Source organism: Arachis stenosperma, chromosome 1 (assembly GCF_014773155.1).
Source record: "Arachis stenosperma cultivar V10309 chromosome 1, arast.V10309.gnm1.PFL2, whole genome shotgun sequence".
In the NCBI taxonomy this organism is placed as follows: domain Eukaryota; kingdom Viridiplantae; phylum Streptophyta; class Magnoliopsida; order Fabales; family Fabaceae; genus Arachis; species Arachis stenosperma.
The window spans coordinates 46,448,941-46,593,119 of NC_080377.1; the positions used below are offsets into that span (position 1 = coordinate 46,448,941).

The 144,179-nt window shown below is 35.5% G+C and overlaps 5 protein-coding genes, 1 long non-coding RNA gene and 1 other non-coding gene across 15 annotated transcripts; 6 read left to right on the top strand and 1 right to left on the bottom strand.

Annotated features, from left to right (window-relative positions):
* Positions 1-50,255: 50,255 nt before the first annotated feature.
* On the top strand, positions 50,256-54,548 carry LOC130939720 (uncharacterized). 2 transcript variants are annotated; one of them, XM_057867814.1, is made up of 3 exons: positions 50,256-50,607; positions 52,520-52,630; positions 52,718-54,548. In XM_057867814.1, exons 1-3 carry the CDS (start codon positions 50,298-50,300, stop codon positions 54,394-54,396), a joined length of 2,100 nt encoding a protein of 699 aa, XP_057723797.1. In that variant the 5' UTR covers positions 50,256-50,297; the 3' UTR covers positions 54,397-54,548. The 2 variants fall into 2 exon arrangements, with proteins under 2 accessions (XP_057723797.1, XP_057723792.1); XM_057867809.1 differs by having other exon boundaries at positions 52,520-54,548.
* Positions 54,549-56,570: 2,022 nt separating this feature from the next.
* On the top strand, positions 56,571-59,714 carry LOC130946340 (autophagy-related protein 8f). Its single transcript, XM_057875040.1, has 6 exons — positions 56,571-56,721; positions 57,158-57,205; positions 57,308-57,363; positions 58,108-58,160; positions 58,850-58,968; positions 59,397-59,714. The coding sequence occupies exons 2-6, from the start codon at positions 57,169-57,171 to the stop codon at positions 59,498-59,500; spliced, it is 369 nt and encodes a 122-aa protein (XP_057731023.1). The 5' UTR covers positions 56,571-56,721; positions 57,158-57,168; the 3' UTR covers positions 59,501-59,714.
* An 8,924-nt stretch (positions 59,715-68,638) lies between these two features.
* On the bottom strand, positions 68,639-72,015 carry LOC130970686 (uncharacterized). Its single transcript, XM_057896848.1, has 5 exons — positions 71,565-72,015; positions 71,389-71,466; positions 71,194-71,278; positions 70,700-70,788; positions 68,639-69,453 (listed from the first exon to the last, which is right to left on the bottom strand). The coding sequence occupies exons 1-5, from the start codon at positions 71,850-71,852 to the stop codon at positions 69,310-69,312; spliced, it is 684 nt and encodes a 227-aa protein (XP_057752831.1). The 5' UTR covers positions 71,853-72,015; the 3' UTR covers positions 68,639-69,309.
* LOC130970695 (ADP-ribosylation factor-like protein 2) lies at positions 71,979-76,160 on the top strand. Of its 4 annotated transcripts, XM_057896875.1 has the most exons (8): positions 71,979-72,359; positions 72,832-72,862; positions 73,027-73,080; positions 73,167-73,477; positions 73,598-73,708; positions 74,607-74,769; positions 74,938-75,018; positions 75,670-76,160. In XM_057896875.1, exons 4-8 carry the CDS (start codon positions 73,413-73,415, stop codon positions 75,808-75,810), a joined length of 561 nt encoding a protein of 186 aa, XP_057752858.1. In that variant the 5' UTR covers positions 71,979-72,359; positions 72,832-72,862; positions 73,027-73,080; positions 73,167-73,412; the 3' UTR covers positions 75,811-76,160. The 4 variants fall into 4 exon arrangements, with proteins under 4 accessions (XP_057752858.1, XP_057752842.1, XP_057752865.1 ...); XM_057896859.1 differs by lacking the exon at positions 72,832-72,862; XM_057896882.1 differs by lacking the exon at positions 72,832-72,862 and having other exon boundaries at positions 73,047-73,080.
* A 150-nt stretch (positions 76,161-76,310) lies between these two features.
* On the top strand, positions 76,311-83,017 carry LOC130944273 (uncharacterized). Of its 5 annotated transcripts, XR_009072014.1 has the most exons (10): positions 76,324-76,776; positions 77,031-77,109; positions 77,193-77,278; positions 77,759-77,842; positions 78,716-79,320; positions 79,395-79,467; positions 79,672-79,840; positions 81,690-81,972; positions 82,064-82,171; positions 82,258-83,014. It is a non-coding gene; the product is annotated as an uncharacterized LOC130944273 (long non-coding RNA). The 5 variants fall into 5 exon arrangements; XR_009072017.1 differs by having other exon boundaries at positions 76,311-77,109; positions 79,647-79,840; positions 81,378-81,972; positions 82,258-83,017; XR_009072013.1 differs by having other exon boundaries at positions 76,316-77,109; positions 81,378-81,972; positions 82,258-83,016.
* Positions 83,018-97,350: 14,333 nt separating this feature from the next.
* On the top strand, positions 97,351-97,458 carry LOC130950482 (small nucleolar RNA R71). Its single transcript, XR_009073607.1, has one exon. It is a non-coding gene; the product is annotated as a small nucleolar RNA R71 (small nucleolar RNA).
* A 24,736-nt stretch (positions 97,459-122,194) lies between these two features.
* Positions 122,195-124,496, top strand: LOC130947395 (L-lactate dehydrogenase A). Its single transcript, XM_057876093.1, has 2 exons — positions 122,195-122,871; positions 123,794-124,496. The coding sequence occupies exons 1-2, from the start codon at positions 122,263-122,265 to the stop codon at positions 124,232-124,234; spliced, it is 1,050 nt and encodes a 349-aa protein (XP_057732076.1). The 5' UTR covers positions 122,195-122,262; the 3' UTR covers positions 124,235-124,496.
* Positions 124,497-144,179: the final 19,683 nt, after the last annotated feature.

Consider the following 144,179-nt stretch of genomic DNA (forward strand, 5'->3'; position numbering starts at 1 on the left):
AGGGCTTGTGCTTCTAGCACGAGTCCAGCCCAATTCTAGCTCAACTTTTGGCCATACACCCTTTTTTGTCGATTTTGAGGCACGCATTCGCGTGGGTGACGCGGACGCGTGGGAGACGTTTTTCCCACATGACGCGGACGCGTCATCAAACCGGTCGCGTGGACCAATTTGTGCCAAATGCACACCTCCAGCCGCGCTTTCGCGTGACTCTGTTCAATTTTGTTTTCTTCCCAACGCACCTATGATGCGGACGCGTTGGCGACGCTGTCGCGTCGCGTGCGAATTTTTTTATAATGCAGTATGCAGAATGCAATGATAATATGAATGTTATGCATGATTTCAGGTCCAATCAAAACTCAAAAACAAACAAAACAGACTAAAATTAAAACTGAAAAAGGACGATTATACCATGGTGAGTTGTCTCCCACCTAGCACTTTTAGTTAAAGTCCTTAAGTTGGACATTTGGTGAGCTCCTTGTCATGGCGGCTTGTTCTTGAACTCATCCTGAAACTTCCACCAATGCTTGGACTTCCAATAAGCTCTATCAATACCAAGTATCAAGCGTTGATGAAGTTCTCCACAAGCTTTGAGCTCCCAAAGTTGATCCTCATATATTCCTGGATCCCAAATCTTGTTTCTACACCCATCTTCAAGTTGATTATCATGATTCCATCCGGGTGGTTCAGCTTTAGAATTCTCACTGAAGCGTCTAAACAACTTCCTAGACCCATTCAATTGAGCTCTATACCAACCTTTGCGTTTAAACTCAAAGCTTCCAACCATAATGAACCTTGCAAGACAATTCTTACCACTGACCATCTTCCTCTTACTCTTAATGCCACAAAGAGCCCTAAGTTGACCATCCGTCTCCAGTAGCCCATATTCAAGTGGAATTAGAAAGCTAAGGGATATGAATTTTACCCACTTGAATGTTGTGAAGGATGATGGCAACTTAGGGGGAGGTGTTTCTAATGAACTTGCAAGCTCCACTCCTTTGTGTTCTTCTTTGACAACTACCACCTCTTTGCAAGCTTCTTCAATATTAACCTCTTCCTCTTGGTAGCTTTCTTCCAATTCAATCTCTTTTTCATTGTTCACCAAGGGCATGGGAGGTTGTGCTTCTTCTTCTTTAATCTCCATGTCAAGTCCAATGGGAAAGAATTCAAATGTAGATAAGAATTCATTAATAATTGAATCCATCTCTTGGTCATCCCCTTCAAAGTTTTCAACCACGATATACTTTGGAGGTTGTACACCCTCCTCAACATCAATTTGAAACGTCTTTGAAGGAGGCTCTATGACTTGAGTTTCCCATGGAGGTTCTGCATCTCCTAAGTCTTCAACCACTTCTTCCTCTTCAATGGCAGGCGTAGCTTCTTCCAATTGTTCCAGTACAAAATCGTGCTGCTCACTGTCCACCGGAGTTTCTAACTTCGCCTTCATGCCACGTTCCTCAGTAGATTCTCCACATGAATCCATGGGGGTTCCTTGAATGTCCGAACGTCGGGAAGCTAATTGATTTATCGCTTGCTCCAATTGATGAAGGGTTGCATGAAATTGATCTACTATTTCCTTGAGACAATCCTTTGATTCTTGTTCCGCTTGGATATCATAAGTAGGACCATAAGGTTCTTGGATTGATGGATATGGATATGGTGTATATGGAGGTGGTGGTTCTTGGGAGTGATTAGGTTGGAATGGGGATGGTTCTATATATGGTTCATATGGTTCATAGGGTGGTTGGTATGGTGGATATGGGTTAGGGTCATATGAAGGTGAATGGTGGTAAGGGGCTTGTGAGTATGGTGATCCAAGGTTATGTTAAGGAGGGGGTTCATAGGTATATGGCGGTGGTTGCTGATAATCAAAAGAGTGCTCACCATAGCCATTGTCTTGATATGCATCACAAAATGGTTGTTGATAGCCCATTGGAGGTGGTTGTTGCCATGAGGGTTGATCAAATCCTTGTGGCTCCTCCCATCTTTGATTCTTTCAACCTTGATGCCCGTTCTCATTATAGTTCCCATTCCTAACAATAACATTGGAATCAAACTTGAAGCCAGATGGGTGAGAGTTCATAGTAGTGAGAGAAAATAAAAACAAAAACTAACAAAAAGAAAATATTTTGAAAAAGATATGATTTTTGAAAAAAGATAAGATAAAATTTTTGAAAAAGATATGACTTTTGAAAAAAAAAGAAAAGATATGATTTTTTTTTAAATAAGATAAGATATGATTTTGAAAAAGAAAAGATATGATTTTTTTTAAAATAAAAATCTGAAATTTTTTTTGAAAAATATTTACAATAACCAATAATAAGGCACACATTTGCAATTCCCCAGCAACGGCGCCATTTTAAAGAACTGAAGATTGATGGTTTAGAAGTTATAATAAATTCTCGTTGCAAGTATAGTTTCTAAACCAAGCAATCAACCTTTCTTACAAACGTTTTGGTTGTCACAAGTAACAAACCCTTTTGAAATTGATAACCGAAGTATTTAAACCTCGAGTCGTCTTCTCAAGGAATTGCAGGGAGGTATGTTCTTATTATTGGTTATGGAAAACAGTGTTTTTGGGGTTTGAAAAGGTTTTGAAAAAGAGAAAGGGATTGCAGGGAATTAATAAATTAATAACGAAAGAATCTCTTGGCAAGGTATGAAAACTGGAAGTCCTATCCTAGTTATCCTTATCGATGGTGATGAGAATTATATTTTTGCTACCACTTAGTTAACTTTTGCTAAATAAAGGAAGGTCAAGTGGACTAATCAGTTTAATCCTCAGGTCCTAGTCAATTCCTAAGGAAAGACTAGATTTATTGGAATGTGATTCAATTAGCGAAAATAACAATTATCAATCACAATGAGTTTGATAACTCAAGAGTTACCAATTAATCAACCAAAGCCAATAGTAAATAATCCAAATAAAAATATAGGGAAAAGCAATCATGAGTCTGAAATACCTCAATTTATATCAAATAAAGAAAATCATAACATGAATGGTCATTAAAAAAATAAAAGAGAAAATAAATAAATAAGAACATTGAACCTGAGATGAAGAAGAAATATTCCTAAATTCTAAAAATCCTAATCCTAAATTCTAAGAGAGAGGAGAGAGCCTCTCTCTCTCTCTAAAACTACATCTAAATTATGAAAAGTGTGATTTATGAATGTATGATGATGAATTAAAGGATTCTCCCACTTTATAGTCTCTAATCTGTTCTTTCTGAACCGAGAACTGGGTCAAAAACAGCCCAGAATTTGCTGGTTAAAAAATCTGCCACGCTGGTTTTTGTCACTGCGATGCGTCTGCGTGGAGCACGCGTTCGTGTCATCTATCTGTACGGTCACTATAGCAAATTATATATCAAATCGAAGCCCCGGATGTTAGCTTTCCAATGCAACTAGAACTGCATCTTTTGGACCTCTGTAGCTCAAGTTATGGTCGTTTTAGTGCAAGAGGGTCAGGCTGACAGCTTTGCAGTTCCTTCAACTTCTTGTATTCCTTCCACTTTTGCATGCTTCCTTTCCATCCTCTAAGTCATTCCTGCCCTGTAATCTCTGAAATCACTTAACACACATATCAAGGCATATAATAGTAATAAGAGAGGATTAATATTAGCAAATATAAGGCCAAAGAAGCACATTTTCAATCATAGCACATAATCAGGAAGGAGAATGTAAAACCATGCAAATCAAATGAATAAGTGGACAAAGGCTTGATAAAAACCACTCAATTGAACACAAGATAAACCATAAAATAGGGGTTTATCACTTACCCACCATACCAAGAGCCTTATGAGCCATACTTAGAACCACCACCTCAATATACACCATCTCCATATCCTTATCAAGAGGAACCACCTCCGTGTTATGAGCCCTTTCTCTCAAAAAATGAACCCTCCTATCCACCCCAAACCTCCATGGAGAACACACTTGCCTCTCTCATTGGTTTCACCTCTAAACTCCAAAATCTTATATCCCGCATGGACCAACCCTCTACCTCCAATATTCAACCCTCAAGCTTCACTACACCACCACCCTCTGTGCAAAAATACCCATATCCATTAACCCAAGAGCAACATGATCCCAATTATTCTACTGACTCGGAACAAGAGGGAAGGGATTGGTTTCACGAATTCGTACTTCACAAGAAGCTAAAGGCCTTAAAGGTGGCGGTAGGAGAGACCATTGAAGGAAGTTGTCAAGAGATGGAAGTCAGCAAGGATGAGCTGGAATTTGTACTAGAGCAAGAGGAGAAAGCAGAAAATATAGAAGAAAAGAAAGTGGTTGAAGATTTAGGAGATGCGGAACCTCCATTTGAACCTCAAGTCATGGAGCCTCCTTCCAAGATAGTTGAATTTGATGTTGAGGAGGGTGTACAACCTCCAAAGCATATCATAGTTGAAGACTTGGAAGCGGTTGATCATGAGACAGGTTCAATAATTAATGAGTTTCTACCTATAATTGAACTCTTTCCCATTGAACTAGAGGAAGAGGTTAATGTTACAAAAGCTTGCAAAGAGGTGGAAGTTGTCAAGGAAGAGCTCAAGGGCATGGAGCTGGAAATCACCTTGCCAAAGTTGTTGGAGGCCTCTCCCCCAAAGCCATCACCATCCATTCCTTCATTCAAGTGGGTAAATCTTTCATCTCTAAACTTAATTAGCCCACTTGAATATGCTTTTCTTGAGACGGATGGACAACTTAGAGCTCTTTGTGGCATTAAGAGTAAGAGGGAGATGGCTAGTGGTAAGAGTCGTCCTACAAGGTTCAATACGGTTGCATGCTCCAAGTTGAAATGCAAAGGTTAGTGTCGAGCTCGATTGAATGGGTTTATGAAGTTGTTTGGACGCTTCAGTGAGAATTCAAATTGCTTGCCACCCGAATGGAAGCCTGAAGATCAGGAATAAAGGGTGATGACCAATAAGGTTTGGGACCCCGGAATACACCTCAACCTTCCTCAATCTTGGGGCCTTGTCACTTATTTACATTTGCTTGAAGGCTTTATGCAACTAGTGTGGGATCCCGGAGGCTATTGGAATTACAAACACTGGTGAAAATTCCTAGATGAGTTCAAGCATACGAATGGAAGCCTGAAGATCAGGAATAAAGGGTGATGACCAATAAGGTTTGGGACCCCGGAATACACCTCAACCTTCCTCAATCTTGGGGCCTTGTCACTTATTTACATTTGCTTGAAGGCTTTATGCAACTAGTGTGGGATCCCGGAGGCTATTGGAATTACAAACACTGGTGAAAATTCCTAGATGAGTTCAAGCATAAGCCACCATGACAGGGAGTTCACCAAATATCCAACTTAAGGACAATACTAAAAGTATTAGGTGGGAGACAACCCACCATGGTATGATCTTTCATTTTTATTCTTTTTGGTTTTATTTTATTTTATTTTTATTAGTGTTCATTTATAATTTTTACATATTCATCTGCATTCTACATTTTGCATTCTGCATAAAAAAAAGAAGGGGGCAACCCACGCGTGCGCGTCGACCACGCGTGTGCGTCGATTCCCAATTTTGCTATCCCATCCAACGAACAGAAAGTTGTGATGGAATCGTGCGGCTGGTGTGCTCTGTGCACAATTCAACCCATGCGTACGTGTCGAGCACGCGCGTGTGTCACTTGCAACTTGGGAAATCCATGCGTACACGTCAAGCACCCGCACACGTGGATATGGTAATCGGCGTAAATGGGTGTATGACCCGAGAGTTGTGCTATCCTTGCGATGAAACTGTGCTAGAGGCACAAAATCACCCCACGCGTACGCGTCCCTGACACGTGCGCGTTATTTCGCTTCCAGACTACCCACGCGTACACGTGGGCGACGCTTACGCGTTAAATGGCCAACTCAGTTTTCACGCGTACACGTGATACCCGCGCGCGCGTTGCACCCCGTTTTTCATTCCCTTCTCCTTTCTTCTATCCTTCCTACTTCTTTCTTCCTCCTTTCTTACTTTCTTCTTCTTCATTTCTTCCCTCTCATCCTTATTCCCTTTCTTTCCTTCTATTTGCTACATTTGCATACTCGCATTCATGGCATTTTAACTTCATTGTTTCTTCTCCCTTTCTTTTCTATATTTGTTGTTTTCACATTGGTGTTAAAATGTTCTTACTCAACTGTTGCATATTTCTTGCATTATTTTGGGTGCTCCTTGACCTGTTTGCCATTTAGTTGACATGCCCTGTGCTTCTATTATTTTCTCACTTATACGTTGTAGCTACCATGTAGTTGAGAACCTTATTATTTGGCACTAGCCCACATATATTTTCTTTCTTTTCATATCTTTTCTTGTGGATTCTTTCCCTTCTTTTTTCTCTTCTTTCAGGATGGCCACCAAAAGGAAAAAGGAAACATTTCTACCTGGAGCAATAAACAAGCCTGCCGCACAATCTTTGGAGAAAAAGCATCCGTTGGAACCACCCGTCCACTTGTACATCTCTACATGCACCGAGGACGGTGCAATCTTTAAGTGTGGGAAGGTCAATACCAACTTTCGGTAGTTAGTACTTTCTGAATCAACACCATTGTTTAAATTTTCTTTGTTAAATTAGTTGTTGCATTTGCATGTTTGTTTATTTTTGTGCATATTCTACCACTACTTGGTTGAAGTAATTGTTTTCTTTTTCAAGAAACTTTTTAGAGAATTTTACTAATTTGAATTAAAACTTTTGTTAAACTTGTTTGAAGAAATTTATTTTGGAACATGGTTTAGAGCTCGAACACAAAATATGTGAGATTTTGAGCCTAATTGATTGGTTGCATCTTATCAATCAATGTTTTAATTTTGGTGTGTGTTGTTCTCTCTAAAATTGTGATCTATATCTTGCTTAATTCTATATTTTCATGGTTTAATATATGCATATACTTATATGATTGAGGCATTGTTTCACTTAGCTTGCATACCCATATGGCCTTACCCTTTCATTATCTTTTGCAAACCAATTTGAGCCTATTTTACCCCATTTATTCTTTACTTTATCTCATCACTAACTCTAAGCAGAAAACAATAATGTCCTTAATTTGAATCATTGGTTAGCTTAGACTAGTGAGAGTGCTCATGAATTAAGTGTGGGGAAAGTGGGTTTGGAAACGTTTGATTTGGAAATTGAGTATGCTAGACTTTTTGTGAAAATGTGAAAAATGTTGAGGACATGTTTATGCATTCAATACCTTAATCATATGCATTGTGAAAAATAAAAGAAAAAAAATACAAGAAAAATAAAAGAAAAAGAAAAAAAAGAGCAAATAATAAAAGGGGACAAAATGCCCCAAAGTAATTGATGATAGCAATGCATATGAGTTGTACTCAAATTTAGGATGCATGAATATGTGAAAAAAAAAGTTAATGGGTAGTTAGATTTTATATTATGATTACATGGATTGTCTTAAGTTAGGTGAAAAGTTTAGGTTAATTAAGGATTCAGATTTTAGTCCACTTGACCAAATACAATCCTACCTTGACCTTGACCCCATTACAACCCTTAAAAGACATCTTGATTTGTGTATTTGTGCATTAAATTTCTATTGATTGGTAGAAGAAGAGCAAGACTTAGAAAGCAAAGTTAGTAGAGAATTGAGAGAATCGAACCTTAAACACTTGAGCGATTAGAGTGTATACACTTCCAGTGAGGGTTCGATGCTCGATTCTTTGTTCCCAACTTTTATGAGTTATTTTCTTCAGCAAGTCTACTTGAACTACATTCTTATGATTTGAATTAGTGAAATCCCATCCATATTTGTTCTTGAAAGGTTTATTCACTTTTCACCAAGTAGGTAAAACATTTTGCATTTAGCTGCATTCATACAAATAGGTTGCATTGCATAAGTTCCACCATTCTGTCTTCACTCTTTAGTTCTCTTGAGCTTAGCATGAGGACATGCTAATGTTTAAGTGTGGGGAGATTTGATGCACCACTAATTCATGGTACATCTTGTGCTTAATTGAGTGGATTTTTATTTACTATTCTGACATTTATTCATGTAAATTGCATGTTTTACATTTTCCTTCCTGATTTTGTGCTATGATTGAAAACATGCTTCTTTGGCCTTTAATTCACTATTTTTAATCCTCTCTTATAACCATTCGATGCCTTAATATGTGTGTTAAGTGTTTTCAGAGATTACAGGGCAGGAATGACTTAGAGGATAGAAAAGAAGCATGCAAAAGTGGAAGGAATACAAGAAGCTGAAGGAACTGCAAAGCTGTCAACCCTGACCTCTTCGCACTCAATCGACCATAACTTGACCTACAGAAGTCCAAATGAGGCGGTTTTAGCTGCATTGGAAAGTTAATATCCGGGGCTTCACAACAATATATAATTTGCCATAGTTGCCTTCTTGTTAGGTGATGCGCACGCGTGAAGCACGCGTACGCGTGGATTGTGCTGCAGGTAAGTGACGCGTACGCGTGGGCGACGCGTACGCGTGGGCAACGCGTACGCGTGGGCAACGCGTACACGTGACAGAGCCACGTGCTGGACGTATCAAAAATTGCTGGAGGTGATTTTTGGGCTGTTTTTTACCCAGTTTTCGGCCCAGAAAACACATATTAAAGGCTGCAGAGTGGGGAAATCATTCATTAACTTTTCATTCACATAATTTTTGGTTTGAGATGTAGTTTTCTAGAGAGAGAGGCTCTCTCCTTTCTCTAGGTTTGAGAATTTAGGATTTCTCTTAGTTTTAGGTTTATTTCTCCTCCAATCCAGGTTCAATGTTTCTTTAATTTAGTTTCTCTTCTACTTTTATTTATTCTATTACTTTAATTTATGAATTCTCATGTTAGATTTGATTTCTTTTTTTAATGCAATTTGAGGTATTTCAGATTTATTACTTCTTCTTATTTAATGGTGTATATGTGCCTTCCAAGTGTTTGATAAAATTCTTGGTAGGATTTTAAATTAGCTTTTTATGTTCTTAGCTTAGATTGAGTGATTAGAGACTTTTGAATTGTCAAAATCTCTTGTTGGTTGGTGATTGAAACTAGCTAGTTAGCTTGAAATTCACTACTTTAGTCTTTGATTAGACCTTGTGGATTCAAGTTGATATTCTTACTTGACTTACCTTCAATTGTTAGAGGTTAAATAAGTGATAGTAAAAGGTAATTACCATTCAATATTGACATTGATAATAAGGATAGGAATTCTAATTATCAATCCTTGCTAAGACTTTTCTTAATTATTATTTTGTTTCCCTGCCATTTTATTTTCTTGTTCCTAAATCCAAAACCCTGAAAAGATACAATCCCATAAAACCAGTAATAACTATACCTCCCTGCAATTCCTTGAGAGATGACCCGAGGTTTAAATTCTTCGGTTTATTTTTATTAAGTTTGCTTAAGTGACAAACAAGTTTTTGCACGAAAGGATTCTTGTTGGTTTAGGAGCTATACTTTCAACGAGAACTTAATTGTGAAATTCTAGACCACACACGAGTCCGTTCGTCAAAGAGCACAAGGAAGTGAAAACTACAAGGCCATTGGAAGCATCTCTCACTAAGCAACCATCCATCTTATCATTTGAGTGGGTAAAACTCATATCTTTAAACTTTATTATCCCACTTGAATATGACTTACTTGAAACGGATGGTTAACTAAGAGCTCTTTGTGAAGTGAAGAGTAAGAAAGAGTTGTGTAGTGGTTGAAAATATAATCCTAGGTTCATTATAGTTGAAAGCTCAAAGTTGAATTGCAAAGGTTGGAATCATGCCAAATTGAATGGGTCTAGAAGGAGAGTGTGGTGCCTAAAGGAAAATTCTAAGAACTTGTCATCTGGATGGAACAATGATGATCAATTAGAAGATGGGTGTAGAAATAGGATTTAGGATCCCAGTATACATGAGGATCAATTTTGGAAGCTCCGAACCTTTGTGGAACTTCATCAAGACTTGATGCAATTGGTTGGAAATTCTGGTAATCAATGGAGATCCAAGAATTAGTGGAAGTTTCAAGATGAGTTCAAGCATAAGCCGCCATGATAGAGAGCTCACCAAAATTTCTAACTTAAGGATAATAAATAAAAGTGTTAGGTGGGAGACACCCTACCATGGTAACCTCTTTCCATTCTCTTGTAGATATAATCAATGAATGAATTGAGTTGCCATTGTTAGGTAGTTTTCTTTCGCTTTACATTCTTGCATATATTGCTTTGCTTGCTAGGTTGCTTGTTAGATTCATGTTTTGATTAGAATAGTTATTTTTGAATAGCATTTTGCTTGAATTGTAAGTTTTGTTTGCATTGTATTTAAAAATTTTTCAAAAACAGATTTGTTGTTAAATTTAAATTTTAGTTGGTTTAGAGTGATTATAAGTTCAGAAAGTGTGAAATTCTATTTTTATGCCTCTTTTCAAAAAAAAGAAGAAGAGAGGCATCTCACGCGTGCACGTGCCTACGCATACGCGTTACCCGGTTCTTTTGCTAGCCCACGCGTGTGCGTGAGCAATGCGTACACGTTGCAATGCTGCTGCTGCGACATGGTACAAAATCCAGGGAGTTGTGATGGTACCATGTAGGTATCGTGCATCGAGCACGAAAAGCTTCCACACGCACGCATGATCGACGCTTACCCATCACCTTCTCTTTCCTGCCTCCCACGCGTACACGTGCCTGACGCATATGCGTTGCTTGCTTTTTCTCCCTCTCACGCGTACCCGTCACTTCCCAACTTCAAATTAAGGGCACGCTGCCCTGTTTCTTTTCACTCCCTTCTCCCTTATTTCCTTCTTTCTTCTTTCTTCTTTCCTTTTCTATTTTCTTTCCATCCCTCATTTCTTTTATCTCTCTTCTTTTCACTTCTCTCAATATTTTTCAATTATTTTTCTCCACTTCCCCTTCTCCCTCTTTTTTTTTAAAATTTCAGCTTTTTATTTTTTTTCTCATCTTTTATTTTCTTTTGTTTATTGTATTTGCATACTTTCATTCAATGCATTGTAACATTGTTTGTGTAGATTGTTCTTATTTTCTTTTGTAAGTTTGTTATTTTAACATTGGTGTTGAATTTTTCTACTCAACTGTTGAAAATTTCTTGGATCATTTTGGTGCCTCTTAACTTGTTTGGTATTGTTGGGTGATGAAATTTTCAGGTCAATGCTGAATCTTTTATGACTCTTGCATTCTTTGTGCATTGATATAAACTTGCATTGTCTTTCATAACCCACTTTTTCTTATTATTTGCAAATTTGCCCCACACACAAGATTAGTACTTTAGTCCCTTCTAACTCATTATTGTCTGTTTTTATGCCTAATTATCATTGAGTTAGGATGGGACTGAAATCTCCAATGCTTATCACGAATCTTGTTTGTGTCAATTCTTGTTTGAACTTGATGCTCCGAGTGTTCTCTTCTTGCCATTTACTTATGCTTAAACTTTAATCTTGCATCAAGTGTTAGTTGATATGCCTTTCGCTTATTTTGCTTTCTCACTTACATGTTGTAGCTACCATGTAGTTGAGAATCCTACTCTTATTCGGCATTACCCTCACCTATATTCTATTTGTTTTGATATCTTTGTTTGCAGGCTTAATCTCCCTCCTTTTTCTCTCCTTCTAGGCTGGCCACCAAGAAGGGAAAGAAAAAGCTTCTAAATGGGGCGAAGAACAAGTCCCTCTGCACAATCCTTTGAAGAAGCTCATCAGTTCTAACAACCCGTCCACTTTGCTTCTTTACATGCACCGAGGATGGTGTAATCTTTAAGTATGGGGAAGTCGAGATCGACTTCTGTGGGTAACTACTTCCTTTTTTCAACACCAATCCTTAATCTTCTTTATTTGTTAGTTGTTGCATTGCATGATAGTTAAATTTTGTACATATTTTACCACTTTTTTTTGCTAGGACTACTTGGTTAAAATGATGATTTTTTTCCGAGAAAACTGTTTTAGGGCACCCTACCAATTTGAATTAATTTTTTTTGTGTGAACTTGCTTGAAGGAATTAATTTTGGAACATGTTTTTGAGCTAAGAACACATAAGCATGTGAGTTTTTTAGCCTAATTGTGTGGTTACATCATATAACCACTATTTTTATTCTTGTGTGTATTATTCTCTTTTTATGATTGTAATCTTTGATTTGTTTGATTCTTTATGTCCATTATTCTATGTGTATATGCATTTATATGATTGAGGCCATCATTTTATTTGAGCTCACTTACCCAAATAGCCTTACCTTTTTATCCACCTTTGTTAGCCAATTTTGAGCCTATGTTAATTTCCTTTTGTTCTTAATTTCAGCACGTCACTACCCCTAAGTGAAAAACAATAAATATCCTTTATTTGGATCTTTGATTAGCTTAGACTAGTGAGAGTGTGTATCATTCAAATGTGGAAAAATTTGGGAACATTAGTTGGGATAAAAGTGTGTTTTTATATTTTTGTTTGAGATCTTGAAAATTGGGTACATACTCATGTATTAAATATTTAAACCATATGTATTAATATTCTTGTATATATTTTAGTTTGAAAAAAAATACAAAAAAAATAAAAATAAAAAGAAAGAAAAAATATAGAAAAATAAAAAAGAGAAAAAGAAAGCAATAAAAAAGGGGACAAAAATTCTCCAAAGTAAAGTAATAATAACAATGCATATGTGTTGTGATTGAAAAGAATGCATGAGTGTGTAAAAAGTGGGAATCATGGGTAGTTAAGTGAAGAATTTATGAAAAAATGAGGATTTGGTGGATTCAAGGCCACGCGCACGCATCATTCACGCGTACGCGTGAGAAGGAATTTTGTCAAGCAACGTGCACGCGTCACCCACGCGTACACGTGACACTGGTCACGTGACCTCATTAAAGACAATACGTTGGGGGCGATTTCTGAGCTCATGGAGACCCAAATTCAACTCCATGCTGATGCTATTGAACCCAAGGATTGAAGGGGAAGGAACGAATGAGTCATAGTTTAGTTTTCACCATATTTTAGGTTAGAATTCTAGAGAGAGAAGCTCTCTCTTCTCTCTAGAATTTAGGGTAGTTTAGGTCAAATTTTCTTAGATCCAAGTTTTAATTCTTGTTTTAGTTCAATTCCCTTTACATTTCCTTGTTCTATTGTCTTAATCCTCTTAGTTTTTTTTTGTTAATTCCTTTATTTTGTCAATTTAGTTTATGAACTCTCTTGTCAATTTCAATTCTCTTTTAATGCAATTTTATGTTTCCATGCTTTTTATGTTTATCTTAGTTGCTATTGTTGATTTCTTGTTTGTGTTAGTTATGGTTTTCATTAATTCTTGCAATTTGTGATGTTTACTTTTGTTGCATTCTAGGTGTTTGATAAAAAAATTTCACTAGTTATGGAGTAATTTTCTATACTCTTGGCCTAGGCTAAGGAAATTGAGTGACCTTGAGTCATTGGGTCTAATTGAATTGGTGATTTGAGAACCCTTGTTGGTCAATTTGATACCCATTACACTAACTCACTACTAAGTTAATTAGCAGCTAGGTTGGGACTTATGGGTTGATATTAATCAAGCCTATTTGACATACTTCAAGCATAGAAGTAGACTTGATGGGTTAGTCCCTCATAATTGTCAATATATGGTTGTTAGACAAGGATGGTGATCTCAATTTCTATGCCTTAGCCAAGAGTCCTTTTTGCCATTTAATTTTCATTTTTGTTGCTTTATTTGCTTTTCAGTTAATTTCTTGCATGTTTATTTACTTTCTTGCTTTTATATTTTTTGTCAATTGCCATCAAAACCCCCTTGTTTCTTCATAGCCAATAATTAAGTACTTCATTGTAATTTCTTGAAAGACGACTCGAGATTTAAATACTCTCGGTTATTTTTATTGGGATTTGTACTTGTGACAACCACATTAAACTTTGATTGAGAGTTATTAGTTGGTTTGAAACTATGCTTACAACGAGGTTCTTTTCTATTAAAAAATTTTAGACCAACAATAATTCTACATCAAACACCCTAGGTGGCTGTTCATACATAACTGAATCAAAATCTCAAGCAAACATCTATAGTATTTTAACATAAACTCATTTAAACTCAAACAATAATTAATCAAACCAACATTCATTTATCAAATTCATATTTAATTATTATAAAATTACTAAAACCTTATTTTTGTATGAAATCGAAACAACGGAAGCTCTAGAAAAACTTTCTGATCGAGCTGCTGAAGAAGAAAACGTCAGAAATCGTCTGTGCCACTTAGAACTCCAATTGGCCAAACTCAAAAAAAAAAGGAGAGTGATATCATTGTCAACTTTTATGGAACAAAAATAAAATTAACGTATAAAAAAAAGATACAAATATTTTTATCGAATTAAATTTTTAATTGAAGTTACAGATAAAATATCAAACCTGAAAGCCAGTGACGGATCCAGAAAATTTTGATAGTGGGGGCAAAAAAAAATATATAATAATAATAATAATAATAATATAATAATAATAATAATAATAATAATAGTAGTAATAATAATAATAATAATAATAATAATAATTTTTATAATAAAAATATTATGTGTATATAAAAATTATATATCAAATTATTTATTAATCATTATGTATTCGTATATAAATATATGTATTATTGTTTAATTTATTTTTAATGTGTATTTTTTATTTTAATATATATATACAGGTAGTTATTTTCGATGTAAATATAACATGATTAGTTTTTATAATATCTAATTTTACAAATTAAAACACTAAAATAATTATTTATAAATAGGGTGAAGTATATTTTTTGTCTTAAAAGTTTGACAAAAATTTCAAAAATATCCCTAAATTTTATTTTGTTTTAATTTTGTCCCAAAAAAGTTTTCGATTTGCATCAAATATACCCTGACGGCTAATTTTTTAAAAAATTTAATATCGATTCAACAACAATTTCATAAGAACAACCCCTCAACATAAGCAAATCAAGCATAATTTTCATGCATTATTGTTATATTGGTCTTAAATTTTTTGAAAATTTAACCTCTAAGGATATATTTGAGAATTGATCATTCTAATGACATTTAATATGAAATTTTTAAATTGACTATGAAATACCAAAAATTGAATAAAAAATTATTGTAGAGTCAAATTTAATAATTTAATGGAAACAAATAAATATTATTATTATATACTACTCAAAAAAATTTTAAATCGTAGTGGAGCGATTGCCCCCACACTTACGTACATACATCCGTCCCTGCTGAAAGCTCGGAAGTTCCATAGCTTCACGTTTTTTTCACTCACGGTTCACTCTCTTTCTTCCTTTTTTTTAATGGTTCGGCTGATATTTATATGAGAAGAATGATAATGACGGTGATTAATGAAAGAAAAGAGATATATGTAAGTTACTAAGCCACACGGTTCCTTCCTTTTTTTTTTCTTTTTCACGGGGAACAACGAGGAAAGATAGAGTGAATATCTACTCGATTTTTGATAATTATTTTAAAAAGATAAACAACGAGGTTTTTAAGAAAAAAAAATATCCAATTCAATTCTTGATATTTTTTTAAGGATTGATTAGTCTCTGTGCAAAACAAAAAACAACATTAATTTTCTTGGTATAAGGACTAATCTGTCCTATAAAAATAAAACTTAGAGACCGAATTAATATTTTTTTGTCAAAGATCTCGTTGTCTTTTGAGATAATTGTTAGGGACGATTTTAAATTTTTCTCAGAAAAATAATATTGGATGATGTTAATGATATGTTTTAAAAGGAAGGAGTTACGAGTCATGTAAGGGCTACGTGTCATGTTGTTGAGTTAGCAATTCAAATTATAAATATTTTAAACGAATAATTATAAAATTAGATATATTAAAACACAAGTAATAATATATATGAGTTACTAATATAAATGACATTAGTAATATAATAATAAAAGATATACGGTAAACCATTAGCAAAGCTAAGTTCATCGAAGAATATCGATATTTACTCATATCGGCGGATATTGAATTTGATAATAATATTATTAACTAAACTTTATTTAATAAAAAAATATCAATTACTCAAATTAAAATATACATATAATTTTCATTACTTATAAATTACTAGAATTATCGTTTTAATTAGGTATAAGTATTGTTTTGGTCTCTAGCGTTGAGCATCAGAATCGAAACCGTCCCCAACGTAATTTTTGATTTAGAATCATCCTTAATGTTTTTTTCGTATTAAAATCGTCCTTTTAACTTTTTTCGGACAAAAATATCCTCCACCACCACTAACACCTTTATCTCTACCACCACCAGCACCTTCACCACCAAGAATAACAGCATCAATGAAATCAACACAAATTCAACAAATCAAGGAATCAGAAATTTAACAAATCAATAAATTAACACAAATTCAACAACCAAATCAACACACAACAATAATAAAATCAGAAAATAACAAATCAAAATCAAAATTAAAAGTAGAAGCAGAAGTAGTCACAGAAGGACAAGAAACAGAAGCAGAAACTCAAGTAGAAGCTTAAGTAGAAGCAGAAAGCAGAGGCCAAAGCAAAGAGCAGAAGGCGAAGCAAGAAGAAGAAGCAGATGCAGAAGAAGAAGCAAATGCAGAAGCCAAAGCAAGACCACCAGCAGCTCATGAGCGACAGAGTGACGGCAGATGGGCAGATCGGCGGTGGTAGGAACCCAGCTCTGCAACAGATCCCTCTCTCTCCTTCATGCGCCGCCCTTCTCGCGTCGGGCTCCCCTTCCCAGCGATGCAGGAGTCACAGAAGCAGAAGCTGAAGCTCAAGTAGAAGCTCAAGCAGAAGCAGAAAGCTTCCCCTTCGCCGGCGCCGTCCCCCCTCCCCCTTCCCCCTCTCCCTTTCTCCTTTTCCTTCCTCCGCTCCCTCGTGCCCTTTCCCTTTTTCCTTCTCCCCTGTCCCCTTGCGTGTTTTTTTTTTAATTTTATAATTTTTTCATTAATAGGGATAATTTACTAATAAAATAAAAAAAAATTATTAAAAAGGACGATTTTAATACGGAAAAAACGTTGAAGATGATTCTAAATCAAAAATTATGTTGGGAACGATTTCGATTCTGATCATCAACATTAGGGATCAAAACAATATTTATCCCTTTTAATTATGTAAAATATTTTATCATAAAGAAATATATATAAGAATCTAAATTTAATTAAACTCAAATAGTTATAAAATTAATAATTTATTTATAATAAAATAATTTTTAAAAATAAAGAACTCCAATTTATAAAATAAATTATAACTTATTTATATTTAGATTTTAAAAAATGTGAATCATACAATATTTTTACTCTGATCAATTATAAACGTATCTCTTAATCTAAATCTAATTTGACATGATTAATGCGAGATTTGAGATCTCTTGATCAAAATACAATATGAATTCAATTTATTTTATTTTAACAGTGAAATACTTTATAAATCTATAACTATTTTAAAACTAATAAACTTGTAGAACATTAAAGACACTTTGAAGATTTTAAATGACTTGCATAAAAATAACTCACTTGCCTGTTTATTTATATATATATATATATATATATATATATATAGTTAATAGATTTATAATATTTAATATATTAAATATATTAAAATATTTAATATGTTAAATATATTATTTATTCAATATATATTTAAGATATTAATTTTATATTTAATATATTTAATAAATATATATATTTAAATATATATTAAATTAAATATATTAAATATAACTTAAATATATTTGAATATATGAAACCGCATCCACACTCACATATTCCTAATAAAGGGAGGTGAGGGGAAAGTGGCACAAAATCAGCACACTAGTAAGTCAAATAACAAAAAACTAATATATTGGCCAATCAATTATTTATGTCATATGCAACTTACACATTTAAATTAAGTAGCAGCTTTTTTTTTTCTCTACTGATTGAATAATAATTTTTTAACATAAAACATTGCTGCTTTTATTATTATTATTATTATTATTATTATTATTATTATTATTATTATTATTATTATAAAATATTTAAAAGCTTTCTAATATCTTTTATTTGTTGTTATTATTATTTATTATTTGATTACTTTATATATTATGATACTTACATAAAAAAAATTTTAATAATAATTTTTAAATTATATTCAGAATAATACTAATAATATTAAAAAATATATAAAATATTACTTACTTCAATTCTATACAATCGTTCAATAATATATTCCTCTATTTCTATCGTTATATCACGTTTATCACCATGTCGAGGGACATAGTTAAAATGTATTTACACCATAAATATACTTAATATAAAATTAATATACTCACACACTAATTTTAATTAAAATATAAAATATTCTCTCACACACTAAAATACACTGTGTATTTCGTTTACCCAAAACAAACTCATTATTCTAATGCCCCGACTCCTCTTATAATTACTCTTTATATACTCACTTCTATAATAATTTTTCAATCTCTCCATTGTTTGTTTTCTGAAACTCTCAATGCTTTTCAAAAAGCTTCAATTTAACTTTTGAAAATTTTACTTTTTTCAGCTCAATTTTTGTTGTGTGCATGTGGAGTAAAAGTGTCAGACATATACATGAGAGAGGAGAAATATGCAGTAGTTGTGACTTGGGAAGAATTGATCTATTAATTATTCAGTTTTCAAGGGGTTTAACATAAATCGGCCGGTTTTTAAACAAAACTTATTCTTATCTTTAACCAAATCGAATAAGTCATCTGTTCACTGATTTTTTGGTTAAATTAGTAGATTTGGTCTGTCCGGCCTTTAATTTTTCTTTTTTTTAGTTCTTTAACTGTTTGTGTTATTGTTTAACTTGAAGTTTCTTTCACTTTGATGGAAGAAATTTTAAACTCTTTTTTTATTATTTTATTCGTGTACATGCGAGAAAATTAAGAAGAGGAACCTCTCTTCTTTGATTCAGAAATTGAAAGAACTCTCTGGAGAATAAAAAATGAAGCAAAAAATAAAAAAGTGCTAAAAAAATGTGAATAAGTCTCAGACACAATTATGATGGAACCTTATAACAACAACAAACCTAATGGTGCTCCACATGCTAGGAGCACATTAGGATCATATACTACTCTTGATCCTGAAAATTGTAGGAGTAGTATTTTGACTCAGATGTCAATGCAACACAATTTTAAACTCAAGTCTTAATTTATCACTCTTGTTTAACAAAATTGTCAATTTAGAGGAAGCCCCCAAGAGGACCCAAACTATCACATTTCAAGCTTCTTCTGAATTTGTGATACGGTAAAAATAAATGGAGTGTTAGCTGGTTGGAGTCACACCTTAAAGAAAGCATTGCCACAAGAGAAGACTTAGTTAGCAAGTTTCTAACTAAGTTCTTTCCTCCTCAAAGATTGATCAAATTAAGGACAGAGGTGCAAATCTTTAGCTAACCTGAAGGAGAATTTTATATGGGGCTTGGAAAAGATACAAAGGAATATTGAAGAGATGTCCACCAAATATGTTGGCGGATTGGGTCCAACTACAAATCTTCTATGATGGAATTACTCAAACCTAAAGAAATTCGTTGGATAATTCATCAGAAAAATCACTACACATGAAGACTCCTAGTGAAGCTATGTAACTCATTGATATTGTTACAAATAATCAATACCTCTACTCCTTAGAGAGGAATATAAAGACAAAAAGAGAAGTGATGGAACTAAAAACACTTGATGCTCTTGTGGCTCAAAATAAAATCATATCTCAACAATTTTCCACACTCACTAAGCAAATGGGAGGAATGCAAATCTCTACCATCAACACACAAAGCTCATTGTATGACATGAATAGAGGAAATTAATTTAGTAAAAATTTTGATTCATTCAACACTAATTAATTACAAGTGAAGTAAATCAATTTTATGAGAAATCAAGACAACAAAATGATCCATACTCCAAAATATATAATCCTGGATGGATGAATCATTCTAATTTTGGATGAAAAAATCAACAAAGCCAAGACCAAAGAAGCCACAACTTTAACCATGCAAACAATTTCAACTCCCAACCAAACACTCAAAACCACTTCTAAAACCATAAAATATCCCTTTCAATTCTTCAAATAATTTTTACCAACTACAACCATAACCCATGGAAGAAATAAGGTCTAACTTCTAAAATTAAGGTGCTTCACTCAAGAAATTAAAAATACAAATTGGCCAAATTTCTCAACAATTAGCAAAACCTACTAACACTTTTTTAAGTGACACTGAGGTCAATCGAAGGGAGGAATGAAAGTTAATCATGTTGAGAAGTGGAAAAGTTGTAGAGAAAGAAGCTACCAAGCATGAAGTGCACAATGAAAAAGCTTCAAAAGAGGAATTAGATGAACAAAAACAAGAACAAGAAGTCTCCACACAAAGTAACACTCCAATGAAAAAAAATCAGTGGACACATACAAACTAAAAATCTCATATCCTCAAAGATTCAAGGGAGAGATTAAAGAGAAGCAAGACTCCAAATTTTTAGAGGTATTCAAGACACTCCACATCAATATTCCTTTTATAGAACTTGAACAAATGCTAATGTATGCTAAGTTTATGAAGAAATTGTTGTTAAAAAAAAAGATCTTCGAAAGAAAGACAAATTGTAGTCATGACTAAGGAGTGTAGTGCCATCATAAAAAAGAACTTACCAAGAACGAAGAAGGATGTAAGGAGCTTCCAAATCTCCTGTACTGTTGGAAAGATAACATTTGAAAGAGCATTATGTGAACTTAGTGCAAGTATCAACCTAATTCCTCTCTCTGTGATAAAAAAGCTCTAAATCTATAAATTAAAACCAACAAAAATTGTTCTTCAATTGGCTAACAGATCCAAGAAGCAAGCACATGGAGTTGTGAAAAATATTTTGGTAAAAGTAAAAAAATTATTCCTCCCAACTGATTTTTGTCATCTTTGATATAGAAGAAGACTAAAACACCCCCATTATTTTAGGGAGGTCCTTTTTGGCCACTGGCAGGGCTTTTATTGATGTTGAAAAAACAGAATTGATGCTAGGAGTACATGAAGAACACTTGGTGTTCCATGTTTTCAAAACCATGCATGAGTCCAATCATGAGGAGAATTGTATGAAGATTGACTCCAGGGATCCAAACTTAAAAGACGCACCCAATAAATTATTTCAAAAGCTATCATTCCCATTCTTAAAAGAGAGCAAGAGGTAGAAGTGAAACAACAAATTAAAGAAATCATTGGACCAAAGAGAATTTATAACAAAGCCTCCATTTATAACAACTAACAAGATTCTTCTTTTAAATTATTATTAATTTATTTTAAGTTATGATTTATTTATTAAATTGAATTCATTATTTTTAATATTATTTTATTAAAAGTAACTAAATTAATTTTATAAATATTTAAGTTCTTCAGATTCTTATAAATATTTTTGTTATAATGAAATATTTTACATAATTGAAACTATAATTTTAGTAATTTATAATTAATAAAAATTATATATATTTTAATTTGAGCAAACGACAATTTCTATTTAAAAATAGAGTTTAATTAAGAATATTATTATCGAGCTCGACATCCGTCGATATGAGTAAATATCGGTACCCTTCGGTGAACTTAGCTTTACTAATGCTTTATCGTATATCTTTGATCATTATTTTACTGATGTCATTTATATTAGTAATTCATATATATTATTACTTGTGTTTATATATACCGGTTTTCATAATTATTCGTTTAAGATATTTATAACTTGATTCGCCGACTCAATATCTTATAATCGTGACACATACCCCTTAATGACACATGGCCCTTCAATAAAACATATCATTATCATTAATCGTTCTTCTTTCTCTTTTGGAAGAACACCACAAAGGAAAATGAGAAAAACACTGTGAGAGAGAAGAGAAAAGAAACCATGGAACCTTGACCTTCGACGTTTAATTTCTTGAGTTCCGTAACTCCGATAAAAACTCTAATATGATTAAAGCGTTCGTATCTTCCTCCTCATCACATTGACATTACTTTTGTTTAGGAGAAGTCGCAGGAGGGAGCCACTGAACCTTTTATAGCCGCAACTGTGAGGCGGTTGCCGGGAAGGGCGCTTTGGTCGCTGGAATCACCGTCGGAGCTGCCGCCACTTTGTTCTTGGTTTCTTTCTTTGTGCGGGTTGAGCATCGGTTCTTGCATGTTGCGATTGGGGTTACGGTTGTTGTCGCAGAAGCGTTATGGAGTTGTGGTTGCGGCTGCCACTGCCGTGGGCCAGTAGAAAGGGGTTTGCTGCGTTTAATAATTACCGAATTTCGACAATCGAGGTAGGGGCAATTTTTTTAAACTCAATTTACTATGAAGGAATGTTATAAGTAGATATTAATGCAAAAAATGTATTTTTATGATTTTAGTAAGTTTTATGGATTGAATTGAGTTGCTCTGAATAATTGAAGTTGTTTGTCTAATTAATTTTTTGACTATTTGTAAAGGCTGAGTATTCTGTTTTGTTGGTTCACTTGGTTGATTTGGTTTGTTTGATTTATCGAAAATGATTTTGAGAATTGGATATGATTTGAGATATGAAATTGATTTGATTTTGGAAGTGGATTGATTTTTAATTAGTTTGATTTCATAAATGATTTAATTTTAGATTGGTTTGATCTTGGAAAAGGATTTGAGATTTGGAAATGGTTTGGTTGGGACCCTTGAAAGGTGGTAAAAGTCCGAGTTTTAGAGAAAATACTGCCAAAATTTTTATAAAAAATTGAGATTTTATTTTGGTTTATTAAATGAAAGAACTATGTTTTGGGTATTCGATTGATTGAAAATAGGTTTATTGAATTGATATAAATTCAAGAATGATATTTTGAGGAATTTTAATGAAAGAAAAAAGTGGTATAAATGTGTATTTAAGAGTGGAAGAGTTTTCGAGTCTTTGAAGAAAAGTTTTGAGACGTTTTAGAGAAGATAAAGCATTTGAATTTGATTTAGAAAAACGGAATGATTTTCAGGCCACTTGGGAATGCTTTTAATAAGAATGAAACTGAAATTGGTTTTGGTTTGAATGATTTGGCTTTAGATCACATGATTTGGTTTTGATTCCGATTCGATTATGTTTGTGGTGAATGTAAATGGAATGAGATTATGATGGGAGTTGTGAGGATAGTGGTTTTGTCCCAGTCATGGATTTGGCAGGTTGAGGATAAAGGATTTCCTCTCTTGTCGTGGTTTGAATGTGAGGAAGGTGGAAAGGCGCTCTTATTTGTATTGTTTTCCCCCACATCTTTCTCTGGTTGTAAGGTGAAAAGGCATACTACTTCGATGTGGAAAGGCACTCTCCTTTGTAATTCCTCCAGGAGAAGGTGGAAAGGCACTCTCTTTTGTTTGTGTTCTTCCTGGGAATGCACAACCTAGAGATAATGTTCGGGTTAGCTACCGGATGTGTCAGGCTCTAGCGATTTAACCGACACGTGAGCTTACGGTCAGTAGGACAGGCATGCATCATAATGTATTTGTTTGCTTTGTCTGGGTGTGCTTAAGTATTTCGATTTGCCTATCTGATGATTTCTGTCTAATTGTTATTTGTTGTACTTGCTATAATTGCTCTCTGATTGTATTTGAGTTGCATTATTTGTGCCTGTGATTGATTCTGTTTTGTGATTAAGTTTTGATGGTGATTTATTTTGAATTGAGCCATAGGCCGGGTTGATTTGATTTTGGGCCAAAGGTCGAGTTGATTTAATTTGGACCAGAGGCCGTGATTGGTTGGATCAATGATAAGTTTTGGTTAAAATATTTTCTTAGTAAGCGGTGAAATGTGTGGAATGTTTTTTTGCGTGAAATTTTATAAGAAAAATATGAGTTTTAAATTTGGACAATGAACTGACGATCAATGCGATCGAAAATAGTTTTATTTGAAATATCTTCTTATAACAAGTCTTAAATCCTCTACTGAGAATCAGCGAGGACGATGTTCTCACCCTCCTACAGACTTCTCTTTTCAGGACGGACGAGGAAGCTCGCAAAGTTTTTGTTAAGTTCTTAGCCGTGCTGTTTCTGTTTGTATACATATGTTATAGATTTTCCTCACCTATATTATTATAATATTGTAATAGGGATAGGAGTTGTATGTTTTGTATGTATATTATATTTATAAGCTATTTATGTAAGAAGTTTTGTATATATGTATATGCTTGTTTGTTTTCAAGATATAGTATTTTTCCGATTTTTCAAAGAAATCAACGATACAGTTTCGAGTCAAAGGCTCCTATTAAGTATATGAAGTCATAACACTTCTCGCTATGAGACTAGTGCAGTCGGAAGCATGACATTCTAATAGTAAGGGTGTTACAGGATACACACTTTCACTAAATTTGTCGAAGAAACGGAGGAGAAGAAGAAGTGAAATGTATGTAGAAAATACAAATGATTGTAGATCCTTTTATATTTGTTCCAAATTTATCGTACTTTATCTCATTTGCAATACAAACGACTTAATTTCTCTAGTATTTTGTTTTTACTATAAATGAATTGAGATTGAGCGTATCTTGTTTACAGTGTAAACGAGATACGTGCAGATCGCTCTCTTTCATGTATCACGTGTGCAAACGTGCGTGATACATACACGAAACGTGGCTTATTTCATTTAGATTGTAAATGATATATGAGCAACCTTAATTCATTTACACTGTAAATGAAATAAATAAATAAATACAAATTGATAAAAATAAGATACAATTTACTTATATCCGTAAATAAAATATTTAAATTATTTATTTAATAAATCTCAGAATTTGGTTATTAAAAATATTTGATCAACTAACATCTCTCAATATTTTTATTTAATAAATTATATTAATACCTAGAAGTTAAAAAATAATAACCTGCATGTTAGGAAGCTAGCTATTACTAGTAAGTTAATATTAGCGGCATAAGAATAGTTTTATTATAAAATTATAATTTGACCATTCTATTTATTGGGTTTGTCTTTAGTAAGCTCAAGTGTTTTGAGCTTTTGTGATGAGCAAAATAAATAATTTATAAATATAACCCATATATGAGTTTAATAATAATTATTAAATTTTTATTTTTACCACAAATATTTTTAAAATTCATTTGGATAACTTTAGGTTTTCTACCTTCACTAAGTGACTAACACACTCTACTCTCTTTCTCTTCCTTTTTTCCAGAACCCACGTCTACTCCTCTCTTTTTCATCGCTGCTGTTCTCAGCCTCTCCTGACGCTGTTCTCAGGTTCATTCTCAGTATCTCTCTTCTTGTCGTTTGTCCTCAGCATTAGAGTGTCGTCGTTCTCTCTGCCATCATCGTGCACTGCATCATTCCATCACCATTAAGCGTCGTTGATCTCACTGTTCAACACTGTTGTCCTCAGCAGGCAGTGGTGGCGTGGATCTCAAAGAGCTAGCATCGTCGTCAGTGCTGTGGTACTTCGTCTCCCCCTTCCTCACTACACTTCCAGAGTTCCAATGGAGTCTCAACCTCAGGTATGAACTTGTTTCATTTAGCTCATTTTTTTATCCTCTTATGTTCTGCGGTATGAATCTGCTTCGTTGAAGTCATTCAATTGTTTTCTTTGTTCTACTTATTTCATTCATTTTATTCAATTAGTGGTTTTGTACCATTTATTTGGTTGTTTAAAATTTTTGAGTTAGGGTTAAAAAATTTCGGTATTTGTTTTTATGATTCTAATTTCAATTCTAGGTTCATGTTTCTGTCCATGATGTTCTAATTTTTATTTGCTATTGCTGTCTGAATATATATGGTTCATTATGATTCCCTCTAAAAATAACTAGTAGCAAGAAGTTATGGAGGTATGGTACACGAAATCGTGATACACAACTTCGTGCAGCTGACCAGCAAGTGCACTAGGTCGTCCAAGTAATACCTTACGTGAGTAAGGGTCGATCCCACGGAGATTGCCGGCTTGAAGCATGCTATGGTTGTCTTGCAACTCTTAGTCAGGAGATTAATGATAAAAATGATTTTTGTTTGTGAAGAATAAATAACATGAAATAAAAAGTACATGTGATTCAGTAATGAGAAACAGGTTGAGGTTTTGGAGATGCTCTGTCTTCTGAATCTCTGCTTTCCTACTGTTGTCTTCTTCACGCACGCAAGGTTCCTTCCATGGCAAGCTGTATGTTGGTGGATCACCGTTGTCAATGGCTACCATCCGTCATCTCAATGAAAATAGTCCAACTACGGGTTACGTAGGGCTAATCATTTTTCGGTTCTCACTCGTGCTGGAATAGGATCCATTGATCCTTTTGCACACTATCACTGCGCCCAACATTTGTTAGTTTGAAACTCCTCACAGTCACTCCTTCCCAGATCCTACTCAGAATACCACAGACAAGGTTTAGACTTTCTGAATCTCAAGAGTGCTGGCAATTGGTTCTAGCTTATACCACGAAGACTCTGGTTTCACATATTTGAATGCTCTGTTATCAGGAGAGGCAATCAAACTCGTGAACCAGGAACCCAAGAGATACACACTCAATCTAAGGTAGAACAAAAGTGGTCATCAGGCACGCATTCATAAGTTGAGAATGGTGATGAGTGTCACAGATCATCACATTTATCATGTTGAAGTGCGAATGAATATCTTAGAATAGAAACAAGCGTGATTGAATAGAAAACAGAAATAATTGCATTAATCCATCGAGACACAGCAGAGCTCCTCACCCCCAACTATGTGATTTAGAGACTTATGCCGTAGAAGATACAAATTCAGATTTAAAATGTCATGAGGTACAAAATGAATCTCTAAAAGTAGTTTTTATACTAAACTAGTAACCTAGGTTTACAGAAAATGGGTAAACTAAGATAGATAGTGCAAAAATCCACTTCCGGAGCCCACTTGGTGTCTGTTTGGACTGAGTATTGAAGCTTTCACGTGTAGAGGCTATTCCTGGTGGTAAACGCCAGCTTTGGTGTCAGTTTGGGTGTTTAACTCCAACTTTTATGCCAGTTCTGGCGTTTAACGCTAGAAAAGGGTAAAAAGTTGGCTTTAAAATGCCAGTTTGCGCTATCAAATATCGGGCAAATTATGGATTATTATACATTGCTGGAAAGCCCAAGATGTCTAATTTCTAACGCAATTGAGAGCGCACCAATTGAACTTTTGTAGCTCCATAAAATCCATTTCGAGTGCAGGAGGGTCAGAATCCAACAGCATCTACAGTCATTTTTCAGTCTCTGAATCAGATTTTTGCTCAAGTCCCTCAATTTCAGCCAGAAAATGCCTAAAATCGCAAAAAAACACACAAACTCATATTAAAGTCCAGAAATGTGATTTTTGCATAAAAACTAATAAAAATATACTAAAAAGTAACTAAAGCATACTAAAAACTACATGAAAATACCACCAAAAAGCGTATAAAATATCCGCTCATCACAACACCAAACTTAAACTGTTGCTTGTCCTCAAGCAACTAGATAAATAAAATAGGATAAAAAGAAGATCAAGAGGTACTACATCTCAGAGTTTTAAGTGAAACTCAGATTCTAATTAGATGAGTGGGGCTAGTAGCTTTTTGCTCGTGAACAGTTTTGGCATCTCAATTTATCCTTTGAAGCTCAGAATGATTGGCATCCATAGGAACTCAGAATTCAGATAGTGTTATTGATTCTCCTATTTTAATATGTTGATTCTTGAACACAGCTACTTTATGAGTCTTGGCTGTGACCCCAAGCATCTTGTTTTCCAGTAATACTACATGATACATAAATGCCACAGACACATAACTGGGTGAACCTTTCAGATTGTGACTCAGCTTTGCTAGAGTCCACAGTTAGAGGTGCCTAGAGTTCTTAGGCACACTCTTTTGCTTTGGATCACGACTTTAACCACTCAGTCTCAAGCGTTTCACTTGGACCTTCATGACACAAGCACATGGTTAGGGACAGCTTGATTTAGCTGCTTAGGCCAAGATTTCATTCCCTTGGGCCCTTCTATCCATTAATGCTCAAAGCCTTGGATCTTTTTTACCCTTGCCTTCTGATTTTAAGAGCTATTGGCTTTTCCTGCTTGCTTTTTCTTTTTCTTTATTTTTTTTCGCCAATTTTTTTTCAAGTTTTTTTTTTTTGTATTTTTAACTACTTTTTCTTGCTTCAAGAATCAGTTTCATGATTTTTCAGATTATCAATAACATTTCTCTTTCTTTTCATCATTCTTTCAAGAGCCAACAAATTTAACAATCATAAACTTCACTATAAAAAATATGCACTGTTCAAGCATTTATTCAGAAGACAAAAAGTGTTGCCACCACATAAAAATAATTAGAATTTTTCTTATTGAAAACTTGAAATAACTGCCTCCTTACTCTAGAGAAAATCTACTATTTTATTCATATTTAGTGATGATGAGAAGAACAAATTATAGCTTACTTGGAGATAAAAATAAAAATAAAAATAAAAATAAAAATAAAAATAAAGACCCTAATTACTAATACTCATGTAATTCTTAAGATAGGTTTCTAATAATAAAAGTTATCACAGATTTAAGATTAGGACTCAACAACCTTTATTTTGGGGGATGGGTGCTCCTTCAATCTGTGGGGTGTCTGGTCCCTCAAGGGAGAGCTTCTGGCGCTTCAGCTCCTGTAGCTCACGCCCTTGCTTTTCTTGTTCCTTAAGCAGCTTGCATAACACTATTTTGATTTTGTTGTTCTTCTTTAACTTGATCCATAGCTTCTTGCAGCTTGGTGACAAATGCTTTTAGGTGGGCCCAATAGTCAATTTGAGAGATTTCTAGGAGGAACTCCTGTGCCCTCCTCTTGATGGAGTTGTCGTGTACTTGTTGTCCCTCCATTGACTTTTTAGTGATTGGATGCTCGACTGAGATAAACTCATCCACTCCCATCTTTACCCCAGCATCTTTACATAGCAGAGAGATTAAACTTGGGTAAGCCAATTTGGCTTTAGTGGAGTTCTTATTTGAAATTGTGTAAATCTCACAAGAAATCAGATGATGAATCTCCACTTCGTTTCCCAGCATAATGCAATGAATCATCACTGCTCTTTTGACAGTGACCTCAAAGCGGTTGCTAGTGGGCAGTATAGAATGCCCAATGAAGTCCAACCAGCCCCTAGTGACTGGTTTGAGATCTCTTCTCTTGAGTTGGTTTGGGACACCTTTTGAGTTGGTTATCCACTTAGTTCCAGGGAGGCATATGTCCTCTAGAACTTGGTCCAAGAACTTATCTACTCTCACCATTGTAGTTGAGGCAGCTTGAAGACCTCTCTTATTTTGTCAAGGTGGAAGTAAATAGTCTTCCCTCTGACCATAGTTTGAAAGGTATGGAAGGTAGTTCCCGTCATTCTCTGCTTATCTGTTAACCACAAATTTAAGTAGAATTTCTGGACCATATTTCTTTCAACCTTTGTCTCAGAATTAGCTAGGATTTCCTAACCTCTGTTTCGAATCTGTTCTTGGATCTCCAGATATTCGTCTTCTTTCAGATCGAACTTAACTTCCGGGATCACTGACCTCAAACCTATTATTTTGTGGTAATGGTCTTCATGTTCTTTGGTTAAGAACCTCTCTTGATTCCAAAGTGGTTTTGGATTATTCTCTTTCTTGCCTCTTAGAGTGGTTTATTTTCCTTTAGGAGCCATGATCTTGGTGAGTTTTTTCTTAGTGATCACGGAAAAACACACTAAACTTAGAGGTTTGCTTGTCCTCAAGCAAAAGAAAGGAAAAGAGAGGAATAGAAGGGGAGACAGATTCGAATGGTGGAGGTATGGGATAGCCGAACGTGTATTTAAAAGGGAGGGGTGGGTTTCGAAAATTTTTGAAAAAGATATGATAGGAAGATATGATTTGTAAAAGATGAATCATGATATGAAAAAAAGATGAGATTTTAAAATTCAAAAGATATGGAAAAGATATAAAGAAGTTAAATTTGAATTTTGTTGATGTGTCTAAGAATTAAAAGAAGATATGATGAGTTGGAAAATATTTGGAAAGAAATTTTGAAAGAAAATTAAAAAGAATCTAGAAGATTATTAAATTTTTGAAAATTGAATTTGAGAGGTGAAAATTTGTAACATGTTTAGGCAGAAAATTATGAATTAAAACCTGAAAATTTAAAAAAAAATTGAAGTGAAAACAAAATCTCCTCTCCCTATCCTTTCTGGCGTTAAACGCCCAGAATGGTATCCATTATGGCGTTTAACGCCCATTTGTTGGCCATTTTGGGCGTTTAACGCCTAGCCAGGTACCCTGCCTGGCGTTAAATGCCAGAAATCTTTTATCACTGGGTATTTTTTTAAACGCCCAGGATGTTGCAATTCTAGCGTTAAACACCCAGAATGGTGCCCATTCTGGCGTTTAACGCCCAGAAAGGTATCTTTACTGGCGTTTTCGAGCCAGTGAGCTCTTTTTCTCTGCTTTGTGCTCTGAATCCTTCTATAACTTGTGAACTTCTGCATTTAGATATTCAACCTTAAAGATAATTTATATCAAACTCCTATAATTATTATTTAAATAACAAGAACCTTTGCTAATGACTGGGTTACCTCCCAGCAAGCGCTTCTTTATTGTCTTTAGCTCGACTTTTACTGAGCTTTAGTCTAGTCTCAGTTTTGAGCATTCTTGCTCAACATTGCATTCAAGATAATGTTTGATTCTCTGTCCATTAACAATGAATTTTTTGTCAGAGTCAACATCCTGAAGCTTTACATATCCATATGGTGACACGCTTGTGATCAGATATGGTCCTCTCCACCGGGATTTTAATTTTTCGGGGAATAATCTGAGCCTAGAGTTAAATAGCAGAACCTTCTGTTCTGGCTCAAAGACTCTGGATGACAATTTCTTGTCATGCCACCTTTTTGCTTTCTCTTTGTAAATTTTTGCATTTTCGAAAGCACTGAGTCTGAAATCCTCTAGCTCATTCAACTGGAGCAATCTTCTCTCTCCAGCTAACTTGGCATCAAGGTTTAGGAATCTGGTTGCCTAGTAGGCCTTGTGTTCCCGTTCCACTGGCAGGTGACAGGCTTTTCCATACACAAGCTGGTATGGAGAGGTCCCTATAGGAGTTTTGAATGCAGTTCTGTATGCCCATATAGCATCATCCAGACTCCTTGCCCAATCCTTTCTACGGGTACTTACAGTCCATTCCAGGATTCGTTTTAGTTCTCTATTTGAGACTTCAGCTTGCCCATTTGTCTGTGGATGATATGGAGTTGCCATTTTGTGGTTAATTCTATATTGGATCAGAGTAGAGTCAAGCTGTTTATTGCAGAAATGAGTTCCTCCATCACTGATTAGTATTCTGGGGACACCAAATCTGCTAAAGATGTGCTTCTGGAGGAAGTTCAGCACTGTCTTAGTATCATTAGTGGGTGTGGCAATTGCCTCTACCTATTTAGATACATAATCTACTGCCACCAGAATATAAGTGTTTGAGTATGATAATGGGAAAGGTCCCATGAAGTCAATACCCCATATATCAAACAACTCAATCTCTAAGATCCCTTGCTGAGGCATGGCATAACCGTGAGGCAGATTACCAGCTCTTTGGCAACTGTCACAGCTACATACAAACTCTCGGGAGTCTCTATAGATAGTAGGCCAGTAAAAACCACATTGGAGGACTCTTGTGGCTGTCTGTTCACTTCCAAAATGTCATCCATATTGTGATCCATGGCAATGCCATAGAATCTTCTGTGCCTCTTCTCTGGGCACACACCTACGGATCATTCCGTCTGCACATCTCTTAAAGAGATATGGTTCATCCCACAAGTAGTACTTTGTATCAGTAACTAATTTTTTTGTTTGCTGCCTGCTGTACTCTTTAGGTATGAATCTTACCACTTTATAGTTTGCAATGTCTGCAAACCACGGTACTTCCTGAATGACAAAGAGTTACTCATCCGGAAAGGTTTCAGAGATCTCAATAGAGGGGTGGAACGCCCCTTCTACTGGTTTTATTCGGGACAGGTGATCTGCTACTTGGTTCTCTGTCCCTTTTCTGTCTCTTATTTCTATATCAAACTCTTGCAGAAGCAACACCCATCTTATGAGCCTGGGTTTTGAATCCTTCTTTGTGAGTAGATATTTAAGAGCAGCATGGTCAATATACACAATCACTTTTGATCCTACTAAATATGATCTAAACTTGTCAATGGCATAAACCACTGCAACCAGCTCTTTTTCTATGGTTGTGCAATCCTTCTGTGCGTCATTCAAAACACGGTTGGCATAGTAAATGACGTGCAGAAGTTTGTTATGTCGTTGTCCTAATATTGCACCAATAGCATGGTCACTGACATCACACATTAATTCGAATGATAATATCCAGTCTGGTGCAGAAATGACTGATGCTGTGACCAGCTTAGCTTTCAGAGTCTCAAACGCCTGCCGACACTCTGTGTCAAAGACAAAGGGTGTATCAGCAGCTAGCAGATTGCTTAGAGATTTTGCAATTTTTGAAAAATCCTTTATAAACCTCCTATAGAATCCTGCATGCCCCAGAAAATTTCTGATTGCCTTAACATTGGCAGGTGGTGGTAATTTCTCAATTACCTCTACCTTAGCTTGATCCACCTCTATTCCCTTGTTCGAAATTTTATGCCCAAGAATAATTCCTTCAATCACCATAAAGTGACATTTTTCCCAGTTTAAAACCAGGTTAGTCTCTTGGCACCTTTTCAGAACAAGTGCTAGATAATCAAGACAGGAGTTGAATGAGTCTCCAAATACTAAGAAGTCATTCATGAAGACTTCCAGAAAATTTTCCACCATATCAGAGAAAATAGAGAGCATGCATCTCTGAAAAATTGCAGGTGTATTGCACAGACCAAATGGCATCCTTCTGTAGGCAAATACTCTAGATGGACATGTGAATGCTATTTTCTCTTGATCCTAAGAATCTACTGCAATTTGGTTATAGCCTGAATAGCCATCCAAAAAGCAGTAATAGTCATGACCTGCTAGTCTTTCTAGCATTTGGTCTATGAATGGTAAAGGAAAATGATCCTTTCTGGTGGCTGTATTGAGCCTTCTGTAGTCAATACACATGCGCCACCCTGTGACTGTTCTTGTAGGAATCAGTTCATTCTTTTCATTGTGAACCACTTTCATGCCTCCCTTCTTGGGGACAACTTGGACAGGGCTCACCCAGGGGCTATCAAAAATAGGATAAATGATCCCAGCCTCTAGTAATTTAGTGACCTCTTTCTACACCACCTCCTTCATGGTTGGATTCAGCCGCCTCTGTGGTTGAACCACTAGCTTGGCATCATCCTCCAATAGGATCTTGTGCATGCATCTGGCTGGGTTAATGCCCTTAAGATCACTTATGGACTATCCAAGAGCTGTCTTGTGTGTCCTTAGTACCTGAATTAGTACTTTCTCTTCCTGTGGATCTAAAGCAGAGCTTATAATCATTGGAAAAGTGTCTTTTTCTCCCAGAAATACATATTTCAGGGATGGTAGTAGTAGTTTGAGCTCAGGTTTAGGAGGCTTCTCCTCCTTATGAGGAGTTATTAGAGGTTCTTCTGTTTTCTCTGATTCCTCCAGATTGAGCTGAACATCTTTAAAGATGTCCTCTAGCTTTTTTTCGAGACTCTCAGTCATATTGACTTCTTCCACCAGGAAGTCAATAATATTAACTCTCATGCAGTCTTTCGATGTGTCTAGATGCTGCATAGCTTTGACAGCATTCAACTTAAACTCATCCTCATTGACTCTCAGAGTCACTTCCCCTTTTTGAACATCAATGAGAGTTCGTCCAGTTGCTAGGAAAGGTCTTCCTAGAATAAAAGTTGCACTCTTGTGCTCCTCTATTTCCAGCACAACAAAGTTAGTGGGAAAAGTGAATCGCCCAACCTTGACAATCATGTCCTCAATCACGCCTGATGGCATTTTAATAGAGCCATCAGCAAGTTAGAGACATATCCTGGTTAGTTTGACTTCTTCAGTCAAACCAAGCTTTCTGATAGTGGATGCAGATATCAGGTTGATACTTGCTCCTAGATCACATAAAGCTGTCTTGGTACAAGTACCCTCTAATGTGCATGGTATCATAAAACTTCCGGGGTCTTTAAGCTTCTCTGGTAAGCTTTTTAGAACGACTGCACTGCATTCTTCAGTGAGGAGAACTTTTTTAGTTTCTCTCCAATCCTTCTTATGACTTAAGATCTCTTTCATGAACTTAGCATAAGAGGCTATTTGCTCAAGTGCCTCTACAAACGGAATCTTTATTTCAAGAATCCTGAAATAGTCTGCAAAGCGGGCAAATTGTTTATCTTGTTCCGCTTGGCGGAGTTTCTGAGGATAAGGCATCTCGCCTTTGTATTCTTCAACCTTAGTTGCTGCAGGTTTAGTTCCTACAGAGGTGGTTGGAGAAGCCTTCTTAGAGGGGTTACTATCAGCACTTGCAGGTGTCTGATCCCTCATTGGCGTTTGAACGCCAGGATTGGGGGCTGGATGGGCATTTAACGCCAATTTTTCACCCTTTTCTGGCATTTGAACGCCACAACTAGTCATGGATTGGGCATTCAACGCCAGTTTTTCACCCTTTTCTGGCGTTTGAATGCCAGGAATAGGCATCGACTGGGCGTTTAACGCCAATTTTTCACCCTTTTCTGGCGTTTGAACGCCAAAATTATTCCTCTCGGGGCTCTTACTGTCCTCAGAGGGATTTTAGACAGTGGTTTGCTCATCCTCTGTTGGTTGTTCATTCCTTGACTTTCTGTTGCCTTGAATTGAGACATTTAATGTCTTTCCACTCCTTAATTGAACAGCTTGGCATTCTTCTGTTATTTGTCTGGATAACTGCAGTTTTGTTTGATTCAATTGTTTCTCCAAACTTTGGTTAGCATCCTTGGTTTCTTGTAGCATTGCCTTAAATTCTGCTAGCTGTTTTGTTAGATAACATAATTGCTGATTGAAATCAGCAACTTGTTCTGGAGGACTAAGTTCAGTGGATACTGCCCTAGCTTCTTCTTTCATAGAGGTCTCACTACTTAAGTACAGATGCTGATTTCGAGCAACTGTATCTATGAGCTCTTGAGCTTCTTCAATTGTTTTTCTCATGTGTATAGATCCACCAACTGAGTGGTCTAGAGATATCTGGGTTTTTTCTGTAAGCCCATAGTAGAAGATGTCTAACTGCACCCACTCTGAAAATATTTCAAAGGGGCATTTCCATAGCATCTCTCTGTACCTCTCCCAGGCATCATAAAGAGATTCATGATCCTCTTGGTTAAAGCCTTGGATGTCCAGCCTTAGCTGTGTCATCCTTTTTGGAGGGAAATATTAATTCATGAATTTGTCTGATAACTGTTTCCATGTTCTTATGCTGTCTTTGGGTTGGTTATTTAACCACCTCTTAGCTTGATCTTTTACAGCAAATGAAAACAGCAATAATCTGTAGACATCCTGATCCATTTTCTTATCACGTACTGTGTCTGCAATTTGTAAGAATTATGCCAGAAACTCAGCAGGCTCTTCCTATGGAAGACCGGAATACAGGCAGTTTTGCTGCACCATGATAATGAGCTGAGGATTTAGCTCAAAAGTGTTAGCTCTTATGGGGGTATACAGATACTACTCCCATATGAAGCAGTAGTGGGGTTAGCATATGACCCCAGAGTCCTTCTGGACTGTTCATTTCCACTTAGGTTCATGATGGAGAAAGGGAGATGATGTGGATTGTAAAAAAAAACCGAAATAAAAAAAATGAAATAAAAGGAAATTGAAAACTAAAATAATTTATTAATTAAAAAGATTTTGAAAAATTTTGTAGAATATTTTTGAAAAATAGAGAGAGAAAGTAGTTAGGAAATTGTGAAAAAGATATGATTTTAAAAAAATTTGACCAAGTCAACCCAAGGGATTCGAAATTTTATGAGAAATTAAAGGAAAACATATTTTTTATTTTTGAATTTAAAGTGGAGAGAGAAGAGCAACAAAGTGACACCAAACTTGGAATTTTTAGATTAAAACAATGGGAACAAACAAGAAAACTTTGAATGTCAAGATGAACACCAAGAACACTTTCAAGATTAAGATGAACACCAAGAACAAATTTTGAAAATTTTTAAGAAAATAAGAACACAAAGGACACCAAACCTTTTTATACTTGGAACACTAATAATTCGAAAATGTATAAGATAATAAGCAACAAAAGACACCAAACTTAGAATTTTCAGAAAATCAAACACAATTTTTTTTCGAAAATTAAAAGGAAAAACACAAAGAGGATACCAAACTTAAAACATAAAACTAAACTCAAACAAAAGACTCAAATTTAGTGACTCTAAACCAACAAAAATAAATTATTCCTAATCTAAGCAACAAGATGAACCGTCAGTTGTCCAAACTCGAACAATCCGGGTAACGGCGCCAAAAAGTTGGTACACAAAATCGTGATACACAACTTCGTGCAGCTGACCAGCAAGTGCACTGGGTCGTCCAAGTAATACCTTACGTGAGTAAGGGTCGATCCTACGGAGATTGCCGGCTTGAAGCAAGCTATGGTTGTCTTGTAACTCTTAGTTAGGAGAATAATGATAAAAAATGATTTTTATTTATGAAGAATGAATAACATGAAATAAAAAGTACTTTTGATTCAGTAATGAGGAACATGTTGAGGTTTTGGAGATGCTCTATTTTCTGAATCTCTACTTTCCTATTGTTGTCTTCTTCACGCACGCAAGGTTCCTTGGCAAGCTGTATGTTGGGGGATCACCGTTGTCAATGGCTACCATCTGTCCTCTCAGTGAAAATGGTCCAACTACGGGTTACGTAGGGCTAATTATCTGTCGGTTCTCACTCGTGCTGGAATAGGATCCATTGATCCTTTTGCACACTGTCACTGCGCCCAACATTTGTGAGTTTGAAGTTCGTCACAGTCACCCCTTCCCAGATCCTACTTAGAATACCACAGACAAGGTTTAGACTTTCCAGATCTCAAGAGTGCTGCCAATTGGTTCTAGCTTATACCACAAAGACTCTGGTTTCACAGATTTAAACGCTATGTTGTCAGGAGAGGCAATCAAACTCGTGAACCAGGAACCCAAGAGATACACACTCAATCTAAGGTAGAACGGAAGTGGTTGTCAGGTACGCGTTCATAAGTTGAGAATGGTGATGAGTGTCACAGATCATCACATTCATCACGTTGAAGTGCGAATGAATATCTTAGAATAGAAACAAGCGTGATTGAATAGAAAACAGAAATAATTGCATTAATCCATCAAGACACAGCAGAGCTCCTCACCCCCAACTATGGGGTTTAGAAACTCATGCCGTAGAAGATACAAATTCAAATGTAAAATGTCATGAGGTACAAAATGAATCTCTAAAAGTAGTTTTTATACTAAACTAGTAATCTAAGTTTACAAAAAATGGGTAAACTAAGATAGATAGTGCAAAAATCCATTTCCGAGGCCCACTTGGTGTGTGTTTGGGCTGAGCATTGAAGCTTTCACGTGTAGAGGCTATTCCTGGCGTTAAACGCCAGCTTTGGTGCCAGTTTGGGCGTTTAACTCCAACTTTTATGCCAGTTCTGGCGTTTAACGCGAGAAAAGGGTAAAAAGTTGGCGTTAAAATGCCAATTTGCGCTATCAAATCTCGGGAAAAGTATGGACTATTATACGTTGCTGGAATGCCCAAGATGTCTACTTTCCAAAATTGAGAGCGCGCCAATTGGGTTTCTGTAGCTCCAGAAAATATATTTCGCGTGCAGGAGGGTCAGAATCTAACAACATCTGCAGTCCTTTTTCAGCCTCTGAATTAGATTTTTGCTCAGGTCCCTCAATTTCAGCCAAAAAATACCTGAAATCACAAAAAAACACAAAAACTCATAGTAAAGTCTAGAAATGTGATTTTTGCATAAAAACTAATAAAAATATACTAAAAAGTAACTAAAGCATACTAAAAACTACATGAAAATACCACCAAAAAGCGTAAAAAATATCCGCTCATCAAGGTACTATGAGATTCCCTCTGAAAAGGTTTTGTTGTTAAGCTATTGTTAATGCTATGAACATATCCATTTTGTCTTTTTTTGCACATAAATAATTATGAATGTTTATTAAATTGAATATAATTGAGCTAACTCATTTTCGGATCTGATATAAGCACTTTAACTCTCCAATATCTATTCATTTTGCAGTGGACTATGCCAAATGCCACTCTTTATAATGCTGCTATGCAAGGGATGTGTTTACATGGCAAGGTTAATTTGGCAAACAAGGTTTATGCAAAAATGCTAGAGAAAAATCTTCAACTTGACATCAGAACACAAGTACTGATGCACTCTATGTTAAAGAAGTAGCTAGTAAATTGTTAGTTGCTATAGCTACAGTATAGAGTTCAGAAACAATGACAAATGCGGTAGAAAAAGACACAACATAATGTTTGTATAAATCTCCACGAAACTTGTGACCTAATCATGTATAAATCTCCACTATTAATTAATGGTAAACTTATGTAAAAAATTTATGAGAGATTGTGCATCAAGTTTAAGTATTTAACTTGAAAGTGTGAAGTAGTATTTGGAGTGTACATGTATTTGGAAAAGGTTTTGTGACTTGTGACTTATAATATATAATCAAGATTGACATTCTATAGTTCTTTATATCTTGTACTTGATTTCATATGATTTAATCAATAAAAAAACTAAAAAAACAATATCATTGACCGCTAACTTGATTTCATATTCTTGACTTCTTCCTAGAATGCAACTTGGTCAAATAAATCAATAATGAAAGCAGCTACTTGGGTACCATTCAGACTTAAATAAATAATATATAAGTGGATAGTAATATTTAGTTAGTAAATGAACTATTTTTATTTTCAACATCAATCATAGAAGATGAAGTCAAAAACTAGAACTACAGATGATTTTGAGGTATTTTGTGACGTTGTGTCACATTAATAAACAAAGCCATCTTATGGGGATAGTGGCATTAACTATAGTACTTCATGTTGGTTTTTATTGATCTTTTGTCTGAGCATTTAGTCTTTATTTATGAAATATTCTAGCCTGGTTAAGCTTCGGGTGGGTGCACATGTGAAAAATCTAGCTTCTCTACGCCTTAAAGCATCTTGAAGTGTTTACACTTCATGTTAAAATTTGAAGTTGTATTTTTCTTTTTATAGATGACAATCATTACTTTAGAATAGTTTCAGTGGCAGATCACTAGCATTATTTCTTTCAACAAATTGTATTTCTTGAATCATGTATTGCTGGTTGCTTGTGGCATGGCGTGCTCACATTCGTATATATATGAGAAGGAGGGCAATATGACAATATCTAAATTGATTTTATTGTGTTTGGAATTCACAAGTGACAAATGTTTATTTGGTTGAAATTTGGTTATGACAGTGCCAAATGTTTACATAGTCTTCTAGAGTTTCTATCAATCTCCTATATATTAAACTAATCCCTATGGTACACTATACTACTGTCCCTATTGTCACTTCGTTCAATATTGAGACTCTTGGTTATGAGGGCAAGGCATTTCTGGTTCCCCTCTTGTCCATAATAGCTTGAGTTCACCTCTCTTCTTTCTCAATGACAAAAATGTGCCTCTGCATTTTAAGAAAGCCAAGGTATTAAAAACAATACAAGTTTTTGTAAATCACAGAATAACCAATGACAACTCGTACTAAGAAACATGCATAAAGCTTAACAGTAGTTCATCGGATGCATCCTGCACATTAAACATGTCTATATATTAATAGTTGTGCAAGCAAACGGTCCAATTTGTAAAGTGTTCTTTAATAACTTGTACTTCTTTAATTACTTATACTTCTTTAATTAATTTATCAATGAAGGTTTAAAATTATGAACCAACCAACTAAACAGTAGTGTGTAAAAAATAGCAGAGAAACCAAAACATGAATAAAGAACTAAATCAACTAAAAATTAATCCAGGCAATTAAAATGCTAAAAAGAAAGAATCTTGACTTTAGCACAGACAGCTTGTTTTCAAGAATTAAAGTGATTCCAGCGCTAAGCTTCTTGTTCATGTCAGGGTTAAGACCACCAATGGACACCAATTCACCATAAGCTGCAGGCTGCTCATTCCCACCAAAGGCTATGGGCACTGACCCTTTAGTACAATCATCACATACTGCACATCAAGAACAGGGTGAAGTTTACATGCTTTAGGACAATGTGAATAGCGCATAACAAGAAATCAGTATACCAAAAATAAAGAAATATTGAAAGTGAGAAAAATGAAGACTTCCAACTTGAAAAGTAACTCCATAAACACCATTGATCCAACATCTAGCTAAAGCATACTTCAAGACATGCGTTGACACTTGACAAGAACAAAGATGATTTAAAATGCTCAGCAGCAATAAAAACCTTACACAAACATCATTACTTAGCACATGGATTCATCAATAAGGGAGCTAAGATATAACTAAAGATTTAGCAAATATTCATATACAGGATATTAAAAAAGAGAGAAAAAAGTAAAAAAACAAAAGATAAGAAAGAAAACAAGAAAATAGCTTAACATGTATTTTCATGGATTGCTTCAGTTTAAAAATCTAATACAAATTAACAAAATATAGCTAATATTGGACAACAGATTATAATATACAAAAGTAGATATTTGTCCATTCATCTTTAGCATTTCTAAATCAAAATATAAAGATCTCACAATAAAAAGCACCCAAAAAATCCAACCTTTTGAAATCTAAATAACTAGAAAACCCAGTATTATGATTAATCTAAATAACAGAACCATATGATGAAACTTTGAATGATGAAAAGAGAAAATTAAAAGAAATAAGTTTACAACTTCAATTGAGTTGAAAAGGGGCACAGTAGAAGATGAGTGCACAAGCCAAACCCTAAACCCCAATCCTTATGCGAAAAGGAGCGCGGTGCAGCAGAACAAATTGAGGAACACGAGCACCACGAAGCTGGTGGAAGCTTAAATAAAATTCACTAAACCACACATCAAAATAAAACAATCATCATCATCAACATCCGTTAATTGTAAAATGCACAGAATTGAAATTGCTAAAGTATAAAACTTTGAAGATTAACTTGTACCAATGAGAATCCTCTTGGTAATGGTGCCGAGGAGGATCCCGATAGAACTGAAGAGGCACCGCATCCAACACAAATTCAAGGAAATTTTGATGAAATCAAGAAATTGCATTGAAACAGGAAGGTACTTGGTGAGGAAGACGGTAGAAGAAGAAGCGGCAGGTCCTTACCAAGAGGAAGAAGAAGCAGCAAACATAAGGTACCAGGTGAGGAAGAGGTCCTCACAAAGGGGAAAAGGCAACACAAAGGGGAAGAAGCGGCAGCAAGCATCTGAAACGAGGGTTTATTATTCAAATTTTATATGGGCCAATTTTAAAAAATTAAAGACTTGTTATTTTTTACTGTAATTTTTAATAATTTATTTATAAATTAAATATAAACCATTGGATCTATTATCAATCTAATCTAACGCTTCAAATTATATGGTGTATCAGATAAACTCAAAAGACTTGAGCTGATTTTAGACAGACTCCTATCATATCAAAACACTGATAAACCAAAAACTACCAGTGCAAGACTAACTCTAAAACAAAATTAGTATATTTTTTTGCCAAATCACCTATTGTTTATTGATTGGAAGAGCAAGAATAATCTTAAGAAAAAGTTAGTATAATTTTTTGTCAAAGCACTAAACAACTAGCCCATAGTGTGAGAGTGATTTTAACATAAAATTAAAGAATTTTTTTGTCAAAATACTTATAAATTACTATTGACAATGAACAGTAATTTTAACATAAAATAGAGTCTAACTTGTTTCTATTTTTTTTAATCAAAATACTAATCATAGCTAATAACTGGCTATACAATAGTGACTCTTAACATAAAATTAGAATTTATTTTTTTGTCAGAATATTTATTAGCCACTGGTTGACAAAATGAGTGATTCTAACATGAAATTAGAATATAATTTTTTTGTCAAAACACATATTAGCAACTAATTGAGCGTGCAAAAGTGATTTTAATTTAAATTTAAAGTTTGATTTTTAGTTAAAATCCTAATCTACCAATAACTAATTTAGCAAGATTGACTTAGAATCATATAATTTTTCAAATATTAATTAATTTCTTACAGTATTTTTTACCATTCTTATATATATATATATATATATATATATATATATATATATATATATATATATTACTATTTTTATTTATGAAATTATTATATAACAAATATTTTTATTTTTATACTAATAAAGATTATTATTTTCAAGATAACTATTTTTAATATAATAATGATAAAATATTTCAAAAATAAAAGTAGTATATTACAACAACAACAACAACAACAATAACAACAACAACAACAATAACAACAAAACCTTGTCCTACTAGGTGGGGTCGATTACATGGATCAAACAATGTCATTGAACTCTATCATGTATCATGTTTACAGAGAGATTATTTACATATAGATCTCGTTTGACCACCTCAGGAATGGCCTTCCTAGATCTTTCTCTGCCTTTTACCCCTTATCCATCTTCCATCTTATCCACCCTCCTGACTAGGTGTTCTGTTGGTCTTCTTCTCACATGTCCAAACCACCTGAGACGCGATTCTATCATCTTTTTCATAATAGGTGCTACTCTAACTCTCTCTCTCTCTTATATCTTCGTTCCTTATTCTATCCGATTGCGTATGACCACTTATCCATCTCAACATCTTCATTTCTGCCACACTTAATTTATGTTTGTACTCTCTTTTGACCGCCCAATACTCTGTACCATAAACCATAGCTGGTCTGATAGCAGTGTGGTAGAATTTACCTTTAAGTTTTAAGGACACATTTTTGTCACATATAAAATTAGATGCATTCCGCCATTTTGACAAACTTGCTTGGATCCTATGATTTACATCATATTCAATCTCTCCATTATCTTGTATGATACACCTAAGATACTTAAAACTTTTAACTTTTCGTAGGATGTTTTCTCCAATTTTCACCTCTGTATTAGGGTTTTTCCTTCGGCGGCCAAACTTACATTCCATATCTTCCTTCTTGCTATGGCTTATGCGCATACCATACACTTCTAGAGCTTCTTTCCATAACTCAAACTTCTTATTTAAGTCTTTCCTTGACTCTTCCATAAGGATGATATCATCGGCAAAAAGTATGCACCATGGCGCAGGCTCTTGGATATGCTCTGTGAGTACTTCCCAGACTAACGTGAAAAGGTATGGACTTAAGGATGATCTCTGGTGTAATCCTTTACCAATAGAAAATTCCTCAGTTACACCACCTTGAGTCTTCACACTAGTTGTAACCCTATCATACATGTTTTTAATAGCATGAATATATGCGATCCTTACTCTCTTCCTTTTCAAAACCTTCCATAAGACCTCCTTTGGTACCCTATCGTATGCTTTTTTCCAAATCAATAAACACCATATGTAGATCACTTTTATTACTATGATATCTTTCCATCATCCTTCTTAACAGGTATCTACCTTTAGTGGTGGATCTTGACAAACCCCAATTTGACGGTTTATCTTGTATTGAATTTAGGGGATTTTATCACCTTTTACCCACATTTATTCAATGAAATAGCATGGTTTTATAACTTCTCCTTTAATTGTGCTTAAGAGTGAAAACATGCTTTTTAGGTCTTAAAATAGATAAATATAATTTACCTTGATTCCATTAAATGCCTTGATATGTTTGTTAAGTGGTTTTAAATTTTAGGAGGCAAAGATTGGATCAAGGGAATGAAGAAAGAAGCATGAAAAGTTGGAGAACTCATGAAGAAATGAAAGGACCGGAAAGCTGTCAAGCCGACCTCTTCGCACTTAAATGACCATAACTTGAGCTACAGAGGTCCAAATGATGCGGTTCCAGTTGGGTTAGAAAGCTAACATCCGGGGCTTCGAAACGATATAAGATTTGCCATAGCTGCTACACGTATGGTGGCACGCACGTGCAAAGTACGCGCACGCGCCGTTGCTGCCATCTGGTTCACTTAATGCAACATGTGGCCAGCGATTTTAGAAGCCTTGTGGGCCCAATCCAACTCATTTCTGATGCTATTTAAGCCAAGGATTGAAGGGGGAATGAACATACTTTTCATACTTTAGATACTTTTGATCATTAGCTTAGTTTAGGAGTTAGAGTTAGAGAGAGAAGCTCTCTCTTCTCTCTAGAATTAGGATTAGGATTAAGTTTAGTTCTTAGATCTAGGTTTTAATTCATGTTCTCTTCTACTTTTACTTCTCAATTCTTTGTTGTTACATTCATCATTCTTCTACTCCTTTGTTGTGATTTCCTTTATATTGTTCTTATACTTTGTTGTAGATCTACTATTGTTCCTTCCATTTTCTTTCAATTCAATAAGAGGTAATTCATAATAATTGTTCTTCTTTGCTTTTCTATTGTTGATATCTTGCCTTTGTAGTTAGATCTCTCTTTAATTCTTGCAATTTATGTTGTTTACTTTCATTGCCTTTTATGTGTTTGTTGAAATGCCTCTTCTAGATATAGTATAGATTTTGTTCCTCTTGGCCTAGGGAGAGTAATTAGTGACACTTGAGTTATCTAATTCCTTTGTTGATTGGTAATTGGAGAGATTGCTAATTGGTTTGGAGTGCACAAAAGCTAGTCTTTCCTTGGGAGTTGGCTAGGACTTGTGGCTCAAGTCAATTCATCCACTTGACTTTCCTTTATTTAGTAAGGGTTAACTAAGTGGTAGCAATGAACAATCCTCATCACAATTGAGAAGGATAACTAGGATAGGACTTCTAATTTTCATACCTTGCCAAGAGCCTTTTATAGTTGTTAGTTTATTTTCATTGCCATTTACTTTCATGCTTCTTATCCAAAACCCCAAAACACATTTCTAACCAATAACAAGACACTTTATTGTAATTCCTAGGGAGAACGACCCGAGGTCTAAATACTTCGGTTTATAAATTTTAGGGGTTTGTACTAGTGACAAACAACTTTTTGTATGAAAGGATTATTGTTTGGTTTAGAAACTATACTTTACAACGAGATCTCATTAGTGAAATTCTAAACCGTCAAAAAGCCAATCATCAGATCTATCTGGCATAAAACCAAATTGGTTCTTTGTTTCTTGTGTCTCTTCTCTCAGCCTCCGTTCTATCACCCTTTCCGATAACTTCATGGTATGGCTCATGAGCTTGATCCCTCTATAGTTTTTACAACTCTATATATCCATCTTATTCTTGTAAATAGGTACCAAGATTCTCTTTCTCCACTTATCTGGTATCTTCTTTGACCTTAAAATCTCATTAAAAGGCTTGGTTAACCAACTGATGCCTTTCTTTCCAAGACCCTTCCAAACTTCAATCGAAATATTATCGGGTCCTATTACTCTGTTTTTTTTTTCATCCGCTTTAGAGCCTCTTTTACCTCGAAGTCTCGATTACTTTGATAGTAGTCAAAATTTTGATCTTCTTCCCTCGTGCATAACCGACTAAGACTCGAAAGAGTCTTCTATCCTTCATTAAATAACTCGTAGAAATAGCTCTTTTACCTTTCATTAATCTTCTCATCTTGAGTCAAAACCTCTCCGTCTTTATCCTTTATGCACTTAACTTGATCCAAGTCTCTCGTTCTTCTTTTACGAATTTTTGCAATTTTATATATACTTTTTTCTCCTTCCTTCGTGCCTAAATATTGGTAGAGGCCCTCATATACTCTTGTTCTTACTTCACTTACAACCACTTTTGTCTTTTTCTTAGTCACCTTATATTTTTTCCAATTATTTGCATTGTGGCACAAAGACCACTCTTTAAAGCACTCCCTTTTTGTCTTTATCTTTTCTTGTACGCTCACATTCTACCACCAGGACTCCTTGTCTCTTGGTCCTATCCCTCTAGATTCACCAAAACTTTCTTTTACTATTCTTCTAATAACTTCTGTCATCTCCCTTCACATCTCCTCTACGCTTCCATCCCTTTTTTTACTTTGCCTCTTCTCCTACCTGTCATAGGAAGCTTATTTGTTTCTCACTTTTTATCTGCCTCCACCTCGTCATTGGATTTTTCATATGATGTCTTTTTCTCAACTTTTACTCAATGCGAAAATCCATGACAAGCATTCTATGTTGTGTTGTTAAACTTTCTCTCAGAATAATTTTACAATTAATGCAAAATTTCCGGTCGACTCTCCTCAACAAGAAAAGGTCGAATTGAGAGCTTGTCATGCCACTCTTATAGGTTATAAGATATTCGTCTCTCTTTTTAAAACATGTATTTGCGATGAGAAGGTCAAAGGTTGATGAAAAGTCTAAAATATTTTTACCCTCAGTATTGACCACCCTAAAACCATGGCCTCCGTAAATACTTCCATACCTAGTCACTTCTCTTCCCGCATGGCCATTTAAATCTCCTCCTAAGAAAATATTATCTCCCGAAGGTATGTCTTGGACCAAACTCTTTAGATCCTCCCAAAATCTTATATTGTGTTGCTCGTCCGAACCCACTTGTGGTGTATAGGTGCTAATCACATGAAAAGTACCTCCTTCTATCACAAGTTTGATAGAGATGATTCAATTACCCACCCTCTTAACAATCACTATGTCCTTTTTTCACTGCTTATCCACGATAATACATACTCCATTCCTATTCTTTACCTTTCTTTTATACCAAAGTTTGAATCTGGAGGTATCCAACTCCCTAGCCTTTGCGATGATCCATTTTGTTTCTTGTAGTCACATGATATTAATCTTCCTCCTCGTCATGGTATCCACCACCTCTATGAATTTTTTTGTTAGAATGCCTATATTCCATATCCTAAATCTCAACCTTCTGTCGCTCCGATCTTTAGCTTTACCTTTTTCTTTGTGAACTAGCTTATTTACTCTTGTTCGTTCACAAAAACGTAGAAACTCTTGCTCATGTAACACTACGCTTAGGAAGATGCAGCGGCTCTTGCTCATTTAACACTGTACACGAGTCATACAGCGCGTTGCTTATGGACAACGATCTAGCTTTAGAGCAATAACGTCTTTGATCCATGTCATGAAAATTCAACTAAGTTTTTATGCTAGCTGTCGAAGTCCTAACACAACCCTCCTTCTTTATCCAAACTTAAGACTGACTATGTATCACAGATGTAGCATAAGCGGAGTTAAAAATTAAAGTAGTATATTAATTGTTATTAATTCTAAAGACTGTGCTTAATCTGATGAATAAAGGTAAAGTTTTTTTTTTACTCGAAAGTAAGATAATGCTTGTAAGTGTAACAACTTTAGCAAGGTAAATAAAAGCAGAAAACAATTTTTTTAAATGAATTAATCTTAGTTAAATGTATGAAATTAGTAGTATAGCTAATATGTGTTCTAAAAATAGATATTAAACTAATCTTTTTTTAATAATTATTTCTCTTAATTATTTATTTATTTATTTTTTGGTCAGATCCTTTTTCTCTTTATGAATGATGCTACACATTTAAGTCTTTTCGGCAACCAAGTTCAACCAAATTGTTCAAACCCAACAAAAACTAGCTTAATTATTAGCGCATATGAACGCGCTACCTCCTCCTCCTTTTTCTTCTTTTTTACATATTTTCTTATTATCTTCATTCTTTTATTATTTTGTTATTGCTGTATTTTTTTCTCCTCCTCTTCTTGGTGATTTTTACACCATTATGTATGTCTTCTTTTTCTTTATTTGATTTTTTTCTCTTTTTCTTATTTTTATTCTTGTTATAAGAGCAAAACGAAAGAATTATGAGAAGTTGAAACAGAAAAAAGAAGAACATGATGATACCGAAGAAGAAAAAGAGGAAGAGGAGTTTTGAGTTATGTAGAATTTAGTAAAAAATAACACCGAAATTTTTTAACCGTGACTCTAAGAAGGTGAAATAAAAATTGATAAGAATGTGAAAGAAAAAAGAAGAAAAAGAGGAGGAGGAGGAGGATGAGGAGGAAGGAGAGTTTTAAAATATTATTTAGTTGAATGAATGTATGTTACACTTGTATGATTGGATTCTTGCCATAAACAAAAAATAACACCTCATAATTTTAACACCAGAGTTTTGTTACAAAATACTGAAATCTCTTCTTTAATATTGCATTTTTTTTCTTATTATTCTTCTTTTTTTTTTTTCTTGTTCTCTTACATTTTTTTAGAAATATTACTTCTCATATTAGACATGAATAAACATGTATTGCAATCTTATTTAGTTGAATGAATGTAAGTTTATACTTATTGGATTAAATTCTTACCATAAACAAAAATAGCACCTAAATTTCTTAATTTTAACATCGAAATGTTGCTACAAATTAAAAACATAGATTAATCTCGTCTTTAATGCTGCATTTTTTTTGTTCTTATTATTTTTTCTTTCTTTTTTTTCTTTTGATCTTATTTCTTCTTTTAAGAGTATTACTTCTCATATTAGACTTGAATACACACTTATTGGATTAAAAACTTACATGTGCAATAAAAAAAATGTAGGAGAAAAAGAAACACTATAACTCTGATGATGATGATGATGATGAGGAAAAGAAAGGAGGAGAAAAAATTCAAATGAAAAAGAAAGAGGAGGAGACTGCAGTAGTGGTGGTGAAGACGACAACGACGATAACAAAAGAGAAATATGAGAAGAAAAATCACTACAAGAAAACAGTTCTATTGTTACGCTTTTAAAGCGTGGCGAAATGTTGAAAAAAGTGGCAATAACTTTTCGCCATGCTTTCTGAGCTACCACCACACTTTTGAGAGGGTCACGTCTGCAAGCGTGGCAGTTACTCTATCGTCACGTTTTTGGTAACCTATCGCCACGCTTTTTTTGCCACGCTTTTTACAAATAGTCACCCTTTAAAGCGTAGCCGTATGTAGGAAATATGACCACGCTTTTAAAGCATTAATATACGTGAATGGAAAAAACAGTTATAAAATTTAGTTAAATTTGATTGGATAAATTACTTAGTTGTAGAGTATTTTTTATTATTATATTATGCGGTAAATTTACCCATCTCAACTTTTATTTGTTAGAAAAACAAAAACCAATTGTCACAACTGAATACCTAATTAACATACAAAAGCTAATTACCATTGTGTCATTTATGTCAAATCTATCACAATAGATATTTGTCTAGAAATTGCGCATAAACCATCTTCGCGTGATGATGTTCTCCATCATCGTCCATAATACAATTGTGTATTTAAAACAAAAAATGTTCAAATTTTTATGAAAACGTATCACGTTTGTTTCGTATCTCCTATTATAGTATAAACACATACAATATGTAAATATATATCTCCTTCTCAGTTAAACGAGATGTCTAACTTAAGACAAACGTATAAATATTTTCACCTTACATATATTAGTAATTATTATATCTATTCCATTTATTTAAAAACTCCATATAATAAAGGATATAAAAATGTACAAAAAAATATTTCTCAATTAACACTAATATTATTCCAAGTGGTACATTCATATCCGTCAACGAAAAGTAGTAACAGCAGATGATTTTGGTCCGTCTAAATAATACACAGAAAACTCCAGTTTAGTTCCCACCTCATTTGGCGGGTCCGCCATGTCAATTCATTAATCAAAGTTCCATAAACAAACATTATTCATTACTACATCCTTCTATAGCACCCTAATACGATCTTGTATAGTATATCACAGTTTTATATTAGTCAACAATAATGTTATTGACGTAAATCAAACTATTATCAATATCAATATACCCTTGCAAAATACCAAAACATCTATCTAAAAATTTTTTATTTTGTTCCTAATATTTTATATAGAATTAATATTTAAATATAATTTTAACACAAATAAAAAATATTTAAAATAAAATTAAATATAATTAAACATTAAGATATTTAAAAAAAATTACAAATATTAAAAATAAAAAATATAGAGTAAAGTAGACTCCTTGTCACTAACGTTTGTAATATTTTTTTAAAATACTCCTGACTTTAGTTGTCATTCAATTTTGCTTCTAATTTTTTTATTTGTGTTAAAATTATCTCTAGACGTTATTCTATATAAAATATTAGAGGTAAAATTAAAAATTTATAAGGATAATTTTGACATAAGTCGAAAACGTCAAAAACAAAATTGAATGAATTAAAAATATTAGAGACAAAATTGAATGAAATTAAACGTTAGAGATATTTTAAAAAAAAATTATAAACTATAAGAATAAAAAATATACTTTACCAAACCTATCAAAAAAAATTCACAAAAAGAATTGCCTTAATAGTAGTTCTATTGCAAGTCCGAACTAAGGACATATTCGTAATTACATCATGTTCACCACATCATTAGCTTCTTCGATAATTATATATCTTTAGCAGAAGAAGCAAATCAAAGCTATAAACATTATTTGAAAAAAGAGATAGAGATAGAGAAAGAGAATTTGTAACAAGATGGGAATAATCGGGTGCAACGTTGACGGGTACATGGACGATGACAAGTTCAGCAAGCCAATGCCATGGATTGGAATATACATAGCAGCAGCATCCCTTGCTTGCCTCATAGCAGTAACCGCCGATCTCGTGCTCGGGTTTCGCGGCCGCAAGCTGTGGTTTCCCTGCAAATATTTCTGCCTCAATGCCACGACCTTGACTCTCATTGGCGTTGCGCTGAAGCTTTCCGTGGATCTCAACACTTCCATGCCTCAGCGCTCTGACCAGCTAGCAAAACTCACCAGCAGCGCATTCACCTGCACAATCATGGGTAATATTGTAATATCACTGATTAGCAAGTTAGTTAGGGTAGTTACAAATTCTGTTACTGCTACACTTTTGGACCAATATTTTGCTGTATTTGTTATATGTGTGCTAATTTATTAGGAGGTGAATACTCGGGTGTATTTGTATTTACGTGAAGATGATAGTTAAGAATCGTTAAATGATTTGACATATTTAACTAAATTATCATCTAACGGTTCTCGACTATCAATTTCATACGAAGATAATTGCACGCGAATTTTTCCCTTATTAGAAATTAGCGCACATTTTATTTCAATACAAAAATAATATGGCCAATATTTTTCTTTTATTTGTCTTGTATATAAATCAACATTACTTAATTTTCTATTCTTTTACTAAAAATATTTGAAACATAATATAATAAGCCTGAAAATAAAACTGAAATAAAGTTGAAATGCAAGCAAATGCTAGATACAGAAAATTGTTAGGCAGTTTTTAATTTGTATAATTGGTAGGTTTGATAGAATTAATTCACAGCTAGTTATTTATCCCTCACTCGTTGTATAGATATATATATTTATAGTGTAGAAGCATGATGCTTCATCCATTCAATTCAGAAATTTCATCATCCAAATCTCTCTCTAATTCTCTGTCTTTATTTTCCTGTCTTTTTTTCAATCTGGTTAAACTTTATCATCAGCTTTAGTTCTCTTTCTCCTCTCTTCTTTTGATTGCTTGCTACACAAATCTGGTATCATTTTACAATATTGGTCATTTAACATTTTTTAATAAGCAAGTGAGAGTAGCTAAATTCTGCTACTCCTAATTATGAAAATCAGTTGTTTACACATTTGTTGTCACCAAAAAAAGTTGTCGCACATTTGCACTCTTCTACTCTTGTATAAAAAAAACAAAAAATAAAAGTAAAATAAAAAATAAAAGGCACTAAATTTAATTACTGAAACAAAAAGTGGGTAACAAATTTCTCTCTGAATTCTTCATGAGATCATTCTGTTAAATTTGGGAAATAAATTTCTACTGGATTTATTTTTTGCATAAATATAGGACTTGTTTGGGTGAGCTTTTAAAAAAAATCTTTTTTCGAGTTATCTTTTTTTAAAAGATCTTATAAAAAAGTAAAAGTAATTTTATGTTTGGGTGTAATAATATAAAAGTACTTTTTTGTTTATTTATTATATGAAAAACATCTTTTTTTTAAGGAAAAAAGATCTTTTAAAAAAAGATGTAAATTACAACTTTTCAAAAAAGATCTTTTTTTATTTTATTAGTGTTTTTACTTTTACTACTATAAATTTGCCAAACATGTTAAAAAATAAAAAAGATCTTTTTTCATTGAAAAAATATCTTTTTTTAACAAAATAATAGCGCCCAAACATGCACATAGGGGATCAATTTTTTTTTCTTTTCCAAATTCAAGAAGATATGATGGAGATTTTCTCGGATTAATATAGATTTTTTAAGTACGGACAAATATTTTGTTGAGTTGTAATATCTGCTGGAACACATTTTAGATTCGACACTTCTGCAATACACGGGTCGTAATAAAAATTAAAAAGTACTTTTCCAAAAATCATATACACACTTAAATATCATCATATATTAGCGTGCTTAATACTATACTCTTCATCTATGCTCTTAAAATAAGTTTTTAAATAGTATATATTATTATTTATTAATAAAAAAATTATCTTACATGATTATATAATTAAAAATATTAAAAATAAGTTTTGTAATATCTTACATGATTATATAATTAATAAAATTTAAAATATTGTTACAATTTATCTAAAAGTTCCTATATTATATATATATATATATATATATATATATATATATATGTGGTGTTCTATGTGCCTAAGTGTTGGTGCTTCATAGATATAGACTAATGATAATTCCCATTTCCATCTCTTTAATAGGTAACTCCATGCCTTCTCTTGGTGTGACGGACAAGAAAGAGACGATGATGAATGTTGTGGCCATGGGAATACTTGTGATCACCATGATTGCGAACATCTGCATCCAATTTGGTACTGGTGTTATCTATGTATTCTGGGCAGAACATGTTGTCATCATACTTCTAATGCTCATTCTCTTGATGACAATGTTCTCTTTAGACATAGCAATTCCCAAGATGAAGCATTACTTGGAGCTGAAGTACGAAACAAACGAGGCAATGCTTAAAGAAAGCTTAAGCCGAATGGAGGAGGAAGACACTGGACAACTCATCAACAATCTTAGAGATGAATTGATGAGGGTTTGGATGATGGCACACACCAGTAGCCCCCAATTTGTTCTTGGAAGGTCAGTAACATGCACTGCATCCGGTGCGTTCTGTCTTCTAAGTACATTGGCATTAGCCGAGGCAATGCTTCGGTCTTACTTGATGCCTTGGTCCTTAAGATTCTGCTCCGGCGACAGCGATTACAAATGGTCTACCACATTGATTCTCATAGTTCAAGTTGCTGCAGTGGCAGTTGGTACTATTGCCCCTGCATTTAGATGGTTCACTGCCATAACTTATAGGTGGCCAAATGTGAGACATAAGAACAGCAAGAGAAGATTGCAAGTAGAAGGGTATTGGATTGATAGACTAGAACTAATGAAAGAAAGGCCTCTTGGTTATCGAATTCAGAATAGGCAGTTTAGAAAGATAGCCCATGATGCAAAACTGCTTCTACTTAATCTCTTCATTAAAATGCAGGTGGGGATTGTGTTGTTGAGCAAAGCAACACAATTCATTTCAATATCTCTCATGTGCTTGGTTTTGGAGTGTTACCAGCGGTGCAAGAGATTGAAATCCAACTTTAATAACAACGTCTCAAGCATTAGCTCAGTGGCAGAGTCAAAGCCGGATCTAAAGCGTTTCGTTCTTCATCTTGAAGGCGAGGAAGAGCTAGTTGAAGTGATGATGAAAAACAACCGTGACGCGACTAATCATTGGTTTCATGTAGGAGAGAAGAATGAGCCAAAACAAGTCATTGAGCTAATACAAGATAAATGCTCTGTCTTGCAAGGGTTTAAAGGGGTAGCAACATTTGATAGTGACCAAGTTCTATCTTTGCATCCTGTGGAAGCCCTATATGGTTGGTCACTTCCTTTAGTAACACTAGCTAGCATAATAGTTGCAATTCCAAACATCAATAGGCTCAAAGTGAAAAACTTGATAGGAGCTCTAAATGAAGGGCTCCTCTATGTGAAGTTCATAGAAAACAATATGGACAAAGAAGGAAAATTAAGTAAATTGAGAATGGCAGCAGATATTGTGTGGCTTGGAGTTGATTTATATGATAAGTGGTTAGATGTGGATCTTTATAAGCTCTCCCTTCAAGGAAAGAGTCCCAAAGAGACAATAGAGAGACTAGCTGAAGCTGCTAAAATCAGGTATGACAAATTCAAAGCAAAATATAGACACATATGCAATAGGGTAGCACCTTCATCATGGCCCATCAAGATATTGGCATCTAACTCCATGTACAGAATAAGCCAAACTTCTCTCTTAAACAATGAAATCATGAGCTCAGAGAGGTTGTTTGAAGCACTAACAGAAATGATATGTGATATATTGGGTGCATGTCTCACAAACTTGCCCCATGTTATATCCACAAAGTGCTTGAACAGTGCCATTGAAGAAAGAGAGGAGAGTGTGAGATATGCGGTTTGCATGCTTGGTCAAACCCACAGGATAATAGAGATGCTAGAGAAGAGGACATTTCCAAGCTTGGATTTTAGCAAAGGGACAAACATTGAAGATTGGCGATTGATGCATAAAATAGAGGCACTAGATATTGACTAAACTATTTTTTTTGTAAATATTTTCCTTTTCATCTTACATGGTTTCACTTTCTATCTTTTATTTTGTAAGAATGAAACTTATCTATCCATATTCAGCCCTTCATTAGAGAGTATCCCTTCTTTTTTATTTTTCTTTGCCCCTTTTTATCTACAAGTAGAGTGAATGTAAATTTATTTAATTAGAAAAGTTACTAAACAATGTGAACAATAGATATATCGAATGTTTATTTTATTAGGTGTGCGGATAATTATTCTATTATTAAAATTTAATTGGGTAATTTAGAGATATAGTATGTTTTGATTTGATTGGTAATTGTTCATATTATTCAAGAAAATTATTGGTTATGTAGCATTACCCTATTTAATTTTGTATATTTAACAACTTATTGGATGTTAGTGTAACTAATTTTTACAGCAACAATACATAGAAATTTACTATTTACATTACTTTATTTTTTATCCTTATATTAGTGTGTTCTAGTGTGGCTAGGGAACTTTCGTGTGGTCTTCACGAAAGAGGAAGTCACATGTGTGGTTGCTCATGGTATTTTTTAATTCGACAAATTAAAAATTAATTTATTACGAATTTGAATTTTATTTAAGGATTTATTGTTAGTTAATAAATTAATATATACACAAGATATGATTTAAACTTTCAATATTTATTTAAATAGAAGACTACGTTCAACATAAAACTTGTGATTCATAGTAAAACACCTCTTTTTTTGTTGAAACCTAATATGATCTTCAACGATTTTTCGAAATATTTTCTTATGAAATTTTATTACAACATCTATAATGACTTCTAGTTTAGATAGACAGCGTGACAAATAAACATCTACGGAAATTAAATTAGCAACTCTTTGAATAGTACTATAAGAATTGGTACTAAATATATGAGCTGATCATTCAACCAATTTAACTTGGTTCTATTAAGTCAAGTTTGACCTGTTTAATCTCTAGTTAATGTTACTAACATGGGGTTTAGCCATCAATTTCAGTGCAATAAGTTTTTTAGCTTTCTAACAAAATCTTGGGCTTCTGTTCAAAAAAAAATAAAAATAAAAACTGGAGAAAAAATTCATTCAAGTCCAACAGCTAAGCCCAATTTTTCGGACAAAAAATCTCACCCAAACCCGTAGATAAGATCCCGGATATCTGAGTCTGCATAGCGTTTTTGGTTTTCCCGAATACTGGTGAAGTGTTGTGTCTCCAACTATATCAAATTATTTTTAATAAATAAATTATATTAATTTATATGTGCGAATTTGGATAAATGTAGATAGAAGTTGTATTGACTAATGCAAATTATAATAAATATAAGTGTAATGATAATAACAACGATAATAATAATAACAATAATAAAATAAAAAATGAGTCAGAAAGAGAAGAAAAAAAATACAATTTTTTTTCAAATGTGTTAAAAATTATTCAAACTTTTGACAAAAGCTACTTATCAACATCATAAAGAAATTGAAAAAAAATACCGAAAATTATTTTTAATTAAATCAAAATGTTTTTTAAATACACCAAAACTAAGAATATAAACAGATTCGACGAAAAAAATTCAAAAATTTTACATTACATTTAAATTTAATCTTTAATTATGGATACTAATTTTCACAATCAAAAATAAAATTATTCAATTACAATAGCACTAAATACTAATGAACTACATTTTTAAGGTTTGAACCAAATCTCATCTACTTAATTCGTTTTAAAATAATAATTTAATTCGTTCTAGTTCAACTGATAATACGAATTTACATTATTTATTGTCTTCAAAAATAAAATATCTGTTCAAACCTAATATTATAACTTGATTTTAAAAAAATTTAATCTAAATTTTTAAATTAGACCAATGAGTATTGATCATAAATAAAGTAACATAAAGAATAAAAAAAATACATAAAAAAAGAATACAAAAAATACAGAAAAAAATATAAAAAAGAGAGAGAATGCAAAAAACGCTAAAAATAAAAAAAAAACAAAATTCATATAAAAAAAGTTTTATAATCGTACGTTAAATCAAAAGATTGTTAAAAATAATAAAGTATGAAACTAAATTAAATTATAATAATTTAATTAGATTTAATTAATTAAATGACTTTAGCTATATTGTCCTCTAAAATAAATATACCAAATCTTTCTCTAAGAAATTAGCACGAGTGTTTGATATAAATAGTTGGAGGACTAAGCAAAGCAGTTCTATTTTACTTTTCTTAAAGCAAACACACGCACGGAGTTCTTGCGAGTCTTCCTAATCAATCACACGAAAACCAGAGAGCGTTGGTTTTCTTTCTGTTGTTCGAACGTCTTCCAACAGGTTCAAACTTTCCTATTCGATCTTTCTTAAATTTCTCAAAACTCTAGTCTTTTGAGTTTCGATAATTACAGTTGTCAGCACCGCTTCTAATACATCATCACAAAACCCTGATGTTTATCTGCTAGAAAATTTTCAATTAGAGTTTTCTTTGCCTCTTCTTTATTTATTTGTTTTTTTTTGTTGCAAAGTTGGTAGGAAATTCCAAAAAAAAATAAAAGCTTTGAAATTTAGGGAGCTTTTATTGATGTTCTGGTGGTAGGTCCATCTTCTTGATTAAGTGATTATTGCTGGGTTTGTGTTTGTTAATTTTAACGATACCCTTTCTTTGTTGCTTTTTATTTTTGGTTGAATGATTACTTGATTACTTGCTCTTTGTTAGAAATTCCATGTCTCATTCTACCTGAGTTGACTTTTGTTTTGTTTTGTTTATCGCTAGGTTCAAGAAAAATGGCAAAGAGTTACTTCAAACAAGAACATGATCTTGGTTTATGTTACTGGTTTCTTTCTTTTTTTAGTGATGAATACTTGTTTTGATTTTGTGTTTTGTTGTTGCTAATATACAGCAATGATTAATTATTGTCTTCAGAGAAGAGAAGAGCTGAGGCTGCTAGGATTAGGGAGAAATATCCGGATCGTATCCCGGTGAGAATTCGTAGTGATTTTTTCTTTTCAGCTATCCCTTATTGATGCTACTGATGTTGAATCCTGTACTTGTGTAAAAGACAAAGTTATCTCTTTTGTTGGTTATAGAGCCAATGCTTTTGATTTCGTTGATTCTTTTGGGCCTATTCTAGCAAGCAAATTTTGGTTAATAGTAGTAACTGCATGTTAGCTACCTACCTACATATTTGACACTTTAGCATATAGTATTATACACTATGGGAAATACTTTGTTTGGAGGTTTGGTATCATGGCAAGTGCTTTTTCTTATGATTTTAGTTCTTCTTTAACTATGGTCTCTACATGTATGGCTTTATTTTTGTGGGGAAATCCTTTATTGGAGCTGAAATGACTCACTACAGAATGCTTCAGATTGTTGAATCAATAAATTAAATTCAAGAGCTAATGTTGAAATGATTTTTATATATGATTCTATGTATTTGTGGACAGGGGGCTGAACAGTTTTATTGTATTCTACTCGAGTTTTAGTATTATGGTTACATCATTCCTTTCATTTGATGCGAATTAATGGGATAAGAATAACCAATTCAGCTTTAGAGATAGAATAATTTTAAGTTCTCAGGAAGAAACAGGCGTGATATTTTATTAGACAAGAACGATTCATGTTTAGTTTATGATCCTAGTTGCTACCTGTAATACCTGAATATGAACATCAATGATGCATCTCTAGCTGTTGTGCTAAATATTCTCTGGATATTTCTGAAGGTGATTGTGGAGAAGGCAGAAAGAAGTGATATCCCAAGTATTGACAAGAAAAAGTAAGAGATTCTTAGAATTTATCATATCATCTGGAATTGTCGAATTAGTTTTCTATTAATATTTTTGTTTCTTTCAAAGTAATGGGGTGGTGAAATATAATGGATTTCTTATAGCAACTTCTTTGGATAATCAAGAATTTTTCTTCCAATGGTTGTGATTATAACAAGCAAATTTTTTATGCTAGAAGCTTGCTCCAATAAATATTTTTTTCTACTATATGAATGATTTTTTCACAAATTCACATTGCATTGGAAGTTTTTATCTTGAAGTTAACCATTGTTGTCTTAAAACCAACAGACTATAATTTTTTCAAGAAATATTGTTGTTGTTTAGATTTTCTAAAATTGGTTTTGCAATTTTGACACAATTATCATATATAATTCAATACTAGATTCTTCAAAATCTCTTTTAAATAGTCAAGTGATTTGATGATATTATCAAATAATGAGGTTTTAGATGAATGACTAATAATTCATGATATTATATGAGGGCAGGTTCCTGAAGAGCTTTCTATATATATATATATATATATATATATATATCAGGTTTTAATCTAGTTTATATTGGAGAAAGATATTATTTATTTTTAATGTTTCCGCTGTAAAAATTGAGCATGGTGTTTAATTTGAAGCTGGCAACCATATATTCTCTGTTTTAAGATATCAACCTAATGAACTTATTGTTGTAGGTACCTTGTCCCTGCTGATCTGACAGTTGGACAATTTGTCTATGTAATCAGAAAGAGGATCAAATTAAGTGCAGAAAAGGCAATCTTTATATTTGTGGATAATGTCCTTCCACCTACAGGTAAAGCTTCAACAAAATCATATTCTCTGTCACACATTTTCAGTATGGTACTTTAGCCTCCTAACATAGATATTATAGAATGGCATTAGGATATAACTGAGTAAGAAAGTTTTATACTATCATTCAATAAGATACTTTTAAGTTAGTGGATGGTTTAGTTAAACACTTTTAATGATGTGGCTATGTATAATTGGAGGTACGACTCCAAGTTATTCAAGAATAGTGGCGTTGAGTTCCTCGACGTTTGCCTTAGGATTAGTTAGTTCTATTTCTCGATAGGGATATGGAAAGGGGTATAATTCAGTTGTAGAGTGTCACCTTGAGGGGGCGGAAGTCATCAGTTCGAGCTTTATTATCCCTAAATCCAACCTTGTGTATAGAAATTAATTTTGTTCGGGGTTTTATTTCAATTTTTTGTTCCTTTTCAGGAGCAATAATGTCTGCCATATATGATGAGAAGAAGGATGAAGATGGGTTTCTTTATGTTACTTACAGTGGGGAGAACACCTTTGGGGACCTAACTTCCCACTAGCATATTATGGATTTACGCGACATGATCCAATTTGGCTTGCCTCATAAAAATTCATGATGTTACTAATATCAGACACATTGCTCTCAATGTTATGTACAGAGATGTATATAAAATTCTAAGAACCTATTTCATGCTAAAATGTTTTCTTGTTTCAACTTTGGAGTACTTAGCTGTTTCAACTTTCAATAAGGGAAAGTGGCAAATTGTTGATGAATTTGGTCTCCAAATTTCACGTGTGATTTAATTTGATCTTCAAATTTCAATTGACCCAAAATGATTTCATAAGCTAATTTTGTGACTCAATTTGGTCCTTCAATTTTCAAGGAATTCAACTCGATCTTTTAAATTGGATGTAACTTAATTTGGTCTCAGGATGCAACTCAATTTTTCTCTCAATCATCCATTTTACATCATCAATGTTGGATTGAGGGGCCAAATTAATGAGGTAATTATAGATAATTGATCTCCGTTTTATAGCATCGGTGACTTACCTAATTGTTTTACTAGTATAGTATGTTTTCCTGTTACTCTCCCAAAGATAAAATATTCAGTACTTCTTCCGTTTCACAATATTGTCGCAAAAGGATATTGTAAAAGATTGTGAACAAGCACATCATGCATCACCACTGGAGACTCTGCATTCTTTGATTATTTACGCATTGGTTTGAAGCACATTTGAATTAACAACAATGCATCTAGAGTTGCAAGTTAATGATGCCTGGGAATAAATTGTTAGTTTTTTGAAAGAAATACTCTAGGACGAGTTTGGATAAATAACTTAACTAAAATCTTCTAAAAGAATAGCTTATAACATAAAAGGTTTTATTAAAAGTAGTTCATAAACTATGTAGTATGGACACAGACACAAACATGAGAGGGCACCACATATATATGAAATATAAAGTATTTTTTAAATAAATTTTAATAATATTTTAATATTTTATTCATATTAAAATATAAATTATATATTTAACTATTTTTATTGTCTTTTTAATTATATAAAGTATTTAAAATCATTTTTTGCGTTAATAACTGGTAATATATATTATTTCTAAATTCATTTCAAGAGTATAGGTTAAGGATAAAGTTAGACACGGCTGACACGTGAAGGAATTTAAATGTATCCAAGCGTGTTTGGAGAAGCATTTTATATTTTTTATTAAGGCACGTTTGTACATGGAAGACATGTGTCGGACGAGTGTGAGATGAGTGTCATATCAAAAATGTACATGGCACGCGGATACGACGACTCAGGAAGTGTTTGTGCTTCATAGTTCATATTTCATAAATAAATTATTTTGTGTTTAATTTTTTACATAAGTACTTATTTTAAAGAGTGATAGAAATTTAGAAAACTTTTTATCATAACAAAAGACACATTTTTAATTCTTTATGAACACGGTAAATAACTCTAAATAATTTTGAAAAGAGAAATTCTTCGCATACAAGCGATTAAGGCTTGTAAGCCTTACAAGTCCAATTAAAACTAACGCTCGAAACGCGTTTCGAACCGTTCTTCTTCCTCTTCGTCTTCTTCTTGTTTTCTCTCCTTTCTTGTCTTCTCTTTCTCCTCCTTCTTCTTCTTCTTGCTGCACGTTCTTCTTCCTCTTACTCTTCTTCTTCTCCTTTTCTTTCGTTTCTTGTCTTCTTTTTCTCCTTCTTCTTCTTCTTCCTCGTCTTCCTCTTCTTCTTCTTCATTTATGTGCTTTTTTCTCTGTTTTCTTTCTTCGTTATTCTCAATTTCCATTGTTTTTTGGCATCAAGCTTTGAAATCGTTTTTGAAGAAGAAGCAACAGAAGATGAAGAGGAGAAAGAGAAAGAGTTCTAAATTATGCATAAAGTGTACTTCAACGAATTTTGGGTGTATTTCTTAAATCCTTTGGGTGTAGTTTTGTAATCCTTTGGGTGTATTTCTGTAATCTTTTGGGTGTATTTCTATAATCGTTTGGGTGAATTCCTGTAACTATTTGGGTGTATTTCTGTAATCGTTTGGGTGTATTTTTGAAGTTCCATTATCTTCAAAACGATTTTAAAGCTTGATTTCAGAAACCATGAAAATAAAAAAAACGAAGAGGAAGAAGAAGAGAAAGAGGAAGAGGAAGAAGAAGAATGAAGAGGAAGAGGAAGAGGGAATGGGAGAGGGAGAGAAAGAGGAAGAGGAAGAAGTAACACATTAAAAGGCCCGTATGTGTAGCAACTTGTAAGACTTGTATGTGTAGCAGGCTTCTTTGAAAATTGTGACTAATATGAATTAATTGAATCATTAACTCACTTGTTCATTTAAACAAATGTTCGAATTTTAAATCTTATCTTATGTATGCAACACTCATACCCTTAAATAAAATTTAAATTTGTTTTTAGCTTTAACTCTTTACAAGTTAAAAATTAAGAAAACCACTTCTAGACCCTCCCAAACAGAATTAAAACATTAGCAAATAGCAACTTTAGCATTCTCTTATTTCAATATTTCACTTTTAAGCTAATCTTCAAGTTAAAACATTATTGTTTCCCCTTCCCACCAACTAGGGCTGGAAGTGAGTCGAGTTGAGTCGAGCTAGACCAAGCTCAAGTTCGGCTCACCAAAATTGAGCTTGGCTCACAGCTCGACTCATTAACAATTGAGCCTATTTCTTAAGCTCAAACTCGGCTCACCGAAAACTCACGAGCTGGCTCAAATAATAGAAACATAAATATAAAATCTATAATTTTATATCAATAAATTATAACTTATATATTTTAAAAAATATTTAAAAAGATAAATTTTATATATTGTTTATCTATCAATAAATATAAATTTTTTATTTATGTCCTACATCAAAATTATATGTAATAAATAAATATAAAATTTTAAATAATTAAGATCATTAATATATATAATTATATATTACTATTTCATATATATATATATATATATAATCGAGCCAACTCACGAGCTAATGAGCTGAGCTTATCTAAGCTCAAGCTCAGTTCATTTAATTTATGAGCTCAATTCCAAATTTAAGCTTGACTCACTAGCTCACGAGCTTAGCTTATCGAACTATTAACGAGCCGAGCTCGAGCTGGCTTGACTTACTTCCAGCCCTACCACCAACAGCTTATTGAAGGCGAACATAAGTTGATTGTAACTAGGTGAAGGATTCGGTGGTGCAGGAACCTTTGGACCACTTAGTGGTCCAAGTAGAAAACATATTTTTTAAGATTTTTTAACAACTGTTACATAGTCCTTTAACTAATTTTAATTATAAATTGACCTCATATATTTTATATAATTATAAAAATGATTTTTTATTTTATAAATAATTAATTTATCATAAATCTATCATGTTCATTAACAATCAAAAACAAAAACAATTTTTTGGCCATTACAATCGATTAAAATATTAAATTTGATTCGTCTCGTTCGCGAGGAATCATAAAATTGTGTTTTCTGCGAAAACCAATCGATTGGAATAATGAATCAATCGATTGAATTATATCTCAATCGATTGGATTACAGTTTACCACTAAACAATCGATTGAAAATTGCCAAAAGCATGGTTTTCGCATAACTCAATCGATTGGTCATACGATCCAATCGATAGAACGATGAATAAAAATTGGATTTTTGTAATTCAATCGATTGTTTAGAATTTTCAATCGATTGAATGCTTCAAAACAACCTGGGTCTCACCAAATTCAATCGATTGCTTTTGTGACTCAATCGATTGAATTTACCCAAACAATATGAATTTGCCAATTTCAATCGATTGTAGTGTGTGTGAATTCAAATTCAATCGATTGGAACGCGATGTATTACGCCTATGTCAGTTTTTAAAAATTATCTTCTTATTCATCTATCTTATCTTTAAAATTCTATCTTCCTTTTTTAAGGTTTTATTTTGATTTAGATACTCTAATCTTATCTTTTTCTTAATATTAACATTATAAATTGGTGAATAATCCATCACCAATTATTCAATCCCACCATTAAAATCGTATATCATTCTCTTTATAAAAAATTTCATTGTTTTTCTTTCGAACATCCATCCATGTACTGAATATCTAATTTTTTTATTTTTTATCCGTCTATTTAATATCCACTTTTTGTTCATCGTTAATTGACAATCACCGTTGCAGCAATCAGCAAAGGTCCAATCAATTTTTTTCATTGTAGTGTTCAGAAAACAATCCATCGTTTTGAGAAACAACTCTCTAATATTTACTTACCATTTTTTTGTACTAATTTATAGTGAATAAATTGCAGCTTGAGGATCACGATATTCGCATGATAACCGCTGTGTATTTACTCCGGAATCGGATCAACCATAAGAAGGCACAAATTATAGCGTCGGCCGATGATTTTTGGAAATTGCACACTAACCATGAGATGTAAAGATTATAGTATTAATCTAGATAAAACTTAATACTTTAGTTATTGTCAATTTATTTGTTATGTTTGGTGGATGTACTTCTTTAGTTATTTTTCAATGACTTCTTAAATAGATATTTATCGTTTTGTGGCTTCTACAATTTTTCTCTATTTCTATGCAATTTATAGATACTTTAGTTTAAAAAACTCATATTATTTTGATGAAGTAATGTTATTTTCATTTATTATTTCAACAACAATGGCATACAAATATTATGTCTTGTGAATTATATTTTATATTATTTAATTAATTTATAAATAAAAAAATTTCATGTCTTTTTATTTGTTTGCATTCTATTTTGGATTTTTGCATCTTATCAAGATTTAACCTCTCTATTTTAATTAATTTTATATATGTTGCTAATAGATAAAAAAATCTAGATAAGAGTAACCATAAGAACAATCAATCATGATTACTATATATTGCATTTGAAAAGAGAGACTTTTTTAAAACAACGTAACGAAAAATCAAGAAGCAGTAAATTAGAACAGCAAACCAGAAATTCAAATTACATAAAGAACAGCTTCTTCTTCTTCCCTTCCCCCTTCTTTTTCTTCCCTTCCCCTTTCGGACGAACAGAGACACTCTTTCTCTTTTTTTTTTCATTTTATAATTTTTTATTATGGGTAATTTGATCCAAAATTTTAACATCTAAGTAAAAAATACAATTTCGTATACAAAAAAAAGATTACAACAACAACAAAGCCTTGTCCCACTAAGTGGGGTCGGCTACATGAATCAAACGACGCCATTGTGTTCTGTCATGTATCATGTCTACAGAGAGACCGTTTACATGTAGATCTCGTTTGACCACCTCATGGATGGTCTTCTTAGGTCTTCCTCTGCCTTTCGCCATTTGTCCATCTTCCATCTCATCCACCCTCCTGACTGGATGTTCTATCGGTCTTCTTCCCACATGTCCAAACCACCTGAGACGCGATTCAACCATCTTTTCCACAATGGGTGCTACTCCAACTCTCTCCCTTATATCTTCATTCCTTATTTTATCCAATCGCGTATGACCACTCATCCATCTCAACATCTTCATCTCTGCCACACTCAGCTTATGTTCGTGCTCCCCTTTAGCCGCCCAACACTCCGTACCATACAGCATAGCCGGTCTTATAGCGGTGCGATAGAATTTACCTTTAAGTTTTAAAGGCACTTTTTTGTCGCATATAAAACCAGATGCACTCCGCCATTTTGACCAACCTGCTTGGATCCTATGATTTACATCCTGTTCAATCTCTCCATTATCCTGTATGATGCACCCAAGATACTTAAAACTTTTAACTTTTCGTAGGATGTTTTCTCCAATCTTCACCTCTATATTGGAGTTTTCCCTTCTCAGACTGAACTTACATTCCATATATTCCGTCTTGCTACGGCTTATGCGCAAACTATACACTTCTAGAGCTTCTCTCCATAACTCCAACTTCTTATTTAGGTCTTCCCTTGACTCTCCCATAAGGACGATATCATCGGCAAAAAGCATGCACCATGGCACAGGCTCTTGTATGTGCTCTATGAGTACTTCCAAGACTAATGTGAAAAGGTATGGACTTAAGGATGATCCCTGGTGTAATCCTATACCAATAGGAAATTCCTCTGTCACACCACCTTGAGTCTTCACATTAGTCGTGGCCCCATCATACATGTCTTTAATTGCCCGAATATATGCGATCCTTACTCTCCTCTTTTCTAAAACCTTCCATAAGACCTCCCTTGGTACCCTATCATACGCTTTTTCCAAATCAATAAACACCATGTGTAGATCCCTTTTATTACTACGATACCTCTCCATCATCCTTCTTAATAGGTATATCGCTTCAGTGGTAGATCTGCCTGGCATAAATCCAAATTGGTTCTCTGTTACTTGTGTCTCTTTTCTCAACCTCCGTTCTATCACCCTTTCCCATAACTTCATAGTATGACTCATAAGTTTAATCCCTCTATAGTTTCCAATTGGTAAGGTCAAGGCACAAAGGAACTAGAACCACCATAGTTATAGCAAGAGAGAAGACAAACAAATCATAAGCTCATAATGAGATGAGAAGATATCAGAAATTAAGTGTTTAGAGTTGCATACAATACTGGCTAAGGGAAGCGCCTTGCAAAGACCGAAAGCAATCAAAAGAGCATAGAGTGCCATGACTGCCACTTTCACTACCTCTGCGCCTCTTGCAGTGCCTAGTCTAACCTGAAAGAGACAATGGGAAATCAAAATTATCCTAATCCGAATCCTAACCAATGTGAATTTAACATCCATTCGGGCTTCAATTTTAACATCCATTCGGGCTTCACATCCAGTTCTTGTTTCCAATCTAGGCTCCTTCTTCCTTTTTTTCATCGTGTAATATTTCTCCATTCTGAATCCTTGCCTATGACATACAAACTTTTGTTTGTATATCTCGCCAGTACTATTCTTGAAGGTCTTGCTCTTCCTTGCACTAAAGCCCTTCGACTTTGAGTACTTCATATAAAAATCAAATGCAAGCTGCAAAGTAAAAAAGTGGTATTTGCCAATTTCCTCCACAAAATTCTCACTAAATTTCAAAGTTGTAATGTCTTGCACGGAGTCAACCGCATAAGCGGCTTCAAGGATATCTTCTGACATATCAGATTCAGAAAAAAACGCTCTCTCAGTAAATTCATCTCTGAAATCTTGTTCGAATTCATTCTGTTCATCCATCATATCTTGGTCACTTACTAGCTCTTCTTGTTGGTTAAAGTCATTGTCCTCCTGGTATTGCTCATTCATCTAAGTGTCCGTAAATATACCTGACATCTTAAAATGTCCAATGAAAAAAAAAATCAGTACACTCCGTCTTATAACATTACATAAAATAGATAGATTCATATATTGCTAGCAGGGACGGATCCAGAGATTTTAATATTGAGGTGCCAATTTTTATATAATTTTTTTAATCTATAAAAATAATTAACATATAGTTATTGGAGTTAGTTTTTTAATAGATTTATTAAGATACATATAATTATAATTTTTTCTAATAATTTTATTTTTAATATGATAATTACATAAATAAAATATAACTTTAACAATTGTACATTACAAATTTATAAAATACCATATAATTTATAACGGGATTTGCTAAAAATGATCCCATATCTTATTAATTAAAATTCATTCTTTCAAAAGTTTTAAAAAATTTAAAAATAAATTATAAATTATTAATTAATTGAAAGATACGGTACGATATCTTTATAAAGTTTTTCTTTTACCAATGTGAATTTAGAAGAAGAATTAATATTTTTTACAAGAAAATAATATCTACAGTACATAATGTGATTACCAAAACATAACTACTTAAGTTATTATTAATATAAAAATATGAATGTTAAATATATTAATATAAAAAAACAAATGATTTTAAAAAAAAATAAATATAAAAATTATTATATAAAAACTAATTTGAAAGGTACAAAGACTTGAGGGTATGATATTAAATTAGTTAGGTAAAAATATTAGTGAATTAACAATTAAGACATAAATCTATTACATAGTGAAAAATAATACATATAAAACTATTAAATTACCTAATATTTATTTTTATTTTTTAAACACAAATCTTATATATAAGTATAATTTCTTAAAATTTTGGGGGGTCCAGGCCACTACTCGCCCCCTCTAGGTCCGTCCCTGATTGCTAGCTAATTAGTAATAAAAAATAATAACATCTATTTACTTTTTATTAATTCTCAATGTCTTGTCAGTTAATAAAAGATAAAAAAATATTTTTTCATTACACAATCAATTTTACGAATAAAGTATCGAAACGAATAATTGGAAAATTAGAGATTCTATCTACTTACCTCGATTTTGTAATCAAAATGATGGATTGTTTTCTGAACACTACAATGAAAAAAATTGATTGGACCTTTGCTGATTGCTGCAACGGTGATTGTCAATTAACGATGAACAAAAAGTGGATATTAAATAGACGGATAAAAAATAAAAAAAATTAGATATTCAGTAGATGGATGGATGTTCGAAAGAAAAACAATGAAATTTTTTATAAAGACAATGATACACGATTTTAATGGTGGGATTGAATAATTGGTGATGGATTATTCACCAATTTATAATGTTAATATTAAGGAAAAGATAAGATTAGAGTATCTAAATCAAAATAAAACCTTAAAAAAGGAAGATAGAATTTTAAAGATAAGATAGATGAATAAGAAGATAATTTTTAAAAACGAAAACAAGACGGACATAGGCGTAATTTTTAATACATCGCGTTCCAATCGATTGAAATTGGCAAATTCATATTGTTTGGGTAAATTCAATCGATTGAGTCACAAAAGCAATCGATTGAATTTGGTGAGACCCAGGTTGTTTTGAAGCATTCAATCGATTGGAAATTCTAAACAATCGATTGAATTACAAAAATCCAATTTTTATTCATCGTTCTATCGATTGGATCGTATGACCAATCGATTGAGTTATGCGAAAACCATGCTTTTGGCAATTTTCAATCGATTGTTTAGTGGTAAACTGTAATCCAATCGATTGGTTTTCGCAGAAAACACAATTTTATGATTCCTCGCGAACGAGACGAATCAAATTTAATATTTTAATCGATTGTAATGGCCAAAAAATTGTTTTTGTTTTTGATTGTTAATGAACATGATAGATTTATGATAAATTAATTATTTATAAAATAAAAAATCATTTTTATAATTATATAAAATATATGAGGTCAATTTATAATTAAAATTAGTTAAAGGACTATGTAGCAGTTGTTAAAAAATCTTAAAAAACATGTTTTCTACTTGGACCACTAAGTGGTCCAAAGGTTCCTGGACCACCGAATCCTTCACCTTGTAACTAGTGTTATTTTCAAGAGCAATAACTACACATCTTTTTCCTCTTTTATAGAGTTAATTCTCAATTTGATTATTTTTGCTTGTATTCTTTTGTCCACTTGAACCCAAAAGGAAAAAAATACGACAACTCTCAGCTGACATCAAATTCATAATCATAATGATAACTAATTCATCTATTTTCAGGTGGATACATCATGCATTCTGTGAGAATCTCAAAGATCAATCATCCTACTACGAAGTGATGCTTGCTCTGGGTCTGGTCTAAACTCATGCATCATCACCTCCTGTGTTAAACTTGTTATAAATTCATTTAACAATAAATAAAAAAAAGTAAAGGATCAACTCACCATTTTTTTTTTGTCTCTAATGATGTTAATAACCTTCAAGAAAAGTAAAATACGAAGCCATGATGCTGACTGCAGTCGTAACTCGTATCTCTATAAAGCACAAGGATATTATGCAGACTACATAACTTCATATGCAGTGGGAAGCTGAAAATAGTGAAGCTACAAGCGCTGTTAGTTATGCTGACTTCTTTGTGTAACAAAATCAACTACCGCTACAGTTGACAATGAAGGGGTTGACAAATCTGATTAACTGAGAGGTCCTTATTCCAAGCTTAAGATCAACCTCACCGCCACCCAACCAGAAGAAATCTGGGGTCAGTTTTACGATAGCTTCATCCAAAATCACCTGAAATGAGACCATAATATCAAACAAGGGAACAAACTGAAGGGTAATTCCTACACATAATGCATTGTGCTATCTAACTGGAAAAGAGAATGAATTGTGACTAGAAATAGTGCACACAGAAGATATGTTTTAAATTAAATAATGGGCCTCGGATCGTTGAAATGATTAAACGATCAGATTAATAATAAGGAATGTCTCAAATTTGACCATTGTCCAAGGAGCAAACCTATGGTCTTAAATTCCATTCAATTTATAAAATTACGCCTCCATCATAAAGTTTGAAACAAGAAAACATGTACTTGAGACAACAAGTTGCATGTTTAAGCGGCTAATTGCACAAGCAAAAGATCAACAAGAATCAATCTCGAAGACAGTTCATAGTTCCATAAAATGGTCAACTATTGACACATCCTAAAAAATACAAAACATCTGATGTCAATCCAGACCTGGATTTTAGACAGAGAGACAGGCATAATTTAGAGGTTTGAACCAGAAACAGCAGGACAGAAGAAAGATTGGTAAGATTCAGTTGTTTATACAGATGTTCATGAGACCACAGATCATATGGCAGGGACACTATTAATATGTGACAGAAAAGTAAAAGAGGCTGTGACCTATTGTTGTAATAGATAATTAGAAAAAGGGTTATACGCCTTATTGCTAATCCAAGGCATCAAAAAGACACAACAACCAAAATGAGAGAAAAAAAGAAGGGGGGGGGGGGGGGGGGGACTTCGTAAATGCCACATGTAATCAGCTAGATCACATCATCAGCTTGAACAAGGAATGGGGATTAAGTACTGATCTGTAAATGCTGGAAATAAACAAAGTTAAATAAAAGAAAAAATTAAAAACAAAAAAGATGGAATAATTATTCCATCCACTTTTCATATTCTGTTGCTAAGCAATCCTTGTCTACAACAATTATTAATCCAAGTGCATGGCAAAACAACTTAATCACAAAAGTGATGGGCCTTAAATGAGAAATGTTAGGGAACAAAAACAGTTTATCAATATTAGCCAACACACTGGGCCAATACTTTACTTTTATACTATTAGCATTTAGGATCTAGGGTTTACAATTTAATGCTTAGTATTTAGAGCTGGCCAAGTGTTAGCCAAAAATGATAAACTTTGTTGGTCATATAGCCCTACTTGTCTTAAATAGCTTGTTAACTACTTGCAGATATTTTGTTGTCAGCACATATCATAAGATTCCTATATTAATCCACAGGACAAGTTTTACCGGAATGTCAGTTTTCATGCCAATACAAGTCACTGCATTGTGCCCATATCCAGTTAAGTCTGTGGATGTCTGCTCAGGAGCCAGCCTCACTGCATACAATAAATAAGACTTTCAAATTTCAAAATATGGAAAGGACTGGAAAATAAAGAAGTACGGTATAATGTTAAACAACTTGCAACTGATATAACTAACACACTGGTTTTTTCCTTCCAATGCCATCGCGTTCTACATATTTCATTCAAACATTCTTGTGCTAATCTCAAGATAACCAAACAATTAGCGGAAAAGGTGAGGCACTTTCAAGTGCACTGGCATCCCGCACTGGTTTGGGGAAGGGCCGAATCCAAAAGATATAATGTAGGCAGCCTAATAAGATAATTACCTGTTTTCACAGCTTAAACATGTGACCTCTCAACCGTTGTACTAAGGCTCCCCTTCACAGACACTACGCACATAAATAGAATGATGTAAAATGCAAAAACAAAATAACTTACTGTTGAATTTCTTCTTCGCTATGCTTCCATTGTTGAGCGAATACAGAAAATTCTTGACAGCCTCGGCATTGAACCGCGCTGTGTACTGCAAAACAAAACAAAACAAAGCAATACACAAACGCATAATTAAAGACAAATTAACACCCTAACAGCAACGAGGTCATTCCCAAAATTTAACAAATAATTACAGGCCACCTGAACCACAACAACATAATACTTGGAGTTTTTGCGATCGCTACAATCAATGACATTAGCGGGCGCTTGCGTGTTAACCTGACCAGTGAGCACGATAACAAGATTTAACGATTTCAGCTAATGAATTAAATTATAAAATGATTTTATAGTTTGAAGAGAGTGAGTATAGTGAATACCAAAACGATGCTTTTGCAGAGATGCTGGATGGAGTGAGCAGCGAGGGCATCGCGTCGAGCTTCAAGAGACCAGTCGTAGTAATCAGGTGGGACCCTCTTGAAGGAAAAGTCGTTAACGGCGTTAGAGCGCAAAATGGAGGAAAGACGAGTAACGGTATCAGCTTCGTCAACGATGGGAGAATCAGTTGATGGAGTGGAGTGGTTTTGGTTTTGGTTTTGTTTTTCTAACTCCGATATGCGTTTCAGGAGCTGGGTTTGAACTCGTTCCAGCTCCGCCAGGGCTTCCATTCTTGTTCTTGTGGTAGTTTGCTACAGAGCCACCTAGCTAGAGGGATTCGGGGTCAGAAAAACTAAATTACTTAACTAGAATAAAAGTATTTCTACAAATTACAAGAGTTTTGAAAAAAATTTCTACTATAGAATTTCATCCTTTTATAAAAAAAATTAATTAAATCCTTTTATATAAAAAAAGAAAACCCAACTCCCCAACGCGTCACCCCTTCCCCCAACACCCCCTCATTCGTGAATGAATCAGAAGCAAAGTTCAAAAAATCCCCAAACAAAACCCTAGCTTCAACGGTTCTGCCGCCGTCCGGGGTCGTCTTCGCGCTCAGGAGCTTCCTTCTTCGCCTGGTTGTCGTGCTCCAAGTCTCCAACCCCTCTCCTTATTCACCAGTCGCCAGCGTTCTCGTCCAGGGGTCCTGTTCGGCCGCTCTTCGTCCGTCGTCGCGGTCATTGCCAGGTCGCCGTCGTTCGTCGCGTTCAACTGCTCTTCGGTCATTGCCCTCACCGAAGGTAATGGTTGCTCTGCTCAGTGCTCAGCCTCCTTCTTGGTTGATTAGCTTTTGCTCTGTCCCTGCTTGATGATGATTGATGATTCTGTGTTGCTCATTGCTCATTACTTCTTGCTTAAATTGAAAATCTTGTTAATTAAATTGAGGATTGATGACTCTATCACTGCTCATTGCTCATCCATTTAGATATTTTCATTTTTATCTATTTCTTTTTCATGAGAGAAGAATTTTATTAAGATAAAGAGAAAAGAAAATGGAGAAAGAGATGACAGAGACCCACTTTACAAAAGATCAAGAAAGAAATCATATTGGTCATATGATCTACACAATCTATGCATTTTCATGTGTTCAGAATATCTAAGCTGTGAATTTATCTTGTTACCAGGCCCAACATAGAGCTAACAGAAAACTATTACTAAACTATGAATTCTTTGTCAAATGGTTGATATTTTTTGGGTTGGTGACCATGATAGGAAATACTGGAAAGCTTAGGACTAAAAATGGGTAAGTTGCAGTTTTTGACCCATTTTCCCCCTTGGAACTCAATTTTGGTTCCCAACTGTATCAATTGCACAACCTCTTTGAGATGATATAATGGTGAAACAACAAAATGTGTTTTTATTTTTTGGTTTTTATTTGGTAACAATTGTAATTGGGAACTTTTATAGGTACTTTCTCATGTTTTTAGATTGGGAGATTGCAGACTCGACACAGTAGTTTTGGTAATGCCATTTTCAGCAAGCTTTCAATTTGTTTACGTAATGCCCTAGATATTCTTTCACCACCCCAGAACCCTTCACCATAACAGTTTCCCTCATCTCGCTTCGGGTGCCCCGGGCCGGCCACCGCAAGTTCCCGGAAAACATCCCCGTCATCCTCCGCCTGACCGAGAACCTCCACCTCGGCCTCATTGTTGTCTCCAGGTTCCTGCGCTACGGCTACCATCCCTTTTCCTCAACGGCAGAGCCACCGGCCGCGTCGGTGACACATTCACCTAACCTCTCCGGTCTTCGTTTCGGCTCCACCACCAGCATTTCGAGCTTTTCTCTTTTCGATGGGTCTTCTCAGCATCATTCGTAAGATCAAAAGAAAAGAGAAGGAAATGCGAATTCTTATGGTGTGAGTTTCTTTCCACTTCCGATCTCTCTCTCAAAACCCTCTCTCGTTTTTGTTATCTACTTTCTTGAATTATTTTTTCCTAATTACCTTCTTGCCCTTTGTTTGCTACATACTATACAGGGGATTGGACAATTCTGGGAAGACAACAATCGTTTTGAAGATTAACGGGGAGGATACTAGCGTCATTAGTCCTACTCTTGGCTTCAACATCAAAACCATCACCTACCAAAAGTGAGGAATTTTCTTCTCATTTCACTTCATAAAATATCACTCCCTACTATTGTCAGCTATCTTGTTCTATTTTTCTTGGGAGAGAAAAATATGAGGATGAGTTTATATTACTATAGTCACTATTTAGGGGTAGATATGGGTTGTGACCCCTTGGTAGCATTACTCTTTTGTTTAAAGGGAAAGACTTTGATTTTTTTTTTTTGAAATTTGTCGCTGGTGAGTGAAATATCTCAGCTAAAACTGCAATTGGGAAATGTAGTTTGTTTGATAGTACGGTGAAACTAAAATCTCATGTACGGTTCTGGAATAGTGATGACATTTCCAAACAACCATCAAAGTTTGATGGTATGATCAAAACATACTTAGACGATATTAATCTTTTCTAGATTTGAGTGCTGCTGTGTTTAAAGGATATGTCACTCCAACATTCCCATTTCCTTCCTTCTCATGATCATACACAGAATAAAGAGGTGATTGTCAAACTTAATGATTAGACATTCTGGTTGACATACATGGATCACACTTAAAAAAGTAGGTGTGAGTTTCAATCATGAAAGTACTGATTGTGAACACAGTTGCATAACTAAAACTTACATTTACTTGAACTGCGATTTAGCGTTATGAGTTATGACTTAGTTGATGGCAGTCCTGCTTCCATATTTGTTATTGAGATCCCAAAATTTTGTTGAATCCATTTCTAGGTCGGGTGTTGGCTGAGATTTATTCTAAGTGTGTGAAAGATTTCCTTTTAGAATTTATTTGGGAGTATTTTCTTGTAATTTTCACTTTTTCGATACACAAAACATGCTCGTTCTTTTTTGTTTTTGCCCTTTGTTTGCTTCATATCGTACAATAATTAACTAAATGCTAAGGCGTGTAAACACACTGAAAATGGCAGGTACACCCTAAATATATGGGATGTCGGGGGCCAGAAAACAATACGATCTTATTGGAGAAACTACTACGAGCAAACGGATGGTTTGGTTTGGGTAGTTGACAGTTCAGATCTAAGAAGGTTGGATGATTGCAAAATGGAGCTCGATAACCTCCTAAAGGAAGAGGTCTGTTTTCTGTTCAATCCAAGTGGTATCTATTGTGCTTAACCAAAGCGGTATCTCTTTTCTTATTGTTACTAACTTAGGTGCTCAATTCATAACTGTTTCTCCCTTAACTTCCTACATTTCTCAATTATTACTAATGTTCTTAATACCTTTTTTTTTCTGTGATAGAGGCTATCTGGAGCATCCTTATTGATACTAGCAAATAAACAGGACATTAAAGGTGCCCTTACGCCTGAAGAGATAGCCAAGGTAAACTTAATTTTGTCATCTCTAAGTAATCGCTATATCAGTTCCTTAACTTTTTTATAGCCTGCCTCATCAAATTTATATAGTTTAACTTGTATTTATTCTCTCAAATGCTCTCTTTTGTAGTTAAATTTCTATGCCCAAACATTGTCTGCGCTGAAATCTGTCTGAGAACTAATTTCAAATCTTCCTTAACCTTTCCATGCATAGAATTTTGTCTTGGTTTGCATTTGGGGTATTGTGGTTGGGTAGTTTGTTGGGGGAAGTTAGTGACTATAAATAAAGAGAAGTGGGGATCAGGGTATTTGGCATTTGTTATTTAGTCTTGGAAAGTGAAGACAAACTAACTGTTCCTCAAATCAGTGTAACCTTTTTCTAGATTTCTTAACACAGCATATATGCAAATAACGAGTTGAACTCTTAAGCATGTCTAAAACACTATTCTATTATAGGTAGTATCATGCAAAATGCGAAAACAAAACTGATTTTGATATGATTACTATCGAATGAATCATCACTTCAATTGTAAGCATCAATCATAATCATGAAAAGCTCACTATTAAGTCTCTCATACCGTATTCTTATAAATCAAGCTAGTTATCCCTGGTTTAATATATTATTGTTTGGTTTTTAATATTGTCCTTTATGGCTAAGGTGCTTAACTTGGAAGCCATGGACAAATCTCGTCATTGGAAGATAGTTGGCTGTAGTGCATACACTGGCGAGGGTCTGCTTGAGGGTTTTGATTGGTTAGTCCAGGACATAGCCTCCAGAATCTATATGCTTGATTACTAATTCATGAAATGGTTCAACCTTCCCTGAGCATCCTTCTTTGGAATAAACTGCCCATTGCATCATTGAAACCTTCCAAGTTTTAATATATTCATTTTTTTTTCATTTTTATTACCTTGTCGTTGCTTTTCTGGCACTGTAAAATTTTGAAGAAATGTTAGAATACTGTGGGAAGGTGTATAAAACTGAAGTGGAATGATTATGATTTATGAGTGCATGCCCGATAGCTTCATGCAAATGTGAAAGATGATAGAGAACTAGTGACAATAATATGGGAGATTAGTTAAGTGACAAAGTTAGAGTTTAATAATCTTTGAATCAGGGTAGTAAAACTCAATTTTTTTTTTTTTTTTGGTGACTAGTAAAACTCATAATTTGATAAAAGTTACAAATTTAATAGTAATTAAATTATTATTTTCTTGTTTTATCAATTCTTTTATTTTAGTTTTTTTTTTCCGATATTTTATATCATACTTTATCCTAGTTCAGTTTTGTAATAAAGGTGCCAGTATGTACAAATCTAAAGCATTTAGCATGTTGATATATACAATATAATGATCATATGCAAATTTTTAGTGAGACATGAATTTCTCGGCGCGTAAAATTTCACGTGCAAGCGCGTTACTGCTTTTCGCATAATTTATGATCCATATGGATCGTAGCACTTCCTCCTCTTACCACTTCCAGCCAGTACTTACCACCATATTTGTCCCACCTTTCTCCCTTAGGATTGGCCTTTGAGTTGGTTTTACTCCTTGATTCATGTTTCTCTTATCCTTCTTTCATTTTTTATACACAAACACACCTCCCACACACGTGCACACAAGCTTCTTCCTCATGGAGAATCTGAAGGAGAGAAGAGGAAAAGCTGAACTAGAAGAAGAGAGAGGCTAGCTATGCTTTGAGTTCACAGAAGACACTCACCATCTTTGTATGAAAATTTGTAAGTTTCAGAGACCCATTTAACAGGTAAATAGGTTGACCCGATGAATTTAATCCATTTTGACGGTCCTACTTTTTGAAATCTCTTCTCTCTCCATCCCTCTCCTCTCTTTCTCTCTCCACTGCCTTACTTTTCGAAATCTCTTCTCTCTCCATCCCTCTCCTCTCTTTCTCTCTCCACTGCAACCACCTCTGGCCAACCTTTGCCAACGCCAACCATCACCAATCTCATCCAATGACTACGTGGACTCGGCTGGAACCCATTTCATTGCATGAAATAGAGTCGCTTCCAACGTTGTTGCCATTGGTGTCCTTGCCACTGTTGCTTCTTATGTCGCCGTAGCTACCTCCCTCTTCCAGGTAGATTGTCTTCTTCCTTCTCCCTATTCCATTCCCTTTTTTATATATTTTAAAAGAAATCCTAAACCCCTGTTTTGAAGCAGCCTGCTATTCAGTCACTGTCGCCGGCGGTACGTCGTCAAAGTTGCCACCACGCTGAAAAAGTCCTCCGCGCCGTTAGTGTCTCCAAGTAAGTGAGTAATTAGTTTAGAGTAATTAAATTTACACTAATTTATACTAATTAAATTTTTTGTTGCATCTTTTTTATTATAAAATTGTGACGTAGGTGAAACTTGAAATAATTAATTTAGAGTAATTACATCATTTTTATTTCTAATTAAGACAGAGTTTTAATTCTCGTTTATAAATCATATGTTGTGAAATTGTGATATATGTTTAATTATCTTTGCTTAGAGTAATTAGAATTCAAATTAGATTATGTCAAGTTGGTTAATTAAGTTAGTTTTAGATAAATTAGGACAATTACTTAGATAAATTAGTTTAGGGTTTAGTTTAGAGTTGAAGTTAGACTAATTTAGACTTGAATTTAGGTAAATTAAGTTAACCTAGTATTAATTAGGCTTTTGAAATTAGATTAATTAATTTTACAAATATTATTAATTTTTTTATTGTTAATTTTTATATTTCACTAACTTCATTTCTATTTTAGGATTTTTTTTGTTTGAAAGTCGTGTAGCTTTAATCATGGGCTGTTCATGCTGATATATACATGGGCTGTTCGTATAGTATTAAGGTTAGTTTTCTATCTTTAAACATGTTAAATTGTTTAAGTTTTATGTTAAATTTACTTTTTTTTTTTAAGATAAAATTTTAGGACGGAAGTGGGAGAAGGTTTTCTAGTTATGCCTTTTCGAAATCCTTGTTTGTTGAAAAATTACAGAATAATAAAAGGATGCACACAAGAACAGCTAAAATTTGACGCTTGCTTGAATGTGTGTTTCTTTTAATTTAGTTTACAACTGTTTTCTCTGTGAAAGTTAATAAATTTTTTTGGTGGAGGTCTCTGAATCAAGGAAAAATTTTGTCAAATTTTAATGGGAGAAGATTCATGATGCCATGATCAGGAAGATTTTTGAAAGACTTAGAATTTTCAAAAAATCTTATTATGAGCTAATTTCAATTTATTTATTCATTAAGATTTTAATTTCAAAAATTATTTTATTAAAGCTAACTAAATCAAGTTTTGATAATTAAATTAAAAATTTTATCTTATTTTACAATTATTGGATAATTTTTATATTTAAATTATAAAGTTTAGGAATCGTAAAATAATAAGAATTTATATGATTTGATTTAAATAATTGTGATTTTAGAAATTAATACTTTAATTTTTATGAATAAAAAAAATTAATTATATTATTTATAGTTATCGAATTAGAATTATTTATTTGAGAATAATTTGTAAATTGATAATTAAATAGTATTTTTAATAAATATTAGTGTTGGATTAAAATAGGTTTTCAATTATCTTATTACTCTTAATTTTATAAAATTATTGTATTACTCATATGGATTTTATCCTAACTTTAAATTCCCAAATAAAACTCTAATTTTACAAATCCCTAACCCTGACCAAATGAAAAAAAAAAAAAACGCACGCACACAGAACAGCGAAAGAAAGGAAATGGGAAGAAGAAAGGGGGGCGGGAAGAGGGAGGCGGCGCGGTGGGTGTCACTGCCGCCATCGCCGCTGCTGTTGACAGGAGGAGAGAGGGAGATATGAGAGAGCTGAACGGGAAGAGAGGGAAGGAGACCTCGCCGCCATGCCCAGCCTGTTGCGTGCCCCGTCGCATCGCCGCCCAGACCGCGTCCAACCCTCACCGCTAGCTGTGCCTCACCGCCGCCCAACTTGCCGTCGCGCCAGCTACCCATGCCAGAGGAGAGAGATCAGACAGAGAGAGATGCAAAGAGGGAGAAGGACTCGTGTCGTTGCTGCTGTGCGTGCAGTTGCCGCCGAGGGAAGCCAGCGCCACCAGCGCGTCACCGTCGCCGAGCCTCATTGTCGCCGCCGTCGTTGACGAGCCCTGCCACCTCCGTCTCGTGCTCCATCGCCGCTGCTAGAGGTCCGTCACCGATCTAATCTGAGAGAGAGAGGAGATGTGAACGGAAGAGAAAACGGGGAGCCACCTCCGCTGTTGTTAAACCACCAAAGCTTCTGGCTGAGCTTCTGCCGCCCAAAATCCGCTGCCGTCGCCGGAAAAAGCGCTGAAGGTAAGGTTTTAAGTTTTTGGTTTTGTTTCTCTTGAGATTCCAGAAGCTTTATTGTCGTTGCATGTTTGTTACAGTCGCCGTCGCTGGAATTCGTCGCCACCACCACCACCATTAGAGATGAATCCAGTTGTTCTCTTGTTGCCGAAGGTATTATCATCACTGCTCTGGTTCAATTTTGTTTTGCTACCGTTGCTGTTAACTTGCACCAATTCAAGTTTAGTGTCACTACCTTAGGTCTAGCCTTTCTCCTGACTCTGTTTCACTTTTATACTCTGAACTGCCTTGGTCTCATTTATCTGTTTGTTATGGTTTTAATTCCATTTTAGTTTCGATGTCGCCTTGAATTTTCAGAGTTGTTTCTGTGTTTGATTCCATCAAATTCGAATCTGTTGTTGTTGCTGCGAGCGTAATCGGGGTTGGTGATGCTGCCATCGTCCCGGTTGTGTTGGAATCGCCACTACTGCTATGAGTTTAGATTAAGCGGGACTGTTGTGTTAAATTACGCGATTGCGACATCGAGGTAGGAGTTTTTCTTAAAATTTATTTTATATTACAGAGTGATTATAAATAGATATTGATGCAAAAAAAAATATACTTTTGTGATTGTATTTGTCTTGTGGATGTAGTTGTTTGCTAGATTAAATTATTGGTTGCTTGATTGCTTGAGTGGTGTACGGTTGTTGATAAGAAATTGGTTTAAAAAGTTATTTACTTGATTATTATGAAAAATGGTTTTCCTTGGTTTTGAAGTTAATTTGATAATGTAAATGAATTGGATTTGGAAATGATTTGAGATATGAAAATGAATTAATTTTGGAAGCGATTTACTTTTGAATTAGTTTGATTTTATAAATGATTTAATATTTAAGCTGGTTTAATTTTGAAAAAGATTTATTATTGGAAATGGTTGGATTTGAAAATAATTTGATATTAGAACTGGTTGAATTTTGGAAAATGATTGAGATTTGAAAATGGTTGAGAAAGGGTTTGAGGAATGTTTGGATGGGACCCGAAAAAGGGTGGCAGAGTCCGAGTTTTAGAGGAGATGCTGACGAAATTTTATAAAATTGGAAGTTTCGTTTGAAGTAATTATCTAAAAAGATTTGGTTTTAAACATTATATGTTTTAAGATTGATTTATTTAGAAAAGAAAGAATTATGTTTTGAATTGGGATTGTTGATGAACGGAATGGAAAGAAGGATGATGAGGATTGACTTTGAAATATGATTTTTGAATGAATTTGGGAATGAGATATGAATTGATGAATGATGATGATATTGAGAATGACTTAGATATTGATGAATGTCGAATGAATTATTCATATGGTTTATGAATTTGAATTATCTGAGACACGAGTTTCCTTGGGTAGACGCAGTGGCTTGCCACCACTTGCTCCAGGTTGAGACTCGATACTCTGTTGACCCTATGGCGTAAGAGTGACCGGACACTTATAAATTCCCGGGAATGGTACTCCCATTGAGCGATTTGATATATATATGAGAAAAATCTATGCATAGACTCATGGGGATGCACGTCGGAGGACAGTCCAAGGGTTTAGCAAATTGGACTTGTCAGGTTGGCTGTATAATTGACAGATGAGCTCATTAGCCATAGGACAGGCATGCATCATATGCATTTGTATGCTTTATTTGGGTTTGAATTTGTTTTAGTTTGCCTAATTGTTAAACTGTTATTAACTGCTACTTAAACCTGTGCTTTTCTTGTCCGTTTTGCCTGTGGTTGTCTTGGTGTGCTACTTTTGAGAATGAGCTTTGGTACTGAATTGATGATTGTGTTGATTGATTGCGTAGTTGATTTCTGATTAAGATTTTCTTATAAGGGAAGAAAAGTTTTGGATTTCTGGATATTTAAATATTGATTTTCGAAAAGGGTTTTTGGATGACTAGTTGTTGGTTTTTAAAAGATTCAAATGATGAACAATAATCACTGAACTTAAAAATTGATTTCTCTTTAAATATCTTATTATGACAATTCTAAAACTCTGTGGTGAGACCGTGTGGTTAAGTTCTCACCCCCTACAACTTTATCTTTTTTAGGAGACGGATGAAAAAGCTCACGAAGGGTTGGTTTGCATTTCGCTTAGTCGATAATGCTGTTTAGTTTTTATCTATTTACCCCTCGCCATCAATATTATATTATGCAAGAGGGATAAGAGTTATATGATTTGTATGTATATAATATGTATGAGTTACTTGAGTAAGAAGTTTCGTACATGTATATGCTTGTTTTATTTTATTTAAAAGTATTCTTTTTCCGATTTTCAAAAAGAACAGTGATACGATTTCGAGTCAAAGGCTCCTATTTTATTATTAAGTATATGAAGTCATCATAATACTTCTTGCTATCAGAGTAGCGCAGCCAGAAGCGTGACATTCTGATAGTGAAGGTGTTACAATTTTCATCCACTACATGGCTAGGCAGCTTCAGCAGATGCTTGAAGATGTATGTGAAAGGCAGGACTGCCTTACTTAGTGGCTCCGGCCGGACATTAAGAAGGCCCTTTACGCCTATTAGGATAATGATGAGGGGTTCAAGCGTTGTTGAGCCACAAATAGGGCCAACAGAGCATCAGCCAAGTCGTTCAAGTATAATGGCAGGTCAGCGACTTTCATGAAGACAAAGTTTAGGCTGGTATATAACTTGTTTTAATATGTTAAGTTCGTTTTGTCTTTGACTTTTAAACTAATTGTCACTTTATTTAACCTTTTTCGTTCAAGTGCAGTTTAAGTTGTTGCAAAGTGAGGTAACGATGCCAAAGACCTTGAAGTTTACTCACATGTTGAAGGAGAGCAAGGAGAGATTTGCCAATTAGTGGTATGCAGATTATTATGTAAGTACATATCATGATTTATTTCATAACATATAATCATTTTCAATCATTTGCCGTCCTAATAACTTTTGCATATCATATGGTAGGAATCACACATGCAGAACTTGGAGGCCACAATCCAACAATCTCAGCAGAGTGGGAAGGATGTCAACAACCTTTCTGCTTTCATCATCGATCCTGATGCGGTATGACGCCATACCTTATTCGAGCCGTACAAGAAACGTGATGGGATGGGTTCGTTCTTATTCTTCACTAGCAACCTACATATCTCCACCTTGAGAGCTTTATTCACCACAGTCACCAGTCCCGCAAATCCCGAGGACGTCGATTTGTGGGAGCGAAAGCAGGTTCACAGCCTCACCCAGAGCCTTTAAGACTAAGGTCACCAATTGCATCTAGCTAACGAGAGGCAGAATGAGCTTCTTGCATGTATGGTAGAGAGGGATGCTCACGATGCAGAGGCAGAGTCCATGTGGTAAGAGTTTAGGTAGGAGCTAGAGCAGATCCAACGGATACAGCACCAAATGACAATATACTATGGCCAGATGAGATCTGGTGGCAGCGCTGCTGCTGTAAGTGGCTCCTCCTTCTCAGCACAGGCACCAAGAGAAGCATCAACATGACCACCTAGACCGCTGCCTTAGCAGGACAGGGGGATATCGATGGCAATGATTACCAGGACCTATAAAGACTAGGATTTTCTTTTGCTTTGTTTGACAATACTGGTAGTTTATCTTTTTTACTTTTTCTTCTGGACACTTGTTATTTCATATTATAGTTGACTAATTTTATTAAAAATACTACTTGATTTTCACTAATTGAATTTGACTATTAAGTCTTGACATATTGATGATGGTATATCATGTTCTAATAAAAACAATTTTACCGTTGGGTGAATCCGCCGGCATGGTTTAATTTAGTTAATATAAAATAATATATTATCATCAGATTTATCAAGGGACAAATCCGATGGTAATAAGACGCAAAAAATCTGAATTTATGGCACCAAAGTTACCGTAAAAAAATTTTCGATGATAATCACCTCCTTAATTTAGCCGATCAAAATTTTAAATTCGCTGTTAATTTTGCCAGAAAGTACGATCGAATTAAAAAAAATTCTCTAATAATTACTCGTAACTGGCGAGGATTTTACCGTCTGAGTCTGTCTATCACTAAACCTGACGGTAATAAATTTATCAACAAATCTTTTTAGTAATTTGGCTGATAAATCTATTGGTACTCGGCAAATTTTTTGTAGTGTACTAAAAGAATTTCGTTTCAAGAGCAATGATTTGACTTGGCGGCACTCATAAATGAATAAATACATCAATTGTTAGCCAAAGAAAAGAAGACAAAGCCTAATGGGCTAAGCAAGGGCAACAAAAAGCCCAAAGAGTCATTAAAATTCAAATTTATTTATAGTTCATTTTGGAGTCATATTTTTTATTTAATTTTAGATTTCAGAGTTTTGTTGTTAGAAAGTTTAGCCCACTTTTAGACTAATCAATCAGGGGTATATTTAAGCAAATTTGTGAGAGTTTTTTGTGAATAAATTTTATGGGTATTTTTATGTACATTTTTCTAAGTGTATTAAGTAAAATGAGTAATTTACTTTGCTTGTTGCATGAAGAAATTGAGGGATCCAACTTAAGATAATTTTTAGTGTTTGTTCTTTCAGTTTTGTCTCTTTGATCTAGGTTGTTAAGGACAGGTTCTTTGAAAGTCTAGTAGAAAAAATCCTTTCGATGACTTAGGTTACTAAGAACAGATTTTTTGAAAAGTCTAGTAGAAAAACCACTATCCAACTATCCTTTTAGTCTTATCTTTCTTTTCGTTTTCGCTACGTTTTTTGTTCCTTGTTCTTTTTTCTTATCACAACCCGAGACATGTTTAAAAGCATTTGTTTGGGTTGTACATAGGGGTGTAATCGGGTCGGATTGGGTTAAGTTTGAGCAAAGATAGGAACATAACTGACCAATTTTAATCGGTTTAGGTTGGATCAGGTTGATGGGATTTCTTGTGACTGTACCCAAACCATTTGAATCTTGGTTGGATCGGTTCGGGTAATCAGGTATTCGATCAAATTTATATTTGTAAAAAAAATTGAAAAATGGGAAAAAGAAAGGAAAAATAATTATGTAAGTGTGTAACACTAAAAAATAAAAATAAAATAAAAAATGAGTGAATTTCACATCACAATATATTATCAAAAGAAAAACTGAACAATTAGAAGAGACAAAGCAGTAAGTAGTAAGGATGATGACACGTCATCTTAAGCAATTTTAAAGTTATTTTTCATGTACTTTCTTAGGTTTTAACCAAATTTATTATGTTTTCTAATAGCATTTAATAAATAATCAAATATTTGGAGTTGTGTTGGTGATTTTATGTTTACAAGAGTTTTTGGCTAAAAAATAAGCAAGAAATGAAGCTTTTTTTACGAAGAAAATACAAAGACAGCAAAAGCACGGCCTCACGAAGCAAAACCGTGCCCTATGGACACCCAAAACTCCAATTCCCATGTACGCCCGGCGGAAAGGTTCCCAACTCTGACCTTTTCACACTTAAGTGGTCATAACTTGAGCTATAGAGATCCAAATAAGACAGTTTTAGTTGTATTAAGAAGCTAACATTCAGAACTTCAAAACGATATTTATATGTCTATAGTGGACATTTAGTTTGAGCCACGCACTACCACCATCTTTTTGACGCAAGAAATCAATGCCCAAGACATCGACGCCCGACAGAAGAGCTCCACGCTCGGCAGAAGATCCTCACGCCCGGAGGCTTCCATTCCACACCCGGCAGACCTAATGCTCTTGAAGGATGAAATCTTGGGTTTTTGCCCAATTCCTCTTAATACAATCCCAGATTAAACTAATTACAACTCTCAAGATGCAACAACTAAGACTCAACATTAATTATCCACATTATTAAAACCCTTAATCACATCTAGAAGATTGAAGACACTAGAAGATTAGTTATTAATTTTCTCTAGAAACATAAAAGATTTGGTCGTTTAGATTTGATTTGAATTATTCGTTTTTGAATTTGGATAAGAGTCAGTAAGCAGTTATCTTATTTTCCTCTCTGGAAGAAAAGTGATAATCTTATCCTTTCGATCCGAAGGATAAGATTAGTGTAGTTTTGAATTTAAATTCTAGAATTTAGGCTAAAAATAAGTGAGAATAGCGAACAGAGAAGATCATCAAGTCCTAGGACTACGTCTCTTCTTCTTGTTTTTCTTACTTCTTTATGGGTAACTAATTATCTGTCAAAGTGTTAGGAGCTCTGTTTATATTTTATATGGATAATTAATCTATATTTATTTTATTTTAAAGTCTTGCATTGATCTATTTCATAATTGAGTTATTCGTTCTTCATTCGGATTAGTGGATTGAAAGGTAAGCTAATTCTTCTTGGATTCTTTATTATAATTGGAAAATTTTGATATTTGAATCAAAGCTTGAAAACTCTTTCATATGACTAATTGAATTCGGCTAGGAATAATGGTTCAATTAGTGTGCGACACATACATGATTTTCAAACACTCTAATTTTGAATAAGTGAGATACAATTCGGATTAGAACACCTTTTGAAAATTATATTTTCTTTTAATATTTAACTGAGGATTTTTTTCTTAAATAAAATAAAAAATTTAATAATTCTCCAAACAAGATATTTCAGCTTTATTTTCGGGAATACAATTTTTTTTGTAATTAGGGCAAGTTCGTCGTACCCCCGGCAAACTATATGATAGGTTTCCAAAATAAAAGCATGCATGTTAGTGTGTAGATCAGAACAGCACCTATTTTGTTGTTCATTTTCCTTCTCTTACTGTTGACATTTTCTCTACGATGTCAAGGAATCCATTGTTATCCATTTATTACGATGGTGAAATAGTGTATGACGAAGAAGGTTCTATCGTTTTTAGATAAGGACAACCGATAATTACCTATATGACACCGAAAGTCGATAGTTTAACAACTTTGAGGAATTTGATATTGTATTCCGTCGGGCAACAAGAGGCAAAAATGGTGAAAAAATTTACTACAGATATCTGAGCGAAGTATATGGCAGTTTATTTTATAAAAGGTATATTACAGTTGTATTGTCTCCGTCACTATTATATTGATCAGACCACGGTTGTGAGAAATATTTTTATTTTCTTTAATTAGGTACCGATTGCGCGACGACGAGGACATACGGCTTATAAGATCGTGGCACAACCGATGGACAAATGTTCATCTATTGGAATTATTCGTGTATCTCATTGAGGTGGGTGGCCGAGGATCATCTGCAGATGCTGTCGATGATAGTCAATTGAGGGTAGTCAGGAGGGGTCTAATGTTGAGGGTAATTAGGATAGTCAATTAGATGAACTATCAGAAGGACTATGGTGGATCTAAATATGCCACCTGAGGGTAGTCAGGAGTGGTCTAATATTGAAGTTCGTAATGTTGACTTAATGGACGACGGTGTTGAAAGTCATGATGGTTCTGCTACCAGAGATCCGATGATGGATCAGTATAAAGTTAACCCTGATGACGGAGACGATGCTGCCGAAGAACCACCTAAAATTTCTGATGATGGTAACGAGGAAGAAGAGATAAACTACTACGGTGACACACAGATCGCTCTGACACAACCTACCTTTTCTTGACCATATGACTGGCCGGATCATTTCATGAGGTTGAATCTCAATGGAATGACTTTGGATTGGTCGTTTACCTAGGGAGGCCCTAAAGATGATCCAAGCAATGAGTTTGAGGTTGGAAAATAATTTAAGAACAAGGAAGAAGTCATGTTGGCAGTTAAACAGTACAGTATTAGGAGGGCTGCGGATTACAAAATAGTAGAGAGTAACCGGTTGAGGTACAATGCATAATGTATCCACTTTGAACCCGGTTGTAATTGGAGCATACTCACATCATATCGTCGAAAGCAAGAAAAGTGGAAGGTTAGGAGATTTACTAGGCCTTATTCTTGCATGCAAACTTCGATGGGACAAGACCATGGTAGGTTGGATTTGAAGGTGATTGCGCAATACATTTTCACAATGGTCAAAGCCAATCCAACAATCAGCATCAGGGTTCTCTAAGGAGGTGTGAAGAATCACTTTGGTTACAAGGCGTCCTACAGAAAGGTTTGGCTTGCAAAATAGAGAGTCATTGCTAGAATATATGGCTATTGGGAGGAGTCATACAATGAGCTTCCTCGTTGGTTATTCGCTATACAGATGTACTTGCCTGGTAAGATCAATTTCAAGTTTGGTTATTCACTGTTAAAAAGTTTATCCACTGTTATTCACTGGTAAGATCAATTTCAAGTTTGGGTGCTTACGTGCAACTAGTGACTCAGCCTTGGCCTGGTTCCACCGACACAGTCATGTTTCATCGGGTCTTTTGGATGTTCCCACCGTGTGTTGAGGCTTTCAAGCATCGCAAGCCACTTATTTCTATTAATAGCACTCACTTATATGGTAAATATCTGATGGCCATAGATCAAGATGGCAACACAAACATTCTGCCTATCGCATTTGCCGTTGTTAAGGGTGAGACAAAGGAGGCATGGTCATTCTTTCTGTCGTATCTGTGGAAGCATGTCACACCACAACTTGGGCTCTTAGTAATTTCATACAAACACAAATCCATTGATGGTGCACTGAACGCTGAAGGGAGTTTATGGAAACCACGTCATGCCTTCTAGGCATTTTGTACAAGACACATTGCAGGCAACTTCATGAATCACTTTAAGAACAAAGACTTGAAGAAGGTTCTGATTAACGCAGTGTATTCGAAGTCGCAACGTGAGTTTGCTCATTATTTTGGCCGACTGAGGGGGGAAAATGTAGCAATCACAAACTGGATTGAAGAAATACCACAGTCACAGTGGGCACAGTATGCTGATGAGGGTCGTCGATTTGGTCACATGACGACCAATATCTCTGAGTGCATTAACGCTGTTTTAAAATATTCCCGCAATTTGCCGATCACGGCTCTTGTTAAGTCAAGTTATTTTCGATTGGGTGAACTATTTGCAAGGAAAGGTTCCGAGGCATTGGCCCAACTTCAAGTCGATGCTAAATTCTCTCAGACATTGGTGAAGGCCATAGAATTCAACTCTAAGCACGTGAATGCTATGAATGTTTACCAGTTTGATCGATCGAGGACAACCTTCACGGTTGAAGAGTTAGCGGCAGTTCCTGGGTCCAGGCAACAGAATTATCAGGTGCTACTTAATGAGGATAAGTGTGACTGTGGGTATTTTCAGGCTCTTCACCTTCCTGGTCATCACGTCCTTATAGCTTGCTCTCATGCAAGACTTGATTGGAAGCGGTTTGTACATCCTGTGTACCGCATGGAGTCGGTCTTCAATGTTTACAGATTAGAGTTTCGACTGATAGGGCATGAGGATGATTGGCCATCGTATGACAGGCCCCGTATTTGGCCTAACCCTAGGATGATGAGAGTGAAGAGAGGTTGCCCTGTTAGCTCTAGGATTCATAACAACATGGATGAGGTTGAGCATAACGGGGAGAAGCGGTGCAGGTTATGTCGCCAAAGCAGACACACGCAAAGGACTAATATCGCTCTTGATGGTGGAAGGGCGTCTTCTAGTCGACAATAGTTATAGGTGTTGTTTTCTTGTTAAATATATTATTGTAATATTTCTCTATACTATTATGTTTTGTTGCAAAAGTTGTTGACAGACTTGTTTGCACATAGAAAGTTCACGCAATGATATTAAATTTTATATAAGGCAACTGTTTGTGAAGGTAAACAAGTTTTATATAATTTTTTTACAACAAAATATCCCTTTGTATATTACGAATCCATAGAATAATCACAAAGAAATAAAATCTACTAGCCCCGCCCTCGTCTGCCACCCCGTGGACCAGCATGTCATCCGTGAGGCCTCGGGTTGAGACACCCACATGTGCACACGCAGGTGGTTTGACATCGCGTTGACCACACCAAGTGTAGGAACCGGACCAGGTACTGGAGTTCTCATCTGGTCCCTCATCGCGGCATAATCTGCAGTGGACGACGACCCACTAGACTGATCATCCAGGTGGCATGGCAAGTATGCATACTGAGGTGCAAAAATGGTTACGTCTGCTATGGCATAATCAACACATCTCCCAACCCGTCATCACCTCCCTGCATCAGACCCGTCATCCAGTTAGGGACCATCATCGTGACGTCAATCATGTCCTGGGTATCCAATATAGGCTATTAGTCGGGCTGGGGTCCAAGGTCTGACGGGCTGAATGGCAACTGAAACTGGATCCCAATATCAAATGGAACACTAGCCTCTGGTCCCTGTCCCTGATGACTGGTCCTGGCCTTTGAGTGATGTGAGCTAGGGGTCTCAGGGACAAGTAGTCTCCTGGTACGGGTCTTGAAACAGACCTAACCGTTTGGCCTGCATCCTCGGCTTTGTGAGCTGGCGGGCTGACAAGGTCTCTATCGTGGGGTGGCTCATCACCACCATGTCTCCCACACCCTGCACTGCGTTTTCCTTTCCCCTGGCTCTCCCCCACCCTACCTCTCCCTCCTACTGCAGCCGGCCTCATCTCCAGAAGGTGACCATCATTCGGATGATGCAGATATGGAGCATGTGATAGTGAATGGGTAGGTCCTCTGGCACAACCCCAGCTGCCAATAGGTACTGGTTACCAAGACTAAATAACTCTGTGTGTGCCCACTACAAGTACCAAGTCATATACGAGAGGGACAGACGCAGATCTATATGATGGTGTATAGACCGACGATAGTGGATCCGAACATCCCACAACTCATGCCAGCCACCAAGAAACTGCGGAAACCACTCGCCGTTCCCAAACCGACCATCCAATCTGTGCATGTCGTCAACGTTCAGTGGCATAGTCGGAATGTACTGCAGGCCACCAAACTAATGTACCACCCGGTCCACCTGATGCCACACGATGATAGCAAAGCGAATCAGCGGACATACAACTGCCGTTGAGGCCTCTACTTCAGCTATCGCCGGTGGAACTAGACCAATCAGCTGTGGGTCAGCATACGTCGTCCACTCAACCTGTTCACAAAACGCATATAAATGATGACATTCAAATTTCAAATGAAACAGTTATTAAAGTAAAATAAACTTAAACATTTATCACTTACATTAAGCATCCCAATCTCGTTTAGGGTATGCCTGTAATGCCTAAGCCTGCTCTCACCTCTAGCATTATTCGGCCGGTACTGAACCCACCTACAATGCCAGCCACAATATTATTTTATCGCTCAATTTAATTAACTAAGTAGTAATATGAAAGTTTATTATAAGTATTTATAATACCTCTCCATCTAGGAAAATCGACGAGTATCAAAGCCATCAGACCGTAGCAACGGAATAAGGTGATAAGCCCAAGACAGCAGCAAGCTGATGCACCCACCCAAATTGCGCTGACCATGCTCCGTGGCCCGGCACATCTGGCGGTACAGCTATGCCGGTACAGGTATGCCAGCACAGCCGAGCCCCACGATAATCGGCCACACGTATCAAGGTTCTCCAGTAGGGGGAGCCACCTGATGTGCACCCGAGAGTCAGATGCATTTGGGCATAGGATACCCCCTATCAACTGTATGATGTACCCTCTCGTGTACCTCATCAGGTGCTCCTCTGTGGCGTCTTGCTCCATCTTTCCACAAATCATGTTGTGGAACCAAGTGAGCTTCATAGTCCACTTCGTCTATGACTATCTGTCATCTAGGTCAGGAACAACACCCAAAATTTGCTCAGATAGCTCCTCAATGGTGCGTCCCTGATGATGCTGCTCCCACCCATCAATGCATCCACTCACAGGATCACCATCGATCCTGAGTCCCAACTAATAGTCCAAGTCCTGTAGGGTGATAGTCATCTCCCTGTATGGTAAATGAAATGTGTGGGACTCAGGCCTCCACCTCTCTATCAAAGCCGAGGCAAGCAACCAATCGTGCTCGAACTCGACCATATAGGCCACATACTCAAACCCAACTAGTCTGAGATATGGCCTAATCTGCTTCGGCGGCCGTGTCATCAAATTCCGCCTGGTGCACAAGATCTGAGGTGCCTACTAAACGAAAAAAAAATAGGGATGGTGAACACATAAAAAATAACAAGTTCACTGCTTATTACTTACAATAAAATAAAAAACTAGTTAAAAAAGTGTACCACTTGATCAAGCCTGCCAGCAATGTGCTCTACGTGATCCAATCTATACATCTCACCCAAATAACCCAATAACTGTTGCTCCATCTAAACACAATCTAGTAAAATGAAATCACACGCATTGAACTCAATTCCTTTTACATTAACTAAATTATTAAAAAAATATGTAAATCCAAAACAGCTTATAAACTTAGTAATTCTACTTCTGCCCCAGCTAACTGATGCCATCAACCAACTAATTAATCAATAAATAACTAATTAATTATTCCACTAACTACCTTCTGATTCACACTTAAATTGATTATTCTGACTAAACTAACTAACAATTTACTTTGTTATACTAATCAACATGTTATAGATAATAAACAACAACTATGCTTAAAAACAATAACATAAAAAATTTAACTAAAATAAAAATAATAAGTCTAAAAAACATGTAAACAGTAAATAAGTAACCCTAACTAACATGCAACCTATAAGTAATAATTTTATTCAACATGTAAACAGTAACTCTAACTAAGCTAAAAAAATAACTCTAAGTAAGCTAAAAAAATTAACACTAACTAACACATTATTTACTGACCTGGAACTGAGAATTTCGTCCACAATGAACTTCATGGGAATCGAAAAGACACAAAGAAGGAATGGTGCACGAAATTGTGATCACTACAACTTCGCACAACTAACCAGCAAGTGCACTGGGTCGTCCAAGTAATACCTTACGCGAGTAAGGGTCGATCCCACGGAGATTGTTGGTATGAAGCAAGCTATGGTCACCTTGTAAATCTCAGTCAGGCAGACTCAAATGGGTATAGTGATAAACGAATAAAGCATAAAGATAAAGATAGAGATACTTATGTATATCATTGGTGAGAGCTTCAGATAAGCGTATGAAGATGCCTTCCCTTCCGTCTCTCTGCTTTCCTACTGTCTTCATCCAATCCTTCTTACTCCTTTCCATGGCAAGCTCATGTAGGGTTTCACCGTTGTCAGTGGCTACCTCCCATCCTCTCAGTGAAAATACGTTCCTGATGCTCTGTCACAGCATAGGCTAATCATCTGTCGGTTCTCGGTCTAGCCGGAATAGAATCCAGTGATTCTTTTGCGTCTGTCACTAACGCCCCGCCTTTCGGAGTTTGAAGCACGTCACAGTCATTCAATCATTGAATCCTACTCAGAATACCACAGACAAGGTTAGACCTTCCGGATTCTCTTGAATGCCGCCATCAGTTCTTGCCTATACCACGAAGACTCTGATCTCACGGAATGGCTGGCTCATTTGTCAGGCGAGCACTCGGTTGTCAGGCGATCAACCATGCATCATGCAATCAGAAATCCAAGAGATATTCACTAAGCCTCAGATGCTTGTAGAGCAAGAGTGATTGTCAGTCACCTTGTTCATAGGTGAGAATGATGATGAGTGTCAATCATCACCTTCATCATGTTGAAGAACAAGTGATATCTTGGACAAAGAACAAGCGGAATTGAATAGAAGAACAATAGTAATTGCATTAATACTCGAGGTACAGCAGAGCTCCACACCTTAATCTATGGTGTGTAGAAATTCCACCGTTGAAAATACATAAGAACAAGGTCTAGGCATGGCCGAATGGCCAGCCTCCCAAAGTGATCAAAAGATCTAAAGAAAAAGGTTCCAAAGATCAGAAGATGTCAAATACAATAGTAAAAGGTCCTACTTATAGAAAACTAGTAGCCAAAGGTGTACAAAGATGAGTAAATGACATAGAAATCCACTTCCGGGCCCACTTGGTGTGTGCTTGGGCTGAGCAATGAAGCATTTTCGTGTAGAGACTTGTCTTGGAGTTAAACGCCAGCTTTTATGCGAGTTTGGGCGTTTAACTCCCATTTAGGTGCCAGTTCCGGCGTTTAACGCTGGAATTTCTGTAGGTGACTTTGAACGCCGGTTTGGGCCATCAAATCTTGGGAAAAGTATGGACTATCATATATTACTGGAAAGCCCAGGATGTCTACTTTCCAACGCCGTTGAGAGCGCGCCAATTGGGCTTCTGTAGCTCCAGAAAATCCACTTCGAGTGCAGGGAGGTCAGAATCCAACAGCATCTGCAGTCCTTTTGAGTCTCTGGATCAGATTTTTGCTCAAATCCCTCAATTTCAGCCAGAAAATACCTGAAATCACAGAAAAACACACAAACTCATAGTAAAGTCCAGAAAAGTGAATTTTAACTAAAAACTAATAAAAATATACTAAAAACTAACTAAAAGATACTAAAAACATACTAAAAACAATGCCAAAAAGCGTATAAATTATCCGCTCATCACAACACCAAACTTAAATTGTTGCTTGTCCTCAAGCAACTGAAAATCAAATAAGATAAAAAGAAGAGAATATACTATAGACTCCAAATTATCAATGAAACTTAGCTCCAAATTAGATGAGCGGGACTAGTAGCTTTTTGCCTCCGAACAGTTTTGGCATCTCACTCTATCCTCTGAGGTTCAGAATGATTGGCTTCTTCAGGAACTCAGAATCCAGATAGTGTTATTGATTCTCTTAGTTAAGTATGATGATTCTTGAACACAGCTACTTTATGAGTCTTGGCCGTGGCCCAAAGCACTCTGTCTTCCAGTATTACCACCGGATACATTCATGCCACAGACACATAATTGGGTGAACCTTTTCAGATTGTGACTCAGCTTTGCTAGAGTCCCCAATTAGAGGTGTCCAGGGTTCTTAAGCACACTCTTATTGCCTTGGATCACAACTTAATTTCCTTCTTTTTCTTTTTCTCTTTTTTTTTTCTTTTTTCGGTTTTTTTTTTCGCTTGCTTCCTTCTTCTTTTCTTTGTATTCACTGCTTTTTCTTGCTTCAAGAATCATTTTTATGATTTTTCAGATCCTCAGTAACATGTCTCCTTTTTCATCATTCTTTCAAGAGCCAACAACTTTAACATTCATGAACCACAAATTCAAAAGACATATGCACTGTTTAAGCATACATTCAGAGAACAAAAGTGTTGCCACCACATCAAACTAATTAAGCTAGTTTTAAAGATGAATTTGAAATCCTGTACTTCTTGTTCTTTTGTAATAAAAACAGTTTTCTTTTAAGAAAGGTGATGGATTCACATTCATAGCTTTAAGGCATAGACACTAAGACACTAATGATCATAAGACACAAACATAGATAAACATAAGCATGAAAATTCGAAAAACAGGAAAATAAAGAACAAGGAGATTAAAGAACGGGTCCACCTTAGTGATGGCGGCTTGTTCTTCCTCTTGAAGATCCTATGGAGTGCTTGAGCTCCTCAATGTCTCTTCCTTGTCTTTGTTGCTCCTCTCTCATGATTCTTTGATCTTCTCTAATTTCATGGAGGAGAATGGAGTGTTCTTGGTGCTCCACCCTTAGTTGTCCCATGTTGGAACTCAATTCTCCTAGGGAGGTGTTGATTTGCTCCCAATAGTCTTATGGAGGAAAGTGCATCCCTTGAGGTATCTCAGGGATCTCTTGATGAGAGGAGTCTCTTGTTTGCTCCATCCTTCTCTTAGTGATGGGCTTGAGGTCATGCTCTCTCAGTTGAACCGGCTTTGGATGCCATAAATGGTTATGGAAAAGGAAAAAGCAATGCTTTTTCCACACCAAACTTAAAAGGTTTGCTCGTCCTCGAGCAGAAGAAGAGAGATGAGAGTAGAAGAAGAAGAAATAGAGGAGAGGGAGATGGCTTTGTGTTCGGCCAAGGAGGGGGAGAAGTGGTGTTTAGGTGGTTTGAAGATGAAGGAGTGAAGAAGGGTTTATGGGAAAGAGGTGTTGAGGTGATTGGTGAATGGGTGAAGAAGAGAGAGTGTGGTGGGGTTGGTGGGGATCCTGTGGGGTCCACAGATCCGGAGGTGTCAAGAAAAAGTCATCCCTGCACCAAATGGCATTCAAAATCACGTTTTGAGCCATTTCTGGCGTTAAACGCCGGGCTGATGCCCATTCCTGGCGTTTAACGCCAGGTTCTTGCCCTTTTCTGGCGTTTAACGCCAGTCTGGTGCCCCTTTCTGGCGTTAAACGCCCAGAATGGTGCCAGACTGGGCGTTAAACGCCCAACTGCTAGCCTCACTGGCGTTTAAACGCCAGTGAGTTCTTCCTCCAGGGTGTGCTGTTTTTCTTCCTGTTTTTCATTCTGTTTTTGCTTTTTCAATTGATTTTGTGACTTCTCATGATCATCAACCTACAAAATAAGATAAAATAACAAAGGAAAATATATAAAATATATCATTGGGTTGCCTCCCAACAAGCGCTCTTTTAATGTCAGTAGCTTGACAGAGGGCTCTCATGGAGCCTCACAGATACTCAGAGCAATGTTGGAACCTCCCAACACCAAACTTAGAGTTTGAATGTGGGGGTTCAACACCAAACTTAGAGTTTGGTTGTGGCCTCCCAACACCAAACTTAGAGTTTGACTGTGGGGGCTCTGTTTGACTCTGAGTTTAGAGAAGCTTTTCATGCTTCCTCTCCATGGTGACAGAGGGATATCCTTGAGCCTTGAACACAAAAGATTCTTCATTCACTTGAATGATCAGTTCACCTCTATCAACATCAATCACAGCCTTGGCTGTGGCTAGGAAGGGTCTGCCAAGGATGATGGTTTCATCCATGCACTTCCCAGTCTCTAGGACTATGAAATCAGCAGGGATGTAATGGTCTTCAATCTTCACCAAAACATCCTCTACAAGTCCATAAGCTTGTTTTCTTGAGTTGTCTGCCATCTCTAGTGAGATTCTTGCAGCTTGTACCTCAAAGATCCCTAGCTTCTCCATTACAGAGAGAGGCATGAGGTTTACACTTGACCCTAAGTCACACAGAGCTTTCTTGAAGGTCATGGTGCCTATGGTGCAAGGTATGGAAAACTTCCCAGGATCTTGTCTCTTTTGAGGTAATTTCTGCCTAGACAAGTCATCCAGTTCTTTGGTGAGCAAAGGAGGCTCATCCTCCCAAGTCTCATTTCCAAATAACTTGTCATTTAGCTTCATGATTGCTCCAAGGTATTTAGCAACTTCCTCTTCAGCGACATACTCATCCTCTTCAGAGGAAGAATACTCATCAGAGCTCATGAAAGGCAGAAGTAAGTCCAATGGAATCTCTATGGTCTCATTTTGAGCCTCAGATTCCCATGGTTCCTCATTGGGGAACTCATTGGAGGTTGGTGCACGCCCATTGAGGTCTTCCTCAGTGGCGTTCACTTCCTCCCCTTCCTCTCCAAATTCGGCCATATTGATGGCCTTGCACTCTCCTTTTGGATTTTCTTCTGTATTACTTGGGAGAGTACTAGGAGGGAGTTCAGTAACTTTCTTGCTCAGCTGTCCCACTTGTCCTTCCAAATTCTTGATGGAGGACCTTGTTTCAGTCATGAAACTTTGAGTGGTTTTGATTATATCAGAGACCATGGTTGCTAAGTCAGAGGGGTTCTGCTTAGAATTCTCTGTCTGTTGCTGAGAAGAAGATGGAAAAGGCTTGTCATTGCTAAACCTGTTTCTTCCACCATTATTGTTGTTGAAACCTTGTTGAGGTCTCTCTTGATTCTTCCATGAGAAATTTGGGTGATTTCTCCATGAAGAATTATAGGTGTTTCCATAGGGTTCTCCTAGGTAATTCACCTCTTCCATTGAAGGGTTCTCAGGATCATAAGCTTCTTCCTCAGATGAAGCATCCTTAGTACTGCTTGGTGCATTTTGCATTCCAGACAGACTTTGAGAAATCAAATTGACTTGTTGAGTCAATATCTTGTTCTGAGCCAGTATGGCATTCAGAGCATCAATATCAAGAACTCCTTTCTTCTGACTTGTCCCATTGTTCACAGGATTCCTTTCAAAAGTGTACATGAATTGGTTATTTGCAACCATCTCAATGAGCTCTTGAGCCTCTGTAGGCGTCTTCTTCAGATGAAGAGATCCTCCAGCAGAGCAATCCAAAGACATCTTGGATAGTTCAGAGAGACCATCATAGAAAATACCTATGATGCTCCATTCAGAAAGCATGTCAGAAGGACATTTTCTGATCAGTTGTTTGTATCTTTCCCAAGCTTCATAGAGGGATTCTCCATCCTTCTGTCTGAAGGTTTGGACTTCCACTCTAAGCTTACTCCATTTTTGAGGTGGAAAGAACTTTGCCAAGAAGGCATTGACTAGCTTTTCCCATGAGTCTAGACTTTCTTTAGGTTGTGAGTTCAACCAAGTCCTAGCTCTGTCTCTTACAGAAAAAGGGAATAGCATAAGTCTGTAGACCTCAGGGTCAACCCCATTAGTCTTGACAGTGTCACAGATTTGCAAGAATTCAGCTAAAAACTGATGAGGATCTTCCAATGGAAGTCCATAGAACTTGCAATTCTGTTGCATTAGAGAAACTAATTGAGGCTTAAGCTCAAAGTTGTTTGCTCCAATGGCAGGGATAGAGATGCTTCTCCCATAGAAATCGGGAGTAGGTGCAGTAAAGTCACCCAGCACCTTCCTTGCATTGTTGGCATTGTTGTTGTTTTCGGCTGCCATGGCTTCTTCTTCCTTGAAGATTTCTGTTAGGTTCTCAACTATGAACGTGTGCCTGACAACCACCTCCGTTCATAGAGATTTGTGCTTTAGCTTCTCTTAGCTTTCGCTTCAAGGTCCTTTCAGGTTCAGGGTCAGCTTCAACAGGAATGCCTTTGTCTCTGCTCCTGCTCATATGAAAGAGAAGAGAACAAGAAAATGTGGAATCCTCTATGTCACAGTATAGAGATTCCTTGAGGTGTCAGAGGAAGAAAAATAGAAGACAGAGGTAGAAAATTCGAACTTATCAAAGAAGATGGAGTTCAAATTTTGCATTAAGGGATAGTGTTAGTCCATAAATAGAAGGATGTGAGAAGAAGGGAAGTAATTTTCGAAAATTAAGTAAAAGATTTTGAAAACATTTTGAAAGACACTTAATTGATTTTCGAAAATAAGAGTGGAGAAGAAATCAAGTGATTTTTGAAAAAGATTTTGAAATTAGAAGTTAAAAAGATTTGATTGAAAACTTATTTTGAAAAAGATGTGATTAAAAAGATATGATTGAAAAGATTTGATTTGAAAACAATTTTAAAAGATATGTTTTGAAAACAATTTTAAAAAGATTTGATTTTAAAAATTAATGACTTGCATAACAAGAAAAGATATGATTCAAACATTAAACCTTTCTCAACAGAAAAGGCAACAAATTTGAAATGTTCAATCAAATCATTAATTGTTATTAAGTATCTTTGAAAAAGGAAAGAAATTGATTTTGAAAACATTTGATTGAAAAGATTTGATTTGAAAAAGATTTGATTTTGAAAAACTTTGAAAACTTGAAGAAAAATTGATTTGAAAACAAAATCTTCCCCCTTGTGCCATCCTGGCGTTAAACGCCCAGAATGGTGCACATTCTGGCGTTTAACGCCCAAACTACTACCCTTTTGGGCGTTAAACGCCCAACCAGGCACCCTGGCTGGCGTTTAAACGCCAGTCTGTCTTCTTCACTGGGCATTTTTGAATGCCCAGCTTTTTCTGTGTGATTCCTCTGCAGTATGTTCTGAATCTTCAATTCTCTGTATTATTGACTTGAAAAGACACAAATAAAAAATATTTTTGGATTTTTAATAATGAGGAATAATCAAAATGCAAGTAAAATCAAATAACAATGCATGCAAGACACCAAACTTAGCAGTTTGTATATATGGGAAACAACAAAACACTCAAGTCAATAGAATTCAAAGATCAAAACAAGAAAATCATCAAGAACAACTTGAAGATTAATGAAGACACATGCATGAATGCAGTAAGAACAGAAACATGCAATTGACACTAAACTTAAGATGAGACTCTAGACTCAAACAAGAAATATTTTTGGATTTTATGCTTTTGTAATTTTTTTTTGGTTATTTTTCGAAAATTAGGTGAAAAGGAAAATAAAGGTATCAAAATTCTTAATGAGAATTCCAGGAATCATGCAACGTTAGTCTAAAGCTTTAGTCTAAAGGAATTAGACATAGCTAGCTAAGCTTCAGCAAGTCATTGCATTCAAGAGCTAAATTGATGATGATCAATCAGCTTTGGTGATGATAAGAACATCACCTTGAAACACTAGAATTCATTCTTAAGAACTCTGAAGAAAAATAATACCTAATCTAAGCAACAAGATGAACCGTCAGTTGTCCATACACAAACAATCCCCGGCAACGGCGCCAAAAACTTGGTGCACGAAATTGTGATCACTACAACTTCGCACAACTAACCAGCAAGTGCACTGGGTCGTCCAAGTAATACCTTACGCGAGTAAGGGTCGATCCCACGGAGATTGTTGATATGAAGCAAGCTATGGTCACCTTGTAAATCTCAGTCAGGCAGACTCAAATGGGTATAGTGATAAACGAATAAAGCATAAAGATAAAGATAGAGATACTTATGTATATCATTGGTGAGAGCTTCAGATAAGCGTATGAAGATGCCTTCCCTTCCGTCTCTCTGCTTTCCTACTGTCTTCATCCAATCCTTCTTACTCCTTTCCATGGCAAGCTCATGTAGGGTTTCACCGTTGTCAGTGGCTACCTCCCATCCTCTCAGTGAAAATACGTCCCTGATGCTCTGTCACAGCATAGGCTAATCATCTGTCGGTTCTCGGTCCGGCCGGAATAGAATCCAGTGATTCTTTTGCGTCTGTCACTAACTCCCCGCCTTTCGGAGTTTGAAGCACGTCACAGTCATTCAATCATTGAATCCTACTCAGAATACCACAGACAAGGTTAGACCTTCCGGATTCTCTTGAATGCCGCCATCAGTTCTTGCCTATACCACGAAGACTCTGATCTCACGGAATGGCTGGCTCGTTTGTCAGGCAAGCACTCGGTTGTCAGGCGATCAACCATGCATCATGCAATCAGAAATCCAAGAGATATTCACTAAGCCTCAGATGCTTGTAGAGCAAGAGTGATTGTCAGTCACCTTGTTCATAGGTGAGAATGATGATGAGTGTCAATCATCACCTTCATCATGTTGAAGAACAAGTGATATCTTGGACAAAGAACAAGCGGAATTGAATAGAAGAACAATAGTAATTGCATTAATACTCGAGGTACAGCAGAGCTCCACACCTTAATCTATGGTGTGTAGAAACTCCACCGTTGAAAATACATAAGAACAAGGTCTAGGCATGGCCGAATGGCCAGCCTCCCAAAGTGATCAAAAGATCTAAAGAAAAAGGTTCCAAAGATCAGAAGATGTCAAATACAATAGTAAAAGGTCCTACTTATAGAAAACTAGTAGCCTAAGGTGTACAAAGATGAGTAAATGACATAGAAATCCACTTCCGGGCCCACTTGGTGTGTGCTTGGACTGAGCAATGAAGCATTTTCGTGTAGAGACTTGTCTTGGAGTTAAACGCCAGCTTTTATGCCAGTTTGGGCGTTTAACTCCCATTTAGGTGCCAGTTCCGGCGTTTAACGCTGGAATTTCTGTAGGTGACTTTGAACGCCGGTTTGGGCCATCAAATCTTGGGCAAAGTATGGACTATCATATATTGCTGGAAAGCCCAGGATGTCTACTTTCCAACGCCGTTGAGAACGCGCCAATTGGGCTTCTGTAGCTCCAGAAAATCCACTTCGAGTGCAGGGAGGTCAGAATCCAACAGCATCTGCAGTCCTTTTGAGTCTCTGGATCAGATTTTTGCTCAAATCCCTCAATTTCAGCCAGAAAATACCTGAAATCATAGAAAAACACACAAACTCATAGTAAAGTCCAGAAAAGTGAATTTTAACTAAAAACTAATAAAAATATACTAAAAACTAACTAAAAGATACTAAAAACATACTAAAAACAATGCCAAAAAGCGTATAAATTATCCGCTCATCAAGGAACAAAGTCAATTTGGAAGAGAGATTGGAAAAGAAAGGGATAAAGGCAAATGGTCCTACTGGTATATATAGTGTGCTGAACTCAGCATAGAGTTCGGGGGGAGTGGGTTCGGCGAACTCTATATAAATTATAGAGGGGTACGGCGATCTTGCCCTAATTACCAAAAAAAATTGTATTCCTAAAAATAAAGCTGAAATATCTTGTTTGAAAAATTATTAATTTTTTATTTTATTTAAGAAAAAAATCCATTTAACTGGACAGGACTAGCTTGAATGCGTGGCATATAATTTGACCTAAAGATCACTTTTAAATTGTATTTGAATTTAAAATTAGTTTTTGTACTTAATCTCTTGATTAATTAAAGTGACGCCTAATTAATTCTAGAGAAACGGAGGAGCTAAGAAATTGAAAATCAGTTACTAAAAGTTTTGTCATGCAAGATCTTTGCAAACTTCGAGATAAATAAACAAGATTGGTTTTCCTAAGAGCATAAGCTCTCTAAAGCCCTCTACTCTCATCATCACATTCTTCTCTCAATTCATCATTCAAGCTCACTGTTTATGGCATCCAAACATTTAACATTCAAGACTTTCAAGGCTCTCAGCAAGATACTCTCTTGCCCCCTTCGATCATCAATAAGGTTTTATTATTCTAATTAGGTATTTAATCTATCTTTGATTGCTTAATTTTTTAATCCTCATGAGAACGATATCCACTCACTATGGTATTACTTGTGTGATCTGTGCACTTGTCGATATCCGTGAGCTTTAATTTTTGCTCATCAAAGGACACTAGAGGAGGCAAAAGTGATGAAGCTGATGACCAAACACTAAATTAGTAGTGAAGCATACAATGAAATGGCGGCCAGTAGATGAAGTGCCAGAGAAGACACAAAGTAGCCGAGGAGTGCTGGAGGCGTAGTACAAAGGACCATTAGAAGGTAGAGACCTGTGCAAAGGAACGCCAAAGAAAACCTAGATGTAGAGGCAGCAAGTTGAAGAAGAGCACCGGAGACACGACAGATGCAATGCAGAGGAGCCGCGTAGGAGTGCCAAAGATGAGCACAAGCAAAAAGGAGTTGAGGTAGAGCGGCAAAGAAGAAGATGGTGGAGCAACAAATTTTCACTGTGACAGTAGCACAGGACCGTGACCATGACTCTTGAGTGAAGATAATAAGGTGAACAGTTAAGGGCCAGCAAAGATAGTAGGGCTAGGGAATGGAGCTGGGTGCCATTGTAAAGATTGGGAATTGGGGTTAACTTCGCTAGGTTTAGGGTTAAGAAAGTGAAATGGTAGCTGTGGCCTATATTAGGGTTATGTAATTATGTGGCTAAAAATATTTATATATACTATATTTTTTAATATAATATGTTGGATAAGCGGGTTGGGTTAGATTCTACGACTCTGGAACCAATACCTAGATCAATTAAGGCTGAGTATAATCCGAAAAAACCCGATTAATCATTAGATATGGTATCCATGGTAATCGGGTCAGATCAGATTTGTTCGAGTAATCGGGTTACTTGTACTCGCTTATACCACTAGCTGATAAGGAAAAAAATACCCAGAACAAAAGACACAACATAAATGAAAACATAAAGATAAAAGATAAAAAGGATTGTGGATAGTTGATTTTTCTATTAGACCTCTAAGAAACATATTCTTAGCAACCTAGGTTACCGAAAAAGTTTTTTCTACCAGACTTTTAAAGACCTGTCCTTGACAACCTATATCAAAGGGACGAAATTGAAAGAATAACACTAAGAGTTACTTTAAGCTGGATCATTCAATTTCTTCATGCAGTAAGCAAAGTAAATCACTCACCTCACTTGAATACACATAGAAAAACATGCATAAAAGCACCCAAAAAATTTATACATAAAAATAGCATAAAATGTCTTACAAATTTACTTAAATAGACCATAACTAATTAACCTAAAAGTGGGCCAAATTTTCCTAGAATAAAGCTATAAAATATGAAAAAATAACTAACATTTGTATCCAAGAAAGTTCTAAAAGCTGATAAATGTATCCACGAAATAATGAAATTGAAGTTGTACCCATAAAAGATTGGCTCTATATGACAAAATTATCCAAACCCTAAAAAAATACCCAAATATTCTAAATTAACCTCCTCTTTACTACTGCTACCATCATCCTCACTTTCCCTCTCCTCAAACCCCACTGAAACTAACTCCAATTCACTTTTCTAATTTTAGCGGCGCTTAGAAAAACAAGAAAGAACCCATCTGGGCAGCACGATGGGGAGAGGAGTTAAACCACCTTGCTTCTGTAATTATTGGTGAAGTTTTTTCTTTTCCCTCCTCATACGATCCACCCTACGATAACAGTCTCGCCAAGTTCAATCACTTTGGTGCTTTCTTTGACGACGGGTACAACATCTTTAACCATAGTAACCATTCCGATTTGTATGGTAATCGACAATGACGTTTCAACTGGTTTGACTATGGTGATCAACGTTCTGATTATGGTGACAAGATATACGAAGATGGCGTGTACGCTTACGTAGGAGGGAAGGTGGAAACGCACGAATCCCGTGGAATTGCACAGAGCTCGTGGAACCATGCCAAAATCGTTGACTTGGTCCTATCTCGATGATTACGGGAGAGCGATCAGTCTTTCTTGGGCCATAAAGGAACCTTCCTATGGAAGCAAGATTGTGAAGGTTGATGCGTGAGCATCTTTCCTATCTTTTCCTAATGAATTTGTATTCAAATTATTAAGTTTAATCAAGAATTAATTATCTTTTAGCCACTATGGATACTACTTTGAGTTGTGTACAGTTCTGTTTATTTCAGATAGCATTTGGATAGATTTGATGGAGTTTCTGTAGAAAAAGAGAAGAAAGCGAATGATGTTGCCAACCCTGACCTCTCTGCACTCTAACCTGAATAACTCAAGCTACAGAGGTCCAATTGACGTGATTGAAGTGGCGTTGGAGAGCTAACTTCTAGAACTTTTCAGCGATGTATAATAGTTCATTCTTCTTTTCCATCAATTCTGCAAGGGTGGCACCTAACTTGAGGTTTCTCAAGTTAGGCGCCAATATCAACTAAATCCATTAATCCAAGGTTGCATGGTTTGCGCCTAACTTGGGTTTTACCAAGTTAGGTGCCAGTACAAGGAATGCTTGAAGAGAAGTCTGTCAAGGTGGTTCCTAACTTGAGAAATCTTAAGTTAGGCGCCAAGCACAACAAAACACACTAATTGGATTCGACAACCTTGGAGTTAGGCGCCACACCAAACCAAAGTTAGGCGCCAACTCAAGCACTTCACGCCACTCTCTACTACCTCCTCCAAGTTAGGCGCTGATCCTTGCTAAGTTAGGCGCCAATATTAATGAACCAAGTGGTCCCCATTCGTTCCTCAAGGCTTGCATGAGATGTTAATTTATTTTCTGATTAAACTTTATTTCGTTTAAAAATAGGAAAAGATATTATTTAGTTTTTGAAAATGTATTTTACATTAATTAGGATAAAAGGGAAAAGAATCAGCCCTTCGGGCTCTTCTCTTCTCTCTTACCTCATTCCGCAATTTACAGTTTTTACATAATTCTAGTTTTCTCTCTGAACCATGAGCAACTAAACCTCCACTGTTAAGGTTAGGAGCTCTATTTATTGTATAGATTGATACTATTATTTTTCTATTTTAATTCATGTACTGATTTCTATATCAAGAATTGTTTTCGTTCTTTATCTTATGAATCTGGGTGGAACGGAAGTATGACCTTGGTTCTAATTGAGTTCTTGTATAACTTGGAAAAGCTCTTTACTTGAACAATAGCTTGAAAATAATTTCTCCTAAATTTCTAATTATCTAGACTTAACGGGATACGTGACATATAATCCTCTTATATTTGGGTAATTAGGGTTTCTGTGGCATATAAACTAGAATTGAACTTCACCTTCTAATTGGAATCAAGTGACCAAAGAATTGGCGGTTGATGAAGGTTAGAGGAGGTTAAAAAGGTCTAAGGAATTAGGGTTTAGCCACATATAGTTTGTCATGAATTGAATATTGTATGATTAAAATAGTTAGTAAGAAAAGTCAATCCGAAAGATAGATATCTCCGAAGTCTTAACTATTTTCTCCATATATATTTCACCTCAATTTACTGCTTGTTTTCTGATTCTCTGAATTACTGTTTGATGTATTTGAACTCTCAACACTCTTTTCTATCTGTCTAACTAAGTAAATCACTTAACCATTGTTGCTTAGCTCATCAATCCTCGTGGGATCGACCCTCACTCACCTTAGGTATTATTTGGTACGACCCGGTGCACTTGCCAGTTAGTTTGTAGGTTATAAATTTTGCACCACGTTAGGCGCCACATTCATGCCAAGATTGGAGTTACTCTCGGGAGGGGGTGGCGCCTAACTTGAAGTTTCTCAAGTTAGGCGCCACATAAAGCATTGAGTCTGCATCACATTCGGGAAGGCTGAAGTTAGGCACCAGGCATCCCAAGTTAGGTGCCAAACTAAGTAGAAAAGTTCCATTCAATTCGGGCCATCCCAAGTTAGGCGCAGTTGGACCTGAAGTTAGGCTCCATGAGGATTGCAACATATGAAGTTAGGCGCAGGGGTGTGAAGGAAGCATCAAGTTAGGTGCCACTGAGTTGAAGTTAGGCGCCACAGGGTTAAGCCAATGATGAAGTTAGGCGCCATAATCCTCGAGTTAGGCGCCGGGTGGAGTTCTTCAATCCAAGTTAGGCGTCGTTCAAAGAAAGTTAGGCACCATGCCATACTTGTGCTCCAAGTTAGGCACCCCTTAATCCAAGTTAGGCGCCAGCTTTGATTTCTAGGCAAATCCCAACCAAATCCCCTTAATTGATTCCACAATTTCCTTATCATTTGTTCAGCAAATCCCCACTCCCATCAAAACCATTCGAATCAAATACCATATACTCTTTTTATTTTCTGCTTTTCTTTTTCACTTTCTTATTTCGCTCTCACTTTCTTCCCGTTTGTATTTCTCTAATTTTCTCGGGAACAAACAAAAGTTTTAAGTTTAGTATTGTTGCATTGCTTGTTTGCTTTCTCCATTTTCTGTAATGGCACCCAAAACTAGTACACCTTCAAAGAAAAGAAAAGGTAAAGAACTGGCCACCAATTCTCATGATACACATAGGTTCAGATCTCATCATACTTGCAAGAGGGCTATGACTCCAGAAGTGAGATTTGCACTAAAACTGGATGAATATCTGGAAATTTGATTTGAAATTGAGAAAAAATGGTAGAATTTTTTGTGCAACCCACACATAGAGGTTGGACAATTAATGGTCCAAGAGTTTTATGGAAACCTCTGGGTCACATACAAGAACCTTAAGGGAGTCAATGAAAAGAATTATTAGAGTTATGTGAGAGACAAAGTCATTAATTTTGGCCCAAGAGACGTCTGCCAAGCTCTCCATCTGCCAGGTCCAGATCATATGTCTGCATGTTACAGTGAGAGGATGCATAGAGACCAAGAACTAGAGCTAGTTATTGAAAAATTATGCATTCCGGGTTTTCAATGGAGGATATATGCAGAAGGAAAGCCAAACCACTTAAAGAGCACTGAGCTCACTCCTTTAGCTAGAGGATAGTTAGACTTTATCTGACGGTCTATTATGCCTACTAGCAACCGGGCCGAATGCATTGTGGACCGGGCTGTCATGATTTACAGTATCATGAAAGGAGAAATAGTGGAGGATATTATTCCAGAGCAAATATACAACATTGCCTCTAACCCCCTCAAGAAGGCTAGACTTGGGTTCCCACGTCTGATTTACCGCCTGTGTGAAGCAGCAGGGGGTAAAGGTGGAGAATGATTTGATCATCCCTATTGAGAGACCAATCACCAAGAAGTCTATGGAGGCTCACAAGGAACAGCACAGGACCCACTGAGAAGAGCAGGTTGAGGAGGAAGCTCAGCAGGATCAGCCACCACTGCCTCAGGGACATTACTTTCCACCCCAAAAATACTGGCAGCAACTCACATCCTCCATTGAGCAGCTGAGGATCACGCATGATAGCCACTGGCAGTAGTATACTACATCTATTGAGGAGATGAGGGTGACATAGAACAACCGTTGGGAGTATCTCACCACCACCCTTGATCAGATGAGAGTTGCTCAGGACTCTCAGCGTCAGGAGATTTCTCAGCTGAGACAGGATTATAGCCGCCTGAGAGGACCATATGGATCACAGCCCGAGGATAGAGATCCCCACCATGGAGATTGAGGTGGCTTAGTTCCTTTCACTTCCTATATTATTTTGCCATTACTATGTTATGTTCCTGTTTTCTGCTGTTTTGTCTTAGTTATTACATGATCCTTTGTTATTTCAATTCCTAGACTCTAGTTTAATTTGCTAGTTTTTTTATTCTGTTATTTGCTTTTAGTTCTAAAAAGTGTCTCATGTATTGCTTACTAATCTTGAATTCAAAAGAAAAGGAAGAAGAAAAAGATGTATTGCATGAGAAATAGAGTTTATAACAAAGAGTAGTCTTATTTACTTGAATGTGGTGGTATTTTTTGTGATTCTGAATGCATGACATGAACTGTGCATATTTGAATTTGAATCAAAGAATGTTGATGTATAAGGAACAGGAATTTAGAGAACTATTATGAATTCTCTAAAGTTAGTGAAAGCCTAATCCTTGAAGCAAAAGAAATAGCAAAAAATAAAAAATAAAAAGCAAGGTCCAAGGCTCTGAGCATCAATGACTAGGGAGGTCAGACATGATTAAAAGCTCAAAGAGTTATTTTCCTAGTCATATGCTTGTGGTGTGAATGTCTCAAGTAAGCCTTGAGACAAAATACTAAGAGTCAAGATCAAATGCAATTAACAGAGTATACCAAAGGCTTTGAGCACCACTGTCTGGGAGTAGCTGAAAGAAAAATCAGAACTTAAAGAGAGTTCCCCAGTTAAGTGCTTGTAGTGTTTTTGTGTCAAGTGAAGCTTGAGACAAAATATTTAAAGTCACGGCTAGGCTCAAGGTGCAAAGCACCAAAGAAAAGAGAATAAAAGAAAATTTGTTGTATTCAAGGATTAAACTGAAGTATAAAAGATTAGAAAATTCATAACAGTATTCGGATTCTAACTCTGAATGACAGTGACATTCCTCTGATTCAAAAGAGAGTGAGATGCCAAAACTATTCAGTATTGCAGTAGGTAAACCCCACTTCAAGAGGAGACATGAGCCTAATTAAACTCTCACTTCTTATGCAAATTCACATCTTAAACATGTATTAGTTTTGGTTGCTTGAGGACAAGCAACAATCCAAGTTTGGTGTTGTGATGCGTGAGCATCCTATTTTTCTAGTGAATTTGCATTCAAATTGTTGAGTTTAATCAAGAATTAATTATCTTTTAGTTACTATGGATGCTACTTTGAGTCGTGTGCAATTCTGTTTATTTTAGGTAGCATTTGGATGGATTTGATGGAGTTTCTGTAGAAAAAAAGAAGAAAGTGAATGATGCTGTCAACCCTGACCTCTCTACACTCTAACCTAAATAACTCTAGATACATAGATACAATTGACGTTATTCCAATGGCGTTGGAAAGCTAACTTCTAGAGCTTTCCAACAATGTATAATAGACTATACTTCTCTTCCATCAATTTTGCAAGGGTGGCGCCTAACTTGGGTTTCTCAAGTTAGGTGCCAAGATCAACTAAATCCATTAATCCAAGGCTGCATGGTTGGCGCCTAACTTGGGTTTTACCAAGTTAGGCACCAGTACAAGGAATGCTTGAAGAGAAGTCTGCCAAGGGGGGTCCTAACTTGAGAAATCTCGTTAGGTGCCAAGCACAACAAAGCACACTAATTGGATTCGACAACTTTGGAGTTAGGCGCCACACCAACCCAAGTTACGCGCTGATCCTTGCCAAGTTAGGTGCCAACATTAATGAACCAAGTGATCCCCATTCATTCCTTAAGGCTTGCACGAGATGTTGATTTATTTTCTGATTAAACTTTATTTCATTTAAAATAGGAAAAGATATTATTTAGTTTTAGAAAAATATATTTTACATTAATTAGGACTAGATATAAAAGGAAAAAGAATCAGCCCTTCGAGCTCTTCTCTTCTCTCTTATCTCATTCCGCAATTTACAGTTTTTACAGAATCCTAGTTTTCTCTCTGAACCATGAGCAACTAAACCTCCACTGTTAAGGTTAGGAGCTCTGTCTATTGTATGGATTAATACTATTATTTTTCCATTTTAATTCATGTGCTGATTTCTATATCAAGAATTGGTTTCGTTCTTTATCTTATGAATCTGGGTGGAATAGAAGTATGACCTGGGTTCTAATTGAGTTCTTGTATAACTTGGAAAAGCTCTTTACTTGAACAACAGCTTGAAAACAATTTTTCCTAAATTTCTAACTATCTGGACTTAATGGGATACGTGATATATAATCCTCTTATATTGGGTAATTAGGGTTTCTGTGATATATAAACTAGAATAGGACTTCATCCTTTAATTTGAATCAAGTGACCAAGGAATTGTCGGTTGATGAAGGTTAGGGGAGACTAAAAAGGTATAAGGAATGAGGGTTTAGTCACATATAGTTTGTCACAAATTGAATCTTGCATGATTAAAATAGTTAGTAAGAAAAGTCAATCTGGAAGATAGATATCTCTGAAGCCTTAACTGTTTTCTCCATATAACCGGGTCGTACCAAGTAATACCTCAGGTGAGTGAGGGTCGATCCCACGAGGATTGATGGATCAAGCAACAATGGTTGGTTAAACCACTTAGTTAGGCAAACAGAAAAGAGTGTTGGATGTTCAAAGAGCATTAAACAGTAAATTAAGAGTTTGAAGACAGCAGGTGAATAAGTTAGGAATAAAATATGGGGGAGAAAATAGTTAAGGCTTTAGAGTTATCTAATTTCTGGATTGACTTTTCTTACTAACTATTTTAATCATGCAAGATTTAATTCATGGCAAACTATATATGACTAGACCCTAATTCCTTAGACCTTCCTAGTCTCTTCTAAAATTCATTAACTGCCAATTCCTTGGTCAATTAATTCCAATTAGAGGGTGATGATCAAATTCCAATTTTTATGCCACAAAAATCCTAATTACCCAAAAATAACAGGATTATATGTCACGTATCCCATTAAATCCAGATAATTAGAATTTAGGAGAAATAGTTTTCAAGCTCTTGTTCAAGTAAAGAGCTTTTCCAAGTTATACAAGAACTCAATTAGAAAGAGGGTCATGCTTCCGTTTCACCCAAATTCATAAGATAAAAAACAAAAACAATTCTTGAAATATAAATCAAAACATGAATTAAAATAATAGTATCAATCCATACAATAGATAGAGCTCCTAACCTTAACAGTGGAGGTTTAGTTGCTCATGATTGAGAGAGAAAATAAGGATTAAGATAAATTGTCTGAGATGGAATGAAAAGTTCAATGTTGCATATCCTTTTATATCTAATCCTAATAAATTTAAAATCTACTTTCTAAAACTAAATAATATCTTTTTCTATTTAAAAATTAAATTTAAATTAGAATTAATTATGACAATTAGCAAGCCTTCAATTGATGGATGGGAACCACTTGATTACTTCACTCTACAGCCTCTGATCTGTACTTTCTGGGCTGAAAACTGGGTCAAAAGTAGCCCAGAAATCGCTGGGGCCGAATTCTGAGTTTGCAGTACGTCGCGCATGTCGCGCGTACGCGCTAGGTGCACGTGCGCGTCGATGAACTTTTCGCCAATGTGCACGTGCGCGCCCTTAAACACCAAGTCAATTATGACAAATTGTATATCGTTGCGAAGCCCCGAATGTTAGATTTCCAACGCAACTAAAATCGCTTCATTTGAACCTTTGTAGCTCAAGTTATGATTGATTGAATGCAAAGAGGTCAGGCTGGACAGTTTTGCGATTCCTTCCATTTTTGCGTGCTTTCTTTCCATCAAATCCAACCAAATGCTACCTAAAATAAACAGAATTGCACAAGACTCAAAGTAGCATCCATAGTGGCTAAAAGATAATTAATTCTTGCTTAAACTTATCAAGTTAAATGCAAATTCACTAGGAAAAGATAGGAAAGATGCTTACGCATCACAACACCAAACTTGAGTTGTTGCTTGTCCTCAAGCAACCAAACTAATATAGGCTTAGGATGTGAATTTGCATGAGAATGAGAGTTCAATTAAGCTCAAGTCTATTCTTAAAATGGGGTTTATTCATTGTAATTTTGAACAGTTTTGGCATCTCACTCTCCTTTGAATCAGAGGAACGTCAGTGTCATTCGGAAATAGAATCCAAATCATATTATGAATTCTCTGATCTTTATACTTCATTTTAATCCTTGAACACAGCATAATTTTCTTTAATTTATTTTTCTTTGGTGCTTTGCACCTTGAGCCTAGCCATGACTTTAAATGTTTTGTCACAAGGGTTACTTGACACAGAAACACCACAAGCACTTAACTGGGGAACTCTCTTTAAGTTATGATTTTTCTTTTAGTTACTCCCAGACAGTGGTGCTCAAAGCCTTTGGCATACTCTGTTGAACGCACTTGGTCTAGACTCTAAGTGTTTTGTCTCAAGGATTACTTGACACAATCACACCATAAGCATATGACTAGGGAAACAACTTTTTGAGCTTTTAATCATGTCTGACCTCCCTAGTCATTGATGCTCAGAGCCTTGGACCTTACTTTTATAGTTTCTTTTTCTTTTGCTGTTTCTTTTGCTTCAAGGATTAAAATTTTGTTTATTTCAGAGAAGTCATAATAATTCTCTAAGTTCCTGTTTCTTATAAATCAACATCCTTTGATTCAATTTCAAATATGCACTGTTCATGTCATGCATTCAAAATCACAAATAATACCACCACATTTAAGTAAATAAGACTACTCTTAAATATAACTCAATTTCTCATGCAATACATCACTTCTTTTTCTTTTGAATTCAAGCTTAGTGAGCTATATATATATATATATATAGTACTAAAGATCATACAAGCAATTAAAGCAACAGAGAACAGAAGACAACACAATAAGAACGGAAGAGAAATAGAATGAAAGGAACTCAACCATCTCAGTTATGCTGGTGGCCATCTCATTCCTCCATGAAGAACATTCATCTCCCTTTGGTGCTAAACAGAAAAGCCATAAGCGAAGCGTCAACACCAAACTTAAAGGTTTACTTGTCCTCAAGCAAAGAAGAATAGTGAAGGTGTGCGGCGGAGGCGACGCGGACGCGCACTGCGTGCGTGCGCACCGATTTGCGAAAAAGGAAAGGGACGCGGATGCGTCCAGTGCACCTGCGCGTGGATTGCCAAGTGATGAAAAGGACGGGTACGCATCAGGGACGCGTACGCCTGGGTCAATCTATGCTTCTAGCACAAATCCAGTGTGAGGCCAGCACAACTTTCGGCCATGCACCCATTTACGTCGATTTTTCACGGCGCATGTGCGCACCATGTGCACTCCCGCGTGGATTGCCGAGAACCAGTGGGACGCGTACGCGTCTGGTGCGTGTACGCATCTGGTGCGCGTACGCGTGGGTGAGCTGGTGCGCGAGGCATAGTTTCTGCACAATTCCAGTGCAACTTTCTATTCAAGCTCTTCAATTCGCATTCACAATAGATGCGAACGCGCACTAAACGCGCGCGTGAAAATATTTTTTTTGACATATTCATTTCCTGTTCTCAAATAGCTGCATGATCAGATAGAACTTAATAAAAATCAAATAAATAAGAAAACTACTACTATGAAAATAACTAAGGATACAAAATTATCGGGTTGCCTTCGGACAAGCGCTTCTTTAATGTCACTAGCTTGACACTTGATTGTTGAATTTTCTTCCTCTTCTTCCAGTTGGTTAAAAGAAATGTCTCCAAGGAGGGAGAGGTGAAGATTAGTGCCCCCTAATATAAAGTCCTCCTAACAAGCTTTCTTTTATTGTGATTAGCTTGATTCACCTTGCTTGTTGGGTGATGAGCGGATAATTTATACGCTTTTTGGCATTATTTTTAGATAGTTTTTAGTAAGTTCAAGCTACTTTTAGGGATGTTTTCATTAGTTTTTATGCTAAATTCACATTTTTGGACTTTACTATGAGTTTGTGTGTTTTTCTGTGATTTCAGGTAATTTCTGGCTGAAATTGAGGGACGTGAGCAAAACTCTGAAAAAGGCTGACAAAAGGACTGCTGATGCTGTTGGAATCTGACCTCCCTGCACTCAAAATGGATTTTCTGGAGCTACAGAACTCCAAATGGCGCGCTCTCAACGTCGTTGGAACATAGACATCTAGAGCTTTCCAGAAATATATAATAGTCTATACTTTATTCGGGAATTGACGACGTAAAGTGGCGCTCAACGCCAAGTACATGCTGCTGTCTGGAGTTAAACGCCAGAAACACGTCATAACCCGGAGTTGAACGCCAGAAACACGCTATAACTCGGCGTTCAACTCCAAGAAAAGCCTCAGCTCGTGGATAGATCAAGCTCAGTCCAAGCATACACCAAGTGGGCCCCGGAAGTAGATTTATGCATCAATTACTTACTCATGTAAACTCTAGTAGCTAGTTTAGTATAAATAAGACTTTTTACTAGTGTATTAGTCGTCTTTTGACCACGTTTCATCTTTGGTCTCAGTTTTATTTTATTCTTCATCTTAAGAGGCTATTGATCACGTTTGAGGGGGCTGGCCATTCGGCCATGCCTGAACCTTTCACTTATGTATTTTCAACGGTGGAGTTTCTGCACACCATAGATTAAGGGTGTGGAGCTCTGCTGTACCTCAAGTTTCAATACAATTCCCATTACTTTATATTCAATTCTCTTTTATTCTTATTCCAAGATATACGTTGCACTTCAACTTGATGAATGTGATGATCCGTGACACTCATCATCATTCTCACCTAGGAACGCGCGTGACTGACAACCACTTCCGTTCTACTTTAGGCCGGGCGCATATCTCTTAGATTCCCAACAGAATCTTCGTGGTATAAGCTAGATAGATGGCGGCATTCATGGGGATCCGGAAAGTCTAACCTTGTCTGTGGTATTCCGAGTAGGATCCCGAAAATCCGGAAAGTCTAACCTTGTCTGTGGTATTCCGAGTAGGATTCCGGTATTGAATGACTGTGACGAGCTTCAAACTCCTGAAGGCTGGGCGTTAGTGACAGACGCAAAAGAATCAAGGGATTCTATTCCAACCTGATTGAGAACCGACAGATGATTAGCCGTGCTGTGACAGAGCATTTGGACCATTTTCACTGAGAGGATGGGATGTAGCCATCAACAAGGGTGATGCCTCCAGACGATTAGCCGTGCAGTGACAGCGCATAGGACCATTTTCCCGAGAGAATTAAAAGTAGCCATTGATGATGGTGATGCCCTACATACAGCTTGCCATGGAAATGAGTAAGAAGGATTGGATGAAAGTAATAAGAAAGTAGAGATTCGAAAGGATTCTAGCATCTCCACACGCCTATCTGAAATTCCCACTATTGATTTACATAAGTATTTCTATCCTATTTTATTTTCTGTTTATTATTAATTTTCGAACTCATCATAAACCAATTTAATCTGCCTAACTGAGATTTACAAGGTGACCATAGCTTGCTTCATACCAACAATCTCTGGGGGATCGACCCTTACTCACGTAAGGTATTACTTGGATGACCCAGTACACTTGCTGGTTAAGTTGAACGGAGTTATGATCACACCAGGGATTATTAAGATCCCAATTCATCACACCATGATCTCTTTGGGGTATTTTTGATTTCATACAAATACAAAGAGACCAACTTTGAGGATCACAATTTCGTCCACCATTGGGGTAGAGATTGGATTGTTTCTTGCTGACCTTTTCTTCTTCATAGATATTTTCTTCTGTTTCTTGGTCACAATTCCCTTTTCAGTGCTTTCTTTGATTGCCTTCACTTCTTTGATTTCAAGATTTTGGTGTTGTGTGATGATTAGAGTGTACCCTTCATCAAGAACTTCTTGAATTGGTGGTTCAGTAAACTTACTATCTATGCCAGTCTCTACTTCATTGGAGTGTAGATTCTCATAATTGTTTTCATCCCTTACAACCTCCTTTGTTTGTGCATCTTCCTCCTTTGTTTTTGCATCCTCCTCTTCTTCCATGTGTGAGGGTGAAAAGTTCTCTAATTCACTAGAGTATAAACTCCTTTGATTGATTTCCTCACTCTCTTTCATAGGATCTTGCATTATATCTCTTGGGAAGGAATTTGCTTGTTCTTCTTCTGGGACTTAGTAATCAGCTACACATAATTTTCTACATTTTTGACACTCGTCTTTATATCATGTATGAATTCTTTCATGAGAAGCTCAAGATCTAATGGTATTTGAGATGAATAAGGAGATGGTGGCTCTTGATATACATAAGAAGGAGATAATGGTTCTTGATAAGTGTAAAAAGAGGATGGTTCTTAGTATGAATAGGGAGATGGTGGCTCTTGATATGGGTAGAAGGATGATGGTTCTTGATATGGATAGAGAGGTGGTGGTTCTTGGTATGAATATGGAGATGGTGGTTCTTGATATGAATATGGAGGTGGTGGCTCTTGATAGTTGAAACATGGAGCATTGAGGTTTCTTTGGTTTTGACTTTGCCAACCAAAATTTGGATAGTTCCTCCATCCACCATAATATGAACCACTACTTGGGTGTGAGTAGTAACCCATGTGATCTCTCTCCATTATTTTTCCTTAGCACAAAACACCAAAAAGGATTAAACGCACCATGTGGTAAATAGGAAAGCAAAGAAGAAAGAACAGAATTCTAAGAATTAAAATAAAACTAACTAGAAAACACCAAACTTAATTTCAGAAATTAAGAAAAATATTGGTGCTATTTATTTATTTAATTTTTTTTGAAAATATTAAAAATAGATTTTAATAAAATTAAAACTAAAATGCCTAATCTAAGCAATCAAATAACTAATAGTTGTTAATCACTATCAATCTCCGGCAACGGCGCCAAAAACTTGGTGCGGTAATTTTATAACCCACAAACTAACCGGCAAGTACACGGGGTCGTACCAAGTAATACCTCAAGTGAGTGAGGGTCGATCCCACGAGGATTGCTGGATCAAGCAACAATGGTTGGTTAAACCACTTAGTTAGGCAAACAGAAAAGAGTGTTGGATGTTCAAAGAGCATTAAACAGTAAATTAAGAGTTTGAAGACAGCAGGTGAATAAGTTGAGAATAAAATATGGGAGAAAATAGTTAAGGCTTTAGAGTTATCTAATTTCTGGATTGACTTTTCTTACTAACTATTTTAATCACGCAATATTTAATTCATGGCAAACTATATGTGACTAGACCATAATTCCTTAGACCTTCCTAGTCTCCTCTAAAATTCATTAACTGCTAATTCCTTGGTCAATTAATTCCAATTAGAGGGTGAAGATCAAATTCCAGTTTTTATGCCACAAAAATCCTAATTACCCAAAAATAACAGGATTATATGTCACATATCCCGTTAAATCCAGATAATTAAAATTTAGGAGAAATTGTTTTCAAGCTGTTGTTCAAGTAAAGAGCTTTTCCAAGTTATACAAGAACTTAATTAGAAATAGGGTCATACTTCCGTTCCACCCAAATTCATAAGATAAAGAACGAAAATAATTCTTGAAATATAAATCAAAACATGAATTAAAATAGAAAAATAATAGAATCAATCCATACAATAGATAGAGCTCCTAACCTTAACAGTGGAGGTTTAGTTGCTCATGATTGAGAGAGAAAATAAGGATTCAGGTAAATTGTCTGAGATGGAATGAAAAGTTCAATGTTGCATATCCTTTTATATATAATCCTAATAAATTTAAAATCTACTTTCTAAAACTAAATAATATCTTTTTCTATTTAAAAATTAAATTTAAAGTAGAATTAATTATGACAATCAGCAACCCTTCAATTGATGGATGGGGACCACTTGATTCCTTCACTCTACAGCCTCTGATCTATACTTTCTGGGCTGAAAACTGAGTCAAAAGCAGCCCAGAAATTGCTGGCGGCAAATTCTGAGTTTGCAGTACGTCACGCATGTCGCGCGTACGCGCCAGGTGCGCGTGGCGCGCTAGCTGCGCGTGGCACGCCGATGAACTTTTCACCAATGTGCGCGTGCGCGTGATGTGCGCGTGCGCATTTTTAAACGCCAAGTTAACTATGACAAATTGTATATCATTACGAAGCCCCAGATGTTAGATTTCCAACACAACTGAAACCGCCTTATTTGGACCTCTGTAGCTCAAGTTATGATCGATTGAATGCAAAGAGGTCAGGATGGACAGCTTTGCGATTCCTTCCATTTTTGCATACTTCCTTTCCATCAAATCCAACCAAATGCTACCTAAAATAAACAGAATTGCACAAGACTCAAAGTAGCATCCATAGTGGCTAAAAGATAATTAATTCTTGCTTAAACTTATCAAGTTAAATGCAAATTCAATAGGAAAAAATAGGAAAGATGCTCACGCATCATTACGCCATCGACGTTTGCATGCAAGTATGAGGACCAGCGTATCTTCTAACCTCCCACTTTTCTTGCTTTCGGCGATATGATATGAGTATGCTCAAATTACAACCAACCCCGAATTGGATACATTGTACATTATACCTCAACTGGTCACTCTCTACTATTTTATACTCCGCAGCCCTCCTGATGCTGTACTGCTTAACTGCCAACATGACTTCTTCCTTGTTCTTAAATTGTTGTCCAACCTCGAACTCGTTGCTTGGATCCTCTTCGGGGCCTCTGGTGGACGAAATTGTGATACAAGAGTTCCAGGCACTGTTAGAGAAGCGTTTTCTTTCCACAACTCCGTTCAACTTAACCAGCAAGTGTACTGGGTCATCCAAGTAATACCTTACGTGAGTAAGGGTCGATCCCACAGAGATTGTTGGTATGAAGCAAGCTATGGTCACCTTGTAAATCTCAGTTAGGCAGATTAAACCAATTGATTATGGATTTTCTAAAATAAATAATAAACAGAAAATAAAAAGGGATAGAAATACTTATGTAAATCAATAGTGGGAATTTCAGATAGGCGTATGGAGATGCTGTGCTCCTCTCGGATCTCTACCTTCTTCTTACATTCATCCAATCCTTCTTACTCCTTTCCATGGCAAGCTGTATGTAGGGCATCACTGTTGTCAATGGCTACATCCCATCTTCTCAGTGAAAATGGTCCTATGCTCTGTCACAGCACGGCTAATCATCTGTCGGTTCTCAATCAGGTTGGAATAGAATCCCTTGATTCTTTTGCGTTTGTCATCACGCCCAGCCTTCAGGAGTTTGAAGCTCGTCACAGTCATTCAATCCCAGAATCCTACTCGGAATACCATAGACAAGGTTTAGACTTTCCGGATCCTCATGAATGCCGCTATCTGTCTAGCTTATACCACGAAGATTCTGTTGGGGAATCTAAGAGATATGCGCCTGGTCTAAGGTAGAACGGAAGTGGTTGTCAGTCACGCGCGTTCATAGGTGAGAATGATGATGAGTGTCACAGATCATCACATTCATCAAAGTGTTGTGCAACGTATATCTTGGAATAAGAATAAAAGAGAATTGAATAAAAAGTAATAGTAATTGTATTGAAACTTGAGGTACAGCAGAGCTCCACACCCTTAATCTATGGTGTGCAGAAACTCCACCGTTGAAAATACATAAGTGAGAGGTCCAGGCATGGCCGAATGGCCAGCCCCCAAAACGTGATCACAGGATTCAAAATACAATCCAGGATATGAATATGATAGTAAAAAGTTCTATTTATAATAAACTAGCTCCTAGGGTTTATATGGGTAAGTAATTGATGCATAAATCCACTTCCGGGGCCCACTTGGTGTATGCTTGGGCTGAGCTTGATCTACCCACAAGCTGAGGCTTTTCTTGGAGTTGAACTCCAAGTTATAACGTGTTTTGGGCGTTCAACTCCGGATCATGACGTGTTTCTGGCGTTTAACTCCAAACAGCAGCATGTACTTGGCGTTCAACGCCAAGTTATGTCGTCAATTTCCGAATAAAGTATGGACTATTATATATTGCTGGAAAGCTCTGGATGTCTATTTTCCAACGCCGTTGAGAGCGCGCCATTTGGAGTTCTGTAGCTCCAGAAAATCCATTTTGAGTGCAGGGAGGTCAGAATCCAACAGCATCAGCAGTCCTTTTGTCAGCCTTTTTCAGAGTTTTGCTCAAGTCCCTCAATTTCAGCCAGAAATTACCTGAAATCACAGAAAAATACACAAACTCATAGTAAAGTCCAGAAATGTGAATTTAACATAAAAACTAATGAAAACATCCCTAAAAGTAGCTTAAACTTACTAAAAACTACCTAAAAACAATGCCAAAAAGCGTATAAATTATCCGCTCATCAGCCTCCCTGGGTAAACAACCAATCGGAAGTCATTACATCGAGATTCAACCTCGTGAAATGATCCGGCCAGTCATATGGTCGAGAAATGAAAGGCTGTGTCAGAGCGATTTGTGTGTCATCGTAGTAGTTCATCTCTTCTTCTTCGTCACCATCGTCAGGAATTTCGGGTGGTTCTTCATCAACATCATCTCCGTCACCAGGGTTAACTTCATACTGACCTATCATCGGATTCCTGATAGCAAAACCCTCATGACTTTCAACACCGTCATCCATTAAGTCAACATTACGAACTTTAACATTAGACCTTTCTTGACTACCTTCAGGTGGCATATTTAGGTCCACCATTGTCCTTTTGATAGTTCATCTAACAGCTCCACTCAACGGACTATCATCGACAGTATCTACAGACAATCCTCAGCCACTCAACTCAACGAGGAACATGAATAATTCCAACAGATGAACATTTGTCCATCGGTTATGCCACGACCTTATAAGCCATACGTCCTCATCGTCACGTAAACGATACCTAATTCAAAACAATAGAAATATTTCTCACCATGGTCTAATAAATGTACTAGCATCAGAGACAAGATAACTGTAATATACCTTTTATAAAACAAATTGCCATCTACTTTTGTCGGATATCTATAGTAAATTTTCTTCACCTTTTTTGCCTCTTGCTGTTTGACGGAATGCAATATCAAATTCTTTAACACTGTTAAACTGTTGACTTCCGGTTTCATATAGGTAATTATTGATTGTCCCGATCTAAAAACGATAGAGCTTTTTTCATCATACACTATTTCACTATCGTAATGAATAGATAACAATGGATTTCTTAACATTATAAAGAAAAAATGTCAACAATGATAATAAAAGTCGACAATGAAATTGTGGTTCTCTACTCTGCTGCATGCTTTTATTTTAGACATCTAACCTAGAGTTTGTCGGAGATTGCGGCGAACTCTATATAAATCGTAAAGTTCGCCGGAGGTTCGGCGAACTCCCTAATTAATATAGAGTTCACCGAGAATGAAACAAACTTGTCTTAATTACTAAAAAAAAATTATACTCCAAAAAATAAAACTCAAAAATCTTATTTAAAGAATTAAATATTTTTTTATTTTATTTAAGAAAAAAAATCCTAAAAAGCGCGTGATTTAGACGGTTTCATTTTCAAATCGAATGGTCAAATCAAACATATTTTTCCTTAATTTTCTATTTATTATGTTTTTTTTCTAAATCAAACCAATTTGAAGGTTCAAATAAGGAATGTTGGATACAGTTTGGTGTTTCCCTTCTAGATAAGAGAACTAGAAGGTTGACCGTTGAAAATCCCAAGTGTCACCACTCAAAAGTTTTGTACCATGCTTTCCTTTTTCTCCCTCCATCCGCAGAAATGCATTGACTTTCAAATATCCATAAGACCATAACGCCAAATTCTAAATTTTACTTGCTGCAATTATAACATTAATGAAACATTTGATAATATTTAAAAATATAGTTAAAGTAAAATTATATATTCTATTATAAAAATAAATATTATTTCTCATAATTTAATTTTTATTATTGTTAATATGAAAAGTTTTTATACATACTATAAAAATTAAAATTAAATGAATTAAATCATAAAATAATTTTATATAGATTATATATTATACAAAATTGATAGATAAAGTATTCTTTGAGTTCGATTTTAAAAGATATTTTTAATTAAATTAATCTATTAAAGATTTAAATTTAATCATATTTATTTTCAAACCATTCCATTAATAATTTTTTTTTAAAATAATGTTGTAAAATGTTAATAAAAAATATATATAATATCTGACATATCTTATTTGATATTAATTAAATATATTTATAAAAATTTATTAATTTAGTCTTTTTTAATTATAAAAATTTTATTTTAATATAATCTAGTGACTAAATCGATAGATTTCATAAATATATTTAGTCAGCGTCCAATTAGAAATTTGGATTCTCTAAATTTTGAATTTTCACTTTAGAGGGTAACGTGAAATCTCTCACCCTTAAATAATTTCTCTTTCAAAATTTTTTTGTCTCACCTATAAAATAAATGATGAGAAATATAATTTACTCTCTAAACTGAAATTCAAATTTTAGAGAATCCAAATCCTCCAATTAAACATGTTAAGCATCATGTATGCTATTAATTAACATTTCACATCATCAATTACTCACAAAAATTATAAATGTAATAATTAAAGGACAAATATAATTAATTCATAATTTTTTAAAAGATCAATTTAATTAATAAAATCTTTTAGAAGTAAATTTAAAAAACATCTTATTTTTCAAAGATTAATTTAATTATCAACATCAAAATAATTTTCTAGAATTTAAGAGCACTAGTTATATTTTAAAATTGATAAAAATATATGATGTTAGTCTCTTAATTTTTTTTATTAAATGACTCATCACATTATTAAAAATTAATATAATACGTTATTCATATTTATCAATTTCAATAATATAATTAATACAATTAGAATCTCAACCTATTTTAATACATACCACCATAGGCATAACTCTTATTTTACAGTATAAAAACTTCCGTAGCCCCCTCTCCTTCTACTATAAACCCCAAACCACGACAATTCACTACCACAACAAGACACAACACAATGCATAAGAGTCCCTCAGGTTCCACACTGGGCCCAGGTGGGCTCGACCTAACCCAGGCCTTCTTCAGGCCCATAACAAACGCCGCACCACCCTCGCCAACCAAGCGCCAAACCAAGATCTCCGTCATCGGCGTCGGCAACGTCGGCATGGCCATTGCTCAGACCATCCTCACTCAAGATCTCACCGACGAGCTCGTCCTCATCGACAACAAGGAGGACAAGCTCCGCGGCGAGATGCTCGACCTCCAGCACGCCGCCGCCTTCCTCCCCCGCACAAAGATCTACGCCTCCGTGGACTACGCCGTCACCGCCGGCTCCGACCTCTGCATAATCACCGCAGGCGCACGCCAGAACGCTGGCGAGTCAAGGCTGAACCTGCTCCAGAGGAACCTCGCGCTGTTCAAGAGCATTGTGCCGCCGCTTGCGCGGTACTCACCGCAGACGGTGCTGCTCATCGTTTCGAACCCCGTGGACGTTCTGACCTACTTGGCGTGGAAGCTCTCCGGTTTTCCATCGAATCGGGTTATCGGGTCGGGTACGAACTTGGACTCCTCAAGGTTCAGGTTCCTCATCGCCGATCATCTCGACGTCAACGCTCAGGACGTGCAGGTCACTCTCATTTTCCTTTTTGTATTTTTAAATTTTTTATTATTGTAATGTCTACATTACTGTATCCCGCAAATCTTGGGATACTTATGTCTCTTATTTCTCTTCTTGTTTTGGATGTGTTGCCGACTACTGCTTCATTTAATGTTAAAAAACTAAAAATAGAAAAAAAAAAACATGTAGATAATTAAAGCCTTAAAGGAATGTTCTTGGCGAGTTAGATAACAGCTAATACTTGAAAGACAACAATTTAAATTTATTTTATTTCATTTAATATTTATATTTTTATGTATATAATATTTATAATTATAAATTTATTATATTTTTTTTGGTGATTTCATTATTATATTTAATATTATTCAATTATTTCAATGATAATTAAAAAATATAAAATAAAATAAATAATAATTAAAAAATTCAAAATAAAGTAACTTTAAACTGATTTTGTATTATCTTTTGAATATTTTTGTTAAAATGTTTTACTGCTGTAACAGACACATACTTCATATAGATTTATCTAACTATGCCCATTAAGGTATCAACGCATAATAGAGTTTGTATTGAAAGATTAAAAATTCTAAATTTTCAAAACATTTCACTAGAAAATATTTCATTCAATTACTTTCTATTTTAAAAAATTACAAATTAAAACTGTTAATTTGGTTCAAATTAAGAATGGCATTTGAAGTCTTCCTTAAAAAGGTCACTCAACATTTTAGTAATGACACTCAAAGTTTGGCTTGATGTATCTGATCAACTGATCATTCAAGCCAAGTTGTTAGATATGTTTAACATACATAGAAATGCTTGTTTTAAAATAAGAACATAATTATTATACAGTTTACAAAATGTAATTGTAATATGATTTTGTAGATACTAATTTACTAGAGAATGTAAAGTTTGTATGCTGTTATTGCATTTCTAGGCTTACATAGTGGGGGAACATGGGGATAGCTCGGTGGCTCTGTGGTCTAGCATCAGCATTGGTGGTGTTCCGGTTCTGAGCTTTTTGGAGAAACAGCAGATAGCATACGAGAAGGAAACATTAGAGAACATACACAAAGCAGTGATAGACAGCGCCTATGAAGTTATCAGCCTCAAAGGCTACACTTCTTGGGCCATTGGCTACTCTGTTGCTAGCTTGGCGCGCTCTATTCTCCGGGACCAAAGGAAGATCCACCCTGTCTCTGTTTTGGCAAAAGGCTTCTACGGCATTGGCAACGAAGTGTTCCTCAGCTTGCCAGCACAGCTTGGTCGCGGAGGAGTGTTGGGTGTGACCAATGTGCACTTGAATGAAGAGGAGTTACAAAGGCTCAGGGACTCTGCCAAGACCATACTTGAGGTGCAGACTCAGTTAGATCTTTGAATTTGTGTTCATCCTCCTTGAAGTGCCCTGTGGTTTATTAGCTAACTTATTTTGTACTTTAACTTTGTTTTGTTTTGATTTGCATGGATTAGCCTAAGTGTTACATGTTAATTTTGACCCTTGCGGTCCGTCGTTTATGTTAATTTTGATACATGTTATTTCGGTCCTTTTTGTTGTTACATGTTAAGTCTAGCATGGTAGATCTAGTGATATGTATTTTTTTATATGTTTAGCCAGTCAATTAAAATTTCAATTGTTGTAATTCACTACCCGAAAAAAAGAGATTTAGCCACAAAAAATTACTCACAAATACATTAAAGTAACAAAGTTATACGTCAGTCCTTGAAATTTGCTTCGAACATTCATCCCTATAATTAGGTTTTATCAATTTGCCACAAATAACATTAACACTGACCTCCTTAACATAGAACCATTTATTCTCCATTTATATCAATAGAACCATTTATTCTCCATTTATATCAATATCAACATTTCCTCTGCCCCTGTATTCTATTTCTTTTCTCTCCTCCCTTCCCTGGGCTTATACAGTGACGAACGTAGAGAAATTTTATAATGGGAATAAAAATATAATAAAATATAGTTTTAGATATATTTGTTTCTTCACACAGTACCCAATAAATTAAGAACTAATTTTTTATTAATTTGAGTTCTATTTAAGAATTTGTAATTGGCTAATGAATTATTACACATACAAGATAGAATTGGAACTCCTAATATTTGCTTAAGCGGACGACTAAGCTGTTTATTCGACCAACCTAAATTGGTTTAGATATATTTAAAATTTTAAATTAGAACTATTTATACATGTTGATAAAAACTAGAGATATACACACAATCACTTATTATAGTATTTAAAATAAAAAAATAATTTCACACACAATATAATATTCAAAATAATAAAAGCAATAATTTATAATGACATTCTTTTTATTTTTAACATGACAATATTATTTTTTTATATATATTCTTAAATAATTATTTTATTTTTTATTATCTCATATTTAACTGTTAAGTCTATTTATTATAGTCTTATAGTATAAACAAAATTTATACCAAACTTGTCGGGTATTATGGAAAGCCAAAAAAATATATCTATACCTAAATTTTATTATATTTTTGCCTCTACCATAAAATTTCTCTAGGTCCGTCACTGCCCACTAGGGGTGTACATGGGCCGGGCCACACCGAGTTTGGCTTAACCCAGACCCGCCCCGAAATATAGACCGGGCCTAATGTTTGGACCCTAACCCGATCTTAGACCCGATGAAACCTACGCACATTCGGGCCGGGTGAAAACTGGGTAAAAACCGGGTGAAAACCGGGTCTTTAGCATGTAAAAATCACCTAATCTCCAACCTTTATTTCACAATTCACATAGTAAAATTCACTTTAAAAAATATAACAAGAACCAACCCTTCTCTAAAATTAAAGCATAACCATAATCAATACTAATATTGTCTAACACCAAATATTTAAATCAATACAAATAACACAATATTATGCATTAGTTTAAAGTCTTATGCATTTTAAACATAAAATATTAACTTATAATCTTATAAATGACTAATAACACAAAATATTAAGATTTACAATATTTAAATTCCATATAAGAATAGCCATCATCCAACATAAAATATTAATTGTGTATGAAGACCGGGCCATCGGGCCGAGTTCGGGTGACTCGAGCTATGGCCCGGACCCGACCCGAAATAATGACCGGGTCTATCTTTGAGACCATTACCCGACCCTAGACCCGATGAAATCACACTAAATTAGCCCCTAAAGTGTTTGGGGCCGGGCCGGATCTTCGGACTGGGCCGGGCCATGTACACCCCTACTGCCCACCATGGCTAAGTTGTGCACAATGAATTAATTTGGCATGGTTTCCACCAATTTTTTTCCAATTTTTATTTAAATATTTTTCCTCTAATTTGGTAAAATTTTTATTTAAATGTTTCCCCTAATTTGTTTGGTGCAGCAGAAAATCACAGAGACAAAGAGTTAGGAGAATCCATTTTCAAGTAAAACCCTTTTTCTTTTATTATCATCTTTCAATTCTTGTGATTATCATTTTTGTTTATATTTTGCAACTATAATTTTTGCTTGGATTTTACTCAATTTTTTTATATTTTTTCATTTTTCTTATTTTTGTTCTTGAGTTATGAAATAGATTTTGCCTTCATTTGTTTATTAGATTGTTGAGTGTTAGCTCCTATTAAAGGATAGATTGTTGGGAAGAGCCTGTTATTTCTTGTTTAAAAATATTTATATATAGCTGCACTAAATTCTCCCAAGTTCAAATTTAAAAGAAGATGGATATTGAGGATATATGCAAATAACAGAAAATAATTAAAGAAACATGAAGTTAAAGATCAAAAGTAAGATAGAATCTTAGATCTAGATTCTTTATATAAGAACCAAATCCATATCTCTCAACACATACACACATGAAAATGATTTCAAAGACTTATTTTTATGAAAATAATGATAGAAATTAATTAAGATTAAAAGGTTTTGTTAAACTTGAGTCTAAACGCTTTAAAAACATGATTTATGCTGAAAACAGAAAATGGAATCGACTCTGTAACCAAAGAATCGATTCTCTAGCTCAAAGAATCGATTCCTTAAGAAAAGAATCGATTCTCATGTTCGAAATTCAAATTTTTTTCAAACAATGAATAGCAAGAATCGATTCTCTTGTGAAAAAATCGATTATTTAAGTGACAGATAACTTGTAACGGATAATTTTGACAAAAACTCATTTTCACTTCATTTCTAACGTTCCAATACTTTGAAAATTCTATAACTAGGTGTGTTTTAGCCGTATTTCATATACAACACCTATTCTAAGCTTTATTGAGTTCATATATCAATTTCTATACAAATTTAATGTGATTTATACACAATTTGAGGGATATACAAGTTTGTGTTCATTAGAGCTTAATTTGTATTCATTCACTCTTCTAGAGAGTATTCAATTTTTGTTTTCTTAAGTTGTAAAAGAAGATATTTTTAGCTCCTTTTGTTGAGTGATTTGGAGTATGATTCTCCAAGTTTGTGAAGTTTGTGTATACACTATGTCCAGTGAGGATACCAAAGAGGTATATTAAGCACTCAAGAGAATTCTTAGCGAAGGTGAATTGGCCTAATATACGAGTAGTGATCATATACCGTGAGGTATACATCAAGTGCTCGTTGTTGTAACGATTTGTCAAGCATCCTAAAAGCTTGGTAATATAGTAAAAATCTCCAACACTTTAGTTGGAAGGACTGATAGTAGGCGAAGAAGTTACAATGAACTAGAATATATCGTTATTTGCAATATCTCTCTCAACTTAATATCTTTTTATATTCATAGTACATTTTAATAATAAGTGGTGTGGAAAGTAAAATCTCCTTTTAAGTACTTGAGAAGTGACTTAAGTCCTTAGAAAAATACTAGTACAAATCCATTTATGCATTTTACTTCAAATTCATTTAAATTTCGCAAAATTTTATCATTATTTTTTGATACTCAATTCACATCTTCTTGAGTATCGTGTACTAAGTGACTAACAAGATGGTAACGGTTCATTCAATTCATAGCTAAATTTGTCAGTGGTGTTCATAACTTATGCTGAATTTTTATTTTTGAACTTTTAACACTTTTAACGCCATGAAACTTTTGAAAAATCATTCTTATTTTGTAAGGTTAGTCATGAATGAATAACGAAATCCTTTCTTAACTTTAATTTCTCTTCGTATGTTTTGTGAATTCCTAGATTAAAATCACAACAAAAAAACTCAACAAACTAATATATCTACATAATTTTTTTAACAAGTCTAAAGTAAATCTATGTCTTCTAGATAAAAGTTCTTATATTTGACTCCAACTTAAGGCCTAGTTGGAGATCCAAACGTTTTACAGGTCCATGATGATTATGATCGGAACCAAAAAGGGAGAATACATACAATAATTTTCTTGTTGATAATGAGAATTAGGAACATACCACTTTAAAAACATCAACAAAAAGACCTGCATCTTCATCATCATCTTGATCAGTATTATTAAAACCAAGCCGATTTTCAAAATTATTATTATTATAGGAAGAAGGATTATAGAACGAATTATCAATATTGTAACCTACTTGCTGTAAAAGATAGTGGTTGATGGTAGTAGCATTTGTTTTTTGAGGCTGCAACTTCTTTTTTTGTTCTCTCTTTCTTTTTTGTGTGCATTTTAGTGTCCCCTAATGCTTGAGTTTGTGAATTTCTTGTAATAATATTAGTACTCTAATATATTTTATTACTATTATTCTCGTCATGATCTCCCTCTAACAATAATGTTGAGCTTTTCTCAACCGATGATGATGAAACTGAATTTGAAGAATTCATATTATATCAAAGTATCTCTTCTTTAAAATTCTAAGATCTAGAAACAACAAGATTAATGTAAATGATTGATTTATAACATTTGCATCTTGCAATGTCTTGAATAATTATGCTTATGCTAATAATTATTTCTCCAATATTTTGAATCTAATCAGCCAATCACAACCTCTACCATATTGCAGGTACTTTGCATAAAACGTCAAAGGCTCAGACTCGTACACTCTATAATCAACCCCTTTAGAAAGGGTATACCTCCTAATTGACATGACCATAATCTCCCTATAACCAAGTTCCATTCCAACAGCAAACTCACCATCTTGAACAGAGAAAACGCCTACAAATAAGGAATAACAATTTTAATGTTCTATAAAACTATATATCATAGCATTTAACATGTTAACTCAAAATAAAATTAAAATAGTACTGGTCTATAGGCAGATTGTTTCATGCAGTTACAATATAAAGAAAAATAATGAAACTTATTTGTTTTTTTTTCCCGGTGCACAAGAATCTTAATATCAACTACTGTAGCAACATGCAAAATCTTGAAATGATCAACATTCTTTAAAAACAAAATTAAAATTTTACCAACATTCTTTACAAAATGATAAAGTCACATACTTGTGTTTGCAAACTCAACAATTTCTGGTGCGTGTATAGCGTCGAGGTACAGAGCACGCATGAAAGATAGCACATCAAACGAATATTGCCTTGCAATCGTGTTTATTGAACCATGAACTTACCTTTTAGGACGACTCTCAATCCCTTTGTCGCTTCCTCCTGATAAACCGCTATTTTACGGTTTATTTTGTATTGAATTCAGCAGATTTTATCAATTATTCTCACACTTATGCATATAATTCGCATGTTTTATATTTTTCTTCCTAACTTTGTGCTATGATTGAAAACATGCTTCTTTGGCCTTTAATTTGCTAATTTTAATCCTCTCTTATTACCATTAGATGCCGTGATATGTGTATTAAGTGTTTTCAGGTTTTATAGGGCAAGAATGGCTTAGAGGATGGAAAGGAAGCATGCAAAAGTGGAAGGAACACAAGAGATCGAAGTTTTGAGAAGCTGGCAGCGACGCACACGCGTGGACGACGCATACGCATGACTGGTGCAAGAGACGAGCGACGCACATGCGTGGATGATGCGTACGCGTGACCAAGATTTTGTCAAGCGACGCGTACGCGTGGGCGACGCGTACGCGTGACAGAGCGTCACGTGCTGCAATTTACAGAAAACACTTGGGGTAATTTCTGGGCTCCTTTTTGACCCAGTTTCAGGCCCAAAAATTCAGATTAGAGGATGCAGAGTGGAGTTGGAAGGGGGAATCCATCATACACACTTTCATTCACATTAGTTAGGTTTTAGATGTAGTTTCTAGAGAGAGAGGCTCTCTCCTCTCTCTAGATTTTAGGGTTTTTAGTCTTGTTCCTTCTCAATTTCAGAATTCTACCTTGCTTTAATTTAGTTTTCTTCTACTCCTATTTGTTCTAGCACTTTAGTTACTTATTTCTCTTATTGATTCCTTTATTTTGATAATTTAGTTTATGAACTCATGTGTTACTCTCAACTTTCATTAATGCAATTTATGTTTCACGTTTCCTATTGTTCAATTGTCTTACTATTGTTATTTCCTTGCTTTGGTAGTCTTAGATTTTGCTATGTCTTGTTAGTTTTCTATGTTTTTATTTTGTGCCTTCCAAGTGTTTGATAAAATGCTTGGTTGAATTTTAAATTAGATTTTTATGTTCCTAACTTAGATTGATCAATTAGAGACTCTTGAGTTATCAAAACTCTTTTGTTAAATGGTAATTGAAAATTGCTAGTTGGCTTAGACTTCACTAAATCTAGTCTTTGATTAGGATTTGTGAACTTAAGTTGATTTTGCTCACTTGACTTTTCTTCATTGTTAGAGGTTAACTAAGTGAGAGTAAAAAGTAATTACCATCACAATTAATGATGATAATGATGATAGGAATTCCAATTCTCAATCCTTGTTAGGACTTTTCTTAGTTGTTATTTTATTTCCTTGTTATTTACATTACTTGTTCCTTATTTCAAGACCCAAAAATATACTTTCCCATAACCAATAATAACTACACTTTCCTGCAATTCCTTGAGAGACGACCCGAGGTTTAATACTTCAGTTAATTTTATTGGGTTTGATTAAGTGACAAACAATTTGAATATTGATTGAGGTTTAATTGTCGATTTAGAACTGTACTTGTAACGCGATTTTTTTTGTGAAAATCTTTACCGACATTTTTCCTCCGTCACCTCCTAACATGTCATTGTTGGCTAAGAATTCTTTTTCACTATCACTGTTGTTTTCTTCCCAGTCTATGTTGTCTCCTTCACTTAGCAACGATTCATTTACTTCGTGCGTATTACCCAATTGCTTGAACTCAGCATACAACTCCGAGATCGGCACATGAGCTTGATTCTGTCTATAAATCATTAACATCTCTAGCATAGTCGCTTCATCAATCACATTCATTGATTGAAATTGTATCACACCACTGAAAAACAACACGGATTGCCTGTACAAAATATTACTAATTCTTTTGAAATAGATCCGTGTATGTGTTGGCATAATCTATTTTTTCACTCTTCAGATGACAATGTGCAAGAAATAATAAAAGAAATTGGATTTCTACAAATAAATTTTACGCCCTCAGTTATATATGATATAACTTTACCATCAAAATATACCAGTACACTCATATTAGCTTCCATTACTCTTACAACAAAAACTAAAAAGAATTGTGACACACTTCAAACATTTTGAAAAAAGGGATAGAAATGAAAAATTTGTTAAGAGAAGAATGAAAGCAAGTCTGAATATGAAGAGATGAGTGAAAGTGAATTCATTTGCAAACTCGATTACCTCTTTTATATAAGGAAATAAATATTAATTTTTTAATCGTTAATTTAATAAAATAATTAAATTTTTTCGAAAATAATATTAAAATATTAATATTTCACACGATAAAGTAATCTTTTCGCACTCAACGAACTGACAAAAATATCATGTCAAAACATTTCTCGCTGTGAACAATTTGATTTATTATTTAAAAAAATTTCTCGCATGGTGCGAGATGGGCGAGATGGGCTGATAAGCCCTTTTCCCAATTACTTTCTCGCACAGTGCGAGATGTGAAACAAAAAAATTTTAAAAAAATTAAATCCTTTTCGTATAGTGCAAGAAATAGAAGGCCATCCACATCCGAAAACAACACCTCATAGTCCCGTCTTAGCACACATGTGTAATATTATTTTCATATTAAATTTTTTTGGCCACCAATTAAACCTATCAAAAAAGAAATGGAGGGAAAGAAAAGCAAAAGTTAATAAGATGAAGACACAAAAAATTAAACCTATCACAACAGAAGCGAAGGAGGAAAAAAAGAAGTTAATATGGTGAAGACACGTAAAAGTGGACAGAACCGGATTGTATAACATAGATAAATAAATAGATATAGATATGCATGGATTGGCCTAACAACCTATTATATTGTTAATTCTTCTCTGTTTTGGTCATTCCAGTTCACACTAATTATATACCTGGATCTAGTTACCCAAAAACATATATTTTAATTTTCCTGTAAATAAAGTATGACCTTGTCAAATAATTTTTCAATTTTTATAACTCTACTTTGTGCCTCTTACAATAACACCATCACAATTGATGCACTAATACAGAGCTTGGCCCTTGTTATTATTCCTTAAAAATGGAAAATTTTACTTAGTTTCCAAATTTATAATATGAGAGACGTATGCTTTTTATTAATTTTTTAATTAACTTTAAAAATAAATTATATTTAACTGCTCAATTGTTAGTTAATGATAAACTATCATTTTTGTTCTAAAACTTTGGCATAAATATTAAAATAGTCTTCAAAATTTTTTCGTCTTATTTGTATTTCAAATAATAATAATAATAATATACTTTTTAAACTCTTAAGGTTTTTGTAATTTTGTCTTATTTGTTAGTTTATTCTTGTTCTTATTTTCAACTACAATCAACAAAATAACAAGTAATATTAATTTATTTATGTAGTAATTAGTATCTGTTGAGAGTGACGATGAAGGAGGTAGTAATGGTGAAGTGATAGTGAGTGAGAATAGAGTTGTGGTGGGTGACTAGGTAGTGTTGATGGAGTTGGGGTGAGTCGGGTATTATATGAGTTAGGAATTATGGATACATTTTTTATAAGAAAAGAATTGGTAGAAAAGTATTTGACTAGATGTTGACAATCAAAATATTAATAGTATGGATAAAATTAAAATTTATTGAAATGTTAAAGATAAAATTGAATCAAACTAAATGCTAAGGGTATCTTTTGAAAAAAAAAAATCACAAATGTCAAAGACAAAAAGCATACTTTATCTTTTTGTAACTCACCAGAATTTGACTTGAATATACATACCAAGAATGTCCCATATAAGAGAATATATTATTTACTCCTTATACCAAGGCTCCAAAAATTGTATGCTTCAATGAGTTTTGCACTTCACATGAGGTAGCACTTTGACAACTATAGTACGGACAATGTCTTGACGCACCTTTCTCATGAGAAAGCATGGCTTCATTTTAATCCAAAACATCCTAACTTTGCAACTAAAACTAGGAATAATAGGTCTATGTTCTGTTGGGTTTACATCCAACATCCATTTTAGTATCCCTTATTTCTGCTAGCCTATTATTATTACTCCTTACAATCTTCCTCCTAAATGTATATGAAAGATCCCTACCAATTCTAAACGTGTGTCATTCTCGGCCTAGACAATCCAAAGCTAAAATAGATATATACCTCCAACCTTTTATTGATGAATTGAACCAGTTGTGGTCTCGGGAGTTTCAATTTATGATGTCTCCACAAAAGTCAATTTCACACTTAAAGCCACTTTAATGTAAACAATTAATGGGTGATCCATGTGAAGTTATCTTGTCCTATTTGTATGGAGGATATGAAGACTTTTCAGTTGAAGTACGCTGAAAAAATATTGGTTTAATTGTCACAAGAGCTTTTTGCTAGAGAATCAACCTTATAGATGCAATCGAACTACATTTAGGAAGAATACTGAGGATCATGAGGAGCCTCTTATTAGATTGACCGAAGAAAAAGTATGGTCTGGGGTTAAAGATTCTCCCAAGATTGACACGAGACATCAACCTTAGCAGCTTTGTGCCCAGCCTCAATAGTTTGTGGCCCAGCCTAAGTAGCTCCAGGCCATCCTTAGTCTCAGTCTTAGCCTCATCATCACACTCAACCTAGACAAAGCCTTAATTAACCTCATTCTCAACCGCAGCAGCCATAGATGTCTCAGCCATAGTAGCCACAGACATCTCAAGCATAGATTTTGTAGTCACAGACATAGCAAGGTGGGGAATCTACTGTTGGTGATCCCTGTCCCATATTCAAATGGGATGAAAATGACTGTATATTTTATATAAACATAACTAGAATTCCATCCATTTAATTATTTAATTGCATATATACTTAATTGTGTTTGAAACAGTTAGGATTCTCCATATGATGGCACAGAAAAGATTTTCTAAGTATACAAGAACCACTACCGATAATTCATACCTTGCTTTAGCATGGTGCCAGACTGAGTGATTAAGCTCTAGGGGAACTTGTTTAAGGTAATTGAGTTATATTTGTTTAAAATTTGGGTTTATTTTAAATTACAATGTCATTAATTTTGTAGTAATGCCTTATCTCAACAGCACATCAGATTCGTCTTCAAGGTGTAATTGACCACCGAAGACCACATATAAGATGACATCCAAAAAAATAGTATGAACATGTTAAAATGGTACATATTATTAATTACGTATATGATATCACATTGATCAATTGTTCTTTTTTATGGGAGGCTAAGGTGGGTTGTAAGCCCCATCATTAGGGGTGGAAAAAGGCCAGGCGGCCTGCCAGAGGCCTGCAGCCTGGCCTGTGTTTGGCCTGGTCTGGCCTGACCTGTTATAAAATAGGTACAGGCCCAGGCTCTTTTAAAAGCCTTAATACATTAATAGGCCAGGCCCAGGCTTACTAATTAGCCTTATAGGCTTGTCAGGCCTGCCTGGACCTGTTAAAATATAATTAAATATATAAATAATTATTTATTATTAATAAAATTATGAGATATTTTAAATTTATTATATTTATTATAAATATTTTTTTATATTTTAAATATGTTGAAAGTTTAAAATTTTTTATAAATATTAAATATATGACATATTACATATAACTATTTTTATTAAAAAATAATTTTTTTTAAATAATATTTTTATTTTTTTTAAAAAAATTATCAGGCCTTTTAACAGGCTTCAGGCCAGGCCAGGCTGAATAACAGGTCAGGCCTAGTAATTTATAAAGAGCCTATAACAGGCTGCAGGCCAAGCTCAGGCCAATCAATTGTATGACAGGCCAGGCCTGTTAAGAGCAAAGCCTGGCCTGGCTTGGCCTATTCCACCCTTACCCATCATATCGAAATATTTGAGAGAACCCACATCATAAAGGATGACCTCTCGAAGTGGGTCGACAAACGCTTAGAGGAGACCGCCATAAATTTTCTTGAATCTTACTGATGAGCGGATAATTTGTACGCTTTTTGGCATTGTTTTTAGTATTTTTCAGTATGTTTTAGTTAGTTTTTAGTATATTTTTATTAGTTTTTAGTTAAAATTCACTTTTCTGGACTTTACTATGAGTTTGTGTGTTTTTCTGTGATTTCAGGTATTTTCTGGCTGAAATTGAGGGACCTGAGCAAAAATCTGATTCAGAGACTGGAATGGACTGCAGATGCTGTTGGATTCTGACCTCCCTACACTCGAAGTGGATTTTCTGGAGCTACAGAAGCCCAATTGGCGCGCTCTCAACGGCGTTGGAAAGTAGACATCCTGTGCTTTCCAGCAATATATAATACTCCATACTTTGCTCGAGATTTGATGGCCCAAACCGACGTTCTAAATCAGCTCAAAACTGCCCGACGTTAAACGCCGGAACTGGCACAAGAATAGGAGTTAAACGCCCAAACTGGCACAAAAGCTGGCGTTTAACTCCAAGAAGAGTCTCTACACGAAAATGCTTCAATGCTCAGCCCAAGCACACACCAAGTGGGCCCGGAAGTGGATTTTTATGTCATTTACTCATCTTTATAAACCCTAGGCTACTAGTTCTCTATATATAGGACCTTTTACTATTGTATTTATCATCTTTAGATCTTTGAATCTTTTGATCACTTTAGATCTCTAGATCATCTGGGGACGTCTAGTTCCTAGATCATTGGGAGGCTGGCCATTCGGCCATGTCTAGACCTTGTTCTTATGTATTTTCAACGGTGGAGTTTCTACATACCATAGATTAAGGTGTGGAGCTCTGCTGTACCTCGAGTATTAATGCAATTACTATTGTTCTTCTATTCAATTCAGCTTGTTCTTATTCCAAGATATCACTTGTTCCTCAACTTGATGAATGTGATGATCCGTGACACTCATCATCATTCTCACCTATGAACGTGTGACCGTCAATCACCTCCGTTCTACCTTAGATTGGGTGGATATCTCTTGGGTTCTTTAACCGGAATCTTCGTGGTATAAGCTAGAATTGATGGCGGCATTCAAGAGAATCCGGAAGGTCTAAACCTTGTCTGTGGTATTTTGAGTAGGATTCAATGATTGAATGACTGTGACGAGCTTCAAACTCGCGATTGTGGGGCGTTAGTGACAGACGCAAAAGAATCACTGGATTCTATTCCGGCATGATCGAGAACCGACAGCTGGATAGCCGTGCCGTGACAGGGTGCATTGAACATTTCCACTGAGAGGATGGGACTGTAGCCATTGACAACGGTGATACCCAACATATAGCTTGCCATGGAAGGGAGTAAGAAGGATTGGATGAAGACAGTAGGAAAGCAGAGAGACGGAAGGGACAAAGCATCTCCATTCGCTTATCTGAAGTTCTCACCAATGAACTACATAAGTATCTCTATCTTTATCTTTATGTTTTATTCATATATCATCCATAACCATTTGAATCTGCCTGACTGAGATTTACAAGGTGACCATAGCTTGCTTCATACCAATAATCTCCGTGGGATCGACCCTTACTCACGTAAGGTTTATTACTTAGACGACCCAGTACACTTGCTGGTTAGTTGTGCGAAGTTGTGTTTATGCCATGGTATTGAGCACCAAGTCTTTGGGGCCATTACTAGGGATTATTTGAGTTGTGAAAAGTAGTGATCACAATTTCGTGCACTAAGTTTTTGGCGCCGTTGCCGGGGATTGTTTTGAGTATGGACAACTGACGGTTCATCTTGTTGCTTAGATTAGGTATTTTTCAGAGTTCTTAAGAATGAATTCTAGTGTTTCAAGGTGATGATCTTATCATCACCAAAGCTGATTGATTCTCATCAATTTAGCTCTTGAATGCAATGTCCTGCTGAAGCTTGGCTATCCATGTCTAATTTCTTTAGACTAAAGCTTTAGACTAACATTGCATGATTCCTGGAATTCTCATTAAGAATTTTGATACCTTTATTTTCTTTTCCACTTAATTTTCGAAAAAAATCCAAAAAAATTACAAAATCATAAAAACCAAAAATATTTTATGTTTCTTGTTGAGTCTAGTGTCTCATTTTAAGTTTGGTGTCTTGCATGCATTGTTTATTTGATCTTGGTTCTATTTTCAAGTCAATAATACAGGGAACTGAAGATTCAGTACATGCAGTAGAGGAATTATACAGAAAAAGCTGGGCGTTCAAAACGCCCAGTGAAGAAGGAAAAACTGGCGTTCAAACGCCAGCCAGGGTGCTTGGCTGGGCGTTTAACGACATTTTGGGCGTTAAACGCCAGAATGGATACCATTCTGGGCGTTTAACGCCAGGATGGCACAAGAGGGAAGATTTTGTTTTCAATTCAAATTTTTTTCAGGTTTTCAAAATTTTTCAAAATCAAATCTTTTTCAAATCAAACATTTTCAATCAAATCTTTTTCAAAATCAATTTCTTTCCTTTTTCAAAAATACTTGCTATCAATTAATGATTTGATTCAACATTTCAAGCATGTTGCCTTTTCTGTTGAGAAAGGTTTAATGTTTGAATCATATCTTTTCTTGTTAGGCAAGTCATTAATTTTTAAAATCAAATCTTTTTAAATTGTTTTTCAAATCATATCTTTTTCAAAATAGTTTTCAATCATATCTTTTTGATTTCTAATTTCAAAATCTTTTTCAAAAATCACTTGATTTCTTTTCCACTCTTAGTTTTCAAAAATCAATTCAAGTTTTTCAAAATGTTTTTAAAATCTTTTTAACTTAATTTTCGAAAAAACTCTTCCTCTCTTCTCACATCCTTCTATTTATGGAGTAACACTCCTCCTCAATCCACAATTCGAACTCTATCTCACTAAGTTCGAATTCTTCTACCTCTTCCTTCTATTTTTCTTTTCCTCTGACACCTCAAGGAATCTCTATACTGTGACATAGAGGATTCCATATTTTCTTGTTCTCTTCTCTTTCATATGAGCAGGAGCAAAGACAAAAGCATTCTTGTTGAGGCTGACCCTGAACCTGAAAGGACCTTGAAGCGAAAGCTAAGAGAAGCTAAGGCACAACTCTCTGTAGAGGACCTAACAGAAATCTTCAAAGAAGAAGAACCCATGGCAGCTGAAAATAACAACAATGCCAACAATGCAAGGAAGGTGCTGGGTGACTTTACTGCACCTACTCCCGACTTCTATGGGAAAAGCATCTCTATCCCTGCCATTGGAGCAAACAACTTTGAGCTTAAGCCTCAATTAGTTTCTCTAATGCAACAGAATTGCAAGTTCCATGGACTTCTATTGGAAGATCCTCATCAGTTTTTGGCTGAATTCTTGCAAATCTGTGACACTGTCAAGACTAATGGGGTTGACCCTGAGGTCTACAGACTTATGCTATTCCCTTTTGCTGTAAGAGACAGAGCTAGGATATGGTTGGACTCACAACCTAAAGAAAGCCTGAACTCTTGGGAAAAGCTAGTCAATGCCTTCTTGGCAAAGTTCTTTCCACCTCAAAAATTGAGTAAGCTTAGAGTGGAAGTCCAAACCTTCAGACAGAAGGAAGGAGAATCCCTCTATGAAGCTTGGAAAGATACAAACAATTGATCAGAAAGTGCCCCTTTGACATGCTTTCTGAATGAAGCATCATAGGTATCTTCTATGATGGTCTGTCTGAACTGTCCAAGATGTCTTTGGATAGCTCTGCTGGAGGATCTCTTCATCTGAAGAAGACGCCTACAGAAGCTCAAGAGCTCATTGAAATGGTTGCAAATAACCAATTCATGTACACTTCTGAAAGGAATCCTGTGAACAATGGGACAAATCAGAAGAAAGGAGTTCTTGAGATTGATACTCTGAATGCCATACTGGCGCAGAACAAAATATTGACTCAGCAAGTCAATTTGATTTCTCAAAGTCTGTCTAGAATGCAAAATGCACCAGGCAGTACTAAGGATGCTTTATCTGAAGAAGAAGCTTATGATCCTGAGAACCCTTCAATGGAAGAGGTGAATTACATGGGAGAACCCTATGGAAACACCTACAATTCTTCATGGAAAAATCATCCAAATCTCTCATGGAAGGATCAACAGAGACCTCAACAAGGTTTCAACAACAACAATGGTGGAAGAAACAGGTTTAGCAATGGCAAGCCTTTTCCATCATCTTCTCAGCAACAGACAGATAATTCTAAGCAGAACCACTCTGACTTAGCAACCATGGTCTCTGATCTAATCAAAACCACTCAAAGTTTCATGACTGAAACAAGGTCCTCCATTAGAAACTTGGAGGCACAAGTGGGTCAGCTGAGCAAGAAAATTACTGAACTCCCTCCTAGTACTCTTCCAAGCAATACAGAAGAGAATCCAAAAGGAGAATGCAAGGCCATTAACACCATCAACATGGCCGAATTTGGAGAGGAGGGAGAGACAGTGAACGCCACTGAGGAAGACCTCAATGGACGTCCACTGGCCTCCAATGAGTTTCCTAATGAGGAACCATGGGAATCTGAGGCTCACACTGAGACCATAGAGATTCCATTGGATTTACTTCTGCCATTCATGAGCTCTGATGAGTATTCTTCCTCTGAAGAGGATGAGTATGTCACTGAAGAGCAAGTTGCTAAATATCTTGGAGCAATCATGAAGCTAAATGACAAGTTATTTGGTAATGAGACTTGGGAGAACGAACTTCCTTTGCTCACCAAGGAACTGGATGACTTGTCTAGGCAGAAATTACCTCAAAAGAGACAAGATCCTGGGAAGTTTTCAATACCTTGTACCATAGGCACCATGACTTTTAAGAAGGCTCTGTGTGACCTAGGGTCAAGTGTAAACCTCATGCCTCTCTCTGTAATGGAGAAGCTAGGGATCTTTGAGGTACAAGCTGCAAGAATCTCACTAGAGATGGCAGACAATTCAAAGAAACAAGCTTATGGACTTGTAGAGGATGTTCTGATAAAGGTTGAAGACCATTTCATCCCTGCTGATTTCATAGTCCAAGAGACTGGGAAGTGCATGGATGAATCCATCATCCTTGGCAGACCCTTTCTAGCCACAGCAAAGGCTGTGATTGATGTGGACAGAGGAGAATTGATCATTCAAGTGAATGAAGAATCCTTTGTGTTTAAGGCTCAAGGATATCCCTCTGTCACCATGAAGAGGAAGCATGAAGAGCTTCTCTCAAAATAGAGTCAAACAGAGCCCACACAGTCAAACTCTAAGTTTGGTGTTGGGAGGCCACAACCAAACTCTAAGTTTGGTGTTGAACCCCCACATTCAAACTCTAAGTTTGGTGTTGGGAGGTTCCAACATTGCTTTGAGTATCTATAAGGCTCCATGAGAGCCCACTGTCAAGCTACTGACATTAAAGAAGCGCTTGTTGGGAGGCAACCCAATGTTCTATTTAATCTATTTTCATTTGTTATTTTATGTTTTCTGTAGGTTGATGATCATGAGAAGTCACAAAATCAATTGAAAAAGCAGAAACAGAATGAAAAATAGAAAGAAAAACAGCACACCCTGGAGGAGAACTTGCTGGCGTTTAAACGCCAGTGAAGTTAGCAAATGGGCGTTTAACGCCCAGTCTGGCACCATTCTGGGCGTTTAACGCCAGAAAGGGGCACCAGACTAGCGTTAAACGCCAGAAAAGGGCAGAAAGCTGGCGTTAAACGCCAGAAATGGGCACCAGCCCGGCGTTTAACGCCAGAATTGGCACAGAACGCAATTTTTTTGCCACTTGGTGCAGGGATGACTTTTCCTTGACACCTCAGGATCTGTGGACCCCACAGGATCTCCACCTACCCCACCACCCTCTCTCTTCTTCACCCATTCACCAATCAACTCAACACCTCTTCCCCAAAAACCCTTTACCTATCAAATCCCATCTTTCTCTTCACCACTCACATCCATCCTTCATAAAACCCCACCTACCTCACCATTCAAATTCAAACCACTTTCCCACCCAAACCCACCCTCCCATAGCCGAACCCTACCCCTCTCTCCACCCCTATATAAACCCATCTTCACTCCTTCATTTTCACACACCCTAAACACTACTTCTCTCCCTTTGGCCGAACCACAAAGCCATCTCCATCTCCTCTATTTCTTCTTCTTCTACTCTCTTCTTTCTTCTTTTGCTCGAGGACGAGCAAATCTTTTAAGTTTGGTGTGGTAAAAGCATTGCTTTTTGTTTTTTCATAACCATTTATGGCATCCAAGGCCGGAGAAACCTCTAGAAAGAGGAAAGGGAAGGCAAAAGCTTTCACCTCCGAGTCATAGGAGATGGAGAGATTCATCTCAAGGGTGCATCAAGACCACTTCTATGAAGTTGTGGCCAAGAAGAAGGTGATCCCTGAGTTCCCTTTCAAACTCAAAAAGGGTCAACTTTGATCAAAGGTTGGACCAAGTCCTCACAGTCATTTGTGAAGAGGGCGCCCAATGGAAGAGAGATTTAAGAGGGAAGCCGGTTCAACTGAGAAGGCATGACCTCAAGCCCGTGGCTAGGGGATGGTTGGAGTTTATCCAACGCTCAATCATTCCCACTAGCAACCGGTCCAAAGTTACTATAGACCGGGCCATCATGATTCATAGCATCATGATTGGAGAAGAAGTAGAAGTTCATGAGGTTATAGCCCAAGAACTTTATAAGGTGGCGGACAAGTCCTCTACCTTGACAAGGTTAGCCTTTCCTCATCTCATTTGTCACATCTGTTATTCAGTTAGAGTGGACATAGAAGGAGACATCCTCATTGATGAGGACAAGCCCATCACTAAGAAAAGGATGGAGCAAACAAGAGACCCCGCTCATCATGAAATCCCTGAGATGCCTCAAGGGATGCACTTTCCTCCACAAAACTATTGGGAGCAAATCAACACCTCTCTAGGAGAACTGAGTTCCAACATGGGATAACTAAGGGTGGAGCACCAAGAACACTCCATTCTCCTCCATGAAATTAGAGAAGATCAAAGAATCATGAGAGAGGAGCAACAAAGGCAAGGAAGAGACATTGAGGAGCTCAAGCACTCCATAAGATCTTCAAGAGGAAGAACAAGCCACCATCACTAAGGTGGACCCGTTCTTTAATCTCCTTGTTCTTTATTTTCCTATTTTTTCGAATTTTCATGCTTATGTTTATCCATGTTTGTGTCTTATGATCATTAGTGTCTTAGTGTCTATGCCTTAAAGTTATGAATGTCCTATGAATCCATCACCTTTCTTAAAAAAATTGTTCTTAATTGAAAAAGAGAAGAATTGCATGAATTTCAGATTTTATAACAGATTAATTATTTTGATGTGGTGGCAATACTTTTGTTTTCTGAATGTATGCTTGAACAGTGCATATGTCTTTTGAATTTGTTGCTCATGAATGTTAAAATTGTTGGCTCTTGAAAGAATGATGAAAAAGGAGACATGTTACTGAGGATTTAAAAAATCATAAAAATGATTCTTGAAGCAAGAAAAAGCAGTGAATACAAAAAATACAAAAAAGAAGAAGCAAAAAAAAAAAGGAGAAAAAAACGAAAAGAAAAGGGAGAAAGAGAAAAAGAAAGAAATAAAGTTGTGATCCAAGGCAAAAAGAGTGTGCTTAAGAACCCTGGACACCTCTAATTGGGGACTCTAGCAAAGCTTAGTCACAATCTGAAAAGGTTCACCCAATTATGTGTCTGTGGCATGTATGTATCCGGTGGTAATACTGGAAGACAGAGTGCTTTGGGCCACGGCCAAGACTCATAAAGTAGCTGTGTTCAAGAATCATCATACTTAACTAGGAGAATCAATAACACTATCCGGATTCTGAGTTCCTAAAGAAGCCAATCATTCTGAATTTCAAAGGATAAAGTGAGATGCCAAAACTGTTCAGAGGCAAAAAGCTAAAGCCCCGCTCATCTAATTAATACTGATCTTCATAGATGTTTTTGAAATTCATTGCATATTCTCTTCTTTTTATCTTATTTGGTTTTCAATTGCTTGGGGACAAGCAACAATTTAAGTTTGGTGTTGTGATGAGCGGATAATTTGTACGCTTTTTGGCATTATTTTTAGTATGTTTTCAGTATGTTTTAGTTAGTTTTTAGTATCTTTTTATTAGTTTTTAGTTAAAATTTACTTTTCTGGACTTTACTATGAGTTTGTGTGTTTTTCTGTGATTTCAGGTATTTTCTGGCTGAAATTGAGGGACCTGAGCAAAAATCTGATTCAGAGACTGGCATGGACTGCAGATGCTGTTGAATTCTGACCTCCCTGCACTCGAAGTGGATTTTCTGGAGCTACAGAAGCCCAATTGGCGCGCTCTCAACGGCGTTGAAAAGTAGACATCCTGGGCTTTCCAGAAATATATAATACTCCATACTTTGCCCGAGATTTGATGGCCCAAACCGGCGTTCCAAATCAGCTTAAAACTGCCCGGCGTTAAATGCCGGAACTGGCACAAGAATAGGAGTTAAACGCCCAAACTGGCACAAAAGCTGGCGTTTAACTCCAAGAAGAGTCTCTACACGAAAATGTTTCAATGCTCAGCCCAAGCACACACCAAGTGGGCCCGGAAGTGGATTTTTATTTCATTTACTCATCTTTGTAAACCCTAGGCTACTAGTTCTCTATATATAGGACCTTTTACTATTGTATTTATCATCTTTAGATCTTTGAATCTTTTGATCACTTTAGATCTCTAGATCATCTGGGGACGTCTAGTTCCTAGATCATTGGGAGGCTGGCCATTCGGCCATGCCTAGACCTTGTTCTTATGTATTTTCAACGGTGGAGTTTCTACACACCATAGATTAAGGTGTAGAGCTCTGCTGTACCACGAGTATTAATGCAATTACTATTGTTCTTCTATTCAATTCAGCTTGTTCTTATTCCAAGATATCACTTGTTCCTCAACTTGATGAATGTGATGATCCGTGACACTCATCATCATTCTCACCTATGAACGTGTGACCGTCAATCACCTCCGTTCTACCTTAGATTGGGTGGATATCTCTTGGATTCTTT

What these genes read in the sequence shown, in the direction of transcription:
- LOC130939720 (XM_057867809.1), top strand. Translation starts at nt 50,298, where the DNA reads ATGGGAATAATCGGGTGCAACGTTGACGGGTACATGGACGATGACAAG. An exon ending in ATTCACCTGCACAATCATGG is followed by an intron (nt 50,608 to 52,519) that starts GTAATATTGTAA and finishes TCTCTTTAATAG; the next exon opens with GTAACTCCATGCCTTCTCTT.
- LOC130946340 (XM_057875040.1), top strand. Translation starts at nt 57,169, where the DNA reads ATGGCAAAGAGTTACTTCAAACAAGAACATGATCTTG. An exon ending in AATATCCGGATCGTATCCCG is followed by an intron (nt 57,364 to 58,107) that starts GTGAGAATTCGT and finishes ATATTTCTGAAG; the next exon opens with GTGATTGTGGAGAAGGCAGA. An exon ending in CCAAGTATTGACAAGAAAAA is followed by an intron (nt 58,161 to 58,849) that starts GTAAGAGATTCT and finishes TTATTGTTGTAG; the next exon opens with GTACCTTGTCCCTGCTGATC.
- LOC130970686 (XM_057896848.1), bottom strand. Translation starts at nt 71,852, where the DNA reads ATGGAAGCCCTGGCGGAGCTGGAACGAGTTCAAACCCAGCTCCTGAAA. An exon ending in TCTGCAAAAGCATCGTTTTG is followed by an intron (nt 71,467 to 71,564) that starts GTATTCACTATA and finishes CTCACTGGTCAG; the next exon opens with GTTAACACGCAAGCGCCCGC. An exon ending in AGCGAAGAAGAAATTCAACA is followed by an intron (nt 70,789 to 71,193) that starts GTAAGTTATTTT and finishes TATTGTATGCAG; the next exon opens with TGAGGCTGGCTCCTGAGCAG.
- LOC130970695 (XM_057896875.1), top strand. Translation starts at nt 73,413, where the DNA reads ATGGGTCTTCTCAGCATCATTCGTAAGATCAAAAGAAAAGAGAAGGAA. An exon ending in GAAATGCGAATTCTTATGGT is followed by an intron (nt 73,478 to 73,597) that starts GTGAGTTTCTTT and finishes CATACTATACAG; the next exon opens with GGGATTGGACAATTCTGGGA. An exon ending in AAAACCATCACCTACCAAAA is followed by an intron (nt 73,709 to 74,606) that starts GTGAGGAATTTT and finishes TGAAAATGGCAG; the next exon opens with GTACACCCTAAATATATGGG.
- LOC130947395 (XM_057876093.1), top strand. Translation starts at nt 122,263, where the DNA reads ATGCATAAGAGTCCCTCAGGTTCCACACTGGGCCCAGGTGGGCTCGAC. An exon ending in TCAACGCTCAGGACGTGCAG is followed by an intron (nt 122,872 to 123,793) that starts GTCACTCTCATT and finishes TTGCATTTCTAG; the next exon opens with GCTTACATAGTGGGGGAACA.